Source organism: Bolinopsis microptera, chromosome 7 (assembly GCF_026151205.1).
Source record: "Bolinopsis microptera isolate Bmic1 chromosome 7, MBARI_Bmic_1.0, whole genome shotgun sequence".
Taxonomy (NCBI): domain Eukaryota; kingdom Metazoa; phylum Ctenophora; class Tentaculata; order Lobata; family Bolinopsidae; genus Bolinopsis; species Bolinopsis microptera.
This window is the reverse complement of record NC_087078.1, coordinates 14,931,013-15,075,191: the sequence shown is the minus strand read 5'-3', so window position 1 is coordinate 15,075,191 and position 144,179 is coordinate 14,931,013. Positions and strand designations below refer to the sequence as shown.

At 39.1% G+C, this 144,179-nt stretch overlaps 9 protein-coding genes and 2 long non-coding RNA genes across 18 annotated transcripts; 5 read left to right on the top strand and 6 right to left on the bottom strand.

The window, feature by feature from the left end:
- Positions 1-2,320: 2,320 nt before the first annotated feature.
- Positions 2,321-5,798, bottom strand: LOC134818216 (uncharacterized). The gene is made up of 5 exons (XM_063827663.1): positions 5,567-5,798; positions 5,295-5,416; positions 5,060-5,173; positions 4,708-4,893; positions 2,321-4,560 (listed from the first exon to the last, which is right to left on the bottom strand). Exons 1-5 carry the CDS (start codon positions 5,697-5,699, stop codon positions 3,922-3,924), a joined length of 1,194 nt encoding a protein of 397 aa, XP_063683733.1. The 5' UTR covers positions 5,700-5,798; the 3' UTR covers positions 2,321-3,921.
- A 26,073-nt stretch (positions 5,799-31,871) lies between these two features.
- On the bottom strand, positions 31,872-77,589 carry LOC134817729 (rab11 family-interacting protein 4-like). Its single transcript, XM_063826974.1, has 14 exons — positions 77,473-77,589; positions 77,137-77,239; positions 76,028-76,162; positions 73,226-73,395; positions 72,579-72,673; positions 60,445-60,538; positions 59,936-60,018; positions 57,270-57,360; positions 56,834-56,932; positions 56,624-56,689; positions 55,749-55,862; positions 55,233-55,355; positions 42,447-42,581; positions 31,872-32,863 (listed from the first exon to the last, which is right to left on the bottom strand). Exons 1-14 carry the CDS (start codon positions 77,587-77,589, stop codon positions 32,768-32,770), a joined length of 1,521 nt encoding a protein of 506 aa, XP_063683044.1. The 3' UTR covers positions 31,872-32,767.
- Positions 53,434-55,156, top strand: LOC134818627 (uncharacterized). The gene is made up of 2 exons (XM_063828266.1): positions 53,434-54,169; positions 54,336-55,156. Exons 1-2 carry the CDS (start codon positions 53,930-53,932, stop codon positions 54,981-54,983), a joined length of 888 nt encoding a protein of 295 aa, XP_063684336.1. The 5' UTR covers positions 53,434-53,929; the 3' UTR covers positions 54,984-55,156.
- A 1,582-nt stretch (positions 77,590-79,171) lies between the features above and the next one.
- On the top strand, positions 79,172-83,694 carry LOC134818741 (soluble scavenger receptor cysteine-rich domain-containing protein SSC5D-like). The gene is made up of 3 exons (XM_063828386.1): positions 79,172-79,224; positions 81,217-81,531; positions 81,644-83,694. Exons 1-3 carry the CDS (start codon positions 79,179-79,181, stop codon positions 83,692-83,694), a joined length of 2,412 nt encoding a protein of 803 aa, XP_063684456.1. The 5' UTR covers positions 79,172-79,178.
- Positions 83,695-85,092: 1,398 nt separating this feature from the next.
- Positions 85,093-86,367, top strand: LOC134818740 (variant-specific surface protein VSP4A1-like). The gene has a single exon (XM_063828385.1). It carries the CDS (start codon positions 85,093-85,095, stop codon positions 86,365-86,367), a length of 1,275 nt encoding a protein of 424 aa, XP_063684455.1.
- Positions 86,368-89,752: 3,385 nt separating this feature from the next.
- Positions 89,753-92,927, bottom strand: LOC134818027 (putative phospholipase B-like 2). Its single transcript, XM_063827438.1, has 3 exons — positions 92,164-92,927; positions 91,291-92,022; positions 89,753-91,000 (listed from the first exon to the last, which is right to left on the bottom strand). Exons 1-3 carry the CDS (start codon positions 92,912-92,914, stop codon positions 90,819-90,821), a joined length of 1,665 nt encoding a protein of 554 aa, XP_063683508.1. The 5' UTR covers positions 92,915-92,927; the 3' UTR covers positions 89,753-90,818.
- Positions 92,928-97,135: 4,208 nt separating this feature from the next.
- On the top strand, positions 97,136-117,401 carry LOC134818409 (ras-interacting protein RIP3-like). 7 transcript variants are annotated; one of them, XM_063827932.1, is made up of 18 exons: positions 97,983-98,153; positions 98,519-98,695; positions 103,840-103,981; positions 104,252-104,356; positions 106,466-106,567; positions 106,806-107,048; positions 107,449-107,568; positions 108,469-108,622; positions 108,904-109,014; positions 109,325-109,432; positions 109,609-110,370; positions 110,506-110,590; positions 110,730-110,920; positions 112,952-113,177; positions 113,732-113,834; positions 114,425-114,553; positions 114,823-115,000; positions 116,527-117,401. In XM_063827932.1, exons 1-18 carry the CDS (start codon positions 98,047-98,049, stop codon positions 116,661-116,663), a joined length of 3,180 nt encoding a protein of 1,059 aa, XP_063684002.1. In that variant the 5' UTR covers positions 97,983-98,046; the 3' UTR covers positions 116,664-117,401. The 7 variants fall into 7 exon arrangements, with proteins under 7 accessions (XP_063684003.1, XP_063684005.1, XP_063684002.1 ...); XM_063827933.1 differs by lacking the exon at positions 108,904-109,014 and having other exon boundaries at positions 97,136-98,153; XM_063827936.1 differs by lacking the exon at positions 106,806-107,048.
- Positions 111,067-112,352, bottom strand: LOC134817839 (uncharacterized). Its single transcript, XM_063827176.1, has one exon. The coding sequence runs from the start codon at positions 112,302-112,304 to the stop codon at positions 111,180-111,182; it is 1,125 nt and encodes a 374-aa protein (XP_063683246.1). The 5' UTR covers positions 112,305-112,352; the 3' UTR covers positions 111,067-111,179.
- An 829-nt stretch (positions 117,402-118,230) lies between the features above and the next one.
- On the bottom strand, positions 118,231-118,837 carry LOC134819010 (uncharacterized). Its single transcript, XR_010160718.1, has 3 exons — positions 118,771-118,837; positions 118,514-118,651; positions 118,231-118,391 (listed from the first exon to the last, which is right to left on the bottom strand). It is a non-coding gene; the product is annotated as an uncharacterized LOC134819010 (long non-coding RNA).
- Positions 118,838-122,851: 4,014 nt separating this feature from the next.
- Positions 122,852-123,458, bottom strand: LOC134818982 (uncharacterized). The gene is made up of 3 exons (XR_010160716.1): positions 123,392-123,458; positions 123,135-123,272; positions 122,852-123,012 (listed from the first exon to the last, which is right to left on the bottom strand). It is a non-coding gene; the product is annotated as an uncharacterized LOC134818982 (long non-coding RNA).
- A 5,184-nt stretch (positions 123,459-128,642) lies between these two features.
- On the top strand, positions 128,643-135,855 carry LOC134817843 (myosin-2 heavy chain-like). Of its 2 annotated transcripts, XM_063827181.1 has the most exons (13): positions 128,643-128,765; positions 128,955-129,056; positions 129,253-129,360; positions 129,995-130,093; positions 130,223-130,285; positions 131,309-131,494; positions 131,641-131,787; positions 131,925-132,341; positions 132,523-132,738; positions 132,866-132,958; positions 133,207-133,329; positions 133,779-133,976; positions 135,406-135,855. In XM_063827181.1, exons 1-13 carry the CDS (start codon positions 128,658-128,660, stop codon positions 135,496-135,498), a joined length of 1,953 nt encoding a protein of 650 aa, XP_063683251.1. In that variant the 5' UTR covers positions 128,643-128,657; the 3' UTR covers positions 135,499-135,855. The 2 variants fall into 2 exon arrangements, with proteins under 2 accessions (XP_063683251.1, XP_063683252.1); XM_063827182.1 differs by lacking the exon at positions 130,223-130,285.
- The last annotated feature ends 8,324 nt before the right edge of the window (positions 135,856-144,179 follow it).

The window sequence follows — 144,179 nt, the reverse complement described above, 5'->3', positions numbered from 1 at the left end:
ATCGGCGTCAGTCAACTGCACCCAGAAACCCTGACCGGATGGGGCTTAACTTTGAAAGTAAAAGAGTTAGAGACTTCCGGTTTTTTGTAACTTGTTCCCCTTTTAAAAGTAACGTTACCTCTCCAGGAGGAAAATTCAAGACAACGTAATTGCTGAGTTATCTCAAAATCTCAAGAAAAGTCCCATTTCGGGCCACTCAAAAGTTTGCAACTTTAACTTTGCGGATTCCTGTACTCTGGTTGGCTGAATTGTGTCACGTGGTAGCTACTTGAACATTGGAATGCGCCACGCGTGCAAATCATGCTTGTTGTTGCGCGCGAGGTCGAGCCGTCTGTTTAAATTAAACCAACTCTAGTACCACCACCAACCGGTAACTTTTCCTGGGTTGGAAGGTTCTGACAAATTTTTAGCATGATTCATGTTCAGGAACCGAAGATATGACAGAATAATACGACAAAAATCAACGAATTTCGTCAAATTACGCGACTTTTACACCCGCGCACCATCAAATATGGCACCTAGGCGAAACTCACTGATCATTCCAAAAAGGTATAATAAATTTGGTACTGTGAAAATTCTCACAGTCTCTAGAAAACGAGGGTACAAAAATTTTGAAAATCCGAGCAAGTTTATTTTTATCGTGCACCGCCGAAGAATTTAATCGGAAGGTATTTTAAATTTTGCATAACTTCAAACTTTGGACTTGCAGATATTATTATTAGATATAAGATGTGCTAAAAGAAAAGCAATTATCCGGATCCGGATAGGAAGACTGCAGCATTTCTCTTGTTCCTACTATATAGTAGTAGTACTACTACTATAAGTAGGCCGTGCGCCATCGACCGTAAGACGCGCGCGCTGACCATTGAATGGTTTTTAAGCTTGTATTTAATTCGGCCAGCACATTATTTCGGAAACAATCAAAAAGTTATAATACTTCCCATATAACAATTTTGTTTGAATTTGGTCAGCTTACGTAAACACTTATGTTTTAGTTCTACTGAACCTTAATAATAATTAGTTTGAGCAATTTCGATGGTTAGAATTTGAGTTATCAACGAATTTATACCTATTTTATCATTTTTAGACTTCTTAATCAAGGCCAATCTCTCCAAACTGAATTAGGTTCGGTAGTTAAGTATGATTAGAAGGTTCTGACAAATTTTCAGCATGATTCATGTTCAGGAACCGAAGACTTGACAGAATAATACGACACAAATCAACGAATTTCGTCAAATTGCAAATTTGAAATTACGCGACTTTTACACCTAATTTTCAATTTTGCTTGCTAAAGCCGCGCACCATCAAATATGGCACCTAGGCGAAACTCACTGATCATTCCAAAAAGGTATGACAAATTTGGTACCGTGAAAATTCTCACAGTAAACAATGGTACAAAAATTTTGAAAATCCGAGCAAGTTTATTTTTATCGTGCACCCCCTACTATAAGTATAACTATAAGTATTGTAGCGCGATGCACTACTGGGTCGCGCGCGCATCAAATAATGCTTCTCGCAACCGTATGCAGATCGGCGAGATGCGAAGGATTGACATCGTGAATCAACTATAAGTATAACTTAAACTATAAGTCATTCGCGTTAGTCGATTCATAATAAAATCGGTTTTTATAGTGTTATTCGTTGTATAATCGCAACGGTTCTCAGCGACTTTACCTGAAAGTTTTATTTTAGTAATAGTAGATATATTTGTTCATTACCTAGCTAGCTTGCTAATCTATTGCTCGCTTCTCTCACGTATATGAGCCATGCACAATGCAAGAAGCTCGAAAAGAGCGCCGCGCATAGGAATAGGTGCGCCTGGCAAGTTTGTTCATAACTTGTTTTACCGGGGGAGCCCAGGCTATTATATTTATGTTCATAATAGAGATTAGACGGAATGACAGGCTGAGCGCCGCCCAGTAAAACTTGTTGAGCAACTAAAACTTGTAAAAGTTGTATATGTTACGATTCCCCACTTAGAGTTAGACGTCCCTGCAAATGCAATGTCTCAAAGCCAAGATAAAAGATAAATGTGGTTAGTAATTAGTAAGGAGGTGGTATTTTTGGATTTATGTCTAGGAACTTCCGGACATTCTCCTGTTAAAAATCCTTTGTTATCAAATTTCGCCGGTAAAATCATATATTTGACTGCATTACATAATATTATATTAATGCTTTTACCAAATAGTGTGAGATCACTAGGGTCAGCTAGATTAAATTATAATCACATATAATTTAATAAGTATAATTATATGCATGTTTTTATTCCTGTAATATTCGCTGTACTTTTATTTTGCTGTTTAACAAATGAAACAAAGTATATATTATGTTATTGAAGTTTCGAAATGTGAGTTGCTAACTAGATCATAGTATAATCGCAATTCATTTTAAATTTACCTAACATTTGAATGAATTTTGAAACCTAAAAATTGATACATTTTGTGCGATTCACCTTTTACATTACACTCTGATAAGAGATGCACCATCAAAGTTAAATGCATGTTCTCGGAAGAAGTTAGAGTTGTAAACATAAAATCTCAACATAACGAGGAAATATGATAAATCATCTCGTTACATAATATGTGCATATCATGAAGTTGATGGTGCATCTTAAGACGACTGTTAATTTTAAACCATTGAGCCATAGGAAATGTTCTACTAAAAGAATGTCTGCAATTATGTGTCAACAAATATAAATTAATCTAGGACATAGTTGGTGAGAAAACCAACCACAAAGTTTTGAGAAGCTACCACGCAATGTCAAAATTACAAAAATCATTAATTCAGGAACCAAAATCTACATGACATGATTAACCCAAAAATCAGCCGGGAAAATTCAATTTCACATATGGCACTTAACATTAACATAACAAACACAGGGGAAGATTTTTCGGAAAAAAACTCTTCCAAACATTAAATCGAAAGATCCTACTCTTCATCAAATATAAACACTATTTTTTCAAATAAAATTCAATCCAAAATAAGGATCGTTAACATATCTATACAAACCACAATCGCTTCAAGTCACAGCAGTACGGGATACCGCATGTCAACAACCAACATCCCGTTTACCGTGAACTTGAAACACAGAGAATGGTTTTCTCGAAATCAAATAATCTTCAAGAGCTACAATAACTGCACTCAACAAATCATGGAGCTTTCACTACGAGGAAACTGCAAAATTCTAAATGGACTTGTGAAAAAAACCGGGGCATTACTATTTCAACCCTCCTTGTCAGGTGACCGTTAATATATTATAGGAGAATAAAAAGCATCATCACACGATATCATCACATATGTAATGATTGCTCAAAAAAGAGAAGAAATGTTTAAAATGCACATAAAGATGCGGCCTGAAAGGATGCTTGATTGCCTTCTCAGCTTCTCGTGTGAAAATATGACTCGTATAAATCGTACAGTGTAAACGCCACCTGTGTTACACACACTCACACACACCAATTATTGTCACTTTAACAAATACTATAATATACTTGTTACAGTGCCGTAACTGCGAGTTATTCAGCCACGGTTGTGAATTTTCTATGGGAAAATTAGCTATCACAGAGTACTTTATTTAACCACATAATAGTAAAATAGTACTTAAGTGAAGCTGTGGAGCGGATCATGCAATAGATTTTCACATGGTCAGTGCTTAGTCCTAGATCAATTTAAAACTGGTGGTTTTTAACTAAAAACCCGCGTTTACGGCAGCTTATAACTTTAACTTGCTCTCTCATCAATAATTTTTCTAGAAAACAATCAATCGAATATATTTATCCACCATTATATATCATCATCATAAGGATTACATAACAATAAATTACAAATATACCTAAAAAGATTTTCCTAATAATTTTTCACGAAATATTCAAAATTCACTCAAAAAAACAACACATATAAGAGCTCTGAAAGTGCAGCGCCCTACAAAGCCGCGATGCAGGCCGTGCTCCTGCTCTTATATATGTCGCCAACGAGCGAGGAGTACATGGACTCGGAGTACAGCGAGTCCAGGTGCCTCTGTTTTGAGTTGGTTATGTTACTGAGATTGTCTTTACTTTGAGCGTGTTCCACGCCGCCTGGAACACCCACCGCTAAGTTCATGATCGAGGACCACGTTTTCTTTAACGTGCTCAGACTTTTCTTCTTCGATTTCTTCGGCTTCACGTCTTTTGAGTCGAGCTTCATGTTGCTCAACTCTTTCAGGACGTTCGATTGTTCGTTGAAGTTTTCGATGATTTTCAGGACGAATTTATCCTTGAGTCCGTTTCTGATCGAGCCGTTCTTAGAGCCGAGGCTCTTGGTGATGATCTTGGGTTTCACGTCAAGTGTGAGGGCTCCCTCTTTCTCCATCGCTTGTTTAGCCATGTGTGCTTTGAAGAGTTTGTCTGGTAGAGTGAGCGCTTCACCGTCGCATTCCTCCTCATCCTCCTCTGCTTCTTCCTCTAGCATCATGATGTTCTTCTGAAGGATCTTGTTGCTTTTCTCCATGTTCTCTCGGAAGAGTCGGTCAGGGAGCGTTTCTTCGTCAGAGCTGAGCATTTCTTTCTGGTCTTCGGAGATCTGGGGAAAGGAAACCGTTAGATAAGATTTACAAGCTTAATGAATAAGATAAGTAAACAAACCAGTAACACTTAGTGACGTATAGAGCACTGGAAAGAGAAGAAAAGTAGCAAAACAAAAGGTGTTCAATAAAAATAAGGTACATACCTTAGTCGGTACTTTGAAAGAGGTCCTGGTTCCTTTTCTTGGGATAGGTTTGATGATCGGGTTAACGTAGTCGAAGTCGGGATAAGAAACGCACAGTTCAGCTCGGGACTCTACTTGGTCAGGACTGCATGTCCGGGAGGAACTTGCACTGCTGGACACAACGTCAAACGCACTTCCTGGGTGTCGCTGAAGGGAAGGAGGCGGGTTAGTTTAGTTTCACATGAGAAATGTATTCTACAGCTTAACAGTTAAATTAAAAACTAAACATTGATCCAGCGATTGCCTTACAGAAGAAGGGTCAGCATAAAAAATGAAGACATGTCTCATGAATTATTTACGTTTTGAAACTTACTTCAGAAAGTGGGTTCCAGACGGTTTTGAAGTTGAGAGGAGGAGCTGAGTGAGATATGGTTCGGAGTCTAATGCATCGTCCTTCATCTGATGTCAGAGGCTGTCTTCCGGGTAACTGTGGGAGAGCAAGAGGGTAAGATAATGTTACAATGAACTAGTTTATCTCAACTAAGCTTTAGTTGAGATAATATTCTAAAGTTTTTGATTAAATAATCAGTGACAAATTAAATAATTACCTGTGGAGGTCTCATGATGACGGGGTTGACTGGTGTTGGTGGTGGGTTGGAGGGAACACCGCTGTTACACTCGTTTCCACAGCATTCTCCTGACTTAACCTTCCCGTGATCGCGACCTCGACCTGTAAAGAGAAGGGTTAGTAAAAAGATACAGATAAATTTCTAAAATAATTTGCCAGTATATTTCATCACAGATCAAGAGAAAGAGAAACCACAAACAACCGAGCATGCCCAGTCTATCAGTCATAATATCAGAAAGAAGAGAAACATACCGTATTTATCGTAAGTCACATCACTGCGTGTGGTGTAACACTTCTGGTCAGGTTCCACGTTCCTTTTGTAGTTTATGTCAGCAGACCAAGGTCGTGGAGGCTTCTTAATGCACGTCTCAGCCATCGAGGTCATGGTTTGTGGTATAGCTACAAAAGGTGGATTGGTTAGTTTAATAGTTTAAGTATACCAGGAGTATGGACACAGCGTTATAGCCATGCAAATTAAGCAAAATATGAATAAGAATTGTTGAGAACAATGAATAAAATTGAAGTATCAATAGAACATAGTCATCCTTTTAGAATTTAAGGACAGGTTTCCTGAACAAGAAAAGAAACAAGAATGATAAGAATGAAAAATGCCACCCACTTTATACGACCGCTGTCTACTTGAAAAGCAATCAACAAAATTCCCACGGTTATTATGATATCAGCACACCAACGTGCTCCGAGACAACTAAATCACACGTGTGAACTCTCCCGGAACTGTGGCGCGCTGCACGAGTCCCCATCACGTGACCCTGACTTCTGATCACGTGACCCTCACTTCTGATCACGTGGCGCACACTTAGCACCTCCAAGCTCGTGCTGCTCGTAGCACACGCCCCAAACAACACTAAGTTACCGAGAGTGTGAAGACTACCACGACGTTATACTGTGGCCTGCTAAAAATATATACCGGAGTCAACTAAGCAAGCAACGCTCACGATGCTGACTATGACAAGCTTTTGAGGAGTGAAGAGTCGGCTTCATCATGAGTACAAAAAACACATCATATATCGCATAAGCTAGCATAAATAATGTACAGTGAATAATATGTGATCGTGGAGAACTTGTGTCAACTTACAGCTGTGCCGAAAGGGAGTGAAGTGAGAGTGAACTGTGGGCAGAACTAAGAGTGGGGTGGCCGTGCACTTGACTCTAAATCGGGATAGATCCTGGAGACGGTTCTCAAGAGATCGATCACGCTCCCTGCTTCAACTTGAGTGGCGGACAACTTTACTATTGTCCAACTTCTGGAGAAAAAGCCGAAGTTTTTAATTAAATTCGTCAAGTTTATCAAGCAGCTGCAATGTACGCGTTTAAAGAAAGTTAAACTTAATTACCATGTGTAACGACTAACGATTGACCCTATTGGGTTTTAAATCTCTTTCGAGATGTAACTAATCTAGGCTTTTCTTTTCTGCGCAAGCATCTTTCAACTGTTAAGGGCAAGAAAATCAAGCTTGTCAAGCAAGTGAAATATGTCTGTTTAAACTAAAGTTAGCTTACTGATATGTAAATAATATGATAAATTAAAATGGCGGATTATCGCAGTTACAAGCGGGTGTTAAACATCTATCTTGACTTCTGGAGAAATAAAGGGCATGAAATAAGCGTGCTGTATTGTGAACAAAGAATAACTTTGACGCCTCATAGTCTTCAAGCTCATTTATTTTTTGCAATTATGTTCGAAGGGTTAAGATTGTATAATTATCATTATAATGATTAATCAGAAATTATGACAATCATTACAATGATAATTTATGAGCCGTAAACACAAAGGAAACATTAAATTTAACAAACTTGCTTACCACAAGGCAACTACTTGTTAACACTGTAAATCTATAAATACCCAACAAAATCGAATGTAAGCACACACAGAAATGTTTTTCAAAGTAACAATACGCAACAATGGCTGAGTCCGTCCGTTCGTCCGTGATGACCGTGATAAGCTGGCTACACCACCATTAACTTAGAGCATGTTACTTCACACTCTTAGATCAGAGTGAAGAGGGTAAGTTGAAAGGTACGTGGTGGGGGTGACACAGTTCTATTTTTAGGGGGCCAATGATCACAAGGATCGAGAATATATGACCACTGACCAGTGCTAATCACCAGGTTAAGGATCTGAGATGTGTAACGGATATTTAGGTGGAGTGCACAAAGGTTCAAAGGAACCGTGGAATTAGATGTAGGAAAAGAGTGGGTTTGGCGAGTTATGACTGTAGTACCGACAAGGATATTACGATCTTATGAATATTTAAATAATAAGAAGGAATGAAGCGATCAAACAATAAAACTGAAGAGCGAAAACAAAATCAGAAAAGTTTCCATTATCTAGCAGGTAATGACGAATCTACCGTGCACGTACAAACCACGGGTGACGAGCAAAGATGAACATTACAATAAAAGTGTGAATGAAACAAAAGCAACCACAACGTTCAGCATGGCAGAAATATGACGAATCTCTTTCTCTTCGAACAACGCAAAACGCCTGGTGACGAACAATAATGAGGACTTGTTACGAATGCAACCTAGTTATACTGTCCGAGATAAGGTGTCCAGTAGTAGACGAGACATTCTTCCCAAGGTTTGTTATCTGAGACTCGGGAAGACTGAGTTTACTTTGTAGATCTGATCACGTGATAGGTACACCAGAGGAGCAGGTTTCAAATCACGAGGGCTTGAAGGGGAACAGATAACACGTGATCAGGCAGCAAAACACGTGATCAAGTGATTGATCAGGTGATCACCAGGATTCCCAATTCCTATCTCATTGATTTGACAGGCTGGCTGATTAGTTGACAGAGTCTTCAGATTCACAGCTTGACAATGCTGTCCCGCACTGTTCTCATTGACAAGTGACAAAACTCCGAAATGTGAGCCAGATTCACCAGCTACAGATTGAGATTTGAGAATGGATTAGAAAAACAACTTGCTGGAATGTCAAGCGTGCCAGCTACCTGGGACCGTGATTGAAAAGAGCTCAGGTGACAAGAATCAAATAGTGGTTGAATCAAATGGTGGTGGAATCTAATGGTGGGAAAGAAGTACTTAATAGAATCAAATGGTGGGGACATGCTTAACTGCGTTTAGTAGTCTGAGAATACTCGCAACCTCAAACAAATCAAAGCAAGCTGGGAGATTTACAGCACGATCACCACATCCACAGCTCACAGCAGTCACGTGATCTTCGTGAACACTTTTGATAGGATGAAAAAGGTCACGTGGTATAACCCGGGATGTTGATTGGACCATCTCCAGAAAAATATGTGGCGCGTGTGAAAGAGTGAATGAGTGGTTTTTGGCGAGGGTACAGTTGAAAACCAGCATTGATTATCGTGCTTGACAGCAATCAATTATAAACTACTGCTAGTGATCCACGGGTAGAGGGGCCACGTGGTCCCAATCTCTGGGCTGTGATTGGAGGAGAGGTGGAATACTCGAAGCTGATTGGCGGAGGAGAGGCGAGACCCCCTAGGCGGAACCACTTGAGCTGTGATAGGAATACTTTACAGTGAACGCTATCACAGAGATCACTGTTCTTAGCATTATTAACTATCGGCCATCCTTGTTGTAAATTCACACTCTAAATTAAGGAATCCCATATTTTGAGATAAACAACTTGGTTTACAATAGTAAACATCTCCGTCACTAAAACTCCACAAAAGCTAAAAGTTAAAAAATTCGGATGAAGCAGGACGTACCACATAACCAAACCACGAACTCTACTGTAACATAAAACATTCACTACAGCTGAGGGGCCTCAAAGTAATTCAATATGAAACGAGTGATTTAAGCGAAAATTATTAACTTTCATATATATATTACGAAGTTGCTAGATGTGATTTAAATTATGTAAAGCAATGGACTCGCACTAATTTTCAGCTGAACTTTTAACATTCACAACAGCACAGAGATAACGTTATCGCTGGAATTAAAGTTTACACGGGTAAAATGGAAGGTATTTACACAAGGAAATATGGAAGGATTTTGCGAGGTGTAGATGCGATAACTTACTCAAACCAGCTGCTTTTATCTGCTGATTTGTCATTACGTGACTTTATCTCGACTTGAATAACTTTTAACGGATAATTTAATCGCCATTAATTACGGTTTACCTCACCCCTATTGGCAAAACCATTATCTGTGTACCACTAATTTTAACAAGTCGAATCGATAAATATTACCAAATATGCAACTGAAAATGTTTCAATCACCCGGTATTAAGGAATAAAAGGACAGATATCAAAATTATAATTACTGTGCATGTTAAAAATGGATTGCACCTGCATATTGCATAAATTAACGATGTACGATAAAATTTATTCAAAGTTCAAACCAAGCAAAATGCAAATCAAAGACAACAGCAAAGACTCAACAAAAAAAGTTACAACCTCAATGATGCGTAACGTAATACGTAATGCCAGCATGTCGTAACTAAACTATAATATCACAACTCTAAAGCGTCAACCCAAACACAACTTCAATAGCTCTACAGCATGATAATTAGAGTTAGAGTCGCACCAGTACACACTCCTAACACCCAGCCGCACCCCTGGATAAACAAAACACTTGCACGCCAACATATGCTCAATATGCAGGAGCTCAGGGCACTGCCTCCCTCGTTCCAGTGCACTGCCGCAATTCTTCATGTGGAGGGTAGGCTGGGAGAGAGGACATTCACCGGTCAACTGTCCTCTGTGGCGCTACATGATCGGCCCTGAGGTTGGACCGAATAGGAGCACGTATAATGGATATTTATAGAGCGGAGCTGGAGGAGCAAAACGGAACTGAGGGTAAGGGGGACTGGGAGAGAGAGACTGTGCTCATCACTCAACAACGGACGATATGATGCTGTCAAGAAGGACGGTTATCAATAGAGACAAATCGTAGGGCACACGAACAAAGAACGTACTGAAGACTCTTGTTGAGTTCATTGTGTGCTGTGTTAGGTCATGCACGTAGCTTGTGCACCGGATCCAAAGAAACCAGCATCCAAACAAACAAAGAGAAACAAAATCAGAAACTCTAACTCGAAACAAAAAAGAAAGTTCCCACAATTCACTAATGCATGTGTTCTGAATACGCGGCTTTAAAACCGATGAAAGAACTACGTAAATTAACAGTAGTGAGATCACAAACTACCTGACTTTCACAATCACAGCTAAATCCCCCTCCGATACATGCCGGAGAGATTGAGAAAATTAGCGCGTTTAGCGCTCGCTCAGCGAACAGAGGGCACGGTCACGTGCTAGAATACTGGGCTTCTCATTGGAGGAGAGGTGAGACGTGCCCTTCCTATTGGGCGGGCTGTTTTAAACAGTGGACTATTTGCTAAACAATGGCTGGCGATAAGCAGGAGAGTAAACGTGCGTAGTTTTGCTATTATTATCAATATTCAATCATCCATAGAGAAGTGGGGGAACAGTGCAGAGTCCCCACTTTAGTGCTAGAAGCTAGAACACAATGATATTATATATATTATATGGGATAGAATAAGTAAATCATAGTAGCTATAAAACTCCTGCATGTTCGGTGGAGTAGTTCTCACGGCTGCTAAAGATAATGAATTGTGTAGTAAAACCACTTCAAAAACTTCACAGATAATAGAGTAGCTTCTCGATCAATACTTGACAAAAGGATGTTATAAAAGAGGGAAAAGTGTGGAGAATTAGCAGTTAGTACGGGTGATGGTGGTGGTAACACAATGAAGCTTAGTAATAAAGTAATACTACTGATATAGATACTTTTGTAGAAGCAGTCATACTGGACTATGAGCGGTGTTATCATCAGTACTGCTTGCTATTGAAGAGTAGAGCGGTGTGAAAGTAGTAAAATTAAGCAAGATAAAAAAGTTAGAAAGTTCGATAGAAGTAGAAAAGAAAAAGGAAGGTTGGTTCAGCGTGGGACCGGGAATTTGTTAAGAAAATACTTTTAAAAGAGAGGAGAACAGATGCTTGTCAAAAGTAGGATTTGCTACAGGTTTGATACTTCTGTTACTGTTCGATACACACTTTGTCAACAAATTGAACAAAGCAGATACAAAATTGTGACGTCAAACGTATCCACTCAAGAGCAGAAGAACAAATTACCATGTACAGACTAGAGCAAGTCCACCGCAACCTGGTGAGGTTACAGCCGGTACAGAGCCACAACAATATGATCTAACTACCAGTAAATTACCAGTAACTACGACAATCAGCAGTAAACACACTGAAATGAGACTAGTCCCACATCAAAAGAGGGTAAAACAGAAAGTTCCAACAGCAGCACTAGTGAGTGCAAACAGCAGCACCCTCAGTGAGTGCAAACAGCAGCACCCTCACTGAGTGCAAACAGCAGCACCCTCACTGAGTGCAAAAAGCACCCTCACTGAGTGCAAAAAGCACCCTCAGTGAGTGCAAAAAGCACCCACATTGAGTGCAAACAGCAGCACCCTCAGTGAGTGCAAATAGCAGCACCCTCAGTGAGTGCAAACATCACCCTCAGTGAGTGCAAACATCACTCTCAGTGAGTGTACGAGTTGTGTTGGTCAGCCCCATATTAACTTCACAAACCTAAGAACCACTCTTAGAGGGAGGAAAAGGGGGGAGCTCAGCCACATTTAGTCACAGCTGCACTGACTAGGAGCTCGCTAAAACCTGGCTGTGCCCCCCTCACCACTCCGATCTCAAGATTAGATTACCATATTTACTAGGTCGCATGATCCAGAATTTTCGGGGGCTGTGAACGCTATAAGTAAATTAAATGTAAGGTAAGTGAGAGATGAGGATTAGGTGTACTAAATGTTGGGGTTAAAGTTTTGATGCGGTTTTTGATGACATTCATCAGTTGAAATAGTCACGGGATTCGGTTTTTGATACGCCTAATAACACGATAGTTTTATGTTGCAAATACTGTAACATTTCTACAGTATCGAAACATTGTAACAAATTTCAAATTAATCTAAAAGGCAAAGTTTAGATGAAATGTTACGGTTCATTCACTTTGACCATCAAACAAGCTTAAAGAGCAATCACAATCAGCGGCACCAATCTACTATTATGATCAATGAGGAGTGTTTACAAAATACAGTGCAAGCAATTGAGTCAAATGCTACTTATCCGCTGTGATACAATTTGACGAAATGCTTGTCTTTACAAGCAACGACAGGACAGTAGAGGTCAATTGTTTGCTCAACACGGTTGCAATAACAATGCAGTGAGAATGCAGGTCATCTGGCAACATACTCGATACTTAGCATCTTGATAGGTCTAAACGTCACAAGACCCGCTGTCAGGAATGTTAGGACACACAGCTGTGCACATATCCACAAGTCACGGGACAAGTTGACCAGTCAAGAGCCACTATTAAGTCAAGCATCATGTATCCTGACTCGGGATATCAAAGGCTTCAGTTTGTTGTGATTTAATGGTTTAATGCTCGTTCAAAAACGTAAAAACCTCGGTTAAATCCAAGCAGGAAACTGAAATACAAGAAGAAGAAAATGAGGATTAATTTCCTAATTTGTTGCCAAATTAGCTTGAGAAACGGGGATCGAGATCAGAAAACAGTCGAGTAAACTTTCCCATGGCATAATAAATGCAGCGTCCATGATAATTAAATCATTCACAGTGCTTGTAACGGGGGCGCGGTTAACGTTACCCGTGAAAATAACTTTGCAGAGGATCACGTGAGCACGTGCTAATTGGGAAACCTGATAAGTGTTAAAATTCGAATGGTTACAATGTACACAATTTACCCTAGTTAGACCGGCACACGTGGATTGGGCCCTGATTGCAATCTTACGTTCACCACAACTGCAGTGTCCACATTGCACTTAATTCGACGATAAAATTGTAACAGCCAAGCAGGCTGCATGAGGAGGAAGAACTGTAAAAGGTTGAAATATCGGGGACGGTAACAGACAAAAAGATAAAAGTAAAATTTATCGACACATTGCATTGCCAACTGGAACAATCTCAAGGATGCAACGAAACACCAGTGTCCAGTAAGCGTGGTTAATAGCACACTTAGGAAGAGAAAACAATCATTTATCAAAGAGGGAGAAGCAGCCCGGTTACCCGCCGTTAGACAATGAAAACAAAGGTTTTGGTTGCACTGTGGAACACACAATGCTCGTTTTATCAAAACATCCGGCTCATTGAACCCCCAACCGTTATTGCTCCCCTCCGCAATGTTACTGTCAGGTAGAGTGTGGAGGAAGCGTGGAATGTTTGTTGCCCAACAATGAACCGCTCAGAGCTGTAATATATCAAGGAACAATAAGGAGGGGACCAGAGCACTGGGTTCCTTCGAACAGGGTCACATCCAACAATATACAAACCCCCAAATATGGCGTAATAATACCACAGCTCAGCCATGCACTGACGTGTCATGATTCTTTGAAAGTTGTCGAAAGTAACATACCTTTCTCTCTTTCCCTAACCTCAAATTTTGGTCAGCCCTGAAAAGCGGATATTACAATATTAGAGGCTAGAGTGAACAATGACAAAGTAATGCTGTGGTACACCACACATACTATTATAGGCGTGTCAATTGTCACAGGTGACAAATTAATCCAGGATGTTCCCTGCAACTTTCACCCCTAACCCACGGTGAATATGGACCTCAAGTGGATAATTACGACAGGAATAAAAGAGCAAGCCCTCAAAAATCTCACAGTCCCCACGGTACACCGTTACCCAAGTCTAGAGTCAGCAGGAAGTTGGGGAGGTATTTTTAGACCCCCTTTGAGGGTCCGTATCACGTGGTGATGATCGCATGTCGTTACTGGGTAACGGGCTGATCACGTGGCAGAACACATGATCAGTAGGGTACTTTGAGGGGCACGTTTCAAAGTGAAAGATATCCGCGGTGAAATGTAGAAATGTATGGAGTGGTAGTAGGAAATAAAAGGGTTAAGGCTCGAAACATACAGAGTGTTACAGGTTAACACGTGACCATCATGTCACAGAGAGTGTGTGTGACTGAGAGCAGAGAGAGAAAATCATGATTACGTAACTAATGTAATATAGAACAGATTATCTGGATTTCCAGATAGAAATTACAAAAGATGTAACATTTATTAATCATGCAGAAAATTCACAAAAAAGCTTTATTTGTTTAGGGCTGGGCCAGTACGAAGAGCGACAAAAAACAAGTAAGTTTGAAGTATATATAATATAATATACGAGAGCATGTATAATAATCGCAACGGATTCGAGCATCTCATAATATCGATCGCAAAGAAGTACAAGCAATACATAAATGAATGACATAAAGGAGTTGAGCAGAGAGAGAGGGAGAGAAAGAGAGAGAGAGAGAGAGAGAGAGAGAGAGAGAGAGAGAGAGAGAGAGAGAGAGAGAGAGAGAGAGAGAGAGAGAGAGAGAGAGAGAGAGAGAGAGAGAGAGAGAGAGAGAGAGAGAGAGAGAGAGAGAGAGAGAGAGAGAGAGAGAGAGAGAGAGAGAGAGAGAGAGGGATTCTCCTCACATAATATAATAGTGGTAATGATAATGGGGCTGCAACATGCTTGTGATAAGCTGGACATATCTTGGACGGTAGTAATACTAGCGAGATGTACTTGCGCGTGGGAAAACTTTGAATCTGTGCCCGATGCTTCCTGGTATGAACCAATCGGAGGTGAGTTTTAGAGTCACCTGGTCAACAATATTCAATTCATAATATTGTGGGATACATGATACAAATGTTGATTGTGATCGTCACGAGGAGTGATGCTGTTGATCGTGGTTGTGATTGTAAGACAGAGAGAGAGAGTTGATACATATAGTTAAAAACAGAACAAAGGATATTGACAAGCTTTCTGAGTAGCCAATCTCACTCTGAAACAACATTTTTAGTGGACTGTGGTGAAATTATAATATCATGTGCTGCTTCAGTAATACGAGTAGTGAAAAAGGTATAAAGAGATAAAAGTGAATAAAAAGAGAGCTGGAAATATCGGAGAGAGAGAGAGAGAGAGAGAGAGATCAGAGAGAGAGAGAGAGAGAGAGAGAGAGAGAGAGCACGAGGGCAACTACCAAACCAAGGTCAAGGAAGTACACACAAAACTCTCAAACAGCAGCACACACACAGACTACAGAGGACTATACCACAACCTTAACGAGATAACGTGCTTGGACATTATCATTGATCCTGGAGCTGTCACAGTGCCGTCCAGGAAATGTGTGCTAAGCAGAGAGTCACCAGCTGCAGGGACAAGATATAGCATGTTCATGATTACAATAAAGAGTACGCTCCTGATATCCTGATATCCCAGGTGAAGTGTGCCACCCAAGTCAGCAGGGTATCAGAGCCCTAAGGAGGCAAGACAGAGCATGCTCTAAGTCAAGATTGAGCACGCCACTAGGGATCATGTAATCATGTATGGCATTAAAATAAACGTGCACGATTTCAGTAACAGTAAGCAATGCTTACTAAGCATACATAAAGGATGGTTTTACGTCTTAAGCCAGCCGAAAAGTTACAATTCAAATTATAAAGAGAAAGTTGTAACAGGAGTTAACACGAGTTTTAACTTCCGATAAACATTTGAGCAGAAATAAAAATACTCTGTAAGGATTGAAAGTGCAGTGCCTCCCACTAGTAAGCAGGAACTACTTGTACTACTAACTAACCTTCCCTCAAACTAGTAGTAGTCGGTGAGTTCTGTTGAATATTTAATGTGTACGGGTCACGCATATATAATATGTGTACATTTCTGTAACAACCGGAAGACGTGTCACGTGGGCTGGACATGTGAGCAAAACAGAGTGTAAGAACTGAGTGTAAAAGGGTCAGGTTCAGGGATTGAGGCTTTGGTGGATGGCCGGTTACCGTTGCAGATGCACAACGATAAGGGACATGACTTAAAGTTGGGAGAAAAGGTGAGAGAGTGAGGCGTCCTGGTCAAGCTACAGAGTGAGCAAGTAACAACTCAAGGGTTGCCACTAGCGAGAGACAGTCAAGCTAGCCGCACTGTAGAGCCAATTACCGTGCCCCAATAATAGCTAGAGAACATCCGACTTGTTCGGACCTGTTCCGTAATTAGACGGACTACACCTCACAGGGAACGTCTGTCAGAGCTGTCCGGCCAACCAGCAAACTTTCTTACTACCCGGCGCTGGTTGGGTGCTGACGGGGGACGATCTCGAGTCAAACCGCTGCAAGCCATTGGTCCAAAGCTAGCTCTCAAATATTTGGTTAACGAAGACAATGTCAAACAATTCAGAGGAGTTGAGGAACAGGGCGAACGTTTTCATCACTTAGCAACGGCTAAATATCAAACTAAAATCTAAATGTATGAATGGATTTTAAGACTGATTTCAGTGATGAAACCGTCGTATCACCATCTGTAAGAAAGTAGGGACCGGTCCCTTCTAAACAGTTTATATATATGCTCCTGGGACGCATTCATCAGACACATGGAGATGACCTAACGGCGTATCACAATATCAGTCCGGCGCAGTACAGTCAGGGAGCATGTCTTGGAACGGATACTCTAATAAAACTATCAGTAAAAGTATCCACTGTCAATCAGGAGGAGGAGAGTATATAAGAGTTCAGACTAAATTACGGATCTATCAGTATCCAATTTATCGATTAGAGGGCAGGTCACAGGACCTCAGACCGGTGAAGTCACGGTTCCAGGCTGGATGGAAGGTGCTGCTCGGACCTTTCCGATACGGATTTCAGTTTTAGACTCAATTAAGCAATTAGGGACCAATCATTTTGTAGACTCAATGAAAAAGGTGATGTCACGTCGCTTCTGACACTCGTGGCACCTGTGGAGGTTATGAAGATGCGGGAATATATAATAGTTTTATAATAGTTTTGATGTCTCTTGACAGGAGACTGTCACTTTATTAAGTACGTAATCTCAGAAGTGAGGCGAAAGCGAGCGATTACTGACAGTAAAATCTGGTATCTGTAACGGGTTACGAGGTGTTCGGTGTACCTTGTGTCCGGGCAATACTAGACACTTGATAGGGTAAACCACAGACAATGCCATGGCGAGAATAACATGAATGGATTATTCAAACTCGAAATATTTAACGAAAAGTGGAAACATTTTTATTGCTAAAACCATGATGGCATTTGCACACACAAAACGAAAATCCACAGATCAAACGAAAGGTCCGGCAGGTAGGCTCGAGCCCTGAAATGTTGAAAACCAGACAAAAGATTATACCCAACACGTACAACACAGAAGTACCGATCTGGACCACATTTTCACAAAACGCGGGGGAGTGGGGGAGTAGGGTTCCGGGGAAATTAGGAGGTACTGAGTGCCCGGGGTCCGCTGTTGCAGCTCGAGGTATGTTAGCATGCTCAACACAAACACCTACCAGGGTTGTAACCGAACCCTAATCGCGTGCCACAAAACCTTACAAAAATGTTAAAATATTTTGACAAGAAAAATATGAAATATTGGGTCAGTTGGCTTATCTCATCTCCGCCCACCCTCATATTTATATCCACGACTCCTCACGGGGGAACATTGTCACCAGGGTGACGCCAAAAAACTTGTCACGAAAATATTCGGCTTACTTTGGGTCATTAAGTATTCAGGACATACTGTGCACTCAGTAGGCATTCAGATAACAGTGCCACGTGCGACCTGATATATTAGGTTAGGCACTAAAACGGGCCACAAATTAGGAACAAATTCACCCCTATTGGACTATTGGTAACCGATCAGAGTGAATCATATCCAATCGTGCTGGATTGACTGGTATTATATTAGCTAAAGATTGAATTATAAGGCTAGGTATGCTAGAGTGCTACTGATAAGGGGCTCTCTGCGGAACGCTCTCTCAGCCTCTCAGTTAAGGGTGAGCTGAGTAAACTGTAAAGTCGCAACAAGCTATAAACAAGTGCTGAGCGGTACCTAGTACCGGACCTCCCCACCTCCAACACAATTACTGATAAAGTGTTGCTGGCTTTATGTTTCAACGTAAAAATACAGTCCAGTATGACAGAATTCAGCTGTAATTCTTCCATCACGTTTAGTGGATGATGATTGGGTTAATGACTTATTATATGGTGGCTGTAATGATGAAAATAAGGTATAATTAGGGGGGATGGCAGCAAATTAGGGAGTTAGCACCAAGGGAATTACCATTCATAGCAGACAGCATTCGTTTTTCAGGTTTGCAGCTTAAATCACCATTTAAAATAAGACAATCTGCACTTGAGCCCGTCTGTAAAGTGAAGTTAACAGATCCAGGTTAGACGTTTCACGCTAAGTTCATGAATTGCGGTGTATTGAAAGCGTTTGATTAATCAGGTAATAATGAAACTGTAACGGTACCGGTTAGGACTCAGGCTATTGTATTGACTCTTATTATTGACCGTCATTTAACAGGGTAACAGAAGGCTGGTTAAGGGCTATTAGTATTGATATTAAGGCTGGCTAGAATTCCAAATGTAACAGAACGTTAAAGACGCGTATCCATAAATGTTTAAATTGTGTTAGGCTCTCATAATTCCAACCATGCATAGAAATGGGACATAAAATATTAAGTGGCAGTCAGTGCTTAGAACTAAATTAACATATATCTTCTAAAAATCAAGGCAACCTTGTCATTTAATACGCTTGAACCTTAAAATAAATGGTAGGATAAATAGGACAAGTCACATACGAAACTGCAATATACCCAAGCAGATCGATCAGGATACTAGCCAGAGTAAATCTAGCTTCTGTACAAATAAATCTGCGATGGAACTTCAGTTGAGGATAAAGCAGAATATATCTGAGCTAGATATCTGAGCTGGATCTGCGGTTCTATAGAAGGGCATATTTTAATCAATGACCACAGATTTTACGGAACAGCGGACAGCGGATCCACCGCAGATTTAATGAGACAGACCTAAGACATAAGGGCTGAGCCAGGTCTATTTTATAGGAACAACAGTCTTCGAGCAAGATACCTAGATTTTAAATCAATAAAAAGGCTGTTGTGAATTAATTAACGGAAAACAGTTAGGGGGACAAACCGATGAATTGATTTGAAGTAATAAGGGAAAAATTACCGGCAAATGATCGAGATCGGAGGTAAGAATAATCCCCAATTCCAATGCTTATAAATCCGTGAAAAGGTCCTCTGAAGTTGCCGAATAATTATTTCAATTAATGGTGAAGCGAGGAGATCCCTCGAACGGGATGTTGGCAGTGTGGCACGAAAAGTAGCTGAATCGTTATTTTGACAAATTGTAACCACCACCTCTACTTGAACTCTATTGAGAGCATGCCAGCGCTTGGCACTGAACTCCGCAAGTGATACTTAAATTAGATTTGATCACTCGAATTGATCAGAAATAGTGCAAAGCATTCTGACGGAGCTCAATCATCATGGCGTAATGCCGCTGCGAAAAGAAACTCCCCTAACTCCAAAACAGAAGGTACTTTGCAAGGTCATGGTACTAAAATAGTGAAGTGTTCGGCAGGTCACTAATACTCGAGATGCTTGGCTTGAACAGATTATTACATGTCTCCGCCAGGCTGGTCCCAAAACTTGTCATGGCTGAGCGGAAGCGGCGAGGTAATAGTGCCAGGTTATTGGTCACTCTTCTCAACGGTAAAACAGTCTGGATACTAGTATCGAGTATAAGTATCAGTCTCTGGATTGTTGTGTCATTGTCCATTAGCTGACCACACCAGATTGAATTTAGATTCAAGATGAAATTTTACCCAGTCTCAATTCAGGGTTTGACGATAACGACCTTGCGGATCTCCATCAGAAATAGTGAAAATCTGCGACTGGGCCGTTACTTTATATCAATCAAACGGTCTGGAGTTAAGTGTCTAAATCTGTGTTAGGCAGATCATTGAAGTATTTTCATTGTTCGCTGCATAAACCTTTTACTGTCAATTTGTAAAGAAAAGGTGAGGCTTTTCGATGAGAAAAATCTGGAGCCAAAAAGTAAAACTTTCTCACCACAAACCAGCTGACCGCATCACCATGAGATTAAAATATCTTGGTACATCAGATACCCTCGTATCTTGTATCTACGACCATTTCATCCAATAATAACCGCATGACCGTGACTTAACATTCACCAGTTCGATCATCGGCTGGCAGCGTGCCAGGTGATCAAATTAAACACAAAACACATCTAACTGAGGGAGGTACTGAGGAGGGGTAGACTTCAAAGAGTGGTGTGTTCTGTCATGTGATGGGTAAGCTTGTGAAGTAGGTGTTCCGATAATCTAATTACCCATGACAGTACATTATTCATTGGACAGAATATATCACATTATCATCAAGATAAAGAATTAAGATGTCATCATCGAAAATTTGGGAAATTAATAAAAAGATACGTAAAACTGACGGTGTTTGGTATTTAGCCCTTTTTGGGTATACCAGGGACTGTAGTTGTGGAATGTATCATGTATAAACTGGACTCCAAGCAGCAAGGAATCGAGTGAATGTTTTAAAATTATCTATTATTAATATTGAAATAATTGTGGAAGAGGTTAGAAAGTGCTGAAAGTTGGAAATGTAGTTGGAATTATAACTACACTACATTATTCACATTCAAATGATCGAACAGAATCACAGATTCGCAGTTTGAACAAAAGTAACAACTGATGGAATTGGAAAGAAAATTTAGAAAACAGTCGCCATCAGATAAAAATTCCAATAGGATTCAGGCCATGTCCCAACGAAAGAAGAAGCAAGTTACCACAAATAACACAATAACTGAGACCACAGCAAATTCTGGGCTAAGTGCATTGAATGGAGTCTTTCTTTAAAGTGGCTAGCGGTTGAGTAGGCACTCATTGAATGGAGGAATTTGTTCTGTTAATAAGTAGAATTAGACTTAATTGGTAAATCCTTTAATTACTATCTGAAGCAAAACCCAGTAATGCAAACACAAAAAGTGAAATCACAGCAAATTGAGGGTAAGACTTATGGAGACTTTCTTTGAAGTCTACTGGTGTCTGGCTAGTGGTTCACTACAACTAGTGTCTCACGTGTTGTAGTTAAACTGAAGACCTCGTTAGTATTTCTACATCTGGTAACTGTAAAAATTGTTTATAATCAGCCACATCTATAAAAAGAGCCTCACTGTAAAACCTTTATCTTGTGAAATCTAATTTCATAAACCCGCATAAACCGCATTTTTAACTTATTCAAATACCTCCTTCTAATTTATCAATCAGGTAAATATTTATAGACGATTTCACCAAACAAAACCCAACAGAACGAAGCTAAATCTAACATAAAATAACATGTTACAGTGAACAGAGAAATCATTTATTGAGATTTGAGAAGGAGGAAAAGATATGCCTCAAGACTCGGGCACAAAACACAAAAATAACTTAGTAGTATTACATATTTACATGCTCGGGCATGTGGGTGAAGGAGACAGCTACACATACCTTCTACCACATACACTTCCACATACACTTCCACTACACTACCTACCGGTGTACCGGTGTACCCAGTACATTACACTGCTTACACAGAACACAAACCTACACAGCCTGATGGTGTCGGCTAAAGTGACCTACAGGTCCCAACTCCCCTAACTGGCGTATGTGTTATATGTTGGCATAGTTAAAAATACTAATAGTAAGCGGCACAGTCCTAAAAATTTAATTTGGAAGCTAAGAAAAGCCATTACTTAATATTCATTTATATAAATAATTAAACAAACTCAACGTTAGAGAAACTTAATGATTTCCGGCTCAAACTTTTAAGTAACATTAAAGACTTAAAGTAGCAACTATTTAGTTTGGCAAACTTTATACTTATTAAAATAGAGTAAACTTCATGATGTATTTAATAACGCGAGCTCGCACCGATTTATTTAACAAAATGTAGAAGCAACGTCTCGTGAATAAAATACAAGAGGGTTAGAGTAATTGCGATGACTATTTAGGGTATAATAAGTGCATGGATCAAAGGGTAAATAATAAATATTAAAAATACTATTCTGTCAAGGGAGAGTATAAAATGCAAATGCGCGGCTCTTCAAAAAGGTGATTTCTTAGAATCTAAATTAAGCACACAAGTGATAACCCAGTGTAAAATATGAGGGGGTGCAAACTCGCAACAGTCTGCTATTTAAACGGAAAGACTTAACACGCAGGTAAACCAAAGTGTGGAATACAGATCATTGGCAAGCTAGCCCTCAATTCATTGTGTCTCTAAAAACAACCTCAAAGGATACTTAGTCATCAATCTAAATCCGGGCACAAGAGTGCATTCTAACTCGTCACGTGACACGTTAAATTTTTAGAATCTGTGTAGAGGCGGGACTAAAAATAGAAATTAGAGTTGGATTTAGCCCGCAAAACTCGCACGTCTCAATGATTTCAGCTCATGGTCAGTTAGGAAAGACAGCTGTATAGCAAGCAGACAGATTCCCAAAATAGATCCTCTCAAAAGGGACCGAAATAGTAGGAGCCATTTCCCGTTTTTAAACCACAAGACGATACAACCCCCCACACACACACACACACAGATATGAAGAGTGATCTGCATACGATCCACCTGCCACGACACTCAGCATAGCATGACAACTGCTCTTTAAAACCCAATGCTCTCTCTGATCAAAATATTTCTGTGGAAAACTAATAAAATGATCTTATTTAAACATTTTAACCTCTGAGAAACATAATTAAAGAGATCTTTACAAAGAACACCAAACACTACAACGACCCCCCCCCCCCGCCCCCCTCAAGACGGCAAGAACACAAGAAACAAGAGCACAAGAACACAAGAACACAACCGACAACGAAGACCACACCCCACCACTTTACTACACACAACATTATAACTACAGAACAACATAATAATAATGACTCCCCGAGCTAAAGTGGTGAAGCTCCTCACAACGGTACGAGAGCGCGGGGGCAACAGATGTCAACTACAGAGCTGGGGAGAGAGAGGGCGTGATTTAACTCTGGAATGTGTACCAGCATTCTAATTGCTATATTCAATATTTACAGCTAGTAATATACATTTGGTATGAGCCCTGCCCCGATTGAAGCTTTCTATCAGTGTACTTCCGCGGATTCGATATATTATACGTCAAATAATATGAGGAATACGTACTTTTACGTCAAATACCGCGGAGAACACGTACTTTAAGATAGTTTACAGGATGCAGATGAGCGCAGAGCGTGAAGGCTGGGTTTTGAGTGCTTAATTCAATCCTCTATTGTAGTTGTAGGTATAATAAGGTATTACATACATGTTTGGAATTTTAACAGGCATGTTAGGGTATCAAATAACAAACTTTGATTCGGATAATAATAATATTTATCAAAAATCAAGTTTGAAGCAGCATCAACGCACATACGGTCACAAAATATTGTGTTAGTGACACGAAATTAAGTTAAAAAGGCACTGCAGCGCAAACAGCTCGATTACACTTTTAGCATTTCTGTAAATTCCTTTTTCTTGATGTGATTCTGCAAGAATTCGAAGCCACTAAAGTGATGGATTCAGGAAAACATCGTAAATATGTCGTCATTGACCGCATTCAGGTAAAACTGGTGGTAAATGTAAGCAGCTTACTCCACCAAAATGGGTATTTTTGGAACAAAAAAAACTAAAAAGAATTAACTCTTGAAATATTGGCGATCCAACGAAAATGGCAGGAAATTTGACATATCTATAGTCGATTAGCCGATGAGTAATCGATTAGTACCAAGGTCAAACAAAGAAGTTATCTGTATCCGGAACTAGCCTGGTAGTCGACCTGGTATTAAGGGCGTGTCACACACAGTAGTGCCCACGTGTATCACTCTGACAACAATACAACCATAAACAACATACATTTGTCGTTGATCTATTCATGCATGTATAAAGAGCTTGCGATTACTTATTGAATATTTATTGAGTGTGTGATCGGACGTCGTGAGGATTGAATTTAAGAATTTACTTACATTTTATTCATTATATTGGGGAGTATATAATGTGGCGGATTGTAATTGTATACTCGACCCTTATATCCGGTCTCTCATAAATAAAATATTTCTGTGAAATATATAATGGTTTATGAGGAGCAGAGCGTCTCTAAGTTTATAAACTTAGCAATGACACAATACATGGACTGTTTTTTGCATGAGGGAGTAGCGTTTAAGTCAAATTCGGGAGAATGCAAGACAACGACAAAGTTATGGCCCCACAAATGTGAAATGTGGATTTTCACCGCTGATAATTATATAAGGTCACCTGTACGCGCTCAAATAAATCGGCTTTAAATTAGAGTTAGTATCTCTGATCTCAGCTCTCTTTAAAGACGGACTAAGTGCAAAAACAGGAACTGTAAGGTTAGATCTAAATGACGAAACTCTAGAAAAGCTAAACAGTGCAGGAACATCTCTGAAGGGGTCCGATCACCCCACTACACCAATAAGACCACCCAACCTCGCACTTCCTTCACACAAATCACCTCTAACAAAACCAGGAAAATCCCCCAGATACTAAGTCCAGCCGATCTCCCGAACATCTGGCTAAACGTACTAAAAAAGAGGACCACGTTAAGTCTGCCGAATGAACTAAATAGCTAGGACCCCTCTCTAGAGTCGGAGCGGCGTCCCTCAGAGCGGGTAATCAGGGGCGTCAGACCGACCCTGACTGTAACCCGAGCTAGGCTAGCTCGGACTAGCATCACAGGGTCTCGTGGGTAGTGTTCTGGAGTGGTATTGGAGGGCGGGGAGTCACGTGGGAGTGGAGCTGGGTTCTGATTGGGGGATGAGGTGGACAGAGTGGAGTGGTTGGAGAGTTGCTCTTGACCATGTCGGATGCGGTTGAAACTTGAATTTTAAGAGAAAAACTATTTAGGTCCAGCCTGCCATAAAAAGAATATGGTAAATCTGAGGTGGTTCATCAAATCAATGGTCTGACATGAGCCTGAAATAGACGGGAGTTGGTTATAACATCGGCTGAGACCCGGGGTTTAGGGTCAGTCAACCTGGTACCACACCACACCGTGTCTCAATCAGTACCCGTAACAAAACCTCTAACTCTCCACTAGCCATGACAACTACAACTAAAGTACTGGTCATTCAAATCAATAGATAGAACGTTATAACCATATTACAAGTGGGAGTGACTGGGCTGAACTTGCAGTCTGAGGGGCTTCGGTAATGAAGCAGTCCTTGTTAAATCAGTCTTAGATCTTCACTCGTCACTCATCTAAGTTCAGACACTATCTATTAAGTTATATATCAGTGGTATTCTCTTATAAACTGGACATACTCACCAACTGCACCACAACCACCTAAAATATACCCTCCCAAACTAACCCTGCAAATGTAACAAGCAGACCTGCAGCACTACACCCAGAACAGCTAGACATGCCACTGCTAATGATTCAGTCTATAATTGCCTGGTAGTCTGGCTGGCTCCACTCTCTCCGCTCTCCACTATAACATCGCACTATAGCGCACTATACACACCCACTTCCGCCACCAACACAAGCTCAACTTCCTCTCCTACCTGGCCCTACCTTTCCACTACTATCAGCTTCAGCACACCATATTAGTAGATTAGTAGAGAGCTAACTGTAATCAGTGGTCTATCAGGGCCTAGGAAGGCCCTGAAGGTCCTTGAAAAGAAGCTTACACCTACCCCTATTATCAGCTACACAGCTACCTGTTGGTGAGATAATGAAGGAGAGCCCCTTATAGCAGCGTATTTGTTTTGACATGTGACAGTGGTTTCCTTATACTCTTATAGGCCCTTCCTTATAGTTATATGCCCTGGGGCAGACCATGTATTTAGGTAGTAATTGGTAGAGTCTGTCACACAACGCAGAATAGCCTTAAAATATCTGCTAATACATTCGTTATAATACCAGCCGCTAATTAGAAAAAAAGTTGATAAAATTTGAAACAACATAAGTGCTAACATGACTAGAAACCCCATAAAATATAGTGCGCTGAACTAAATTTGTTCTTTAAAAGTAGCAAAAGTTTCCGTCAAGTAGAGGTGATTAATAACGAATTCATACCTCTTATCAAAACTAAGGAGTTGTGATAAGACTTAAACGCTACTGATAAGACTTTATCCAAGTTGTGTGAGATAACAACAACCTATGTCACAGATTAGGCACCCCTTTTGCATCCTACTGATAAAAATATGCCTCGATTAATTGTTAAATTTACGAGGATGAATTGTGGTTTGGGAATAAAAAACTTTACTACAACTGTGCACCACATTTGCATCCGAATCTCAGGACCAAACCTCAATAAATTGACCGTGTAGTTAGGTTAATCTAGGTTGATGAATTGCGGTGTGATAATAAAGGATACCGGACACAGCACCATTTTCAATTCGTCATAAAGTTACGTTAATAAATGATGGAGTATGAATTGTGGTAAGGAAACTAAAACGGACCACTTTTGCTTCCGAACCTCACTTATCAACCACAATAAATTGAACGTTAGTACTAGTAGCGCACACTCCTTCTGAGCACAGGACAGCGCACCAACCCACCCTTAGGGCCTATAATTCCAGAATCCAGAGAAAGAAAATATTGCAAAACGATATGAAAATATATTCTTGTTTTCCAATATTATAACGATCCGGTCTCCCAACATGCATATGATCCGAAGATAGCTGTAACTAATGTTCCCGCAGCGCGGCCGATCGACAAGTACTACTCCTACGCAAAAATCATATTCTCGTGTCACACGTGGACATCTTCCTCGTTTCTGATTGGTCGAGAAAGACAAGTGGAAGGGTCTGATTGGACGTTGGCGAAGAGGAACCGGTCATGGGAAAAGGGCCGAGTTTTAACGATTATTATTATTTAGTGCTACAATATGTACTATTACTTTTAATAGACTCTCCAATCGGAAGAGCAGTTGCATGTAGATTGTAGAGTCACTGCTGTAGTTTCAGTGTTACTAGCGATAGCAAGTAACGGGGTAGTCTTATTTTGTAACATAGTATGTTCTAGAAGTTTGATACAAGGTGGCTAGTTAAACGAAACGGTGTCGTGAAGATAATCATGCAGTTCATATTAGCGGGTTGATGAGTGGTATACTACGTTCAAAACACGTACTAGAGCGATAGATTCAATACTGAGAAAAATATGGTTTCATTCCCCACCACTATATCCAGTATTTCAGATCTATAAACAACATTTGCTTGATGATTAAAGAGACTTTTAAAAGCCCAATTTCTATGTTTTACGTCACGATATGACGTTGGATGTCGTAACGTATCTGGAAATCATTACAGCATATTTATTGAGTCAAACAAGAAGCAATCAGAATTTCATATTAATAGAAAAATATGTTCTGTGAAGGTGCAACCTTTACCAAGCCATATATGTGCCCGGCTTTATTTTATGATCAAATACTCCTGTCACAGTCAAGATTTCTTTAAATCTCATCTGCAATGTTGGACAAGATAATAAAGAAAATCAGAAGATGCCCTAGTTTATCTTAAAAGAATAAAGTGTTCCGAGAAAGTGAGAAAAATGTATACAGTTTGGGAGTCACATAGCGAAACTGTATTTTCCTCCTGGAAAAGACAGCAAGATTTCAGAGAATATCGCGTCGATTCAACAAATTCCACAGTTTGGTACCCTAATAAGATTTATGAAGCAAAATCCAATTAAAACTGCTTATTTGTAATCCTTTGTAATCCTTGAGCCGTTAATTATAAAGAGTATGCGGTTACACAACTACTAAACTGTTTGTTAAGCTTTAACTAGAACCGCTTACTTCACCGTGACTAAACACATTGTGCACGTACAGGTTTCTCTATATTATATTTTGTGCAGTGCTGCTCGGCGTGCCGTGAATGTGGACGTCTCGTGAGTTGAATATTGTATCACTAGTTCAAAATCGAAGTGTGGTGACGGCATCTCGTGATAAGGATACTGTAGCAATGGTTTTAAATTTGGTGACGACATTGTTGATGTTGATGTAGTTATATCAAATTAAAGACAGCAAGTTACCCAAGTTGCAGATCATTTTAATTTGCTGATACCATAAGTATTAAGTATCAAAAATCAGTAACCCAGCACATTTGTAAAACAAACAATGATATGCTCGATCCAATTTTACGGTTAAGTTACAACGAGTTATAAACGAAACCCAAATTGATGGGCAAGTAGTGTTGCAAGAAACGTAGAATTCGTCAGATCTGTAGACTTAATAAGTTAATGCAGTTAAAAGGTTAGAGACCAGCAAACGAAACCTGACAATCGTTATTACAATCGTTATTACGAAAACAAAATCCTACCTATCACGTGACTAAACTATCCAGTGAGGCTGCCACGCTATGAGACTGTGACAACAGCAAAAACAGACGCTCAAAGCAGATCATTTTGACTGCAAAGCTGTTACTCAGACTACAAACTGTAAAACAGATAACACTGACTACAAAACAGTTAAGTTTGGCTATACTAGTCGTATAACACTTACAGAAGGACTAACAGGAGATGAGGAGACAATACTGAAACACGTACCACAGCACTTCAAGGAGCAGCTTGTTCCTGCACACTGAATTATAACGCATATATATACTTCATATATAATAAATGTACCCAATTATTAGCAGGAAAGTCTGAGAGTCAACCATCCAGCTGGGTAGAGGGAGCTGCCGCCACTAGGGCTGCCACTTTCCCACACTAATCCCAAGCAACACGCGCACGTGATCCTGTTGTTGGGGCCACGTGACCTCGTTTTACGGTCGTTTCCAGGGTCACGTGGGGTAGTTTACACGTGCGGCGCGTGTCACGTGCTCTGGCGCGTGTCACGTGCGCGTCGGAACTACAAAGGTTGATCTAACGTTGGAACAAGACTGGAACAGGAAGTACACGGGCAGTGGTATCCCTGCTGACTAACGATAACTACGCAGACGATTGTGCAGTGTTGTTCTACCTGCAGTCAAACTCGATTTGCTGGCCATTTTAAGCAAGTAACCCCGACTTTCTGTGGACCCCGATTAATTGCGGCTTTTTCTTCTCCTAAGGCTTAACTCTGTATTTATTTACTGCGGTAAATCGGGTTTTACTGTACTTAAAAAACTACAAGTATAAATCACGACTATAAAATAGGAATCATAATTTTACCTCAACTTACCAGTACAACCGAGTCCGAGCATATGATTTTTAATATGGTCCCGGTTTATATTTCATCCGGGACCACTTGGGCCGGTAAGTACAAACACTTTGTTAACCCCAGAACTGTCACGAGATAAGAAACTGCTATTTGTGACTTGAAATAGCTCATTAAATAAATAGGTAAAGAATTAACCTACTTTAAACCTTAGTTTGATGGAGCTGTCGACCTTCAATCATCACTATCACTATCAGAGGCTGAGATAAGCAGTTTAAACGGATCACATTCCACCTTCCGCAGAAATTTGAAGCCAAGATTTTAGAGAACATCGGCAAAGACTGGTGCCCCGAGATCGTGATTAATGATGCAATATATTGAACCTCTGGCCGAATTGTAGCGTTTACGAGGAGAATCCAATGAGTTGAACTCTGGCAATGAACCAATTAGTCCAACCGGGCCGCTGCATGGTCGCATGGCACCCAGCACTGACCAATACCATACAATCTACCGATTGGTTTCACCGAAATCTCGTGCTCCCGCGCAATTTTATTAATTGTTTAAGATGGCCTGGCGAAAAATTTACTGGCCAGTATGGTAAGTTTTTGTAGTGGTCGTTCAACTCGTTCAAGTAAGCCTGCTACTAGTATGAGTTGTTTGCGATGGATTATATGATCGAATATGATTGTTTTAAAATGAAAAATCATTGATCAAAAATATTTTCAATATTTTTCTGTTGATCAGTGATACACACTTCTTTCGTCTTATAGTTTTAAATAAGACAAGCGACATGCAAATTAATAATTATTTACTGCTATTGGATAATAACATTAATAATGTTATCCAATACCGAGTAAGGAGGTGCGGCTACTGATGAGAAGCCTCCTTAAAGTTTATTTGGGTTAGAAACGACATCTGGGTCCCTACCCTCGCACAAGATTATTATCAATTTTCTTGTTGTGTTCCACAATTATCCAATACCAACAAAATGAAAAAGGCACATAGTTAACATCCACCATATTTTGGGATATATCGTTTAGTTTTTATTGTCGAACTTTTCAGTAAATTAACCTCTAAAAACATTATACTTTCGAGTTTCGGTACTTTTATCTTTAAGTTAATAAACCAATTATATTTAACCAAGGTCCAAGAGGCGCCATTTTTCGGAAATAATCCATCAGAAAAGGAGTAAGTATAGACACGCGGGTAAATAAAGAAAACAAAAACAGCAAAACTTAGAAATAAATCTTAAATTCAAAGAAATATTCAACCACATCAAGAATATAACGAACACAAAGCAACCAGCTAAACCTTGATTAAGTTCAACTACACTATCACGCAAAACCGTGATCGTATATCACGAACCGATACTCATAAGCAAATTAGTAATTATAGTGAAGATAATAGTTGAAACCGGAGACTGACACGCAAAACGGATCTCGTCCAAGGACCAACCAACACAAAAATGACGCACGAGTCACTACTAAGTGGAGGAGGGGGGAGAATACTGAGTAACCATGGTACTCTTGGAGGGTGAACATGACCGGTCTGTTGACACCTCCGATGAGGAGAGATGAGAAAATCAGAGATTTCACAATTTTTTGTAATTGACGAGTTGGCCCCAATTGATAAGATAAATATAATTATATAACGGTGTCATAATCATATAATTCACGGTGAAACAATGATCGGCGTTAAACTGATAAACGATTTGCAATCGGCATGATTGACCTGACTGTGTCATCAACGGAAAAGGGTGCGAGGCGGAAAAACGTGGACTACCGAAATAGTGGTGAGGAAGTACCGACTGGAGTATCCTAAAGTATGGTTCCAGGACCGGACCTGATAAGGACTGCAGACCATGAGGATCTAACCCATGCATATAGGCGTGACGTGACTCTATTAATTTCCATACATACCCATCTCTTGGACAACATATGCCTTACATATATATTCCGCTCAGACACATTTAATCTCGTTAAACATTAAATATTGTAATAACTTTGCGGAGAAGCGTGTAAAGACTCTTTACACGCTTCTCCGCAAAGTTATTACTAAAGAGTGATGATAACTTTGCGAGAGAGAGAGAGAGAGAGAGAGAGAGAGAGAGAGAGAGAGAGAGAGAGAGAGAGAGAGAGAGAGAGAGAGGGGGTCATGAGAACTGAGTAAATGTGGATTAAGTGTCAATGTTGCCCTGAGCAATAATAACGGTGTGATTCGGTGGTGGTGCCGGGTTTGAGGTTTCCAAGGTTGCGAATTGCTGAGAAATACACGTGGTTAACAAATGTCTGAGGAATCTGGAGAAGTGACAACTGAGTGGACAGACTCGATTCTTATCTCTGGAAGCAATCGAGACGTACCGTGTGGGACACCTTGGGGTCCGAACACAGACAGCTAAAACTTTAGTATCAGATCGATAACAGCCCGGAAAGAATTTAATTAAAAATCATGCTGATAAAAATCAATAAATCAGGGAAAGTTGTCCGTATTCCAGGGGGATTATAAGCAGTGAAACGGGGTCATTTTCAAAAATTTAAATTTAACAAAAATCTGTACACTGACATAAACACAACGTGGCAAAACAATCTATAGCTATGTGCTACTTCGTAAGGTTCGTCCATAACTCATATTAGCCTCATCTGGAAGGAGGTAACATCGGGAATTAAAGGGTCAAAGTCCAATTGTAAACCGGATATTAATATATTTTTGCATTTGAATTTATAATTAATTAATTTTCCTCTAGACATAATTTGAAATCGCCTGCAATTTCAGTCAAATCGCAGAAGGAGGAAGTTCAAACTTATATTTGATGTGGTCTTGTGCAGTTATACCTAAGGTGGGCGTTATCTATGAGTATGGATTATCCCTTCAATAAATTAAATCCACAAAATTATATTTAACGTGCATTCATCTTGTAATCTTACATTTCGGATAGTTTAATAAAACAAACCGGGCTTACATAAATGATAATCGGGCTCGTTTATATCCAAGAAATGATAACGTAAAACTGTGGAGTTTATTATAAATAAATTAGATAAAGCTCTAAAGTTTAACATCCCTCGATAAAATAAATTGATTCAACTTCTGGTCGTAATTCTGTAAAGATATCAGTTGCTAATCCCGTAATCAAAACTTGACCGGTGAATTAAATTGAATCAATCAGTAACTTTAAATTAAAAACTTGGCCTTGATAAAAAATATTTCAGCGACAATGAACATAAACGTTGCACCAAGCATTGGTATCGAGGCTGGAATCTCCTAACAACAGTCCTCGGTTATTCCCTTCAGTCCTCGGTTATTCCCTTCAGTAGAAACGAAAAGACACAATAATCACAGCTCCGTATCTAAGAAAAGTCAGTAAAACATCTTGTGTTCGACTCGATGAGAGTCGAGCTACAGTTTGCACACTCTTATCTTCTCAAGAGGAGTTATCAACACAGAGCAGGTGGGGGGCCTCAGCTATAATGTTCATCAGCAGTTTATCAACGTACGACCTGAGTTCTCCGTAATCTTTCTGAAAGTGAATTCTGTTAGCTAAAGTGCAATTCATCGTCTGACAGTTAACTAAATTTAAATCGATAATTTTCCACAAATTAGAGTTTGCAGATTTATGAGTTCTTACGTTAAAACTAAAATTTTAAATTCACCTATTTAGTCAATTAAAATAGCAACGTTAACTGGTAAATACGTCCGGATTTTAGTTGGTTCACATTCTGGAAGTCTGGTAGCAGGTGTTTTGAAGTGCGGAATTCGTTTCATTTAAATGAACTTAACAAACTTTATATTAACTTGATAAACTTTGCAGCTTCCTTGGGCACTTTAAACTTTCAAGTATTCTAATATTTGTACAGTTCCCAATTCCCATTCTTTAATTTGCAAATGGGTTTGGCATAAATATGAAATTAACTTCGACATCAATCTCCTAAAATCTACTTTCCACATGACGTTATATTATAATATCGTGTTATTTTTCTAGTTTAAACTTTTGTTTGATAAAACTTCCAAAGACTTCATCTTTAACGCAGACTTAGTCAGCAGGCACAGCCTGGCACAAGGTTACGGCCGGGACTACCAGGTGCAGCACGAGTCTTGCTTTAAAGTTTCAAGGCAAAGAAACAGAAACTTTCCTCAGCAAATACCCGGGTTTTACCAAGATTTTATTAAAATGGTTTAAAAAGTGTTTAGACCCAGAGCATTCGGCATCTTGCCAACTTTCTGATTCTCGTCCTCCGTCAGTACTCAGTTAATACGTGCACAAGTATGCTGTTGTTTGCCTATTCCTGTAAACCGACGGTTTCTAAAACAACCATCTGTACCGATAACCATTAAATTTGTGGCAATAATTGTATTCTGTAATTTCTTTCCGTAGAAATTAAAAGGCACAAATCATTAAGGATGATTCGGCATTTAAATGCACTTTTTATTACGAGGGCACGCAATTTCAATGCCTAATTCAACTGAATAGTAGAATATGTAATACGGCACTATAGAATTGTAATAAGGCTATCCTTATTGCGATCCTCATAACCTTACGACGTATATTTCTTTGAATTTAAATCGGATTCTTTAATGACATTATATTGACGATTATATTTTATTGAACCACCAAATTTGCGGAATTGCTATAACGTAATTATATCATTCCCATCCTTAACCTCTAGCACACGTGCAGTTATCACGTGACAGATCTCTTTTCTCGGCTTCTAAAACTCGGTTTTGTAATATTAAAGCTAGATAGAGTGAGTTTGTTTATTTATGTTTATATCATCAGCTCCAAGTACCCGTATTTTGGCGGTTCTTACTTATTTCTTCAATCATCATCTCATTATTTTAGATTCATTCCCTCACATGACAAGTCAATTAGGATTCTACTTTATCAAGAGTTTAAATTCCCAATTAGTCAGACTGAGCAGGTTGAGCTGTAGTAATACACAGTACTGAGGTGTTAAAACATTTTCATTACTATCTTCAGTAACATCCTGAATCAGGATTCTACTTTAATTATACTAGACTCCGCAGTTTAGTACGTTTAATTGTGTTTGACGTAGGTATTGGTTTCTGTTTAAACAATAAATCATTTTACCGTCCCTGTTATAGTTGCTTTTAATAATATCAGAATATCAGCAGTTACGTTTTATTTGGTTCATTTTACTTTTTTTCGAACCTATCTTACTTGATATTTGGTATAAACCACGCCAACATCTACCGCAACTTACCTTATATTATATTAATGACGACCCAACCTCACACTTGACAAAAGCATCAATGCATTTCTCATTTCCATGACTATTTGTATTGGGCATAATTGCAAAAATATTTTGATTTTGTGTGTATTAATATTTTCCTTACAATGCTTTTTCGCCGCGCAAGAAATCTATTGTTCAGTTTGACTTTGTCATCTAATAATCCTGATAGCAATGTGCGTGTTTTGTTTGTAATTTACTAACCGCTTAATCAAGAAAAAGGTAAAAGTTAGGGGACTGCAGTTGTTTCGGTATAAAAGTGCCAACAAAACTCTGAGGAAGATTCAAAAAGTTAGTGGTGCTTTTTTTGCATATCTGTGAGTTGTGACTGTAGTATGCACTGCAGCAGATTTATCTGAAGCATATACGAGGTCTACTTTGATCACGACACTCAGGTAGACGCCGATCGACCTTTATTCTTTGTCTTATTGGAAGAAAGTGGGCCTTTTTTTAAAGAAAAGAAGTGACACCATCCCATTTTTATGGCTTTTCCATCAAATAAGAAGTGAATGTACAGGAGTTTTATACTTATTGAAGTTTGGAAGAAAATCAGGTAAACCATACTAATAAAGTTCATTGCAATAGTCAAGTTTAGGAAATGTAAAACGTATGAGCTGCCTTTTTAGGTCACAGATAAGCTTTGAGCCTATACAGTATACACAATTGTCACTGTCCATGTGTATTGTGCATTGTGTATGCGTCTATTTCTCTTCTCCTTCTCTCACACGAGAGCTAACATTAAATCAGCTGGCTGAATGTGGTGGAATTCGGAGATCTAAAATCTTTGAGCCGATACTGAATTAATAACTGGCTTTTAAAACATTTTCAAGAGGCCGCTTTAAATTCGAAGAAATATACGTGAATAAGGTTATGAGGACTGTAATAAGGATGGCTTTATTACAATTCTATAGTGCCGTATTACATATTCTACTATTCAGTTGAATTAGGCATTGAAATTGCGTGCCCTCGTAATAAAAAGTGCATTTAAATGCCGAATCATCCTTAATGATTTGTGCCTTTTAATTTCTACGGAAAGAAATGACAGAATACAATTATTGATGGTATAATTACTCGGGGTTTTCAATGATATAAATATCATCAAAAGAGCCTGAGTAATTATACCATCATATGATTTGTCGTTCGTTTCTTCTTGGGCTTATTCTTTTACTTTACATAGCATCGGTTTAGAGAATGAGTTTTAAAATCGACCCTGCTTTGAAGCTGTCCAGGAACCGGCCAGTAGCCGGTTAGTGGCCGGTTAGTGGCCGTTTTTAAGTAGCACTAGCTGGGTGGCAGCCGGTTTGAAATTTGGATTGCTTATCTTTAAGTGAGCTGCGATTTAGCAGCAAGCTAGTAGCTAGTTAGTAGGCGGGAAGAGCGGCTCTGTACCGGTTTCTGACTGGCGTAGAGCAGTGGTGATCACTGAACGTCCTGTCAAGTCATGGGCAGGACATAATATTTGGTGTATATGTTTAAATGTCTTTCTTGGTTATATATGTCTTTAATCCCATTTAGTTTGCGTCTTTACAATTTTAATTTTTTCTTTTTTTATATAATTTGTTATCGATGGCCCTGCTCCTGAAATATATTTCATGCCAACCATTTATAATTTTACTGAGTCCTGATTCTTACTAAACTGCTATATGATTTTTTGTAAATAAAGACTTCAAACTATTCCGAGCACAATATGTTTAAAACCATGCAATGTACTTATTCGAGTATGAGCTTTCCAGCAATAAAAAGTGTGTAACTTAGACTACACACTTACTCTTACTACACAATGCAAATGGTGCAGTGGAAATGAACAAAGATTGCTTGCTCGCCAACCTGAGCCATAAAAGCAGAATGAAGCTAGATATTTTAGCATAACTTTGCCTCGCAGCCCGTACCTAAGCTACGTAGAGTATTAGGAGAGAGTTAATAATATGTATTACAACCTTCCTCCAGCTTTTATGGCTCGGGTTTGAGGAGCATGCTTTCTTTGTTCATTTTTACAGCACTATTCTTGATAGTAGAGGCTCTTACGGGCAAAAAGACGTGTTTTCTGCTACGAGTTTAGAGACCTAACCGCTAATTGGACACAATAGTATGATGTCTAAGGATCGATAATATGTTAAGAAGTATAAATTTGGCCTTATTAGTCACGTGCTATACCAATGCGCGTTTTAAACTTTGACAGTCTATTACTCTAAGGCAAATAGAGTAATTATATTCATATTTTGTCAGCAATAAGATCACATTATTTTCTATTTAGTGTGAAAATATGAGCTAGAACGGACATAATCTCGCTGAGTTATAGCTGTTTGAAATTTATGATGAACGCGCGGGTGCCAATTGATAACAACTAAATGCTTTTGCGCGTAGTGCGCGTCGAAAATTTGGCAAAAACGCTTGCGGAGTGAAAATATTCAAACTTCGATAAAGTATATGATGTGGGTACTTCTCGGAAAGGAAAAATTTAGGCAAACACGATGTGACTATTTTTGGGTTGATTTAATACAACTGCAAAAAATTATTCAAACTTCAAGCAAAAAAGTCAAAATTTTTACCACTTTTTTGGATTTTTACCTCAGAACAAATAGAGGGATTTGTTTTATTTTTATACAATCTTGTGCGGCTGTCTTTTAGCTATCTTTATGCAAGTTTTGCCGACATGCCAACAAAATTAACTTGCTCAAAATATCAAAAAACATGGTTTTTTGGCCTATTTTTGGCCCAAAAATCGGTTTTTTGCGATTTTACCCCAGAACAATCAGTCCAATCATCTTAAAACCACTTTCAATCGATTCTACGGTCAAAAATACGTCTAGTAAGGTGTACCTGGGGTCCCTAACGTATCGAGCAGACAATGCCCGTAAGAGCCTCTACTATGAGTAAGAGCAAGTGTGTAGTTTGATTTAAGGGGGCAAGGTGGGGTCTTTATGAAAATTCTCTCGAAATTGACTTTATAGTCGTTTCTGATAGAGGGGAGTGATATCTATCAGCTATTTTTTGTCCCATGGAAAAATATTGTTCCTAGCCGAAATTATTGCCGGTCAAAGGTCAGCGCTTATGCTTAATTGTATTGCGCGAGCGATTTTCAATCGCACGCCCTGAAAATCGAGTCTAAAATTTATCTATCTTCTCCTACATTTTTTGAGCAATCAACTTGAAACTTTCAGGATATGTTTGAAGGATCATTTAGGAGATTCCGTTCTGTCAGAATTTTAAGATTGGCCTTAGAAAGTTTTAAAGTTTGGACCTCGTTTTTAGACGATTTTTCAGGTCCAAGATTTTCAAAATCGAATAAAAAATTTTCTAAGGCATATCTTAAAATTCTGATAAAAAGGAATCTCCTAAATGGTCCTTCAAACATATCCTGAAAGTTTCAAGTTGATTGTTCAAAAAATGTAGGAGAAGATAGATTTTTAGACTCGATTTTCAGGGCGTGCGATTGAAAATCGCTTGTGACGACCTTTGAGTTTGTGATGAACTTTGAGTTTGACCGGCAATAATTTCGGCTAGGAACAATATTTTCAACAGAAAATGTCTTTTAAAGTTCTTCTAAAATTCTGAAATGCATATCAGAATTCTAACTTTTATTTGGTTGAAAATTGGTTAAAATTTGAAGTAGGGCATGAACACAGTCAGTCAGACTGTAAACACTGTCTTATTGTGTCCACGTGGCTTTTAGTATTATAATTGAAAAAGTCCAATAAATTAAAATAAGGATTTAGTTCTATTTTCCAGTAATTTCCAGCAGCCTCAAATTTCCTCTTGTAAGCACCCGGTTCCGATCCGGCTAAATCCTTAATAAAGGGCATCCAGTCAGTGCTCTAAGTGAACAGTGAATTCTTGGTAACTTGTAATCTGTCATTGAATGTTAAAACCTAGATATATGTGAGATTTCTTTTATAACATAAAGAAAGGAGTCAAAGCAGGTACCCACACCAATGACAAAACAATGCTATGTATGAGCGTTGCAAGCAGAGGGTTCCTACTTGTGGCAATACCCGTTGCTAACGCCCTTAATACCAAGGATTGAAACAAAGGCCATTATGCCGTTTGAAAACCGATGGACATTATCCTCGGTTATATAGACGCCACGAACTTGTGAGAGCTGGGTTTTTGGTTTTATTTCTAGAATAATCTCTTTATTTGCGTTACGCAGGGCGCAGTAAATTCTTGGAATGGACGTTTTGATTTTATTCCAAGTTGTTTCTGGCTGTGTTCATACATCAGATAAATCAGCGAGCGTTGCTCGCAGAGCAGAAAATTTGTTGAGATTTGAGATAGGGTATGGATACAGTTAGTCGGACTGTAAATACGTTCCCGGGACCCGGTCCGGTAGCCAAACCCCCAGACCGGTCGGTTTCTAGCCAGAACGATATTTTATAAAGCCTACCCATATGATCTTAATGCTTTTATAGGGCGAATGAACGCAAAGTGAGCCGCTGAATAATCTATTAACTTGACATAAGTAAGTATAATAATATTCTGAAGAAACTTTGGTGTCAAGAAATCCATCAATTTCCATCATCTTGCACAACAAAAATCTGCTTCTGCTTGACTTGCCCAACCAAGATGACATAACCATCTTCAAAACATGTCACGAGACAGTTAAAACGTTTTTCCGTCACCAATCATCTTCTGATGAACTTATTTTAATCAATATATTATCTTTAATATTAATAATAACCACTGCATGGGGGCCTGCCAGTGCAGCGGTAAACTTAAAGTACGTGAACGTTGTGAGGTCAGCATGGCCAGCAGCCAGTAGCCCAACATCCAAGCTTATAAAGCAGCTGTTGCAAGTTAAATAAACTAACAAATACTCATTGTCGTGAAATTGAAATTGATATTTTCATTCCTGGCACAATATAATTGCCAATCTTAAAACATGTCACGACATTTGTTAAATCTTGAGTTTGCTTTGACCGTCCAGCTTTTCCATCACCACCTGTGTTCAGATGAGTATATTTGTACCATAATATTTGTATGAGTATATTTGTACCACCCACACAGTGCTTTCACCACTATGATTTAGTCTGTTGGCATGAAGGCTGCTGGTGATTTGGCATCTGCTACACACTATCACAAATTATAATTATTGTCGTGAAATTTAACGCAGCTGATTTTACTCCTAGGATTATGGGCCAACTTACAGCTGCCAGCACACAGTAGCAACTAGCTTTGTCTCCGGTTTTATTGATATTATAACTCTTAACACAGGGGCTCCTCTTTGTATTGTTATATTTATAACGCTTTGCAGATTGTTCAGCTACAGAGGGAAATTTGGAGCAAGTCCGTTTCAGCAGAGCATTAGCTGTAGATAAGTGATGACTCCACCCCATAGGTTCATAATGCTCATGTCAGCCGAGTAATCGTGGTATTTTTATATAATGCACGTGGTGAGTGGTAGCTAAATTTCAGCACAACAAAGTTTTTTTTTTCGATGAAAAAGGTGAAGATTTGACTTTGAGGAGGAAACTTGATTTTTTCAAAAAAATAGCGTCCTGATCAGTACACTGTGCCGAGGTAGCCCGATTTTGCATATATAGATTAGAAAAACCAGGTGTTACCAGTCTAGAATGAGTCTTAGTAAACTTAAGGTGGTTAAGCTGTAGCGGAATACTTGCGGCATGGTCTCCTGAGTAAAGATTTTAAGCTAAAATTAACCACTCCCTCATATTGTATGTGTTAACTGGGAGTTTCGTTTCACAGAGTGGTTGAAATTTCAGGATTTTCCAAGTAATAAGTTTAATTTCTGAGTCTCTCGTAAAGGCTGAGTGCATTCTTAAAAGAAATACTTTGAAACCTGGCAATATTAATTCAGCTGTAGAAATTATGCATCACACTTTCTGAGCGTGGATACTGTATTTTATTCTGTACTAATTATATTTCAATTCCTTATTTCCTAATTGGATTTTTTACTTTTGGTTATGTCACTACATTCTTAATCTTACGCTGATACTGACAGTATTGGTACGAAATAAGAATTTATAAATAATGTTAGGGGGTTTAGTTTCCTTAATGTTAATATCGTGTTGAAATCCGCCGAACAATATCTTTTCATAGAGCTACTCAGCTCGTTACTCTTGTAAAACACATATTATTTTCACCATTGCCTTGCCAGTAGTAATTTGAAGGCGTCATTGTTCTGCTAAAAACTTATAGTACGTTACACTAGCTGTAGGTTACACCTCCAGTTTGTATTACTTCAAATTAAACGCGAGTCCTATCAAAACGCCCCAATATTGCTCACCTGAACGGCAGTGTAAGCATCCCAATATTGCTCACCTGAACGGCAGTGTAAGCGCCCCAATATTTCTCGCCTGAACGGCAGTGTAAGCGCCCCAATATTTCTCACCTGAACGTCAGTGTAAGCGCCCCAATATTGCTCACCTGAACGGCAGTGTAAGCGCCCAAATATTGCTCACCTGAACGGCAGTGTAAGCGCCCCAATATTGCTCACCTGAACGGCAGTGTAAGCGCCCCAATATTTCTCGCCTGAACGGCAGTGTAAGCGCCCCAATATTGCTCACCTGAACGGCAGTGTAAGCGCCCCAATATTGCTCACCTGAACGGCAGTGTAAGCGCCCCAATATTGCTCACCTGAACGGCAGTGTAAGCGCCTCAATATTGCTCACCTGAACAGCAGTGTAAGCGCCCCAATATTGCTCACCTGAACGGCAGTGTAAGCGCCCCAATATTGCTCACCTGAACGGCAGTGTAAGCGCCCCGATATTGCTTACCTGAACGGCAGTGTAAGCGCCCCGATATTGCTTACCTGAACGGCAGTGTAAGCGCCCCAATATTGCTCACCTGAACGGCAGTGTAAGCGCCCCAATATTGCTCACCTGAACGGCAGTGTAAGCGCCCCAATATTGCTCACCTGAACGGCAGTGTAAGCGCCCCGATATTGCTCACCTGAACGGCAGTGTAAGCGCCCCGATATTGCTTACCTGAACGGCAGTGTAAGCGCCCCAATATTGCTCACCTGAACGGCAGTGTAAGCGCCCCAATATTTCTCGCCTGAACGGCAGTGTAAGCGCCCCAATATTGCTCACCTGAACGGCAGTGTAAGCGCCCCAATATTGCTCACCTGAACGGCAGTGTAAGCGCCCCAATATTGCTCACCTGAACGGCAGTGTAAGCGCCTCAATATTGCTCACCTGAACAGCAGTGTAAGCGCCCCAATATTGCTCACCTGAACGGCAGTGTAAGCGCCCCAATATTGCTCACCTGAACGGCAGTGTAAGCGCCCCGATATTGCTCACCTGAACGGCAGTGTAAGCGCCCCAATATTGCTCACCTGAACGGCAGTGTAAGCGCCCCAATATTGCTCACCTGAACGGCAGTGTAAGCGCCCCGATATTGCTCACCTGAACGGCAGTGTAAGCGCCCCAATATTGCTCACCTGAACGGCAGTGTAAGCGCCCCAATATTGCTCACCTGAACGGCAGTGTAAGCGCCCCAATATTGCTCACCTGAACGGCAGTGTAAGCGCCCCAATATTGCTCACCTGAACGGCAGTGTAAGCGCCCCGATATTGCTTACCTGAACGGCAGTGTAAGCGCTCCAATATTGCTCACCTGAACGGCAGTGTAAGCGCCCCAATATTGCTCACCTGAACGGCAGTGTAAGCGCCCCGATATTGCTCACCTGAACGGCAGTGTAAGCGCCCCAATATTGCTCACCTGAACGGCAGTGTAAGCGCCCCAATATTGCTCACCTGAACGGCAGTGTAAGCGCCCCAATATTGCTCACCTGAACGGCAGTGTAAGCGCCCCAATATTGCTCACCTGAACGGCAGTGTAAGCGCCCCAATATTGCTCACCTGAACGGCAGTGTAAGCGCCCCAATATTGCTCACCTGAACGGCAGTGTAAGCGCTCACTATCTCCTCCTGAGAAGCAGAGTCTATCTCCAGCGCTAGTGGTGTTGCTCGTGCGGGGTTGTGGTCACTCGACAACATCTCCTCCGTCATCTCTTTCAGGTGAGCGTTCTCCTGGGGGTTCATTTGTTAGTTAATTAGGGAGTTGAGAAGCTGGTTTTAGTTGTGGGTGGGCGACAATTGTCGGGGGGTCAATTGTCGGGGGGTCAATTGTCGCGGTACCTTAGTTGTTGTGGGATAATTGGTGTGCTGTTAGTAAGCCTCATTTATATAATATGAAGGGGCTGTTCAGAGATGATCATTTTCCGATAAGTTTAAGTGCAAAATGTAGGTTTTTCTTGTGAGTAACATCTAATTTAGCAGCTAACAGAAAACAGAATCAGCACCCGTTCATGTACAATGTAAATTGTAAATTGTGACAGAGTTGCCTCATGTCTGGACTCTTAGTACATAAGGTCCCTTCTACTGTAACAGTAATAATCACTCTACATAACGTCATATACTGTAGTGTATAGTGCACACCCACACCTCTATATTAAGTGACGATATTACACCGTGTAGTATCTTAGTATATCATCGTGTCAACTGCAAGTCTAATAAATAAATGTAAAGATGTAAGCAGACTACGGTTGCATAACTTTAAAATTCGCTAAATGATGATATTGCATAGGTGACAGTTACAAAACGGTGTTAAATCGGGAACCTTTGAACCATATAAATTTAAAATCAATATATTGAATATTCATTAGTGGGTTGAGGCAGACAAGTCACTATGAACGAAAAAAAGTTGTAGAAATTGCGTATCTCTAAACTATGAAATTGCCTTTCTGTAATGAAACTTGAAAGTTCGTTATCGATGAGAAGTGAGTGGCATGTCTTCGTGAGGCCATGCAGTTCTCAATTTGCGGTCACGTGGGACGACCCAACGCAAAATATATCATAAAGTGAGCACACCTGAAAGTCTGGTCGATAAAATACCGCTTAAAACCGCGATATCTCGGAATTCTCTGGCAGAAACGAGATTCCGGATTCGGCGTATATCGTGTACGCCCATTAATATTATGCTGTGGTCGACAAATTATTGGCTGCGGCGTGCAACACTTTCCTAAGAATTTGCTGCACGGCATAGTGATAACCTGATCAACAACCTGCTCATAAGAACCGATTTAGTCGACCAGTTTAGTATAGAGCGTTTCGAATTTAAGTGTTTGTTATATTAGCACATAATCAATAATAGTCTATTATAATATAATACTATGTTCCCATATAACAAGACAAATCTAGCAATGTTAAGTCTCCTATTTTTATTTATTAGATGCATTTTTTCTTTGCTGTCAATTTAGGTAGCAGTGTATAACAGTATAACAGAACGTTAATTTATTGACATGAGTCGTTCAACAAAGCAACTTTTTTTCGTCCCTGTTTGCACTTTCCTCTGTTTAGCTGACGTGGTTCCAATAGGTTGATTACGAACGCGAGAGGAAAGTCCTGCCAAGCGCCATAGGCGAGTTAGCCCAATCTTTAGTTCTGCAAGTAAAGATTGCCCCCTATCACAGATCATATCTTGATTCAAAAGCCATCGTAGGAAAGATTCCTTATTTCCCACCCTTTCCCCATTAATTACACCAATATCAGACACAGGACGATAACCACTTGCTGTTAGGATTATAAAGTTGTTCTGATCTTGATACAGGTCTTCACCAAAATGAACACTCATTAATATAGCCATTCTACAGCCAGCCTGATAATAATGGCGCACGGAGTATAGTAGTAGTAGTACTGTAGTATCAGACATCAGTATAGCCAAATTAGAGAACCTACCACTCATCCGCAGCAGCTCTTTCTAATTTGGGATATTTCCAGGAACCGGGTTTAACTGACGAATATATCCAGTTCAGTGCACTAAAAGTATTTAAAGTAAACCTGCATAATATGATTAGATATTCAATAACCAGTCTTGCGAAGTGCATCAGTAATCAGTAACTACTGCAGTGACTATTCAACCGTTTAGGGATCTGAGTGGAGCCCCGTGAATTTCGCTTTTATTGTTGATGCAGTGAGGAGGATCCGGACTGGTCTTAAAACCTTATTATTAAAAAAGTAGAGTATTTAGTGCATTGAACTGAGTCGGAGATACTAGATTATATTGGTACTTCACAACGGAAATAACCTCTGCTGGAGAATGTCCAGCAGAAATTCCATTTATTCAGAGCAGTTTGATGTTGTTTAGGTATGTTGATCCTAACCAACCGTACCCATTCCCCATTTAAACTTATCAGTTTTGACGTCAAATATTTGATGCGTTGGATTTGTTTTTATCACAATTTCACGGACGATGAGCCACCTTATATTTCTAATATCTATTGACCAATCAATGCACAGTTAAATCTTGATAATATACAAAATTCATCTTTATTGACATCCCTTTCACCCATTGTTCGAAGTTCTCTTATAGAACTCCAGTACGTGTTGAACTAGAGTCCAGGTAGCGCACTCTAGTTCGACAGAGTCCAGTTCAAGCTTTGTCGGACTACAGTACGTGTCGAACTAGAGTGCGTGTACCCTAACTTAAAATAAACAAAATCACCAATATCAGTCATCATGGATGATCCGATGAGAAACATTGAAGCGATTAAAGTATTGATCAAAGAGTTTGTCAATTCCCATTGTCCAACTAAAACAATAAACTACAGTCAATGACGTCAGAGAGAGAGAGAGGAAATGTTTATTTTAGTCCAGACCTAATTGAGCAGGTTATATGTCCTGACTCACCGTGTTTCTATAATGTAATATTATTTTCTAGGGTGTGCGGTTAATGTTCGTTTGTCCAGGAAATCGGTAATTTTTCTATTTTTATCTTGTGTTTCATGCATTGTTTTTGACACAGGCTAAACTTTGAAAATTTGGTTTAGTATGGTATGTAGTTGTGTACATGGAATATAGATTTTAAAGGAATTTCAGGCTATTTTATGTTGGATCTTTGTATACTGAGATAAATACACATTACACAAACATGGCGATCAATCTTTCGCCTAAAAGCGCAAAGAAGACCTCGTACAATGTTGATTTAGAGAATGCTGGTTTAAAAACTCATTTCTTTTCATTTCTTGTCGACTTTTTCGTTTAATTTTTGGAGTTATATCTGTAACTTTTCCATAAATCTTATGTTACAGCCGGGATAATTCTATTTTTATCGCGGCTTTTATATCAGGCCAAGCTATCAACAAAATAATAATGCCCAGCGCCAATCGTCATATCATTGCTATGCTCACGGTACTACTTTTGGATTGGATCCTACAATTGACACTAATCACTTGTCACAACTGTATTTGTTTCAGTGATTGCCGCGGAAATAGAACATAGCTGCATTTCTCTATCATAAGTGTGAAATCCTTAGTCGATAAGTATTCCACATATTTGTTTTCACTGATGAACACTTAGTGCTCGAGTTCTTAATACCCTTCTGGACACTTTCGTGCATTCTACAAATTATAAGGTTCATTTACGCATTTATTTGATAATTTGGATAGTCGGATCGAGCTAAATTTTATTGAATTGTGTTTGGCCATTCGAATTACGTTTGTCCTGAAAAATTAGAGTTATAGCTTTTCAGATGACCGAGATACGAAGCATAACGAGTTTCTTCATTACATGTGATCAGGTGATTGGCTTACTTAATCACGTGATAAGGTGACCCCGTAACTACCCCATTAAACATTATGGAAATCGTTGAGGCTGCCCAATTAAGGTGTCGTGTCACGGTGTCACATAATCACCCAATCAATTTTGCTAACGAGATTCTGATTTTTTCAGATCAGATGCAACATGTAATAATCTACCGTCTCTGAAAAAATTAGGCGTCCAGCATGTTCAGAGAGAACAATATATAGCTGTTTTAATAATGAATGGACGTGGTTTAAAATATTCGAATTTTCAAATTTTGACGACAAAATCCTCGAACCAGAAGGTACAGTATGCTATCAGCAAAGCAACAGCTCTCAAATATAAAATACAGCGGAGCTATAATTAAGGCCAACGTATGCCCAATGACTTTTGGCCCACCCTGTAGTTTCACATATATTTGGCGATAATTACCGTATAAATTACGCGGTGGTAGGTTGTGAACGATTCATAATTACCGCCGGTTTCAATACAAAGACAATTTTCTCCTTTGATAATTTGCGTTTAGGGGCAAATCAAACGATTTGCACGACAACTAAATTGATAATCGATCGTTTTACCATTACTATGATTTCGCTACTTCGTGTGAATCTAATTCCATTACTAATAACCTGTGGTATTGGTAACTCTATCTATTTCCATGAAAGATAGTCCACTTCAAAACTCTGCTTCAAGCATAAAATCCTTAGTCTGTGAGTCTACCAGATGTTTGTTCCGATTGCTGAACACTTAGCGCTCCAGTTCATGCGAGATTCGCCTATATTAAGGAACCTCTTTGTAATTCCTTTTTAGGAAATGTTAAGTAAAACAACCGCTCTCATCAACTGACGTTGTCAATTGGAGTTTAATCATCTTAATTGGTCCAAGGTTTGACCCGTTTGAGAATTTCGTAGACGCTGACGTAAATTGAATTTTATTCTCTGATTTTTCTTTCGGGCAAATCAGCCAGAGGATCAAAAACTCTGCTCTGTAATCAGTTTTGTTTGTTTCAAACTTGTTTTTACCATCTTGCTCAATAGATTTCTATAGCTCTTTTTATTTCGGAAAGCTCTTAGAGATCCAACTATTCATTAATTGTACTGTCACTAAATAAAGATATAACATGGTGTACAAAACACACTACAGCCCTACTTAACTTGCTTTAACCTTCACCACTATTTATTGTTGGTGGCTAGACGACGTTCAGACACTACACATAAAGGTCCATTTTAGTGAACATAATTTAATTGAGACTATTATGGGATATTGACAAAGGAAAATTATGCGGGATAAGCTTTACTGAGGGCTATATTCACGACCGGAGCCACTTAGACCTTTAATGGGCCTTTTAAATCCAGATTGGTGAGTACCATAATGTTGCAACGTCCCAAGTAATACTATTACTTACTCGTTTTTATAAGGTTGGTATTCTGTGCAATCGGGGGGGGGGGGGGGGGGGGGGTACCAATGGCATAAAATGGCATAAATGGCATACGTTTTATAGCATAAATGGAAATTTTTATTGGCCAATTCTCCATTTATGCCATGAATTTAGGTCTTCATATTTGACTTTAAATTCGCAAATTATTATTAGTACTTGAATGAGAGACATGTTTCATGCTTTATAACGCTTGGAATGATCGTTAAAGATTCATATGACAAATAAAGAAAATAGAAATGTATTATATCAAAAATGGCATAAATGGCATACGTTTTATGGCATAAATGGAAATTTTTATTGGCCAATTCTCCATTTATGCCATGAATTTAGGTCTTCATATTTGACTTTAAATTCGCAAATTATTATTAGTACTTGAATGAGAGACATGTTTCATGCTTTATAACGCTTGGAATGATCGTTAAAGATTCATATGACAAATAAAGAAAATAGAAATGTATTATATCAAAAATGGCATAAATGGCATACGTTTTATGGCATAAATGGAAATTTTTATTGGCCAATTCTCCATTATGCCATTTATGCCATTGGTACCTCCCCGTGCAATCTAAATATTGGTGAAAACAGCCCACATCACAGTTCTTCTAAAATCTCATTCTATTAGAAAAGTGTTTAACAAACAACATTCATAAACCTGCAGCTCTGCAGGCATTATTCGCCATAACCCCTAAACACTGTAAAAAGCACACCAAAAAACCTCCAAATCATGATCTGCCGACTATCACGATTCACGTGTACCTAGCCCCAGATAATGGCTGCACATCAAATTACCGGGTAGAAGGTACTGGTAGACGCATTGTATTAGTCGCTCCTCCGTACCACATAAGGTACACTTGTACTTAGTAGCTGAGATCCTTGCTTCCTTGCCACATCCAAATTTGAGAAGCGTTTTGTCGGTTATTTGACCACAATTTAAGCTACACAGCTCGGACGTAGGATTTGTGCGACTTCTAGAAGAATTGCTAGTTGCTACTGACAAATTGTGAAGTGGTTATTGACTTTAAAGTTTGAGGTCATGCCTTATGTCTATATAATTACTGCCTTTAAACGTTTGAACACTTTGAAATAAAAATTGTGCGAGGTTGTTTAGCGATTTTAACAGTTTCCCAGCCCTCATGGAATTCAAAATTGTGCATGGCTCATGTGCGGATTGGAACTCTGGTCCTAGGTATCATGTTAAGCTAAAGAACCGTCGTGTGGATTATCATTCGGCTATATTTCAGTTACTCTTCCAAGTTGAAGTAGTTTTTAACCATGATGCACCTGTGTCCTGTAGGCTATAATAGCTGGTATCCCTAAAACCATTATGATATTGGAAGCTACAATAGCACTGATAACTATTTCAGGAGCGAATACGGGTAACCGTAACAAAACAACACCCCAACCAAAACTGCTTTGATACCCCAGCCTAGCATGATACAGTGCCGTCTGATGTGAAGTGCAAATTAGTGCGACTTCTTGCAGGTTTACCAAGTTTCCCGTAGCCATCGACTTTAGTGGAATGTCTACGTATATCGACTTTAACCGCTGGCATATTTTGGAATAACTTGTGTGTTAGGTCGTGTAGTTATTTTAAAACATTTCTGACCTCATTGAGTTTAGAAGTGACGACTGCTCATTCGCTCATTGAAGCTCTCGTCCTAGGTTTCATAATATGGAGCTCAAGACGTAAATAACCATTCATTCGCTAGATATCGATTATTTTTCAACTATGATGTTTAATTTGTAAATTGTAAGTAAGTGAGTATATGCCTTTCAAATATGCACTGCAACTGTTACTGGATGATCGATTATCGGTACATATTTGTAGTTATATTATAATATCGATAACATCGTTTATTTTATTTCTTTACTTATTGTGAGCATTAATATTAAATATTGATTAATATTGCTCAATATTGATTGATTTTGATTGGCTTTTAATCAAATTATACTCTGTGCTTTATTTTTGAACTAATTTAAAATAAAATGACGTTATCAAGCAATTTTTTAAATCTTATTATCAAAATTGATTGGGTAACGACACTGTAATTCTGCTTTCTCCAGCAGATTTACTGACAACCCAATCAACTGATCTCACGTAATGAATAAATTACAGACTTTATCATGTTTATTGTTTATCATGTTTATGTTGGTCCTATACTTTACTTATTTTACAATAAGCCGTACAGATACGGAGGGCTCGTCCCAACTGTCCAATAATCTATATTGGATCTCTAAAAGAGCTCCCTTGCTATTTTATTTCGCCCCAGTTTAACCGATCTTTAGAGTATTAGGATTAGTATATTATGGAACGTAGATTAAGCCTTCAAGTCTCCCTGATCATGATTCTTAGTCTATTTAAATAAAGTACACAAACATAGCGATCAATCCTTCGTCTCAACGCCTGATTCTAAGAGGTGACATTTACCATACAAACGCCCCCCCCCCCCCCCCCCCCATACAAACACTTGCACTGTAATCTAAATAATATTACCGTCATTTATTTATAAATACTAATTTAGCGACTCTTTACTTTAATTTTTACATCAAAATTTAATATTCTAAATAAATCATTCAGTTTCTTTTGAAATTTTCCAACAGATAAGTAGAGTATTATATACACTATACGTATATTATACATTTATAATCGGAGTAAGAAGTTCATACGCCCGCAACGGATGATGTGTAACCGGTATTTTCTCTGACGATATTCTCTGACGATATTAGGATTCATTATTATAATTCATGATTAATAGCATCGATTAATTTCTAAATTTTATGCCAAAAAGTATTTTTATCTTTAATATGTTATTATTACCTAAAGTACATATTAAACTATTAGGTATGTATCCCACATAATACATTTTTTGGACGAGAAGGGATCTTTGTCGTTCTAAACATATTCGTCATTCAGTTTAGATAGATATCGTTACCTTAGTATTGCTGAATGCTGTACAACTACTACAGATATCTTTAACGTTCAGAACAGATATACACATAATATTAATGTTCAGAATAACGTTAATGCAATGTTGGAGCTCAACTAGCTTGTGTTTGAGCCACGAGGTCGTTTAGGTCATTAACGCTTGAGATAAGAACATTAAATGTCTAACTCAATCCTTAATGTTATTTTAAAGTTATTTAACCACTCCTACAAGTTACACGTAATCACGGCACGCCTGCTCGCGTCCGTTAATATATCCTGTCCAATGTGCCATTTTTGTGTTAGTCAGTAGTACTAGTAGCGTATTATTGTGGTTTGCCTTGAAACTTAAGCATACTACTTTGTCTTTCAACCATCATATTTTGCAGGAGCCGGGGTCTTTAATCGAATGGCAAAAATGGCGAGAAAAATTACTAAATCATGTCTTTATTTGTCGCCAATTTTACTAATAATGGCATATAGATTTATATGGCAAATGTAGCGATGACATTCAACGGCCATCCCCGCCAATTTTATTCTTCTTGACTAAAACTGCAATTCTTCGTTTTAGTTATAATTATTAACATTAAGTTAGTTATTAACATTCAGTTATATGACGTGCAGATTGTAATTGAAATTAATCTGTGTTCTAACCGTTGACTGATAGAAGTTAGAACACCTGTCATCAGATGTAATATCCATTAAATCCATCGAGGCGTAGCAATCTCAATGTAGAGATGAGATAATCACAGATAATGACTGGCTCATCAAAGGAACACATTATCCATTATACAGGGAAGGAGCCTAGTAACCTTCAGTACAGTAAGCCTCCACACTCCACAGGTTCCAAGTACTATGTTACAAGTACGACTGGTGCTGCTGCTGCACCGTATTGCATATATTCAAAGGTAATGTTAAGTAGGCTATCAGGGTCCCTGATTGCTGACAAATCGTTTAAATCTAGACGTGTGTCAGATCTCAGACATATAATAAAACGCTTAATTTCACGGAGCACCTGATTCTCACAATCATGTGGCGTCTGGACTAGACGGAGCTGAATTGTAGCCTGGCGCCTGCTAGCTGACTTGTAGCCTGCAGCGCATCCTTAGTATCGCACCTACCTCCTATATTCTTATATTGGGTACGAGGTACCTGCTGTTTCCTAGCTATTTATACACAGCACGTGGGAGTGGAGTGTAGAGATTGATTTCCGTAACGAACACCACCAACCATTTAGGGCTGGATAATCGATATTCGCACAATTTCTTTGAACTTATATTTAAATAGTGTCCCTCGTACTTATACTGTCTGTTACTTACAGCTTATTTCATTCCATGGTATTGGTGAATGAAAGATTTTGGGGGAAATGCGCACGTGAGCACTTGAAGGAGACAAAGCTCCGGTGCTAAAAGCTGGGTATTGACTGCTATCTCTTCCATCATTCTGTCTTAAGTCAGTCTGACTCGTGAATGGATAATTTACCAATTCATTGGCCAGTCAGGAACAAAATTATTCAGATAAAGAGCACGTTGTGTTATTAATGAGAATCTAGATCGAGCTTATTCATTCAAATCTCACTTCTGAGATTTTCATAACAGCACTGTTACTGAGATCTGTGAGATTAATTGCCCAACAAATCTGCCTGATGTTGGAGACGTGGCTAAGGATTGGGTTAAATAGAGAAGATTATTCGTTGCATAAAATTTCTACTGACCAGATAGTCACAATTTTAACCTGCATTAGTTAACAGTACGATACTGAGTACTGACCCAACCGAGAATACCATACCCGATGAGTAAATAACATTAAAGCTGATTCTTTGCTGGTCTGTAATTTCAGTTTTGAAAACAATGGTTGTTGTCTTCATCTGAATAATTGCACCTTAAAATGTCACGTGGTAACTACAGCGAAGTACCATTCAGTCATTACTCGACATGAACCAGGTGACATGTTGGGACGAGCTTTCTAAATGTCTCCAACAGCTGTCGTTGTATTCTTTAGTTCTTTACGTAAAGCGGCCATTTCCGTGACATTTACTATCACTGTAACAGTTACTGTAACAGCTGCAGTTACGATAACATTGTTGCAGTCATAATTCCAGCTATTATAGTTATAATAACTGTTACAATCCCGGTTGTAATCAATTTTGTAAGAACCATTTCTAGACGGTAAAAGCCCCTGTTTCAGTTTCAAGCGGTGTGTTCTGAAGGGTATCAGAAAGTCTGAGGTTTTCAATTTTTTTATTTCGATGAAACTTCAGAGACAATTAGAGAGGTTCTAGTCGGACAGGTCTAGACATTACGCATCTCGTGCCAATGACACAGGATTGTCGTCATCTTTAAAAGTTTAAAAACTGCAGATTCTTGGTTGACTTCATTTCCGTCCCTTCATTTCCATTTTAACGCTCATTTATTGGCTAAGATTTCACACACATTTTCTATTCGCATGCGTATTGCGCTAGCTTTATTCGATGAACTGTTTCTTAAAATTTCTTTACAATTTCAACCAAATCTATATAGCTATATGGTCTGTTTCCTAGTGGCTGATGTTCACGACTCAAAGTGTATCTTACTATGCCACAGCTGTACAATATAATAGTGGGCAAAATAGTTCCGACACCAGACCGCTATTTGTGTTCTTGATTTGTCGCTGCTGCGATCTGGTCACAGCTGTAACGTGTCACAGCTGTCACGTGTCACATCTGTCACGTGTCACAGCTATCATGTGTCACAGCTATCACGTGTCACAGCTGTCACGTGTCACAGCGGTCACATGTCACAGCTGTCATGTGTCACAGCTGTAACGTGTCACAGCTATCATGTGTCACAGCTGTCATGTGTCACAGCTGTCATGTGTCACAGCTGTCATGCGTCGGACCACTTTAGCTCTACTTTCCCATCAATGTTAAAGTTTATGAGACCGTTAATCAATCAAATATTACCAGGTTATGCCATCTTCAAACGTTACCTTCAGCCCCAACAGCGCAGCTGACATAACTGTAGGAATAATCCTGACGCTATGTATTGCCATCGGTCTCCCAGCCAACATGGTTGCTTTCACCCACTTCGCCCAGAAAAAGTCCCATAACCCTAACTCCTCCTTCTTCACCCGGATGTATTGTGTAATCAGCTTTATTGACTGTCTTATCTGTGTTAAACACTTCCCTGTTATCCAGAGCATGTTTAACCAGCGCGGCTCCTCAGACCCACCCTCAAACCCACCCTCAGACCCACCCTCAATCCTCCTCTTCCACGACCACTACTTCTGCAGCATCTGGTTCATGGTCACAATGTGTACTATCATGGTATCTGTGTTTTGTATCCTGATGCTGTCCCTGTCGCGGTACATCTCATCAAGTACCCCCAGACCAAGCTGAGCCTGAAGTGGCTCTCACCCTGGGTGCTTCCCCTGCTCTGGGCCCTCATTATCATTGTTGTCATGTGCGGACTGGTGGCTGTAGACTTTGTTGCCATCTTCTATAACAAGAATAAAGGCGTGTGCGTGATGTATGGAAGTGTGCCGGAGTTTAATTTCACGAACATAACAAACGAAACTGTGCTCACAAAGAAGATGATGGGGAGAGATATGAACAAGAAGATAGCCTGGAGTTGTGCTTTGGCTGCTCCTATGCCGTTTATTATGATATGTGTTGTTCTATCACTCAGACATCTTAAAATGGTAAGAGTATATTAGTTAGTATTTACTTCCAACTTGTTACCAAAATCTTTCTCCTTTTAATGCCGATCTTGATCTTCCTCCTTTTCTATGAAAAACAGTGTTGTTCAACCTATGTCTCCTATTTTTTAGACTATGTAATATCTCTCTTTGACAGTTGGTATTTCAGGCTCGAGTGAGAGCGTTAAACACGCGCGGGGGACACAAGGCCCACTCAAACGCCTCCACCACCGTCATCATATTCACTCTCGTCTACGTTATCTGTAACTTCCCCATGTTGGGATACCTCGGCTACCTCAAATACCTCATCTCAAATACCATGAGTGACTGGGACGACTGGAACAAGAACAGTGAGGCTAAACCACCCTATGTTAACGAGTCAGCAGGAGAGGGCTACTACTACATGTTGTATTATGATCATCTCTACAACGATGTTTACTCCTCTTTTGAGCGATATTACGCGTGGATTGCAGTGTTTGACGTGCCAACAGCACTGAACAGTATGATCAACCCTATAATATACTACTGGCGAATGAAGCCTTTCCGGGACTACATCCACCACCGTATACAAGAGATGACGTCATCACATAACTCTGACCCCACGAAGAGTCGTAACAATGAAAGTGGTATGCCTAACAGAACTACAGCTACTCCTAAACTTTCAGTTAATACGACACGGAAGGGGGTTCAGAGTATCGGCACACCTAACAGTTGCAGAGGGATGGGGCCCGATACTGCGAACAGAGCGGCCAGGAAAAGGGACATTTCTTTAGAGAGATCGGATGATATTGTTGGAGATAGCTGTGGCAATGTTTGAAAAATGCTGTTTTTGCTGTGAATATGTTCTTATTGGCTAGTAAACCAATGTTAGATTGTGATTAATATTTGTGATTAAATGCAGTACAACGATAGGAAATCCTGCTAGAATGCCCCAAATTTTATGAACCAATATTTTTGATTTGCTGATTTGCTATTTAGTTTTTTCAATCTAAATTCTGCTTTTTTCTACCAGTATCATAAATTGATAAAAAGAGTAAAAACGGTGCAATGAATAAGAATTACTGACCTCTTGAATCCGGTCAACTTTTCCCTGCAGTCGACCTATAATAGTATCTGATCGTTTTCTGGTGCTGAGTTCCTCAATTTCTTGGTTCAGGGCATGTATCTCGTCCTGTAATTCTTTAGCCACCTGAATAGTTGTATTTCAGAGTATTCAGAATAACACTGCTTTTAAGAGAGAAAACTCTTGGACGTAATTGTGAGGTTTGATCACATTGGCACAGTGGTACTAAATAAACCCAGAAATAGATGTCCTAAATGTAATGGTAGCACCAGGTGTTGAGGTACGACCCAATAACTGAGCCGGAAATGTGAGGTGCTACAATATCTCAGTCATTAGTCAGTGGAACAGCTAGAACTACTATAACATAATACTCATTAGTAGAAGTTATAAAGTGCTATATTGTAGGAATCATATGAACTGTAAACTACTGTAACATGTGTTAGTCAGTACTTCAGTAGAGACTAAGCTTAAGAGGTGCTAAGTGACTGAAACTCTCGTTGCTAAGTGACTGAAACTCACGTTGGTATGAGATAGACGCCCCTTTTCATTAGCAGTCTGCAGCTGCTCAATCTCATGATCCTGGTGAGACGAGATAGCTAACATCTCGTTGTATTTGGTTTCCCACATTGCTTCCTATTATGTATAATTTGTGTTAGATTAAGTGAAATTTATTGATAATATAAAAGTCCGTAACTTGAGCGAATAGCCTTTTCTAGGCGGCCAAATATCCTGGTAGACTATCGATAATTTGGGCCCTAATTTTAAGTGAGTAAACAGCAAAGATAAACCATTCTAAATGCAAATGCAACACGCAGCCTAAATATAATCAGCAACTCATCCATCAAAACGAAACCCTTAATAGTAAAAGACACATCTAAAAAGTTAATTTTAAGGCGGCAGTAAATGCAGCAACTGAAGCTGAAAGACCACACTCGCAATATATAAAATGCTAAAGTTGGCAGGGTTGCAGTACTCAATGAGATTCCGTGTAAACTATTGAGAACCAGCTGTTTTAAATCGAGCGGACTGAGAAAATCACAGATTGAGTGAGAAGTTAAGAGTAAATTAAGAGTAGATTAAGAGTAAATTGAAAGAGTATTGGTGCGGAAATGCGACAGTTCGATTAGCAGATCGATGGAAATCGTTTAGAATTCAGATTCTCCAATCCACCATAATAGTAGCGGTTACGATTTTTCACTGATATCTGTTTTCACAAAAAATTAGATAACACACACATAGATGGGGAAATAAATGAAAAGTTATTTTCAGTGAATTGAACAGCCAACTTCAAATCTCACCCACAATACGCATACATACATACACGAAACAGCAACAAAAAACCACTGTACGAACAACACAATATGTCACGTGACACGTGACACGTACACACATACCTGTTCTTGACTGTCGGCCCACACTTCCCGTAACCGTACCACCTCTTCTGTCAGCTTGTCTTTAACCTTGAAATAGGACTTAGTTGAGAACAATACATATTGGTGCTGTTTTATTTGAGGTAGATTCGTAGAATTAAGTCGACATGTGTTATTGTGTTTGGGTGTGAGCCGATAAATTTAAGAAAGTGTGAAATAAGAGAAGGTAAAAACCTCATGCGAGTGTTTGATTTCATCCTCATATTTCCTGAGTTGAAGTGAAAATGAGTGTCTCTCTGATTCTATTGAGTCCCGTAATCCATCAAACTTTTCCTGAAATCAGATATGATTTTAATTCGACGACAAGGAAAGAAATTGTGTCCGGCCCTGATCTTAGTCTTGGCTCAAATCAAATCTTCAGAATTAACCATGTGCGAACGATTATACTCTTCATATCACGCGCGCAGCATAAATGCTTTCCCTGAATTTACGCAACTTTAATCATCAAAACTACCTTTGCGCGCTACACAATATTTCAGATTCTTGCGACCTTTGTCCCTTTTCGACCATAAAATTAGGGCTATCGAGGAACAGAAATAATTACAGAAGGCAAAATTATCACAATCCCCTTGGATCAACACAATCGAATTAAGCAACACTGAATATTTACCGATAACTCTTGAATAGCATCGTTTTTTGTCCGTTCTGACTTCTTGGCAGAGATGTCGAGGTCCCGGTAAATCTCTTCTAAATGTAGCACTCTGAACAGGTGTCGGAATAAACAAAGCTTATTGTCGGTGTTAAATATATATTACACAATTCATTTACAGAGTGGACGCGATGTGTAATATTGTTATTCAAGGGGCATTTCTTTTATTAGAACAAGGGCAAAAGTTGTGGTGTAAGTGGGGTCCGCGCCGGACTCTACGGCGTAAGACTCTACAGCGTGAGACTTAGGGTTAGGGTTAGGGTTAGGGTTAGGGTTAGGGTTAGGGTTAGGGTTAGGGTAAGGGTTAGGGTTAGGGTTAGGGTTAGGGTTAGGGTTAGGGTTAGGGTTAGGGTTAGGGTTAGGGTTAGGGTAAGGGTTAGGGTTAGGGTTAGGGTTAGGGTTAGGGTTAGGGTTAGGGTTAGGGTTAGGGTTAGGGTTAGGGTTAGGGTCTTACGCCGAATAGTCCCGGACCCGTTGTAAGTAGTAAAGTTGTAATGCAGTATTACACAGCTGGATAATGTATGGCTTGAGAAAGCTTTTAAGTCCGAACTTTGAACAGACTAGTAGAGTAGTAGTATTAAATCAGGAATAATCCACAATATTACTCGGATATTAAAGGAAATAAATCTAGTCCAGACCATGTGAATACTGTCACGAAAAGAAGAACAATCGGCAAATTCCAAGAAATCTAGCGCACGCTTACAGGCCTTATAAGGTATAATAGATCACTAGACAATATATTAAATCATTTAATTCACTTGTAAGATTTAAGAAAGTGATCTTTAAGACAGAACCCCATTAAAGTTTACACCATCACGTAGTCCTATAACAGTTCCCTGATAAAAGTATTACACCAGTAAATGAGAGAGAGGGAGAGACGCAGCACATGGTTTCATGACCTTCTCAACGGATATTATACGTCAACCTAATATTGGCACTTAAAAGGGCAGCTAAATATAATTGCATATATAATTATAATAGGACTAGGGGAGCAAAGAGCTCGATATTAAAGGGTATTTAAAGTGAGATAGAGAGCACAGAACAGGGTAGGGTAAGAGAGACGCTGTCAAGTTATCGTAGGGTGAATTGTCTGTACTGTCAAGTTTATTGGGCGGAACCGCAGCTTGGTTGCGTGAAAACCAAGGGTTATTGAACTATGGAGTCGTGGGTGTCTTTTAGTATGACGTTACAAAATTATTTTGGCTTTAAAAATATGGTGAGGTAGCCTCAAACAGAAGTGAACTAATGCCTATTCTCGTGCTGCCTTAGCTGCTTATCTCTGGTTATTATCATTTTGGCATTCTCCACATTCCACTTGCCACTTTACCACCTTCATCTTCACATGGTTTTCCGGCATCCTCTTCCTGGAGGGTGCCACACACCAGAGGCAGGCAGAACATTTTCATGATATCCTTTTGTGGGCCACATATGTCCGACAAATATTTTAAAACTTTTAAAAATAAAAATGTGAAAATGCAATAGACCTACCTGTAAGCTGCAGATTTAAATATCGGGCAGCAGCAAAACATTAGGACGAGCAAAACTGAATGAGGAAACGAGCGAAAATGTCTCCCGAATACTTGGGTTTCACGTGACTAATATACTGTTATCTTACTGGGTATTTGAACTTGTTTATAGCAATCAGCATCGGCAATTAGTGCAAATCACTTCGCCCCGGTGACAAAATACTAAATTATTCCTTTCTTAGGATTTCTTGGTGACGTTCTGTCTCATTCTAGTTTAATAGATCATAATTATCATCACCTCAACTTCCAGTTGTTCCTTGCTTAAACTAAGTAGCAGTATATTGTAAGAAATACAACTGCCGTGAGGGTAAATAATTTAGCGTCAAGTATTTACGATCATTAGGGCAACTAATCAAGATGCATAATCAATAATCATCATTAATTATGCTTATAAATCAGTATAGTTCATAATTACTCACAATTAGTATCCAAGATTTTGACAACCATAATATTATGTATGATGCCTGCCTTCAACGAGTATTAATTTAACGAGTATTAATTTGAGTATGTCCTGATCTTAAGCGATTATCGACCAATCATGCTTATACCCAGACTCTAGCTTCATTTATCTAAAGTGGTGTACATTTTACATATCTGCAGGAAATATGTTTTCACAGCAATCAAGGACAGTGTATCAAACTCATTGTTCCTCGTGCAGCATTCCATGCTGGGCAAAGATCTTTCAGTGTTATTGGATCAAGAATTAACAACACTCTGCCGGCAATAGTTAACATGTGTTTAGAATTGATTTAAAGACATACATAATATTCATTATGTATGTTAAAGACATACATAATATTCATAACATATAATGCTTTTGGACACGAAGGGAAACACACAACGTAAGGCTTGAAATCTTCGTAAAACTACATCATTAGAGCCTCAAATTATTTGTTATATACTATATAGTGGTGTTGAAAGTATTAAAATATTCATAACATGATTTGTTGAAGCTCTACAGCTAGCATGGTGACATTCGTGTGGTGAGTATTATTAATAAAATATAGCACTACTAGTACAGCTAGTAGAAGTCGTAGTAGTAGCATTTTTAATCATTTATTATGATTTTCTTAATATGTAAGATACTGAAAGTTCACTTACTTTTCATGAATTTCTAGTTTTTCATTCCTCAATTTCTCAATCAAATTCTTCTTATCTCCAAGATCAGTTTCCAACCTGACTACCTGAACAAACACCGAGGTATAAAATATACCACAATTTCAGCTCTGTGATTAACGTAGCACAAATATTTTGGCAACATTCCCAAATGCCCAAGTATGACATTCTTCATTACCCTGATAACGCCAAATCCGAAATTGGCTGACGTATCCTATCGACAGGTTTAAAATCAGCCATCCTCCAATAATTATACAGAATTGAATGCTTCTAAATAAACCCAGATATAAAAGGAGAAAACCAATATAGCCCAAATATCCAGTAGCCCAGTATATCGAAACCCAAATTATGTATTAAAAGACGGGTCACCAAAACACGGAAATGTGCAGTATTGAATACCGGACCCGCAATAATTGTAGTAGTGATATTATTTATTTTGGTAGAGGAATGAATACACAGGTATGACAGACTGTCACGTAGCAAAGTAAGATTACCTTTTTAGAGAGATCCTCTATATCCTGCCTGAGATCTTCCTCAACAGTGGGGTCTGGATTGCTTACAATAACTGGTGCTGAGCTCCTTTTCAGTCTGAAATCACAATAATTAATTAACTACACAGTTCAGGATCACATGGAGCTGACTACATTAATGTATCGAGCATTAATGTATAATGAATATTGTATAATATGCTTTATGATTGATCTTGAAAGTGATAGTATTACAAAATTCATTATAGGTAAGCTGTACTTGTACTGTAAGCTGGTCCCAAGTTCGGATGCTATCATTGAGTTCTTTTTATTTCAATAACTCTACTTAGTTATCGACTATAACTACTGATTAATGTTTGTAGTCTCTGTACTTAAGTTATAACTTCATCAGCTGGTATGACCGACAAATTAAACTAATAAGGAATTAGCCCTTTAAGTTTTAACGTGGAAAAGTCAGTTTGTTATCAACAACCAAGAGCGCAACTTGGGAGTTAGGGCGCTAAGGGTTAGGTGACTGACATTTCCAAACTAGCAACTATTTCTCGAGTGTTGCACAACCATATTTGAAGCTGGCAGCAGCAAATAATGCCCAGTATATGGAGTGAACTGCTGGACAGTTGTAGCTGTCCAGTAGCTAAATTGTGTCGAATATGGAGACAGGAGACATGATGCGGGGGAGCTCAGTCATTTGACACACTATTTAAACTTCTGATTGGAGATCTCAGCTCTTTACACTGACAAGCCCTGGGAGATTGTACAGCACAGTGTGCAGCACAGTGTGCAGCACAGTGTGCAGTACAGTGTGCAGCACAGTGTGCAGCACAGTGTGCAGTACAGTGTGCAGCACAGTGTGCAGCACAGTGTACAGCACAGTGTGCAGCACAGTGTGCAGTACAGTGTACAGCACAGTGTGCAGTACAGTGTGCAGCACAATGTACAGCACAGTGTGCAGCACAGTGTGCAGTACAGTGTGCAGCACAGTGTGCAGTACAGTGTGCAGCACAGTGTACAGCACAGTATACAGCACAGTGTACAGCACAGTGTACAGCACAGTGTACAGCACAGTGTGCAGCACAGTGTGCAGTACAGTGTACAGCACAGTGTGCAGTACAGTGTGCAGTACAGTGTACAGCACAGTGTGCAGCACAGTGCAGTGTACAGCACAGTGTACAGCACAGTGTACAGCACAGTGTGCAGCACAGTGTGCAGTACAGTGTACAGCACAGTGTACAGCACAGTATACAGCACAGTGTACAGCACAGTGTACAGCACAGTGTACAGCACAGTGTGCAGCACAGTGTGCAGTACAGTGTACAGCACAGTGTGCAGTACAGTGTGCAGTACAGTGTGCAGCACAGTGTGAAGCACAGTGTACAGCACAGTGTGCAGCACAGTGTGCAGTACAGTGTACAGCACAGTGTGCAGTACAGTGTGCAGCACAATGTACAGCACAGTGTGCAGCACAGTGTGCAGCACAGTGTGCAGTACAGTGTACAGCACAGTGTGCAGTACAGTGTGCAGCACAGTGTACAGCACAGTATACAGCACAGTGTACAGCACAGTGTACAGCACAGTGTACAACACAGTGTGCAGCACAGTGTGCAGTACAGTGTACAGCACAGTGTGCAGTACAGTGTGCAGTACAGTGTACAGCACAGTGTGCAGCACAGTGCAGTGTACAGTACAGTATGCAGCACAGTCTGCAGCACAGTCTGCAGTACAGTGCACAGCACAGTGTGCAGCACAGTGCACAGCACAGTGTGCAGCACAGTGTACAGCACAGTGTGCAGCACAGTGTGCAGCACAGTGTGCAGCACAGTGTGCAGCACAGTATGCAGCACAGTGTACAGTATAGTGCACAGCACAGTGTGCAGCACAGTGTGCAGTACAGTGTCAAACAGCACAGTGTACGGTAGCAGTGTGCAACACAGTGTACAGTACAGTGTGCAACAGTGTACAGCACAGTGTACAGCACAGTGTGCAGCACAGTGTGCAGCACAGTGTGTAGCACAGTGTGTAGCACAGTGTGCAGCACAGTGTACAACACAGTGTGTAGCACAGTGTGCAGCACAGTGTGCAGCACAGTGTGCAGCACAGTGTACAGCACACTGTGTAGCACAGTGCAGTGTACAGTACAGTGTGCAGCAGTGTATAGCACAGTCTGCAGTACAGTGCACAGGACAGTGTGCAGCACAGTGTACGTACAGCACAGTGTACGGTAGCAGTGTGCAACACAGTGTACAGTACAGTGTGCAGCAGTGTACAGTACAGTGTGCAGCAGTGTACAGCACAGTGTGCAGCACAGTGTACGTACAGCACAGTGTACGGTAGCAGTGTGCAACACAGTGTACAGTACAGTGTGCAGCAGTGTACAGTACAGTGTGCAGCAGTGTACAGCACAGTGTGCAGCACAGTGTACAGCACAGTGTATAGCACAGTCTGCAGTACAGTGCACAGCACAGTGTACAGCACAGTGTGTAGCACAGTGTACAGTACAGTGTGCAGCACAGTGTGCAGTACAGTGTACGTACAGCACAGTGTACGGTAGCAGTGTGCAACACAGTGTACAGTACAGTGTGCAGCAGTGTGCAGTACAGTGTGCAGCAGTGTGCAGTGAACACTTCTGCAAGTTCAGTTCAGTTAAATTAAGCTGTGTTTCAACTGTACATTATGTATTATAATGTGTATTTCAGCACTGATTATTGGCCTATACTAGACAAACTGTTATAACGTTTAAATAGCAGTCAGTAATAAATTGATAAAAATACAAAACCGAAATTGATAAAAAGTCAAAACCGCTTATATTTAAACTCTGTCAGGGTTAATAACAACAATACCTTATAAGGCAGGATGACACAAACACACCGTTTTGTCGCTCAATCTCCATTACATACAGCGATTTCAAAACAAGTAATTTACAAGTAACACGAGAATTGTGTACATAGTATCATGGGAACAAAGACCAGTTCCTCATTTCAAATGAGTGCAGTACTGGCGCACTGGAGTATTGGAATATTGGGGGACACTCTGGAGCTGAAAGGGCAAGTTTCCATAAACGATATTTTATGATCGGCGACGATAATCGCTTATTGAGCGCTTTTTCGGCGCTTTTTTGGAAAAAAACCGTTTACAATCGCTTTTTTTACGATTATAAACGGTTCAAAAAAAATCGCTTATAATCGACTATAATTGGTGTCATAATTCAAAAAAGCGCTTTTTCGAATTTAAAAGCGCTTATAAGCGCTTTTAAGCGCTTACTAGCGTCGCTGAGCGATTTGAAAGCGGTTTTCCAGTAGGATTGGCGCCAAAAACGGGTGGATAAGCGGTTGGCCGGATAAGCGATTCGTGGGCGCTTTTTTGAACCATTTATAAGCGATTATAAGCGCTTATAATTGGGGTGCAATTTAGCTGTTTGTAAAGCGCAAATAAAGCGCTTATAAGCGCTTTTAAAATTGAGTCAGGAAAACGCTATATTACATCTTATAACCGCTTATAATCGATTATAAGCGTTTTTTTAGAAATCGCTTATTACGGCTAATTCATCGCTATTTCACCGCTTTTACCGCTTTTCCTATCATCCATGGCCAGGTGAGCAGGAATTAAAAAGCGCTTATAAGCGCTTTTTCGATGCTGCCCCTAGCCTGGTCGGAACGGGGTAGTGCCCGGAATTTAAAAGCGCTTATAAGCGATTTCTCAATTCCCCTTAACCTGGTCGGAACTTGCATGTGCTTTTCTGAGCAACCTGGGGTGCACCGGCAGAGTCAGGATTTAAAAGCGCTTATAGGCGCTTATGATCGCTTTTCTACCACTTTTCCTATCACCCATGGCATGGGTTGGCAAGAATTATAAAGCGCTTATAATCGTTTTTCAATGCTGCCCCTTAGCTGGTCGGAACGGGGGAGTGCCCGGAATTTAAAAGCGCTTATAAGCGATTTCTCAATTCCCCTTAACCTGGTCGGAACTGGAGAGTGCCCACTTGCATGTGCTTTTCTGAGCAACCTGGGGTGCACCGGCAGAGTCAGGATTTAAAAGCGCTTATGATCGCTTTTCTACCGCTTTTCCTATCACCCATGGCCTGGTTGGCAAGAATTAGAAAGCGCTTATAAGCGCTTTTTCAATGCTGCCACTAACCTGGTCGGAACGGGGGAGTGCCCGGAATTAAAAAGCGCTCATTAGCGCTTTTTTAATTAATGCTGCGCTTATAAGCGATTTCTCAATTCCCCTTAACCTGGTCAGAACTGGAAATCAGTGTGCCCGCTTATAGTTATAAGTGCTTTTCTGTGCAACCTGGGGTCACCGGCAGAATCAGGATTTAAAAGCGCTTATAGGCGCTTATGATCGCTTTTCTACCGCTTCTACTAAATCGCTCGCCCAAATTTTAAGGAAATTCTTGTGAAAAGGCCCTTTGGGGCATGAAAGTGATACTGATATATATCGGTGTATTTTTGGACGCTGATTCCGAATCACCCCCCATGACGTAGGGTTATAATGCTTCCCTGGAGAGTTCTGGGCAAAAAACCGTTTTGGTCACGTGACAGGCTAGTAAAATACGAATTCGATTGTTTAGGGCCCGGGTTCGATCATGAATTGTGTTAACATTAGACAAAGCTCTAAGCAACTAAGAAGTAAAACAAATTTTGCTCATTACTGCAACCAACAAAAAATTATTTGTCATTGCTGTTTAATACAGGCTCGATTTTAGAACACTGTTTCAAGAGTAACAAATTATTCATTGTGGAAAATTCTAAGTTGCACAAATACGGCGCGCGCTAACATTGACTCTTAAAATAATCGGATTGCTTTAATGTTTAAGTACTACTTCTTGTACTTGATTAGGTCTCCTCAATCATTCGAGTGGCCTGCACCAATGAACTCCCGTTTGTGACGTATCATCTCCCTCCAGAGATCGCTTTTCTACCGCTTCTACTAAATCGCTCGCCCAAATTTTAAGGAAATTCTTGTGAAAAGGCCCTTTGGGGCATGAAAGTGATACTGATATATATCGGTGTATTTTTGGACGCTGATTCCGAATCACCCCCCATGACGTAGGGTTATAATGCTTCCCTGGAGAGTTCTGGGCAAAAAACCGTTTTGGTCACGTGACAGGCTAGTAAAATACGAATTCGATTGTTTAGGGCCCGGGTTCGATCATGAATTGTGTTAACATTAGACAAAGCTCTAAGCAACTAAGAAGTAAAACAAATTTTGCTCATTACTGCAACCAACAAAAAATTATTTGTCATTGCTGTTTAATACAGGCTCGATTTTAGAACACTGTTTCAAGAGTAACAAATTATTCATTGTGGAAAATTCTAAGTTGCACAAATACGGCGCGCGCTAACATTGACTCTTAAAATAATCGGATTGCTTTAATGTTTAAGTACTACTTCTTGTACTTGATTAGGTCTCCTCAATCATTCGAGTGGCCTGCACCAATGAACTCCCGTTTGTGACGTATCATCTCCCTCCAAAGTTTGCGGTCACTAGCCATCTCGCTCGCTCCTTCTAGGTCTATGTCAGTGTTTCCTGTAAACGCTGCAGCATCTTCCAGCAAACATTTCCTCCAGTTCTTTCTTGGACGGCCCCTAGATCTTCTCCCATGGGCAGGGGTCCAGTTAAGCAGGTACTTAGGAAGCCTAGTGTCTGGCATTCTGGTGACATGGCCAAACCATCGCAGGCGGTTTGCTCCTATGTACGTCTCTACTGGATTTATCTTTGCACGCTCCAGCACTTCAGTGTTTCTAACCCGATCGAGCCATCTTATCCTAAGTATTCTCCTCAAGCAACGCTGATGGAACACCTCAAAGCGATGTAGCTGCTTTTTGGTTGTGTTCCAAACCTCACTACCATATAACAATATTGTCAAAACCGCTGCCTTATAAATCCTGATCTTTGTATAAGACTGGATGTTGCAGTTTTTCCATATATTACTCAGTTGATTGAAGGCTCCGGAAGCTTTCTGAATCCTAGCTGACAGCTCACGGTCGATAGTACCGTCACTGGAAATAATTGTAATGTTTAAGTACCCGGGTTTTTACGCTTGCAGTGGCGCCCCACCTCCCGGTGACACAGAGGCGGTACTTGTGCGAAAAAATGCTTGCAGCCTGGGCACGGATCTAAGCAATTTTATATTGGGTGTCAAAATTTTGTCCTCATATCTGACGTCGCGCGTGGCAAAATGAACACTGCGGGCGCGCGCACGAAGGCGAGTTGGTGCTTTTCTTTACTTGTGAAACAAGTGGCGCGAATTTTACCAGGGGACCCCAAGCTAGTATGTTCATAAGCATAGCCTGGCGTAATTAAACCCTTTAAAACGCGCAAATAGGCGTGTTTATGCGATTTTACAATCAAATAATCAGATTTTACAATCTAACTCAGCGCGCGGCTCTTGTAGTGCATACGTCACTTCTTTTTTATTGGTAGTTGGCGTGCACGTGATCTTTTGCGCGGCTGTAATTGGTTCTGAACGATCACGTGAATGCTAGTCCAATGAGCATTCGCACTTTTTTAGGGCGATGAAAGTCGTAATTCACGGGGGTGATGCAACGTCAATTAATGTCAATTAATGTCAATTAATGTCAATTAATGTCAATGTCAGTTTTGCAAAATTTTGGAATACTGACATTAATTGACACGATATTTTTCGACCAGAGATTATGTAGTTCTACCATATTTTTAGCACTTTAGAACGTTTATATCATCAATTTATTCACTACTATCACATATGGAAATGTGAAATGTGAAAAAAATTCAGATCATTAAATAATAAAACTAAAATAATACGGTTTTCCGAAATTAAATTTTCTTAAATGGACGTGGCCATCCAAGGGCGTGGTTCTCAACATCATCAGAACTTAATACCCACATTAAACGAAATGCCTTCATGACATTTATATTTGAATAACGAATCTTAAACAGCTAACATTACTCCTTCATACTAAAAAAGCCGATTCTAGATATTTTACCTGTATAAGAAACCAATAAAATATGGGCGTGGCCGGTGGGGACCGAAGATGGAAGAGTTGGAAGCTGAAATTTTTTTTGGTGGTCTTTGAACCTAAGAATCAACAGATAAGAACATACTCATAATTATTCAAGGACATTTTGTTTTTTTGAACCGGTCTAACTTACATAGACGTGAATATCTTGAATATTTATCGAATAATGATAATCTCAAATTTCAAGACAAATTAATGTCAATTAATGTCAATTAATGTCAATTAATGTCAATGTCAGTTTGGGGTTTTTATGGAATACTGACATTAATTGACGTTGCATCACCCCCTAATTCACTCAGCCCGAATAAAGATTTGGCGGAATGCAGAATGACAGGCTGAGCGCCGCCCAGTAACGCGAATTGTAAGCACCCTGTCACCTGATCTTGAGGTGACGTACGACACTTCGTTTAACAAACTAATTAAAACGTTTTCTGTTTCCCGCTAGGCTCATTGGACCAGGTTAGGTGAGCTTGCATGCTTGTGAATGTGATTGTAAGTACAGCTGTACTGTAGTTTATACCTAATTACCCCTACTGCAGAAACTGCAAAGTGCGGTAAATTTTGGGAACCAATGCAATATATGGTTGCCAAAATCGATGGAGGGTTGGCGGCTAAATCAAAGCTCAACGGCTCTGGATTAGGGGTGGACGATAAAATAAACTTGCTCAGATTTTAAAATTTTTTGTAACACTGTTTTCTAGAGACTGTGAGAATTTTCACAATACCAAATTTGTCATACCTTTTTCATGGAAAGATCAGTGAGTTTCGCCTCACTAGCTGGGTGCCATTTGCTCTATCCAGAGCCCTTGCGCTTGCAGTAGCGCGCGCCCACTCACTTCTTGACGTACTTGTGAAACAAGCGCGCCCGAAGTGGCGCGAAAGCACATGGTTAGGTGAAGGGTGCCATATCTGATGGTGCGCGGCTTTTGGAGCAAAAGTAGATGTAAAAGTCGCATAATTTGACCAAATTCGTTGATTTTTGTCGTATTATTTCGGACACTTTCCTCGTAAGTCTATGAGTACAGAATGAGCTTACCAATTTTTGTTGCAATCGGAGGTCCGGAAGGATACTCAATATCTATTTGTTTGAAGAAAATTGTGCTGGCCGAAATTAGCACTAAAAAACTATCCTACTATACAGTCGGCACGCGCGGCTCACTGTTGATGGCGCACTACCTATCTGGATAGAGCAACGGCAGCACGAAGGCACATGGTTAAGTTAGGTGCAAAATAATCGAACATGCAGAAACTCTTAGCTTTATTGCATTGTATATCATGTGTACGCTTATTTTTGTATAAAAACCGCGACTGGCTCTTGCTAATTCGCTCGCCCAAAAATTTCACGTGACCTTGGTTTTTATGGTTTTGCAGCCATACAAAACAATTTTACATAAACCCTAATATAATCCCAACCATAACCCCGAAGCTATCCATAACCCGCGTACCTTAATCCAAACATGAGCCCTAAACAATCGAAATCATGTTTTACTAGCCTGTCACGTGACTAAAACGGTTTTTGCCCATGTAACTCTCCAGGGAAATATTTTTACCCTACGTCATGGCGGGTGATTCGGGATCAGCGTCCAAAAAATACACCGATTTAGATCAATGTCATACCCAAAGGCCTTTTCACAAGAATTTTCTTAAAATTTGGGCGAGCGATTTCGTAGGAGCGATTCAAACGCGCAATCTGGCGCGGTTTATTTGTTGCAGTTTTACTATCTAATAACCAAATTTTACAAGCTATCTCAGCACGCCTGCACGCGCAAGGCTTTACTAGCGTATATATACATTACTTTTTTCCTATTGGTACTCAGCGTGCACTTGTTTTTATGTCCACGATTGATTATGAACAAATACGTGAATGCTGGTCACGCACACACTAACTTTCAATGAGCACCGCACTTTTTTCAGACGTCGTGATTCGCTCAGCCCGACTAGAGATTCCTTGGAATGACATAAACAGGCCTGTCATACTCGTTGACAGACTGAGCGTGGCCCAGCGCAATAATTTAATTTCATATACTATATTTTTCTTTTGCAAGTTCTGAATGTGAAGTGTGTATGACTGATGACGCAGCGCGCATCGACCGCCACCAGGACAACCACCACCATTAACAACATATAAATAAACGTTTGCAAGCGCTTTACAATTTCTGACAATTATTGTCGGAGAACTTTGCCGCGCCGTGCACTTAGCCTTCTTGCTTGGCTTCTAGATCGCCAGTCAAACAACTATGTTTAAATCCATGTTGATAAATGATAGATAAATCGGTAAAAACCAGCAATAAAAAGTGATTGTAATCGCTTATAACTTATAACCGCTTCTCAAATTCTTAGGGGCAGCATTAAAAAAGCGCTTATAAGCCCATGGGAAAAGCGGTAGATAAGCGATCATAAGCGCCTATAAGCGCTTTTAAATCCTGACTCTGCCGGTGCACCCCAGTTTGCTCAGAAAAGCACATACGAGTGGGCATTCTCCAGTTCCGACCAGGTTGAAGGGAATTGAGAAATCGCTTATAACTATAAGCGCTTTTAAATTCCGGGCACTCCCCCGTTCCGACCAGGTTAGGGGCAGCATTGAAAAAGTGCTTATAAGCGTCTTTTAATTCCGGGCACTCCCCCGTTGCGACCAGGTTAGAGGCAGCATTGAAAAAGCGCTTATAAGCGCTTTCTAATTCCTGCCAACCAGGCCATGGGCGATAGGAAAAGCGGTAGAAAAGCGATCATAAGCGCCTATAAGCGCTTTTAAATCCTGACTCTGCCGGTGCACCCCAGGTTGCACAGAAAAGAACTTATAAGCGGGCACTCTGATTTCCAGTTCCGACCAGGTTAAGGGGAATTCAGAAATCGCTTATAAGCGCATATTAATTCCAGGCACTCCCCCGTTCCGACCAGGTTAGGGGTAGCATTGAAAAAGCGCTTAAAATTCTTGCCAACCAGGCCATGGGTAATGGGAAAAGCGGTAGAAAAGCTATCATAAGCGCCTATAAGCGCTTTTAAATCCTGACTCTGCCGGTGCACCCCAGGTTGCACAGAAAAGCACTTATAAGCGGGCACTCTGATTTCTAGTTCCGACCAGGTTAAGGGGAATTCAGAAATCGGTTATAAGCGCATATTAATTCCAGGCACTCCCCCGTTCCGACCAGGTTAGGGGTAGCATTGAAAAAGCGCTTAAAATTCTTGCCAACCAGGCCATGGGTAATGGGAAAAGCGGTAGAAAAGCGATCATAAGCGCCTATAAGCGCTTTTAAATCCTGACTCTGCCGGTGCACCCCAGGTTGCACAGAAAAGCACTTATAAGCGGGCACTCTGATTTCTAGTTCCGACCAGGTTAAGGGGAATTGAGAAATCGCTTATAAGCGCTTATTAATTCCAGGCACTCCCCCGTTCCGACCAGGTTAGGGGTAGCATTGAAAAAACGCTTATAAGCGCTTTATAATTCTTGCCAACCAGGCCATGGGTGATGGGAAAAGCGGTAGAAAAGCAATCATAAGCGCCTATAAGCGCTTTTAAATCCTGACTCTGCCGGTGCACCCCAGGTTGCTCAGAAAAGCACATGCAAGTGGGCACTCTCCAGTTCCGACCAGGTTGAAGAGAATTGAGAAATCGTTTATAAGCGCTTTTTAATTCTGGGCACACCCCCGTTCCGACCAGGCTAGGGGCAGCATCGAAAAAGCGCTTATAAGCGCTTTTTAATTCCTGCTCACCTGGCCATGGATGATAGGAAAAGCAGTAAAAGCGGTGAAATAGCGATGAATTAGCCGTAATAAGCGATTTCTAAAAAAACGCTTATAATCGATTATAAGCTGTTATAAGATGTAATATAGCGTTTTCCTGACTCAATTTTAAAAGCGCTTATAAGCGCTTTATTTGCGCTTTACAAACAGTTAAATTGCACCCCAATTATAAGCGCTTATAATCGCTTATAAATGGTTCAAAAAAGCGCCCACGAATCGCTTATCCGGCCAACCGCTTATCCACCCGTTTTTGGCGCCAATCCTACTGGAAAACCGCTTTCAAATCGCTCAGCGACGCTAGTAAGCGCTTAAAAGCGCTTATAAGCGCTTTTAAATTCGAAAAAGCGCTTTTTTGAATTATGACACCAATTATAGTCGATTATAAGCGATTTTTTTGAACCGTTTATAATCGTAAAAAAAGCGATTGTAAACGGTTTTTTAAAAAAAAAGCGCCGAAAAAGCGCTCAATAAGCGATTATCGTCGCCGATCATAAAATATCGTTTATGGAAACTTGCCGCTGAAAGTACAATGTACACAAATTGAGTATAATTGAAGTAGTAAGGTATTTGTTCCGTATTTAATAAAGGACCCAGATGCTATTTATAGATATGGTTGTAATTGGATTATCGTAGAGGGATCATTTGATAGCTTTTGACGATTTAGGTCACAAACCAGGGGTGATGTGGAGCAATGAAGATCAAATTATCAGCGCTTTAAAGAACTGATGGTATGTAAAAATAATGTGTTTCACGTTCCATAATTTGCATTTATATCATGAATATAGACCAACTTGATCATTGAAATTTGTATAAGCTCAACTTCTGACTTTCTTAGATTCAGACGGGGTTCTGCCGGTCACCGCTATGGTAAATCTCCTTAAATTATACTGCACAGATATAGAAATCTTACCAATAAAGAGTTTCAAAACCCATTAAATTGAGTAGCCAACTAAACATTATAACATGTTCGTGATTGCCATTTTTAGAAACATCATGCGACTAAATGATTGTTCAGGCAACGCTACTATTTTGCGAGATTTAAAATTTGTACTTTAAAAGCATTTAAAGAATTATATGAAATTATCAAAATCGTCACTAGTCTGCAGGCAATGAAATTTTACAATATTTCACAATATGTAACTTAAAATTTAAACGTTTGTTGAATCTCCCAGACTTATACTCCTAGATATACTAACTCCGACGAGGTTGATCATAAAAACCTGCATAATCATAGTAATAGTAACTTCTGTCTGATCCTAAGACCTTAGGTAGAGAGAGTCTAATGTGTAAGTTGGAGAACATTCGAGGATACAAATATTACGATCGAATCACCTTCATTTGAGAAGAGTAAGTTTATGACGCTGAACTATGATCTATAGATTAATTATAAGTTATAACGAACCTGCGCTGCGAAAGTCTGAAAGGTGAGTTCTTTCTTCGGAAGGATCCGGTAGGACTGAGGCTAGGCAGGTCACACTCAACCACTGCTGATATGTTCTGAAATTATTATCATAATTAGGATTGAAAAATTATGATTTGGACATATGCTAACCTTCCCAGGGGATTTTTTGAAATGGTTTGACACCAGTTTCCGTTAGTACTTTAATTTATACCATTGTTAAGAGGTTTTACAGAAACTAAACTAACTCTTTATAATTTAAGATACCGAATTCTACGCCGATTAATTAAGATGCTCAGCGTATTTTACAGTATACTAGTATAAGAGTAGTATAACTATAACATAACATTAACAACAAACTTCAAGTCACTTCACGTGACCTAGTATTTAGCGTGTAAATCACGAGGTGAAGCATGCATAACTTGAAAAGAACATAACTTGAGCACTAAAAACTTCTCATGATGATAAGCAATGAAGAGTTTTAATGTTTGACAAGTGTCGACACTATTTTAGCACTGTTTAATAAAGACTGACAATAAAGAATGGACGAGCCTGATTTATTTCACACCCAGTTCCACTAAAAAAACAGCAAACTAAAACAAATCTAGAAATAAAGCCACCCAATAAGAACCGATCCACAAAATAATTACCAGGAGATCTACCTTGTCCTCAATAAGGAGTTCCTCATCACTGCTCACCTCACCGTACCCCTCAAACCCTTCCTCAGGAGAGAAAGCAAAGTTGGCGGCTTCATTGGGGGGTCCCGCCCCCAGGGATGGAGGGGGCTCTATACTGCAGTCTGATACCCCGCTACTCGTCCCTGTGGAGGAGATACGTCATGATGACGTCATTATATATGTGTACGTCATGATACGTGCAAATATATTGTGAGCATAGTAGTAATACATTAATATTACATTTTTACATATCTATAATATGATATCATATATATTATAATAATATTATACTGATTACCAATAAGCCAATAGCTATAAATACACTGGTAGCTAAAGATTTTACTGACTAATGTGGCTACGGGTTTAATATATAATACCGTCTAAATACGACACTATTTCATTATAAATAATCTTAGTTTTTGCAGAGTTATATAATTACGTTGTGATCTTCTAGTTCTTGATGTTGTAGTTGTGGATTGTGGATTGTGGATTTCTATTTTATATTATATAATATATAATTATAACATGTATATAATACAACCAATAATATAATATATATAAATATACCATTATATTATATTATATTATATAGTATATCCAAATTTTACTTAATTAGTTGAATCTCAGAAAAAGGATATTATATTTCAGAAACAAATGCGTCAATGGAAACTCGACAGAGTCTCAATATAAAGTTTAAGCTAATAGTAATTATACTAGCTGCCCTTCGCTCACAAATAGTGGGCGCTTATCGGTCATAATCTATATTTTGATGATGTGATAATTAACAACACTAATACAATACACGTGATAGTACAGTATGACCATTGATCCTGGACCCTGGTTCATGATTTACTGTACTCAGATTAAAGAATTAACCGTTCAGTTGTATTCAGCCCAGTACAGCAGGCATAAAAACTAGAAATTGTTTACAAATACAGAGGTCGATATTAGGGAGCTATTAATAGATAAGTTAAGAAGGTGATATTATTATCAAATGAAATCATGTTTGAGTATTGAAACAATTTACCCATAGTTGTTACGGACGTCCTGGACGAACTTTAAAAAGGTGCCGAACTGGACGAATTTTTTAACGAAATAGACGAACTTTAACCGAACTTTAACTTTACTAAGATCACTAAGATCACATATGCTATAGATTATTTAGATAACAATGATAAGTTGTGAGCTGTTGCTATAATTGATGCTTAATTGTAATCTGTGAACCAGCTCTGTTTATATTGAAGTACTAGTCATGATCTGTTGTTGATCTAGTTTTTTTTTTCAATACAAGTATGTATAACTATCTAACTGTATCATTTGTTTACAAGTGTAATAGTGATAGCACCTAAGCCATTCATTATAAAATCAAAACATATGCCAAGAAAATTTACGCAACGAATTTTCACGAATTTTCACGAATTTTTAAAAGGTGCCGAACTGGACGAACTTTTCGCATTTCTTCGACGAACTTAACAACTATGAATTTACCTAAACAATATACTAGATCTTCTTTCGCTTCTTAATAGAACGGTTTTGCCAGAAATTGCGAAACATTAAATATTATTCAAAGCTTCAAAGTATAAAGTAACTTTCAAAGATTCGCAGCTCACAAAAGAAAACAATTTGCCTCGAATGTTATTTCGAGAAAATGATGTCGTACTGTACAGTGCAGTGTGCAATCGTGCCATATAAATTCACAGCATCGAAAGAACTATCAAGAAATGCTTATTAGCGCTAAGGTGATTGAACTTCAATAAGGTAAGGAAGTCTATTGTTCGTAAAGGGAGCAACTGTTGGTATGGCAGGAATTTGTCAGATTGTTAGTTAGCGTGGAGAATTTTCTGCACAAGCACATAATTTGTGTAAGACAGCTGTCCCTAAATTTCTATATCATTTAATAGTAACAATGTAACTATTCCACGAGGATGGGAACAGAAACAATATGATTGGTTGTCAATAAATTTACCGTATGCTAATGTTCATTCATGGTCCACAAAGTATCGATTGAGCTTCTCTTTACAAAGGGGGACAACATATTACATTTTGAACCGTTGCCAGCTAATTAATTAATTGGTCGGCAGTGAATAAGCCACGTGATCAGATCTCTGTGGGACCCAGACTAAATGAGTTACCGGTTACTTCTCAAGTTCTCATATCTATCCCTTACTCAATACTCAGTAATTCAAGTGTTGGTCAGCCATAGCCCCTGAGCTGAGTGAACAGTGTACAGCGTACGCGTACGGTGTAGAGAGAAACCATGTGTTGAAGCAGCAAAAAGGGAGAATTACTAACACGTGAAGAAAACATTTAAACGCCCGTTTATTATTTCGTTCATTGCCGTCCAAATTGTTACCAATCAGAGAATCAGGTCAATTTATATTATGTCTTGTCGAAGGTTGACGTAAAACAATTCCACTGACATGATCAGTTGGACTCCGTCAACAACTAAATTAACAAAGTACGTAACTTAATGTACTAAGTCCTTCTTAATGGAATGTGTTGGCATAGTACTATACCTGTGCATGTGTTATGAAGATTTAAGTAGTCAAGTTAATAGATCCACGTCACGAGAATGATATTTTGTCATATAATAAATATATTTTAGACTGTTCCAGGTGTTACATGATGTTATATAATATTTCATTATTTTCTAATTTATTTGTTGACGTAAATTGAGAAATTTTAGAAAAATGGGTAGTTAATACCTTGAATAAAGCATTAAATATTTAAATCATTAAACAGGCACAATTTAAAAGTCATGGGATTCTCACGTACCAAGTATCTTAACATTCTCCATAAGGTTCTTGTTCCCAGAGTCAGTTTCTATCAAGGTCACGTGACCTCCGTTCTCATTAGGGAAGTTTTCCAGTTGACCGTCTTTACTCTCTTCTTCCAACTCTCCATTACAAACTGAAATGACATGCTGTATTTTAACATTTTAATGTGTCTTTAGTTTTGCTTTAGGCTACAATTTGCAGTAACATAATCGGGATGAATTAATACTTCAAGTGTTAGTTTGATTAGTCATAATATTGTATTTCATATGACAGCCCTTTACTTCTGTCCCTCTATCAAATATTTATGTAAAAATACAAAACCAGTTCAAAACAATTAGATTAAGTATGTTTTGATGTCTCGATATTGAATAAATAACTCATTACTAAACGGTGGGGCACGTTTGATACGATTTTTAGATATTCTATTTTTTCTAAATTCGCCAAACTACCATGTACATTGTACACGAACACGAAGTGTCGAATACAATACCAAAAATATTCATTTCTATATCAGTATCGTAGTTAAATTTAGCTACTGGTGATGCTTCAAGTACTAGTAAATCGGATCATGTAGTTGTAACTTGAGATGGATTATATCCACCCCCTCCCCACACAACATTACATAACACACAATATGTGTGATAACCTAACCGACCTGTTAGCCATGCTTTGAAACTTACATTTCAATATACAATATGGGTCAGCAGGGCTACTACTATGTCATAAAGTGGCCTGGATTGGCGATCATACCTACATTACATTCAAAACCGTGGACTGAGCGACAAAACGCACTTAGTGAATTAGTAACTATGGGCCATGGACACTGGACATGGAGCTGAGTACCTTTATTGTATCAGTTTGATCTAAAATATGTATGTATCTATGTATTAGAATACCACTTATTGAAGATATTGAGTTTTAATATCTATTATCTATACCGATAGATCACAGTATTAATTTGCTAGGGATTAATCATAGGGAACATGGGTATTGGGTGTATCATAGAATGGTTCAAGCATTATAAAATTAATTATTTAGGAGCAGGCTGGGGGTCTTGGGTGGATCAAGGATTAAGCTTTATAAATATCTCTATTGATCTTTTCTTACTGTGTTGTTCGGGGGTCAGTCCTTTGAGTTGAGGTGCAAACTTTTCAAGGAAATCTTCAAATGTGAGAGGGACATCCTCGTCTTGGTCAGTTTCAAGTTCGTCCTGTGTAATTTTGCTTTAAATCACAACAAATAACTGGTAAAAACACGAATTTTCTTAGTTAAAATCTGTTTTAAATAAAACGAATTTCAGTCGAGTCATCTATCAAAATATGATACCAAAATTATTGTTTAACATTATAGGAGATTTTAAAAACAATATTGAAGATTATTATGTCCAAGTGAGGCACTACTACGTTGAAGATGCTGATATCGGAAAAAATTGTTGATAGAAACCTCATTGCTGGAAGAGTAACTAAGGGCAAGTTGTTTTATCTCAGAGAGCCAAACAATACCATCATTGTCTCTGTCACATTCCTCAAATATTGTGAGAACTGCATCACGGGTTACCATGTGCTAGCAAAGACAAATAAGTTAATTTCAATTATATTCAATGGCTTAGTTTTATTCTCGATTTTTCTTGTCATCGAATAATATTTTCACTGTATCAATTTGAAGAACATAACTTGGAAAAAAAAATCGATAATTAACCACATAATATAATTTAAATTATATCAACAATTTAATCGCCTAAAAGAATGAAAGAATAAAAGTTAAATTCAACCAACAGTTTCAATAAATGTAATGTCAATGAAACATTATTTGGAAAATATGAATTATTCATCTTTCTGCTCGTGAAACATATATGGTATTTATTGTCACGGGAATACTTTTTAAAAAAATATTGCTTTTACATCCCGCTTGCGATATCCTCAACCAATATTATGAAAAATAAAATACTTTAAATTCCAAATTTAAGTTAACTTATTATTACGTACCTTCTTCGTTAGATGGAGTTATATGAATCAGTAATTGATGTTACATTCTTAATATAATATGCACATCCTTTTCTGCACAACCTTGGTTAAAATTTTGAGTTTCCCGGTCAACTTTCGAGCCAAAATCAGAACATGAGAGGGGTCACTAGTCAATTCTCTGTGGTTTCAAGTCGTTGCCGGGGGAATTTAATCAAGTTGAAGATATTATATATATATATAGTAGAGTTATATATATATATAGTAGAGTTAATCATGTTAATCTGTTCGTTCCAGAAGCCACCAGCAGCACACATGCATGATTCCGATTGCCCCTTTTGTACTAGCTGAACCAGAGCTACATTCTTCACAATTCTGCCCGTTCCAGAAGGTCCCAGCAGCACAGGCACAAGACTGTGATCCAGGTAGAGAAGTAGAAGGAGATGGGCATTCTTGACAGCTGGTCATTTCCTCATCTTTGTATGTGTTCGATGGGCAAGGCTTGCAGGACCCATCGCTTGAACCGTCCCATTGCCAGGCCAAACCATCTTCACAGAGGCAACCTGCTTGGTTTGTTGTTGTGCCACGGTCGCAAGTGATGCATTCAGATGCCCCTTTTGTACTAGCTGAACCAAAGCTACATTCTTCACAGTTCTGCCCGTTCCAGAAGGTCCCAGCAGCACATGCACAAGACTGTGATCTAGGTAGAGAAGTAGAAGGAGATGGGCATTCGTTGGAGATGCTGATACGGATAAAATTGATGATAGAAACCTCATTGCTGGAAGAGTAACTAAGGGCAAGTTGTTTTATCTCAGAGAGCCAAACAATACCATCATTGTCTCTGTCACATTCCTCAAATATTGTGAGAACTGCATCACGGGTTACCATGTGCTAGCAAAGACAAATAAGTTCGTTTTAATTTTGGTCAAAATAATCTCAAATTCAAGTTCGTACCAGCTCCTACTGTAATCTTTACTCCATAATGTGTAGTGATGATTAAATACACTAAAAGCACATTTTCACTCTGGAGGGTTAAAATTCGACACCGATGATTTCACAATCACAAGAACTTCCATACCTACTCAGAGGGAATTTTTTACCATCTTCTGCGATCACCTAAGTCTACTATTTGATCACAGTAAATTAGATACATTTTCACTTTGTTGAAATATTTTTATAACACGCACTATGATTCGTTCGCTCTCTGCCCTATTATTGGTATTCCTCATGTCGGGTAAGAGATAATACATTTTTTACATTTTTTAAATTGTTAACATTTTAAAAAATGTATCTTTACAATTTTTTTAAATGTATGATCTTCGTTATGTCTGATCTACATTTTGCAGTCATTTGAATTAGTAAATTCAAATGCAATGAACAATTATTTTAACATCATGACGTTACAATCTAATGTAACTATATAATAGTATATAATATACCATCACACTCAAGCGTTCAATGTAATCATGTAACCATTTTATTAAGTTAGAAGCACAGTATTGGGTAAGTAGCTTAGGGCATGCTAATTGCTAGTATTGCTATGACATAATATCGTCTTTTTAGGGATGATCGATTTAAATTATTTACTACTCATTACCATGACAAAATATCATTCTCGTGACGTACATCTAATAACTTGACAGGTACTATGCCAACACATTCCATTAAGAAGGACTAAGGGGGCATACCCCAAAACAGTGGTTTGTGCTGTCCAGACCAAATGACATCATAGGCAGTTCAGTGACCTTCTAGCGCACCGTTTCCACACAAAAAAAATTATTTTGAGAATTCCCATTTTTGTAATCGAGCATTTTATTTCCAGTTTAAGAGTGCAATTTTCGGAAAAAATTATTTTGTGGTTGAGACGCTATAAGTTAATCATTTCTCGCGGTATCGGGTTGAAATTTTGCTCGCCGTTTATTCACATCTATGTCAAGGTGTGTGTAAAATCTTGATATCGTATCTAAAAAGGCTGGTGTGTTATGAATTTTTAAAGTCAAAAAGCTAAAATTGTCCTTTTCAGGCTTATTTTAACAAAAAGTCAGTCAGGGAAGATCGGATTATTTGATGCTTGACATCAAATTGTTCTCTGAATTCTGGCGAAGCCAAAACATCACATTTTCTCCCATAACTTCAAAGGGAAGCATTTTAGGGTGTTTTGTTGTTCATAACTCATATATAAATGTGCTAGTTGCGGTTATTTTGCACCCTTCAAAAAGTCACTAGCACATTCCTATCAAAATTTTAGAAAAATCAGTAAATATTAAAAACAAAAAATGTGCCTAAATTTGTTGTTTGACTTTGAGGTCCAATAGATCAGAAGGTGAATGAGTAAAAACATTTTTGAGGGCATCAAAAACTGCGCCAGAATTCAGAGAACAATTTGATGTCAAGCATCAAATAATCCGATCTTCCCTGACTGACTTTTTGTTAAAATAAGCCTGAAAAGGACAATTTTAGCTTTTTGACTTTAAAAATTCATAAAACACCAGCCTTTTTAGATACGATATCAAGATTTTACACACACCTTGACATAGATGTGAATAAACGGCGAGCAAAATTTCAACCCGATACCGCAAGAAATGATTAACTTATAGCGTCTCAACCACAAAATAATTTTTTCCGAAAATTGCACTCTTAACCAGGAAATGCTCGATTACAAAAATGGGAATTCTCAAAATAATTTTTTTTGTGTGGAAACGGTGCGCTAGAAGGTCCCTGAACTGCCTATGAGGTCATTAGGTCTGGAGAGATTTGGGGTATGCCCCCTTATTAAGTTACGTACTTTGGTAATCTAGTTGTTGACGGAATCCAACTGATCTTTTCATTGCAGTTGTTTTACGTCAACCTTCGACAAGACATAATTTTTAATTCACCTGATTGGTAACAATTTGAACGACAATGAACGAAATAATAAACGGGCGTTTAAATATTTTCTTCACGTTTTCGAGTTAGCAAATCTTCGATCTCGACTATTTATAACTTACAACTTTTTAACGACATGGCAGCTGTTGATAACCACAGAACGCTATTATGCCTCGCAATGAACAACAAATCTTTTCGTAAGACGCACGAAAATTTGGTTGACTTAATAAAAACTTTTTAATCAAGGAACTTACTAATAAGGAAAGAACGGAATTAGAAAAGGATGTTAGTTTATCAGAACTAGTCGTTTGAGGTACCGTGATATAAAATTCCAAATCAATTTATCAAAAGTTATTTTCAGTCGTGATAGCCGAATTCACATTGGTGGACAGAGATGGACAGCCAATAACAACACAAGCCGAAGGACTTCTTCTCTGGAAAGGCGGAACGGTATGCGACGACTCTTTCGACGAAGATTCCGGGAATGCCGTCTGTCGAAAGATGGGGTTTGGACCGCAGATATCTTGGAACTCGCAAACCCAGTGGACAATACAGAATAACTACGAGATAGAGTTGGACGATGTAAGCTGTGATATCAGTGGAGAATGGGATAGCTGTTCATACACGGAGACTCACAACTGTGGACATTCTGAGGATGTCTTTCTAACTTGTCAAGGTGACGTATTACCATTTTTGCATTTCGGGTGATAATAATCGTTTGAAAAATATATAAAATACGACCGACTGCCAATTAAAATTTCGATGAATATGTAAAGATGTAATTTCAGGAGTACCCCAATTTTCACTGATTGACAACAACGGCAACGAAGTTCTAAACGGAGGATCACTCGCATTGCTTCTCTATAACGACGGAACAGTTTGTGACGACAGCTTTGACGACAACGCAGGTATGGCAATTTGTCGTTTTATTGGCTTCACAGGACTTCAAGAATGGACATCAGGAAATCGATTCGGCGACATCCAAGGAGATAGAGAAATAAAGTTGGATAACGTTGACTGCTCAAGTGGAGAGTGGAACTCGTGCTCCTACACCACTATACACAACTGTGGTCACACTGAGGATGTGTTCTTGTCTTGTGAAGGATCCATTGATGAAGCAGATCCGGCAGATGAAACAGTGGCAACTTGTCCACCTCAAATCGAGTGCCCAGATGTGTCTGCTGTCCCAACTTGTCCACCTCAAATCGAGTGCCCAGATGTCCCTGCTGTCCCAACTTGTCCTGATCAGACCTGCCTTGATTGCCCTGCTGCTGCTGCTGAACCTCTATTTTCACTAGTGGACAGACAAGGAAACCAAATACAGAACGGAGGAGTGCTCGGACTGCTTCTTTACAAAGACGGAACAGTTTGTGACGACAGCTTCACTTCCAACTCTGGCATAGCCATTTGTCGTCATATGAGCTTCACAGGATTGCTTCAGTGGTCATCTGGAAATAAATTCCCCAACCTGCAGGCTAACAAAGAAATCAGTTTGGATGATGTCATCTGCTCACGTGGAGACTGGGCCTCATGCTCGTATGTCACTGAGGAAAACTGTGGTCATAGTGAGGATGTGTTCTTGTCCTGTGAAGGATCTATCAATGAAGTAGCAACGTGTCCGCCTCAAATTGAATGCACAGTCCCAACGTGCCCTGAACTAACCTGCCCAGAAGCCCCTGCTGCGCCAACTTGTCCGCAGTTGACCTGTCCTCCTGCAACCACATGTCCACAGGTTACATGTCCAGATTGTCCTCCGACACCAACCTGTCCACCACACCCAACCTGTCCACCACACCCAACCTGTCCACCTGTGCTCACCTGTCCACCACACCCAACCTGTCCACCTGTGCTCACCTGTCCACCACACCCAACCTGTCCACCACACCCAACCTGCCCACCCCACCCAACCTGTCCACCTGTGCTCACCTGTGCACCACACCCAACCTGTCCACCCCACCCAACCTGTCCACCTGTGCTCACCTGTCCACCACACCCAACCTGCCCACCACACCCAACCTGTCCACCACACCCAACCTGTCCACCCCACCCAACCTGTCCACCCCACCCAACTTGTCCATCCCACCCAACATGTCCAAAACCTGACTGTCCTGCAGGCCACTACCCACACAACTTAACCTGTGCAATGTGCCCTGCCAACTTTTTCAGTCCTACCTCAGGATCTACATCATGTATAAGATGTCCAGGTGTCGCCACCTCCAAGCCAGGCTCTGTCCAGTGTGATTGCCGAGTCGGAACCCAGTGGAGTAATGGGCGATGTAGAAAATGTCCCAGTGACTCTGCAAGTGTTAGTGGAAAATGTTTTCAGTGTCCAGTTGACTCACTGCCTAATGATGATGGGAGTTCTTGTGATTGTCCAGACGGGCAGTACTGGATGTGGGATCATGAGATGGAAGGAAAATGTGTGCCTTGCCCGGAAGGCAAATTTAAGGCTGGAGCAGTGATGCAATGCGAGTTGTGTCCAACAGGGGCATCATCTCTAGCAGGATCAGCAGTATGTTCTTGTGAAAAAGGAAGCTTTTGGAGTGGGGAAAACTGTGAACCGTGTGGCTCTGGCACAGCTAGCTTGGGAGGAGCAAATACTTGTATCACTTGTAGTGATGGTGCAACTGAGGATCGCACTGGTTGTCTCTGTGAAGATGGTATGGTCTGGGAATGGGATGGTCCAAGCAATGGGTCCTGCAAGCCTTGCTTACCAAGCACATACAAAGTTGGGGGAATGACCAGCTTGTCAAGATTGCCCATCTCCTTCTACTTCTCTACCTGGATCACAGTCTTGTGCCTGTCCTGCTGGGACCTTCTGGAACGGACAGAACTGTGAAGAATGTAGCTTTGGTTCAGCTAGTACAAAAGAGGCATCTGAATGCATCACTTGTGACCGTGGCACAACAACAAACCAAACTAGTTGTGTATGTGAAAATGGTATGGACTGGGAATGGGATGGTCCAAGCGATGGGTCCTGCAAGCCTTGCCCATCGAACACATACAAAGATGAGGAAATGACCAGCTGTCAAGAATGCCCATCTCCTTCTGCTTCTCTACCTGGATCACAGTTTTGTGCCTGCGCTGCTGGGACCTTCTGGAACGGGCAGAACTGTGAAGAATGTAGCTCTGGTTTGGCTAGTACAAAAGGGGCATCAGAATGCGTCACTTGTGACGGTGCTACAGCAACAAACCAAGCAGGTTGCCTCTGTGAAGATGGTTTGGCCTGGCAATGGGACGGTTCAAGTTATGGGTCCTGCATCCCCTGCCTGCATAATACATACAAAGCTGGTAAAATGAGCACCTGCAGGGAATGTCCGTCTCCCTCAAAATCAACCACAGGATCGGAATCATGCATGTGTGCTGCTGGTGGCTTCTGGAACGAACATGATTGTGAAGAATGCAGCTCAGGTTCAGCTAGTGCAAAAGGAGCATCTGAATGCGTCACTTGTGACCTCGGAACTACAACAAACCAAGCAGGTTGCATCTGTGAAGATGGTATGGCCTGGGAATGGGATGGTCCAAGTGATGGGTTATGCAAGCCTTGCCTATCGAACACCTACAAAGTTGAAGAGATGACCAGCTGTCAAGATTGCCCATCCTCCTCAACATCAACCCCAGGATCAGATTCGTGTACCTGTACTGCAGGGAGCTTCTGGAACGAACAAGATTGTGAAGAATGCAACTCAGGTTCAGCTAGTGCAAAAGGAGCATCTGAATGCATCATTTGTGACCATGGCACAGCAACAAACCAAATTGAGTGCCTCTGTGGAGATGGTATGGCCTGGGAATGGGATGGTCCAAGTGATGGGTCATGCAAGCCTTGCCTATCGAATACCTACAAAGTTGGAGAAATGACCAGCTGTCAAGACTGCCCATCTCCTTCTACTTCTCTATTTGGATCACAGTCTTGTACCTGTCCTGCTGGGACTTTTTGGAACGGACAGAACTGTGAAGAATGTAGCTCTGGTTCGGTGAGCAGCAAAGGGGCAATTGAATGCATCACTTGTGATGATGCCACAGACACAAATCAAGTAAGTTGCATCTGTGATAATGGTATGGTCTGGGAATGGGACGGTCCTAGCGATGGGTCCTGTATCCCCTGTCTGCAAAACACATACAAAGCTGGTAAAATGAGCACCTGCAGAGAATGTCCGTCTTCCTCAATATCAACTACAGGATCGGAATCATGCATGTGTGTTGCTGGTGGCTTCTGGAATGGACAAGATTGTGAAGAATGCAGCTCTGGTTCGCTAGTACAAAAGGAGCATCTGAATGCGTCACCTGTGACGGTGGCACATCAACAAACCAAACTGGTTGCCTCTGTGAAGATGGTATGACCTGGAAATGGGACGGTCCAAGCGATGGGTCCTGCAAGCCTTGTCTAGCCAACACATACAAAGCTGGAGATATGATCAGCTGTCAAGATTGCCCGTCTTCCTCAACATCAACCCCAGGATCAGAATCGTGTACATGTACTGCAGGGAGCTTCTGGAACGAACAGGATTGTGAAGAGTGCAGCTCTGGTTCAGCTAGCGCAAAAGGAGCATCTAGATGCATGACTTGTGACAGAGGAACATTAACTAACCAATCAAGCTGCGTTTGTGAGGACGGTATGACCTGGGAGTGGGACAGTCCAATAACTGGTTCATGTAAGCCATGTCCACACAACTCCTACAAGGTCGGAAACATGAGTTTCTGTGCAGATTGCCCATCCTCCTCAACCTCACCACCAGGATCAAGTCACTGTTCTTGTGGCACAGAAACTTTCTGGAGCAACAACAAGTGTATCCTGTGCACAGGAAATGACTTCTTCCAGAAGTCAATCGGAAAATGCACTCAGTGCCCAAATGGAACTACTTCTATTCTTAGCGATACTGCGTGTAGCTGCCTTGCTGGAAACTACTGGCATTCCCAAACAATGAAATGCATTCCCTGTCCTGAGAACTACTACAGTGGAGACTTTGCCGTAGAGTGTACAAAATGTCCTCTCTACACTATTTCGAAAAAGGGATCTCCGCAATGTCAAACATGCGAAATCGGGCAGTATTGGAAGCAATACACTTGTGATGTGTGCAATGAACTGGACAAGATAGGCAATGGAGTCTTTTGTATGACGAACTCTCTAGGAAAAGAAGGGTCCTCTGAAAAAATAGTTCACGGTGGTAGAGGTATGACTGCCATCATAGCTGGCATTGCAGTCGTACTAGGTTTAGTGTGCATCGTCCTAGCAGTCCTTATGATGAAGAAAAAGAAAGAGAAAGTAACGACACCAGAACAAGGAGTTGCAGTAAGGTATTCCTCCATATTGACCCCTAACGTTGAATACAGTGACTGGCCCGAAGGGGCAGGACCATCAGCGGTGAGACTTCAGGAGGAGCCAATGGAAGAAGAAAGAAGTTGGTGTGCTGAATGGAACAACTTCACACCAGGAAGTGAGCACGACGAGAACATCTACTCTTACTTGGACGACAGAGTTGATCAGCTGAGGGAACAAGGAGGTGTCATTTGAGTGAGCTTGAACGAGGGATGTCTCAAAGATGAGTAAAAACGGGCCCGTGAAGCATTGAAGACTGAAGCACCATCTAGGATAAGAAAGACTATTGATCTAGTTTTTATCTGTGTTTGTGTGTTATTAAAACTGAAGTAAGCATTACCTTAACAGAATTAAAATATAACTGCGGTATTTTATCATGTACATTTTAACAACATCATGTACATTTTAACAACTAGGTACATACCTAGTTGTTAAAATGTTAATGTTATTTAGGCCTTTATGATTATAATACACTTAAAGAGTACTTTAAATATCAAATTATCTTCATGCAACCCCCATTGAGAAATCATTTAATTTATGTTATGATTAAAAAATATGTTTCAGTGTGCTTACTGAACAACAAAATAATTCATTTTTTGAGAATTTGGCGATATTTCCCGAGGCATATTAGTTTTGTTACATTGATTGTTTGACGTATTGTAATTTGTATAGTGTATACTGTTAAATTACTACTGTGATGATAGCAATGGAAAAACTTTCATGATCTGATACATACATTAATACATTTTTTCTTATGATTTTTACATTTCCTATCGTATGAAATGTGACAAAGCTAGCTATTATAATTATTGTTCTTACAAGTTTGAAATTAAAATTATGTCAATTTGCGTACTTATTGAGTAACAACATCAAGATCATAAAACAAGCATAACATAAAAGTTATGGGGACAAGTACAGTCAAACCTTTTTATACCTTGACTCTCTATACCGGGTACCTTGATATACCGATTTTAGTACATATTCCGACACAAAACAGGCATTATACAATAATGAATAAGGCCCTAATGGGGTATTTGATACGTTGGACAGGTCATTTGGGAGACTGTACAGATACTGGGGATTAGTATCATGAGGTGAACCTCTCTGTATACCGGGTATTTCTTCTATACCGTGCACTTTACGATTCTCACAAAATTATTTTATCATAATTATCGGCCAGGTAGCACAGTTGGTTAGAACGCCAGCTTTGCAATCGTAAGGTTGCAGGTTCGAATCCCACTGTCTGCCTGGTCGTGGGGTGAGCGTCGTTGAGGTTCAGCTAAGGATCTGAGTGGTCTATATGGACAGTTATATCAGTACCGTTGTATGTACCTAGTTAGTAAATTAGAACATGTTGTTGTAACTTGAGATGGATTATATCCACCCCCTCCCCACACAACATTATACATAACACACAATATGTGTTATAACCTAACCGACCTGTTAGCCATGCTTTGAAACTTACATTTCAATATACAATATGGGTCAGCAGGGCTCCTACTATGTCATAAAGTGGCCTGGGTTGGCGATCATACCTACATTACATTCAAGACCATGGACTGAGCGACAAAACGCACTTAGTGGATTAGTAACTATGGTCCATGGACAGGGAGCTGAATACCTTCATTGTATGAGTTTCATCTAAATGTATATTATATCATAATATCACTTGTTGAAGAGATTGAGTCATCTATATCGATCAATTTGCTGATCATAAGGAACACGGGTGTATTATAATATTGGATGGTCACATTAGATTAATTCAATAATTTATCTGGGCTGTTTTTGCATCTCACTATCAAATTAATTAATCGAGGGCCGGAGTCGGTTGAAGATACTTGATCATTCTCAACAAATCTATCTTTAAGTCTAAATTTTTGAATTGGCTAGTGATACTCCCTTGTGGATGGCTTTGAAATGCCGAAACTAGTCGAGTCACAAGCAGGTCGCCTCGAAGTACATCATTTTCATGCTTCTATAGTTCTATGACTACTTGTCAGATTCATCACATCATTACTGTGGGACGACTGCAGCTACTAATTAACATCACATTCAGCTCAGTCGATTACATTTTGAAATTTATCAATATCCAGTAATGTAATGAAATCTACCAAGAATTGAAACAGCTGTTGAATAATGTAAAATAAACTAAAATAAACTAAAATAAACGAAAATAAACTAAAAATAATGGTGTCCCCTTCGGAATCTTTCAACTCACACTGCAAGAGTCCTCCCAATATGTCAATATGGTGTAAAAGGTGGTCAAAAAATCTAAATCTCACTCCTATCAATATCTATATTTATTCAGTAGCAATTTCACAGGAATACTCTAATATGATAAAAATAAGGTTTCGAAAAACACAATTGCGAAATAATTCATTATACAATAAAACTCCGATAAAACTCCGATTTAACACCCCCCACCGCCCCCCCCCCCCCCCCCCCCCCCCCCCCCCCCCCCCCCCCCCCCCCCCCCCACACTCCTATTTACCGCAAACCCTGATTTACCACTTTGAAGCTTAGCCTGGACAATTAGTTATTTCACATGCATTATTATAAACCTCTTAATTGAGTATGTTTTGATAAAACTATAGCCCTTTTTTGTGTACTAGAGTTTAACTGATCAGAGGAAACCTTCTAGATTTGTAAAAGTTTGAATAACTGTAGTGCACCCAAGTTTACAACATCCTTTTTTCCTTTCCCCAAACTATGCTGTAAATTGAGGTTTTATTGTACTTTCATGCTTGAACTGCAATCAAAGTATACCTATTCAAAGTTCACAAGATCAGATCTGAGTTGCATTTAAAAAAGTACTTTATCACCGACAACTGTTGTAGTAACGACATTGTATCCCTCAACAGCTAAGTTACTAGTAACTTGAGCAATGCCTCCACGTCTACTCGAAGTTTCGTAGTTCAATAGTGTGGAAGTTGCACCGATTCGTTGCAACATAGAAACCATTTCATCAGTGCGGCCAGTCATTCCTCTGGTAATAGTAACTACAACTGAATTATCCGTTCGGTGGACGGAACCACTGGGAACATGGAGACATATTGTATTATCCATCTGAGTTTTCCCAGCTAGAACTTGACATACACTAGCAGAGATTGGGAACATGATTAAATAAGGGATATAAGATATGTAACTATCACTAGTTATTTAACAGTGTTGGCCTAGTGGCCTACCCATAAGGAGGCTTCAACAAACCTTATTTTGATGCACCAAATTGTTTATAACTGATGAAAAATCTGGTGCAATCAAAAAGGGTTCCAATAAGAGTTTACATTTGAGCGTTAGTGATGCACTAGGTAATTATAAGGTAACCAGAATTGATAAAGCTCTAGCTACCTTAGCTAATTAAGATAGGTCCAATGCAATAGATCAGATGCAAAATTGTATAATCCTTATAAAACATACTGTGCAATTATAAATCGTACATGCAGTTTATATTTCAACATGAGCGAGAAATTGATTGTGTTAGAATATATGGTATATTATATACATGTATAATAAGCAGTAAGCAGTAATTTAGGTATCGTATTGAAGAACATTTTTGTATTTCTATTAAATCACATTGAGATAAGTCTATCAGAATAAAATGTTATATAAAATGTTATATAAAATGAAATTATAATATTTGCGACAACATTTTTCTTAAAAACTATCAGTTAAAAAAGATACAGTTATTGCTGTATCGTACAAAAACTTCTGACATAAACCATATTATTATACAAAAAGGAAATGATCGAGAGATTTTTAAGAAATTTTATAAAAAGAAACATAACAGTTATTTCGTAAAAAGTTCAAAATGATCACGAAGTTTGGCTCAGTTCCATGACAACAATGAAAGTCTGACCTAAACCTGTCGTACTCCCCAACTTATAACCCAACCGTTTTGCAATCTGCATGACTTCATTTATGTCATTTGGAGACTCCCAAAATGTCTTTCCAAGAGCAGAATTTGATCGTTTAAGAGTGGCACCCAGTTTCTCCATCAGATCTGGGTTACTCCCCTCCTTACCGACAGTGGTAGGTCCAGTTCTCACATTTATTTCAGTCGTTAATATCAGAAATCCATCCATTCTAACTAAATGGTAAAGAAAGTTGGGTTGCATATTGTTGATGAAGAATAGATAATTGCAACAAGTAATGCCTTATGAAGGGGGTCAAACTCAATTTCTAGATGTAGAGAGTAGAAGACATTAATTTTCTAACTATAAAAGGAATCAGAATATGGACAAAAAACGATGAGAAATTTGGGAAATTTAGAAAAACCATAAAATACAGGTGTGATGAAACGAAAGTTTAGACATCATTTAACAAAGTACTTGCTTGAATCGAGCAAGATCTTAAGAATAAAATGTTTTGATTCGAAATCAAGTCAAGTGACTTACTGAAAAACTTGAAAGAATACACTTATTACTCCTTTCAAAAATAAAGCAAGAATTAAACCTATAATTATAAAACCTGAAAAATAATTTTAACTTCAAAAAATACCCTAAACCATAGAAATGAATAAAAAATCAAAAAAATAATCATGTATCAATTATTCAAACAAAATTAATTTTAGCCTTAAAGACAAAGTCTTGGTTTTCATTCATATAACTAGAGGCAGAAAACCAGATCTAAAAAATCAAACACATTCATCAAAAGTCCACAACAGCAGCACTGTCCTCCTCAAATGACACAGTGATTTCAGAGAAGTGCTGTAAATCGTTCATCCCAACATGCGGTACATCCGACCAGTCAGACGTGGACCATCTGAAGGGAGGTTGTTGCTCAGCTGTAGGTCCTGCTGCTGCACGGAAACTCAATGACTTCATCATCTCTGAAAGAGAAAGGGTATTCAATAAATAATAATATGTACATACTTACTTTGGAAGTTCTTGAAATTCTGAATTCTTTAACCCAAATTTCTTTTTTGGATCAAGAAATATCCCTGAAAACCATCAGAAACTATTAGAATTAATCGCCAGCCTCCAGAAAAAAGTGCTTAAAAACCTCTTATTTTTGAGTAATCTTTACATGTGCTTTTGTCATAAAACGGCAGAAAAAGAGTTGTGAATTATATTAATGAATAACTATCTCAATTCAAATTTTAAATTCTTTGATATTTACCAGCATTGGTGCCCTTGTAGTCTGTTGCACCATGAAGTCTGTGACCCAAAAACGGGAGAAGGTAAGTCCCATTAGCAGGGTTAAGGTCACTTCTTGCAGCAATTGAATTTTCAGCAGTGTAAGGTGGCTCACAATCACACTTTGAGAGGGGGTCGTTTTTGTAATCATTGTATCTCATAAGATCATACAGTGTTTCCATATCAACAACTTTGTGCTGATCTCTTTTGAAAATCAATGCTCTTGGAGTGGTGTCATAAGCAAACATGGGACCATATTTATCAACAGATACCTGACATCCTGACATCTTGAATATGTCTGGATAAAACGGAGTGTTGTAGCTTGACCAGTACTTTTGTTGTCTTAGAACATCAGTTTGATCAGCTGATGTAACGTAACCAGGAATTTGTTCAAGGACCCATAGTGTGCCGTCACTTAGAGATTTGGCAGTTGGGTCAAACTTGTTGTAGTCAATAATCATCCATTGGTTGTTGTATGTACCAGAATTGTACTGCTTGAATGTGTCTGCCCATTCTTTGCCAGAAGATGCCAATCTGTTGGCAATGACACTCCTCATGAACTCAGGAACACTCCCCTTCGGTTTTACAAACTCCCAAAGTGATGCATTGCTATTGCCTATAGTAGTTTCCATAGACAGTAATCCAGAACTTAGAAGTGAGTAATCATCACCACTACTCACATAACCAGGATAGGATGTGAAAACCTGCCGTTTACCTGAAGATTTTGCCTTTGGCTATTGACTGATTCGAAAAAAATATATGAATGAAAAATTGTTTTAAATTGCTGATGTAACCGTTAGGGTTCCATAATATGTTATCATTTGATACCAAAAGTCAGAATACAATATCTAAGTACCTGGAATTCTGCTGCTCATATCTTCTGGACCTTTTCTAAAGTTAAAGATATAGTTCTTAGCAATCCTGATCATACTTTGGTAACTATTCCATGTGATGTGGGATGTCAGCAGTTCATGAGGCAACCATTTAACTAAAGCTGAACATGACCCAGTTCCAAGCATGTGTGCCCTTTCAACTTTGTCACGTTTTCTTGCACGAACTTCTTTTAATCCGCCACCCAGTGCCTGTTCCAAATCCTCAAGATCACCACTGAGATTCATGAGATAAAAGTCACGAAGTTGTAGCCTGCCTGGATACACCATGTTAAATCCGTCATACAGACCTTGAATCTGTCTGCTGAGAACACGAACATGGTACCAATAATTTGACACACCTGCCATTTTATCTATCTTATAGTTCATCCAGTACTGATTTTCATAAACAAATTCATCGAGTTTGTTGCAGAATTCAGTTGCTTCCTTGCAATAAGTAGACATTGTATTCACCCAACTTTGTAAGATCCTCTCTGCGGTGGCATAGCCTTCCCCAACACCAGCTGCATGGGCCTGGTCAGCATCAGGATAAGAACCATTGGTTATGATTGTCAAACTTGTCCAACCAGTGGATCCAAGAGAGTCATTGAATTCAACAAATGCAATGAAATCTCCATGAGGTTTATGGGACAGGACTTGATTTCCCTCAGTTACATACACAGTTTGGTGAGATATCACCACTGATAAAAGTGCAGCGCACAATGCGCCAATCAACATGCCCTGCAATATGGAAACTTATTTGAGATCAATAACTTTTCATACATGTTGGTTAATTAACGTTGGGATTAACATTTTTAACACATAACAATCATTATTAACTATCACAAATCAACATGTTAAGCTACGATCAGCTGCCCTGTTAAAGGCTGCAGAAAGGTGACAGAATTTGATGAATTCAGGAAGGAAATTCCTAACCAATTGGATCTTGCAGTATGCCACATGAGTTAATAGGTAAATTGGTCAAAATTTGGCATTTGTAGGTAATTAATAATTATTAGCCATTAATAATGAGCCAAGTAATGCATACTGATGTATATTTCAATGTTTCTCACAACGGTACTGGCTAGTAGCTGATACCTGAGTGGTTAATAGCTGAAACTATGATCGTTTAAATACAATAGAATTTTATTTTTTCGAATTTTCAAAATTTGATTGAAATATTGCCATTTTCAAGTCCCATCACCAGATTGATCACGCAGTGTGGGGCAATCATTGTTTCAATGTGTGACAATTTTTAGAGACTTATATAATGTATTGGCAAATTGCTCTAAAACACATTTTTTAGAAAATTTATTGTCGAAACCTCTCACATTCCTACAATTTTACATCAACATTGAACATGGTATCTGAAAAATCTGCTCTAGAATCTTGTATAATGCAATGGTACCGTGTAATACACTGTAAATCATAGTACTGTTATAATAATCTCCACTATTTGTAACCTTTCATATAAGATATCAGATTGTTTCATTGGCCTGGATGCAAGAACCCTGTCCTGAATGGCTTCCGATATGTCTTCGACAAACAAAGAGACGACACCTCCTACTGGAAATGTTCGGATTTCCGAAAGGGTTGCAGAGCCCGCATCTCTATCGTGGACAAACAACTGATCACACTCACCCTGTCCACCATGCTGAAACGACCGTCCACGTCAGCAAACTGAACTTGAAAAGAAAGGCTTCTGGTGGAGATCAACCGACGAAATACCTCGTATCTGAAGCAGTTGGTGGATTGGGTTACGAATCTGGAGCAAAGCTTGGGCCTTGGCTGCCAGCTATCATCCTCATGGACTACGAGCTCGCCATTCGCAACGCAGTTGGCCCTCCACTACCAGACGTGGAAAACACTTGGATCGGACATCAACCACCAATCCTAACTTCGCTCTCCACATTTGGAATTCAATACGAAGCTGCACCATGCACAGATGAAGATTCCTCATTCATCCAATATCGCAGAAGGTTGGCATCACGTATACAAATTAGCAAGTAACAGTTCAGATCATGTCTCTAATTGAAATGTGTCTTATTGAAATCAGATCACAATTTCGGACAGATGTCGTTTTTTTCTGGTACCCTGAGTCGGACAGATGTTGCTGTCGGACAGGAGTCGTGTTACCAAAAATATCACAGACCTAGCCGGTTTGCTCTCCGCCAATAAAACTGTAAACCCTAGCAAATTCACCGCCAGTCGCCACATCAAGAGCACTCTACTGAATTCTCTCTGTGAACGAACAATATATAGCCAGTGGCGTAACATTGCCTTGTATCACGTGGTGACCCCCACGGTCGCTTCACTATAGCGTCTTCGACGCTACAGGGGGAGCCGCGCACTTCGTGCGCGGCGGGTCATACAACGTATGACCGTGGGGGTCACCACTTCGACGCTACAGGGGGAGCCGCGCACTTCGTGCGCGGCGGGTCATACAACGTAGGACAATGCCGCGCGTGCTTTTTCCGCGCAAATTTTTAGTTTTTGGCCTATTACTTTCACATTTTCAGTTATTATCACGTAATTATTATGACATCGTAATAAGCTCATCGAGACAAAACTTTTGGTACTAATATTTTAAGATTTAAAGGAAAATTATTTTCAAAAACTTTAAATCTGAACACAAGAAATTTTGACCAAATTTTTGAAACTTTTTGTGCTTCAAATATTATAATTTTGGTACTAAAAGTTGCGTCTGACTAAGCTCATTACGATCCTGTATGAATTATTTCAAAATATTCAGTATGTTAGGAGTAATAAGAAAAATACAATTTAAAAAAAAAAGTAAAATACAATTTTTATTTTCTACAGAAGAATCAATACATATTGAATTATAAATATCCGATAATTCCATTAATAATCATTAAAAGTTGCTTTGTCATTTGTAAAATCAAAAACGAAAAGCCGTACGCTGAACTGTGAACGCGCTTGGCGTTTTTTCTGCAGCTGCCTAGATTCAAGCTTGTAGCCGCTATGCTCGGATGCCTTCCGAAATAGCTTTTTTCATAGATCTATGCTGAAATGGAATAGTCTACCAGTATGTATCCGGCAGTCAGAGCGTATTTCTACTTTTAAGGCCAAACTGATCAAGTACCTCTGGGCTGCCGATACAGTCTGGCCAGATTAGCTCATCAGTCTTATGAGTCTCAGAAATTTGTTTTTGTTGGTTACAATTCTGTCCGTCCAATTTCCTATCTGCTTGTCCTTTTCTTTTTTCTTTATCAGTTGTGACGGAATTGTAATGAACAAAATCCTTATAATTATTTATGATATGTTTGATTTCTTGTTAATGTTTGTCATTCAAATTTGGTAGACGGCCCCAACGTTAATGTGGCTCTTGCTATGTGTTGGTTCAGCCGAATTAATTATTATATAATCAAGTTTATTTTTCTCGTTAGTTGTCATCCGGCCAAACATTAAGCAACTTATATTGCAGTACCATTTATCATTTAGTAACCAAAATATGTCATTGTAATTTTGCATGGCTGAAATGTAACGCTTGATTTATATATATAATGATTAATTGAATTTTCAAATAAAAAAAATTATCAAAGCCGCCGCGCGCGCCCAGTGCTGGGGTGCATTCTCATTAACAATTAAACTTGGTCAAAGATAGTTATATACAATTCCTAAATTAAATCAATAATCATGTTAATATGAGTATTCAACACTACTCGACAACAAATATTTGCCGGCCCATCAACGATTCAATCGCCGAAACAATAGGCATTAGGCATTTTAAATAATAAATTACCCATTTTTTCGTCCTTTTTACAGTCTTGCGATGCACAAAAGGCCCACATACAGCTCGACGTTATCGTGCTACACGGTGAATTTTCATTCATGCATTATTCACACTTAGAGGCAACTTTTGGTACCAAATTTAACAAAATCAGAGACAAAAATTCTGTGCCAGCTCATGGCGCTTATTACATAAACTATATGCCCTACTTGGCAAGATATTGGCAAAAAACTGTCTCGATCACGTGTTAAATGACCATTTAAAGCACAGGGAGACTAAAGTGCAAAGAAACTGCTGCTAACTGCTTCTGACTGCTGCTAACTGCTGCTGACTGCTGCTAACTGCTGCTAACTGCTGCAAACTGCTGCAAATATAGAATAAACCTTGCCATAGTGATCAAATAAATTTTATTATATCAAAATCAATGGTCTGTGATTAGCTCATACTTCATACTTTGCTTATGCTTTAGATTATGAACGGCACAGGTAGCGAGCTTTAAAATTTTTCGATTAGCGTTCAAAACTACTTAATTGCTGGTTAGCAAGAAAACCAAATATTTCGAGCAAATTAAATCATAATTAAAATAGTTTCCTGCTATCGTCACGTTGGTTAGTTTGAAGTAAAATCGAGCGCTATTAAGATTTTCCTGGGATTCATTGCAATCGTTTTATATGACAGCAGTGAAGAATATCAAGTTTTTTTGTTTAGATTAAATTTTAAATTATACGCATGACACTATTATCTATTTTAAAATTTGTAGGAACTAGCAATGTGAAATATCATGTGGCTTTTAAAGTAAATCCTATAGATAGGTTCTGTGTGATACTGAATTAACATCGAATTGGAATCTGGTTTGAATTTGAAATATTATTTCTATGAAAGGGGAGGTACGGATAAAGTACCAAACCTTATTGTGTATATTTGGTTGCAACTCCGGTAAATGATGAAACATGTCTCTTATGAGAGTGATACCGTGAGTTGCTTCCTTTTTTTTTTTTTTTTTTTTTTTCTTCTTTGACAATTCTCTGAAGCGGTGGAAGCGGTGGAGAAATTTTACTTTTCTACTTTAGGCTTTCTACTTTGAGAGGGGGAGGGGGAGCGAAAAATGGGGCCGCTGTGGGTGTGGAAGCAGGGGACAACATGTAACGTGATCATTTGGAAACCCCCCTCCCCCCTCGGTTGATTATGTAATATGTGAACGACCTCAAAGCCACTAGATATGATCTACAGTAAGCATGAGAAAGAGAAAAAAGATCTCTATGAGGACTGAGGAGAGAGTACTTCAGCCAGAAAAAGAATCCTATGTCCCACTAGGCGAAATGGTCCCAGGGAGGACTCCCAACCCACCGCTTCGGTGGAAAGTTGATGCACCTTATACAAGCACAAGCCACTTTGGTCTACTTGCTGTGAGCTTTCTCAGCTACAACTTTGAAGAAAACCCAAAATTAAATTATTCTAGTAATGTAGTTATTTTAAAATAATCTGTACAGGCAAAATATTTAAGGGTTATTACTCACAATTTTTTGCTTTGGCACCCCTTCTCTCACAAAATTTTGTAAAAGCAAAAACCAGAAATCTGGAGATTTGAGAGGGTTTGTTATTAAAATTTCTTCAAAACAAAGTGTTGTCTGTTTGACAACACTTTCTTTGACATAAGGATTAAGGGTGTCTTATCCATATGCTGCATGAAATGTCACTGAATTTGAAGTAAGCATAGCAACAAAAGAATGAGAAGGAAAAGAGATACCTGTATCAAACTCATCGAAGCAGTCCAGCTTCTGTTTATATTTCTCCATAGGAGGAAAGTTGAGCAGTTTTACAGGCCAAAAGAACCCCATATTGTATATAATAATTTTTACAACAGCTAAATATATAAGCATAATAATTTATGCACCATGATCAAACTGATGGCTAATCTCCAGTGCTAGAGAACAATCCATTTTCCTATTTAGTAATAACATCAAGGAGTGTTGGTTTTCTCAAAATTTAGAGTGTTGGTTTTCTCACATTTTAGATTTACTGCCCTTAATATCTTTTTAAACTATACATTTCATGATTTATAGGGTGTTGATAACGGCTGCATGTCAGACAGGGAATGTATAAATAACAGTGGCCCCTTATGACAGAGGAAGACAGTTTGGTGTTGTCAGATCTAAATCAAGATCTCCAAGATGAACTTGAACTGTTGAAAGAAATATTTTTCAAGGAAATTCAACTTTTTGACAGGTACGTAAAACTTGCCTTAGATTTATAGATTGAAAGTTTGTTATCATAAAATATTGAATAATCCCCTTTACAATTAACCTATTTTATAACTCAGTAACCATTTTAGACATTCTCAAGGTCGACGACTTCCTTTTCCTTATTAATGATGATTCAATCGGTACCTTGTGTGTCCATTCTTTGTGATCTACAAGTAGACTTTTTGTGCATATTAAGGATGGAAGAATGTTAACTTATATTTAAATATCGTAGAATATCATTCTAGCTTTCTGAGATTTACTAGAGATCTTTCATGATTCATACATTTTATGTTACACTGGCTTTAACATCATATTATATTATATGAAGATCAATTATCATTTATTCAGGGGTGATGAGTTTGAGTTGAAGGTTTCATTGACTCCCTGTACTGGTGATAGATGGGATCTCAAATATGTGTTCCTGGACTTAACTATGATTATCAATAAAGTGGAATATCCGGATATAAAACCACCCACTTTTAAATTTAGTCGAGTGAGAGGAATATCACAAGATCACCAGGACAGGTCAGTGTGAATTGTTGTGTAAATCATGTTTTAGTAAATAACTTTAGCAGAACCGGCTTACAAGACAATAGTAATCCGTTACTGAATTTTAAATTGAAGACTTGTAATTGAAACAAGATGAGAAATTCGGAGAACAATTGGGATCATCACCATTTGCTCATTGATTATGTATGCCATATTCAGCATATTATTATAGAAACCCCTAGAAAAGTAGAAAAGTGGAGGATGAGAGTAACACTAATACCTGATTATGACTATGTGATTGGTTGATGATTGTTAAGTTACAATTATTTATGACTATGTCATCAGTTAATTGTATTTATGTCATCAATTGATGATAATTATCTAATTACATAGACAATTACCCTAATTGTTTCACCTCCCCCCAGGTCTAGACTCCTCCACATTAACCCGCCACATATTCACCAGCTTTATCTGAGCTTGTATTTTTAGTGATGTTTAATTGCCTTTTCCTCTTTGTTGGTGCTGCAATAAGAAATTTCCAGTTAATTCTACCCACCAACCGTATCTCACGAATCTGGTCACGTGGTTATCGTGTCTCACCGTTGGTTTAAAACGGCTAATCTGTCTGGTGATTGATCAGCTTGTTGTCACGTGCCCCCTGATTAGTAACCATGACAACACAAGCAGAGATAATTTACGATTCTATTTCTGTGTGGCGCATGCACGTTTGTTTTACAGATTTTGTGATCGGCTATTAGCAGAACAGGTGGAAACATTTTCAGTCAAGTTGACAGGGAAGTGTGCTAATCGTATACGTTGACTTGGTTTAGCACATTCGCTTAATCAACGAATCAAGTTCCTCCCTAAACAACTCCATTTGTTCACATATTGTCTAAATTCCTTGAACGTGTGTCATTGTTATGTCAAGTTTAACCGTCACCGAGGTTTCTATAATTTTCTCGTTCTTTTCTACATAGCTTTTTTAGTCTGTACCTACTTGATATTTAAACTTCACATTCACTTCACAGTATCACGCTGTAATTACATTATATTTTGTACCTATTCTTTTAGACTAACTCTTCTATAACAAGTCTGATAATCTCGTTCCACACACTAGCTCACTAGCACTCATTACTTTGGAATGTCCCATGTTACTTTGGAATGTCATGTCTACTGCATATACTGTGTTGATACCTAAGGTTTGGATTCCACATGACATTGGAAATATTATCTCTCTCGTTCACTTGCTGTAGTTGTGCATTTTTAGCTAATACTAATAGCTTGTGTTTATTCGTTTATTGTAGTTAGCATTTGCACAATTGTGTATGTTGCAATTGTAGTTTCACAAGCTTGACTGTTAAGTGTTTTCCTGAAAGTATCTCAGAAGTGTGCATATTATACAGTGTTGATATCCACATAACGTTGGAGATATTAATATCTCTTTCTTTTAGTGAAAGTAGCTATAGTTTTGTATTGTTAACCTCTGTTTGTTGTCTTTTACACAAACTCAAGCTTTACTCTACTTTCTTGAAAGTTGTTCAGAAGTCTGCTGATCATCCTTCAATCATCTAAAATGTGTCATCTCTAAAACCTATATTACAGCGCACGCGTACAATTACTAACTGAATACATATAAATATTTAATGCCTATATAATACCTACCTATTAAAGTATTGACAGCTAATCCTGTGCAGCACCAGTCAGTTTCACTCTCCGTTCTCTCGTTCTTCACAAGTCCAGTGTAAAAATAACACCTCCAGTTCCTACAGCTCCAATACCAGATTGCTAGCTCTGCATTTGTTAATCCTCTTTATTTCAACACTTTCAAGAGTCGTACGAGCTCTGTATAGATATGTGCCTTCTTCCCATTAGGTCAGTGTGTAGTAGATCCTCTAGTTCCTGTTATTGTCTTCTAGGTCCTCTCACTAACTCTACTGTTCCTCTTACCTCATATCTCAAGCCTCACCGCCTGTTTTGAGGTTACGTCAGTGTTTTCCTTCATTCCTCTTGTTGGTTAACTTGTTGGTTATATTATATGTGTTAAGTTGTTACTTCCTCATACTGATAACTCCCTACCAGAGCTCACTTGTAGTTAAGTCTTAACATAAGGAGTTCATTCTCAGATTTGTTTTTTACATAATATGTTCATTATATGCAAGCCTCTTGATTTATAATATCTCGTTTGTTTTTCTTTGTGCTGCTTTTGATTCATTGGCATTAGTCAGTGTCACGCGATTCATCTTATTCTGATCACTGTAAAATGTAAATTATAACACAATTTGCATAAAATTATCATAATTATATAATTATGTAATATGACATAATACAAGCTGATCACACAGCACAGTCGCTGTAAGTTTCTTCCCTGCCGGTCATTGGAGGTGAGTTTCCTCCCAGGCGGAAACACACACCGCACACCACGTGACTCGCCACGTGACACCCAACTATATACACACAGGTTACACTGTCTAGCATCACCCACACTTGTAGCATATTATTACTATTATTTATTACAGCGCTGCATTTTGCGTGTCATTCATTCCTGCACGTTGCTTTGACGTTTTTCTTTGTTCCGGATTTGTCGTGACTTTACTATACGTCACGTGACTTTACTATACGTCACGTGACTTTACTATACGTTGTGAGACACGGTTTGTTTATTTTCAGTTTATTTTACAACTCATGCTTGTAATATGCGTGCTTGCTACATAAACTGGTTATGTGTATTATTTTAATGTAGAACAAGGTATTTTAAATAATGTTTTATTTGATTACATTGCTCTCAGTAAACACTCCCTGTACCGACTATCATTATATCCACTTAACACTCCCCACTTCCTACTAGAAATTTCCGTCTCAATATTTACTCCGTATCTATCCGTTGCTATTTGCCCTTTTTCAGTGCTCTGTCTCGTGAGCTTGTGGAGATGACGATGTTAATTGGGCTCTGTTTTTAGGATAATTAGACGTTAATCAGTCTAATTGTCGGTTAATTGTCAACAGTGCACATACAAATAATGGTGTAACTGTAATTGATATCCTCTTCCAATGTTTTCCGTGACTTTTGTTCTGAGATATCTGTTTTGTGTGAAGTTAGCATTCCCCGGCTCTAATGGTATTTATAATCACTGTAATGGGAACTGTGACTAAATACGGCCCTTAAATTGGTTGTTTTAGTGGCTGAACTGTGACTGTAACGGTGACTTTGATATAACAGTAACAGTCACTTAACTGTGACAGTAACAGTCACTTGTATGTGACAGTTACAGTCACTTGTATGTGACAGTTACAGTCACTTAACTGTGACAGTAACAGTCACTTGTATGTGACAGTTACAGTCACTTGTCTGTGACAGTTACAGTCACTTGTCTGTGACAGTTTCAGTCACTTAACTGTGACAGTAACAGTCACTTAAATGTGACAGTTACAGTCACTTTTCTGTGACAGTCACTTAACTATGACAGTAACAGTAACTGCAGCGTAACTACTACACTGAAACACCAGCGCAATGTTATGAAGTAACTAAACAATTACACAGTAACATACCTCACCAGCCTGGAATTTAAGTTATCACCGTTTAGACGCGTGCGCTTATAAGGCTTTCTTCTCGTATCCCCAATAACATAATTTGTTCCTTTTGTTGTTGAAACGTTGAGTGTTCGCAGAGTTCAACAGTTGAAATATTATGTAGTCGTAATTTGACAAAGCCCGTCAACGGACCTTCGGTATGCGTGTAGGTATTATCCGCCGGAAGTCACAATTTCCGATTTTCCTGCAGTTACCTCGCAGGCCGTTGAAAAGAAGCGTTTTTGGGCTGGGAGATGCTTGTGTGAGCTTCACGCTTGGTTTGTAGTTCTTACTGGTTATCACAATCAGTCAATCTATTTCTCCCACCTCACACTTCACACTGGCCAATAGAAACACAGCAAAACAGTCCTTAACCAACCACAAGACAGCTGCTGTCACATAACTATTTAAAGAATGTGTTGATGGGTTTCAGACACTGCACAGTTTTTAGCCAATCACAGCCCAGAACAGCTGGATAGAACCAATGGGGAGGGAGTGTTGTGGTATGTGTATGACTCAGTACTGTTAAGTGAGTCGCTTCACACACCATGCTAACTACGCACACTTGCTCACAAACCCACACTCTCTCGTTTCTTTACTTTTGTTTCCCGCCTTTTTGGTAAAACCCATCAGTTTCTCTTGTCAAACAGTGTTTTTATGAGTGTTTTGCGGGGTTAACACGACCTTGTTGAGTGGTTTAAGAGTATTTATAAGTTGTTCTGGTAGTTACAAGTCAGCGCTGGGTGCGGTCCAATATGATATAATATTATACATTTCATTTTGTCCAGCTTCTCGCATTCTACTCTCATAACATTTTGTTATGTTAGGCTTTAATTTTTTTGGTTGCTGAGTTAAGTCCGCATATTTTGGTCCTGGTCATCTAAGGAATTCCACAGTTTTGCAATGCTGGAAATTCCACAGTGCAGTTTTTGGTGTCGTGGCACTTCTTTAATCTTTAATTAGTGTCTCAATATGTTTGCTCATTTTATCTAAATTTAAAATTAACCCGTGATTTACTAATGTGTTAAACTACCTGAGCATATATCTTGTCTTCCATACACCGTTAATTATATTCAGACTATTATCAGTCATTTGGTCAAACAAAACGACCTCAAGCTCAGTTTCGATCCCAGTCAATTTTATTCGTTTAAAATCGTCCTTTCTCGAATTTCACTGAACTCAATGAAAACACTAACAATCCTGTATTTGTAATCGATCTTCGGTTTCTTTGATGTCCCATAAATATATTATATAAACATTGGGCGGATCAAGATCTATTCTCAATAGAATTTTGTATCACTATTTGTTCGTTCACTGCATATTGTAGGTATTCCTGATAAAATCTACTCCAATGCCGACATGATTTTAAAAGGTTTTAAATAACTGTGTTTTAAAGTAGCTCCTGCAGGAACTCTATCCAGTCTCTCACAGTCTCACTCTGTGCTTAAATAGTTCGAATAATTTCCCGTCACTTTTTGCCGTTTGTGGGGCTTTCTTTTTGCACAATTACCTCTATATTTAACGAAAATCTATAAATTCTTACCCTATTTAAAAGTGTTTACCGTCTCTCTTCCCCAATAACCCTTAATATTTCTAACAACTTGCACTCCTAGAATACTACATGAGCTATCTGAACTCTCCACTACACGAGTAGGAGATAATATACTATACGAGCTTATAGAACTAGTACAGGATACATTAACTCATAATAACATGCCTGCTGGTAACTGCCCCATCTGTCTGGACAGTTTTAGCGTAAGTGTTAATTAATTTAGTTAATTTAGCTTTAATTCTGATGTACAGTGAATTAGTCAGATCAGCATGAATTTGTTATCATAATTGTAAGCACAATCAATTAGTTGTGATTGTAACTACTGTCCGTGACCTATGGTGTTCTAATGGCTATTTTGGTCAATTAAACCTTTTTCAATTATCTCCAACAAAAAATGAGCGTGCAAACTGCAAATAGCCTGCAATTAACTGCTTATTAACACGCTCCAGGTATAATTAACATGTTTATTTCAGGGTTATTGCCATTTCACGATAACAGAATGTACGCACTATTTTCACATGGCGTGTCTTAACGAACATCTTAAACATCTGGAAAAGGATGAGGACGGCTTTACTGAGGTGAGCTTAATTTATTTGTGTTACGTTATTACTGTCAAGATAATACCATCATTTAAGATGGGGTAAACGGATCAAAATTGATACTGAGCTCATATCCGTGGGGCGTGGTTGCACTTATGATTAAATTTTAATGGCGATAGACGATAAAATATGGAATGAGCTTAAATCTGTGTAAGATATTTAAGATGACGATAAACGTACAAATTGGTATACCGAATATTCATATATATTTCACTTCCTTTTTTTTGTCATTTTCTTTGTGGCATTTCGCCTAACATCAATGTAACGTCTTAAAGCTACTAGTAACGGGCTGTGTCCTGATCGCATTTGTGATACAGTTGTTCCTCCTTCTTTTCTATTCTTAACTCCCAGGTCTATATCAAGGTATCAAGGTATCAAGGCTTACTGATGATTGGTCTAAGACCACTTGGCTCTGTTTCCGCATTGGTCGCCTTCTTGACGATGTTGTCGATGGCAACTCTTCGGTGCTGTGCTGATGTCATGTAATGACTAGGCACTTTTCATTCGTTATCTGACAGAATTGATTAGGGCCATTTTAAATTTCCGGACAAAAATCGCCATATGAACCTAAAATTGCCTCTTTAAGCACCATTCTTGATGATCATTCTATAGAACCATACTATACTGTCAAGCAAATTGCCAGTAGATTAATTATTAACAATTTATCAACATAATAAATATTTACTATAACACTCCTGTATTCCTTCACGGTAAACACGCTGAACTGTAGTTATAAAGATAGTGTGAAACACAGTGCACCATGGGCGTGCGCAGGGGGGAGGCAGTGCACTGTTCGTGTTAGCTGAGTGATGTTATTCTTGTAAAAACACCATTCTTTAGCACGTCTCCTCTCTGTACTCGTTCAAGAGATGGATCAATAGTTTAAATGCTGTCATTATTACAAGTGTTAAAATCCTTTGGAATTGCATGCAATGACTATCTCACATTACATCATTTCTTTTTGAAGTGGTATCGTGTTATAGGCGTTTTTGGACGTGAGCTGCTTGGACCACAAATCACATTGAGCTTGGTTAGATGTTAATGACAGTAGTTCAATCAATCCTCCCAGATAAAATTTGGAACCATTAAAAATTCTGAAATAACTTCATGTTTAATAATTGTTGACTGTTGTAGTATATAGTAGATCGGGTAACAAGATCTGTTCATCTGCCTATAGTAGGGACATTGATACTAAACTATAAATCTGAATAAATCAGTACTTGTCAAAATGTTCTAAAATAGTAACATCAGTTGCCGTCCCTCTATGAAGACGGATAGAACTCGAATTTTTCTGTTCTATTTTAAAATGAAATGCTAAGTTTAGAAAACATCGGAATTGGCTATTGTACGCCGGGAAACCTTTCGAGCGCGTTGGCTGATTGCAGGCCCACCTGGCTAAGTCAGGCACTCGTCGGCATTCGTTACTAACTACAGGCTGAGAGGCTCGTGCAACAATTTATGTTAATGACACTGTACGCCAAATGGACATTCGTTTTAGTTGATATTTTCACTTTCAAGAATGATCCATGCGAAACAATGTGTCATAATATAACCATTCCAACTGTGTAGTGTGTGATGGGTGAATGTTTATAGATGGCTGGAGTATATCTACTTTACACATAGGAACTTGTTATTTTTCTAAGATCCAGCGACGCATTGAGCTGAATTAGATGATGTCTCTAACCGCGCGCGCGACTACCGAATGTGTTTTGAGGTTACAAAGTGTCATTGACATCAGCTGTTGCACAGCAGTACAGCGCGCGCTATTTTATACTGCTGGCGTAGCCAGGTGTATTTGGTCTGTGTCAACGTGCTCCAACTTTTCTGCCAAACAATTCTGATATTTTCTACATTCAGCGTCTCACTTGAATTTTATAGAAATGGAAGGTGTGAAATTCTATCAAAACGTTGCTCCACGATTTACTCAAAAGACACAAACGTTCCAGTTTCCACCTTTGTAGATATTGAACAATATTGAAGGGTATTGAACAATACTGGTATCGATGAAATGAACGTCTCACTGTTGATTATGATTTGAAGCCACATTTTGCACACTTACGAGCTGTTGTCACTAATTCTATTTTTCAGCCGAGGTGTCCAAGTTGCCGTGAAATTTTAGATGATGATTATGTGGAAGCCCTGCAAAGAAACACCAACGAATTGGGACTAAAATGCAATCTACATAAAGGGGTAAGTGTTTCAATTCTGTAGATATAGAGGGTTTTATTGAGTGCATGCTGTAAAGCTATAACAGCATATTTCATGGACAGGATGGCTCAATTTCAACAACTCTTACAGTGATTTCCAAACATTAAACTATACCCGCTTGATCAGTACTACTGATTCAGTGGTTGTTGATAGCGAGCCAGCCTGTATTTTAGTGATTAATAAGTGTGGGGTTTATATAACAACGTGTCGCCTAACACAGGGCAAAGAAAAACTCGTGTTGAGTCCGTCACTGCGTGAACAGACAAGAAAGTATAAAGAAATGTTTGAAGCAATGTATTTGAAACAAAAAGCAAACAATTCCTTTTTTACTGGTGACACGCATGTACTTGATTTGACCTCCCGCAATGTGGTGGCTAGAAGTATTGAAAATGCAACACAAGAAAGAGAGCAAGAGATAAGGTCTCAGAGTGTTGTGGCAGAAGTTCCGACATCAAGCACCGAGGTGAGGCTGACATTAGGAACAGTGGTGAAACTAGGGACCCATACTGAGACGGTACGCATATCCTAAGGGTCGCCTTCAAGAAGCATTAATTACGTTTCGCCACTGACTATAAGGACTGTTCATATGTAGATAAGTAGTTCCTGGGTGTATGTTCATTGTATTGTTGTATTGTTATTTGTTGCATTGGTACACGTCTTAGCATTCTCTCGGCGTTATTCATACGTTTTAATTATAAATTTTCTGTTGAAAGATGGGCAGATATGTTCTTACGTTAATGTCACAATTTGTGAAAGCTAAAATACGTCATGTTACCAAATGTACGGTTTTGTTCCTGTTTTCTTCGCAATAAAAAGCTTTAAAACTGTATTTTGGTAAGAATTTCAAAAATGTGTATCCTCAGAAACCCATTCTACCCACTGAGAAGCCACTGCAAGAAAAACAAGGTTCAGAAGAGTCTCTGATAATTTCATTCTCCAATCTGATGGAATCAACAACCCCAGACCCCAACAATCTGTCCCAGGTACTCAATCTTATACTCTTATACTATGTACTTTTAGTAAGATAGCGATTTGTGGTGCCGTTCTTCACAATCTTCATATTGGTTAAAGTGACATATTGGGGGGGGGGGGGGGGGGGGGGGCAACCATATTAAAGTATATTAAAGTATATCCCCGGGTCAAAATCGGAAAAAATCCTACATTTTAATATACTTTAATATACCTACAATTAGAAGATTTATATTCTTCGTTAAGATTTACATGATGAACTATATTTTTCACTCAGATTCGCAAGATAAGCTTGTTTTAGGACTAGTACATGAATTTCCATCCAGATTGGTCAAAAATTGGCTGAGCTATGAGCTTAAAAATATATGCCCATATATGGGCATACGCTTTTGCCCAAATTCGCTTTTGCCCAAATTCGATAAAATTTCGATATTTTTTAATGAGACTAACTCTATGTGAAAGATATAACTCAGTATTTGTTGAATATAGTGGATACTAAGTAAAAAGACCTCCATGAACAAAATTGGGAAAATTGCACATAATATCTCGGTTCGGAATACTAGCCAAAATGACTTCATTAAAATTGAAATAACTCCATCACTTTTCAATATTTTTTCAAGAACTTTTTGGAATCGATTAAGAATTGCATTTCAAGCTTATTTTGAGCAACAATTTTTGATGTAGGCCTCCAAGGAGATAGGGATAAATTAAAGTATATTGTAGGTATATTAAAGTATATTAAAGTATATCCCCGGGTCAAAATCGGGAAAAATCCTACATTTTAATATACTTTATTATGGTTGCCCCCCCCCCCCCCCCCCCCCCCCTATTTATATTTCTGTGGTTATAACCATAATAATAATTATGAACTGCTCCGTCCTTTTTTTAAATCTAATTTTAAGTTTCATCCCCAGGACAAGTTAGGCAGCACGTGTTCCACTGCTCCCAGCAACATTGAAGATAACCAATCAGAGCTGAGTGTGAGTTTATCCCACCAATCAGAGCTGAGTGGGAGTCTGTCTCATGAGAGTGTTCAGTATATCGAGAAGGATGATCTCTGTCACACTGGTCAGTGATTTGCGGAGTTGTTTGTAGTTTAAGTCAGATTCAGATTTAATGGAAATCTAAAGGAATGCAAATATTTGGCTATGTAGTATGTACATACTTTGCAATTATCACATGCATCACGCTCAATCAGGGTCCATGATATTCAGGGTTGCCTATCATGTAGACCGTAAAGTGATAATTTATCACTGATAATTTACCTGCTCTGATCAGTGAACATACATCTAAATCATTCCTTTTTTTTTTCCAGTAGCACAATCTCATTCCATAGAATTTTATTTCAGTTCAAAACACATTGAATATATTGAGTGAGGCTCAATGTAGGCTAGACCGCGCTGCTTTTCATTTAACTGCACCAACTCCGAAACCCTATCAATCCGCTGTGATCGTACCAGGTCAGCATATGTCTATTGATTGAGGGGTTTTGGTGATCCAACGAAGACATTCCCATCATAATTTGCCTTTGTTTCCCATGTGAATGTTGAGTCATGCTGCACGATATCCATCCTTAATTCCTCTTCACAAAATTTAAATGCATGCATCAAACAGATTGAAACGGCTGTCCGGTTCAAATTTAAACTCATTTATCATTTTGCACCAAGATCACATCATGGACCTTTGATATTATCAGCTTTCAAACTTTCAAACTTTCATATCTAATTTGGTGTTCCTTGCAATGTGTGTGTAAACAAAATTTAACGCCAGATGACGAGGAGGTTGATGATAAGATACCAGTAGATCTTACTGAGTTGAGTGCAGTTCAGTTATCAGATGAAGACAACTCAGCAGAGAGCTATCCTGAGATAACACCTGGTCAGTTCATTATATATCTCGTGTGCTTTTTAATCTTCCACTTTAAGATATTTTAGAGGTTGTGTCTCTACTGAAATAGCAATCATTGGAATGTGAGCATGATGTACATTTAAAAAAATCTTTATAGAGATAAGGAATGCTAAGCAATGTGCTGTATAATTTAATGTTTCTTGCAGAATACGCTTCTCTTACAAAAGAGGCAAAGATTGTGAACATCGAGGAAGAAACTCCTGAGGAAATCAATGCTTTGCAGAAACAGGATGAACAAGAAAAGGAAATAGACATGGAAGAAGAAAAAGTAGAAAATGAACAAGAAGAACACAAAGAAAAAGTTAGAGAGAAAGAAGAAATAGTAGAGCAGAAAGAAAAAATCAATGTATCAATCAACGAAGAGGTGAAAGAAGAAATAGAGAAGATTGATGAAGTTATCCCCGCCACAGAACCTATAGATGAAGTTAAACCCGCTGACAAAACAGAGGAAGTTGTCCCCGCCGCAGAGAAAGAAGAAGTTATTCCCGCTACAGAAACAAAAGAAGTTATCCCCGCCGAAGAGAAAGGAGAAGTAGTTGAAGATGAAGTCTCTGTAGAAACGGAACCAGAAATCCAGCCTGACAGTGTTCCCGAAGTTGAGATTCCCACAGAGGAGGTAACACCAGAAGATGTCATTGTAGAGAAGATAGAAAAGGAAGAGATGGTTAAAGAAGAAGAGTCCATCAAAGACGACACAGAAAATCATGAGGACGACGTTTTCAGTGAAGCTGTTGAAGAAACGTCACAAATCACAAATGTACAAAACGAAACAGAAGAGGAAAAAGAGAGCAATTCCAAGATGACGAATGGAGGGGGAGAAGAGGAAGATGAGGACATAAGTGAAGTGAGCGAAGTTACCGTGGTTTCTCATAAGAGCGTCTCTTTCAACGATGATTCGAAAAATACAGGTACTAACGAACCAAACTTGGACTGTTTTGTATTCTTTATTTTGGTGGCATTTTCAACTTCTTACTCCGTATAATGACTTTTAAGACAAAGCTATTTGCATGCAATCATATTATCTTATTGTATCAAAACCTCAGAATCAAGGGAGATCCAGACCCAAACTCGTCGAGTTAAGAGAAACAGAAATAGGAGACGAAGCAACAACAGAGAGGGACAATTCAGGTAAACCTTCCCTCCTTGCTCAACATTTTCTCTATCCCCTACCACAACCATTATCTTTGCATCGTTTTCTCAACCCCCACACTAGGAGATAAACTTACAACAGTAGATTTGAATTAGCAACTAAAATCTCATCTAACAGAGAGGGTGATACTGGTGGTAGAGGAGGAGGAAGAGGAGGATACAATCAGCAACATCACCACCAGAGAGGTGGATACCATCACCACAACCAACAACAACAACAACAACAACAACAACAACAACAGCAACAGCAACAACAACAGCAACAACAGCAACAACAGCAACAACAACAACAACAACAACAACAACAAGGTGAGAAAAACAGCATGGTCACGCAAGTTGGCTCTCCGGTTTGTTTGAATTTTGGTTGATTTGTTTGAATTTCGTGATACGTCTTTTATTGTGAAAAATAATACGATTTTAATTAGAAAATACTAGGATATTATCTCAACCTTATGTATCATAGAATCACAGCAATGCTAATTTCACTAAAGAAAATATAAACAAATTTGAAAAGCATGAACGCCAAAGTGGCTATAAGACTTAAAATCGTTCGTGTCCGTCCAGTAATTTAGAAACATTTTCTGTGTACAATTGACTGTCCAACCTCGTCGTACTCTTGTTTGCTGATCCACATCTGCTCGAATGTGGTCAGAGAGGACAGAATAGATCCTCCTATCCATACAGAGTATTTCCTCTCAGCAGGGGCCAGCACCTTAATCTTGTTGCCAGCGGGAGCGAGTCTGGTGATCTCCTTTTGCATTCTTTCCTGGAGACCCTCGAACATGGTGGTTCCACCGGAGAGACAGATGTTGGCGTAAAGTTCAGACCTGATGTCCACATCACACTTCATGATGCTCTCATAGGTCTTGTCGTGGATACCACCGGCCTCCATACCGAGTACGGTGGGGTCGAACAGAGCTTCAGGACATCTGAATCTTTGATCTCCAACGGTGATTATTTGACCGTCTGGGAGTTGATAAGGCTTGTCGAGAGTGCTGTTGGTTTTGGACTGCTCCATTTCCTCCTCGAAGTCCAGAGCAACGTAGCTGAGCTTCTCCTTGATGTCCCTGACGATTTCCTTCTCGGCAGTGGTGACAAAGTTGTAGCCACTCTCCTGTAGGATCTTGACAAGATGGTCAGTCAGATCTCTACCAGCCAGATTGAGCCTCATAATAGCGTGAGGGAGGGCGTATCCCTCGTAGATAGGGACTGTGTGAGAAACACCATCTCCAGCGTCCATCACGATACCAGTGGTCCTACCAGAGGAGTACAGAGACAGTACAGCCTGGATAGCCACGTACATGGCGGGGGTGTTGAAGGTCTCGAACATGATCTGGGTCATCTTCTCTCTGTTAATTTTAGGGTTGAGGGGGGCCTCGGTGAGCAGGACAGGCCTTTCGTCAGGACTGACTCTGAGCTCGTTGTAGAAGGTGTGATGCCAGATTGCTTCCATGTCGGTCCAGTTGGTAACAATACCGTGCTCGATGGGGTACTTCAGACCCAGCACTCCTCGTTTGGCCATAGCTTCGTCTCCGATGAAGAGCTCTTTTTGGCTCATACCCACCATAGTTCCTTTGTATTTGGGACGTCCGACGATGGAGGGGAAGACAGCTCGGGGAGCGTCATCTCCTCCAAATCCAGCCTTGACCATACCTGATCCATTATCGATAACAAGAGGTTCCAAGTTATCCATATTTATCGGTACAAAACAGAACTATTATTATTGCTTATCAAAAGTAATTGCAGTAAATATGACAGTGCTCGCCTGTACATATAGAGGATGTATGTTATTCTTTCATGCGTGAGTCACGTGGTGTTCAATCCAGGAAACTGATTGGCCCACAGTTATATTTGGTAAAAATCCCTGGGATTGAGTGATCTCACGCGAGTATTGTTGTTTTTAGCCGGTGTTTGGGAGTCATGTGACCATAAAAAGGTTGCCCTGGTTACAACGAATAATGTCACGCGATCAATATATAGTCACGTGATCAGCAGATAGTTGGTCGTGTGCTCTGTGTTGTATAAACATTCAACCTGCCTTCCTAGTACCCACATACGTCAACTTAATCTAACAAAGTGACTGTACTACCAAATCAAAGAGCAATGATGTATATTTCTTATCAGTGATTAATAAATCATGACCAAAAAATCTTTAGCGATAATTTCAATGACATAAGTTATTTAAGAAAATGTTGCTTTTGACGGCTGGTTAGAAATGAAGATTGAAGAAGTATCTGGGACAGATCAGATAGCTGTGTTTTGCAGTTTGCACTGTTATTTAACTACAATAGATAATTTAATTACATCATACATTATATCATTTAATTACACAATCTCCAGATGGTGAGGTAGTTTACAGAAGAGAAGCTGGGCGAGGAGGGAACAGGGCAGAGAACTGCAGATCATACCATGAGGACCAGCACAACAGGAACAACGGGCAGGATTACCGGAGACATTCCTTCTCCGAGCACTCGCAGAACTGGAGGTCAGATAACGGCCAGACTGGAGACAAGAGACACCAGCGACCAAGGGAATACTACCAACAACAGCCTCCCCAACAGCCAAGGTAAACGTGACAGACACTGAGGTATGAGACATATCTCAACTACCTCCTCCCTTGCTCCCCATTTCATCTCACTAATTCCAACTGATTTGCAGGTTTAAACCTCACTAATTCCAACTGATTTGCAGGTTTAAACCTCACTAATTCCCACTGATTTGCAGGTTTAAACCGCACTAATTCCCACTGATTTTCAGGTTTAAACCTCGCTAATTCCCACTGATTTGCAGGTTTAAACCTCACTAATTCCAACTGATTTGCAGGTTTAAACCTCACTAATTCCCACTGATTTGCAGGTTTGAACCTTACTAATTCCCACTGTTTTGCAGGTTTAAACCTCGCTAATTCCCACTGATTTGCAGGTTTAAACCTCACTAATTCCCACTGATTTGCAGGTTTAAACCTCACTAAATCCCTCTGATTTGTAGGTTTAAACCTCACTAATTCCCACTGATTTGCAGGTTTAAACCTCACTAAATCCCACTGATTTGCAGGTTTAAACCTCACTAATTCCCACTGATTTGCAGGTTTAAACCTCACTAATTCCCACTGATTTGCAGGTTTAAACCTCCAAGGATTCTGAGGCAGGAAGCCCTGGCTCAAGCTAAGAAGCTCAGTCAGGCTCTGAGTAACCAGGAACAACTTACACCCAACATGCACAAGGTATATTTTGTGGCTGTGTGAACTTTTTGTTATAACTTTCCGCATAGTCCGCATCCACCGCGTAGTTTTGAAACGGCGGAGGACGGACTTCAGTTTCATTTATGTAGTTAGAATTATATGCAAATTTCGTATACGACTGTGAATGGTGAATGTCAGTGTTGACAGTATTTTTAGAAAAAAGGTCTGAGAATGAAAATTAAGCAGCGAATTCATATGCGTGCAATGTAATTTGCCTTGCGAGAGATTGAGAATGCGATCATCATTCATGAAAAGTAATAATGAGAATGTTTTGTTATTATATCAAACATAATAGTTCAACGTGACGTGGGGTATGGAGTGGCTTTATCTGACATGAAATAAAAAAGTTTAAACATTATCAAAAAAATCAATTGTGTCTATGACTTTTTTTAAACGCCAGACACTGAATATCATATCCGTCACCATACTACTGAATCCCTTGCCCTCTACTCTCGAGCTCAATATAACATTGGATTGTGGGTGGCTTTCTGCGTCAATTTGTAATACATAATATTTATTAAGTAACCGATCTCTACCTACAACATAACGTAACGGTCATTATGTGACCTCAGATCCCTGTGTCCCTATACAACCCCACCGGGGGCCCAGGGGCGCCGCCCCAACTCGGAAACGGTCCTCCCTCTTTTCCTCCCGTCTTCCACGGCTACCAAATGACGCAAATACCGCCACATTTGTATCAGGTGTGAGAACGTGTGTGATTACAATGATTACAATGATTGAGTTGTGTGCCTTTGTGTGTTTTTGTTTGAGAGATTTATTTGTGTCCGAGAGATTTGTTTTCGCCCTTTTTTTCTGCATCGATTTTTTGATTAAGCATGAGAATTGAGAAGGCTATGCGTGTGAGTTTAGCAGCTGCGTTTAGCTGCATACCCAGTAAACCTACACTAAACCTAATACTCAACTTATACTAGTGATCACCAACAAAGCCTCTAAACCCTCTCTCTACCAGCAAGCTACGAACAACTACCACCACAACACGAGAAAGCACCACAACACCCCCCACGCGGACCCCAGGATGACGGACCCCCGTGTTACTGACCCCCGGGCAAATAACAACATGCCGCCCCAGTCTTCTAGACCAGCTGATTTGCCGTCCCTTTCTTCCAACAGCTCCCTTCCAAAACCTGGTTAGTTTTTGAATCCTTTGCCCCACGAGTAATTTACATTTTTCCGCTCACTATTTTCTCCCGTTTGTGGCGTTCTTGTATTTGACTATTAACATCCATGTCCACATGGTGTCCCTTCTCAGTGAACCGGTTATTTAACTGTTGTATCCTCAGGTGGACCACATGGTTTCCCTTCTCACTGAACCGGTCGCGGTTATTTAACTGCTGTATCCTCAGGTGGACCACATGGTTTCCCTTCTCACTGAACCGGTTATTTAACTGTTGTGTCCTCAGGTGGACCACATGGTTTCCTTCTCACTGAACCGGTTATTTAACTGTTGTATCCTCAGGTGGACCACATGGTTTTCCTTCTCACTGAACCGGTTATTTAACTGTTGTATCCTCAGGTGGACCACATGGTGTCCCTTCTCACTGAACCGGTTATTTAACTGTTGTATCCTCAGGTGGACCACATGGTTTCCCTTCTCACTGAACCGGGTATTTAACTGTTGTATCCTCAGGTGGACCACATGGTTTCCCTTCTCATTGAACCGGTTATTTAACTGCTGTATCCTCAGGTGGACCACATGGTTTCCCTTCTCACTGAACCGGTTATTTAACTGCTGTATCCTCAGGTGGACCACATGGTTTCCCTTCTCACTGAACCGGTTATTTAACTGTTGTGTCCTCAGGTGGACCACATGGTTTTCCTTCTCACTGAACCGGTTATTTAACTGTTGTATCCTCAGGTGGACCACATGGTTTTCCTTCTCACTGAACCGGTTATTTAACTGCTGTATCCTCAGGTGGACCACATGGTTTCCCTTCTCACTGAACCGGTTATTTAACTGTTGTGTCCTCAGGTGGACCACATGGTTTTCCTTCTCACTGAACCGGTTATTTAACTGTTGTATCCTCAGGTGGACCACATGGTTTTCCTTCTCACTGAACCGGTTATTTAACTGTTGTATCCTCAGGTGGACCACATGGTTTTCCTTCTCACTGAACCGGTTATTTAACTGTTGTATCCTCAGGTGGACCACATGGTTTTCCTTCTCACTGAACCGGTTATTTAACTGTTGTATCCTCAGGTGGACCACATGGTTTCCCTTCTCACTGAACCGGTTATTTAAATGTTGTATCCTCAGGTGGACCACATGGTTTCCCTTCTCACTGAACCGGTTATTTAACTGCTGTATCCTCAGGTGGACCACATGGTTTCCCTTCTCACTGAACCGGTTATTTAACTGTTGTATCCTCAGGTGGACCACATGGTGTCCCTTCTCACTGAACCGGTTATTTAACTGTTGTATCCTCAGGTGGACCACATGGTTTCCCTTCTCACTGAACCGGGTATTTAACTGTTGTATCCTCAGGTGGACCACATGGTTTCCCTTCTCACTGAACCGGTTATTTAACTGTTGTATCCTCAGGTGGACCACATGGTTTCCCTTCTCACTGAACCGGTTATTTAACTGTTGTATCCTCAGGTGGACCACATGGTTTCCCTTCTCACTGAACCGGTTATTTAACTGTTGTATCCTCAGGTGGACCACATGGACCCACTCTCAAGGCTCTCTCTCCTAACTCCCAAAACAAGATATTCGACGTGTCCCGCTTCCAACAGCAAATACTCCGCAACAACACGTCACCTACTTCCGCCTCTTCCGGATCTAGTAAATAGCCGGACCATGTCCTGCTGCGGCCCAGCAGGGTACTAATATGGCCGGACTTTCATTAGGAATGTTTAGATTCCTCTTTCTGATCGTACGGATTTTTAGAAAATTCAAAATACAAAGGATTGAGTTGAAAATGGAGTGATGACGATTGATAATTATCTTGATTCTAATTATAGAGTTTTATAGGAAGTAACACTGCAGTGAATTTAGCTGTTAGTGAAAGTAGTGGATGTTTGATGACTTTGTAGGTAATATTTGTTAAGAGATGATATCTAGATAGTATCATAGATAGGGTATACCCCGGCCCGGCCCGGGTTAAATTAGGATTAATTAAAAATCCTTATGACAACGCTTCTTTGATTTGAATCTTTTTTCTTACAACATTTTTACGTATCTTTACATTTAAAGTTATATAAGATTGATGATGAGAATTGAAGCGAGGGCTGTTCGAGCCGAATAGTTTCGAACGGGAAAGTGATTATAATCATCTTGACTGTGTGGTGGCTCCTGATTTGCGGGTTCACCAAGTGGTCGAATCATCATCTTAAATTATAGATACTGCTCTTTGTTTGGGCGGTTAATTGGGTTACTGATTACAAAATTCACTATTTGAATCCTCACTAAATAATTATTGTAACGGTTTTTAATTTTTATTTAGAATAAATTTTAATATTTAGTGTTTGAGATTTTGAGAGATGTTTTGCTTTAAGTATACATGATTTTATATTTCGCCGTCTCGAAAATCCGCTTTTTCTTTTGTTCTACATTTGAAAAAAAACATAGCAAGACTCTGCTAGATAAATATTCGCCTAACAAGATGCGATATCTCTGTATTATTCTGATCGGCGAGGAGCCTCTATGAATCCACGATTTCTTGGCCGTGACGGTCAGACGATCTGATCAATCTCTCGATCATGTGACCTGACATTGAACCCCAGTATTATATGAATCATGGCTACTTTAACCAGGTGTGACCCTATGCTTATGTTTAACCTTACTTCCATCCTATTGGTCAGTTCGCTCTAAGAGTAAGAGTAAGAGTACACTACCTCACACTACAGCACTACTAGTTAAGTAGGGTTACCTGGGGATCCCAGGCTACTATGTTTATAAACATAATAGAGACAGGCTGGGCGCCGCCCAGTAACTACTAGGGCAGCTACAGTTACCAAAGTGATAATAAATGTGTACAAACTTGCTAAGTTACATACTGATTGTTAAGATGCGTACTCGGGTTTCAGCACGACAACTTACTTAACGGCCTATTTAATGCTCCAATTTTCCATGACTTCTAGAGATTATTTATTTATTATATTTCATTATATTGTGATGGTATTAATTTAACTACGTATAATGGGCTCCTTTTAACTAGAGTATGGAAATTCAGGTTCCGATATTATGGAATACCTCCCGGTTTGAGACTCACTCAGGGCACAGTCCAAACCCAAACTCTCTTTGTACAGATACATTTTAGGACAGTAATTTCTATTGTAATTATGGATTTCAGAATTTTATGTGAATTTATATCTGGAAGATAACCAATTGAAACAAGAAAATAAGATTGTAAAATAATTGGGTTAAATAGGACTACAATATTAATTTAACTCTCATATCTCATAACTTAGTCTTAATGTCCATTTACCCCAATAATTGAAGTAGTAGCGAATGTGGCGAGGGTGAAGCGATTAAATAGGATGATTCACGAGGTCGCTGTTCCGGTTCTCTCTCTCTCTCTGAAGAGATCATATATCAATACAAATTTAATAGACCACACTAATTATACGGAATATAGGTATTAATTTCCTACTTCTAGATAACTTACGAACTAGAATCACTATAAGTATAATTTACTAACCAAGGAATAAGAATATAAAGTGGCGATCTGGTCTTTTCATATAGTGGAATGTCAACTAGAACTGAACCATCTTGCATGGTCATCTCGAGGATCTAACATAGTGACGAACGGTTCTCGAGGAAGGAGGGGGGAATCAATCTGAAGTAAGATAATTATAAGTACGGAGCGTTCAAGTAGTGACAATAATCAGACTAATTAAGTTAAAATAAGGGAAAATCTTTCGTAGGAACCTCTTAATGAAGACGTAATAAACTTACGAAGCAATACGACTGGTGGAGCTTAGGTGAGGACAGGCAGAGCAAGTAGGGTGGGTATCACCATCATATTGCCTGGAGATTAATAACTATTAGAACTAATAATTAGTACACAGGAAATACCTATAATACTACAATCGTCAACGTTAACAAGTGGAAAAGAGCTATGATTATGAACGATGGATTAAGGTTTTACGTAGGATCGTTACCTCAGGAAAGGAACTCCCTAGCCTAATTCTGGAAGGATCTATCGGGAACAGGTAGTACTAGTAGTGCGAGGAATCTGATGAGATATTATGTATGTTAACAGCATATTAAGCATTATACGACGGAAATTGACATAAGTACGAATTAATCTTAACATCAGCCTTTGATACGAATGCAAGCAATGACAATAACATGATCAAGAACTTAATCTAAATTACGAACCTATGATAGAAATGAGTAACATGTGGAGAGAGAACGGACACAGCAGAACAAGACCCCGGGCCATGATAGGAGACAGATGAATGCAGAAGGCGAAAGGCAGCGAGCAGCAGGCGAGCTTCCCTTTTTGTATAGTGCTGGTTGACAGGTCTTTGGGGAGTTGAAGGGGGAGTTGATTCTCATGGCACTCTTGTAACACCTCGGCTAGTTCGTCAACACAATAATCAACAATCAATGCTGTTAAAATAATTGTAAGTATTCTTTTAACTATAAGTTCTAATAAATTTGAAACTTTAACAATCTTTAAGCCACTGCTTTTCCCACCGGGAACGTCACAATTCCAAATAACTACTAATTTACAACGGCTTAAAATACTAACTACAGCTTCACGCCGTGAGACATCTCAATCATACAAACCTTACAACTTTCAGCTTGTTACGCTGACTCCAAATATTTTCTAAATTGATAAAGACTTTAAATTAATCGACCGACTACCCGTCTCTCAGTACAAATATTTTATAAGATACTAATGCAGGCCGTGAGATATTTGCAAACCTGTTCACCCTCAATTCACTATACCCCTACCTAACATCTCCCCGATCGAAAATTAATGACGACCACGTCATATCAAAACTATCTATAATTAAAGAAAATGATAAATCTACAACCTTCTTTTTTTCTTTTTTTTTTTCTTTAAAAAAAAAATTTTCAAAAGAACTATTAGTAATAAGGTATGCCCGTTCTTACAGTAAAAAATCATTAATTTAAAGAACCGTATTTCTCGCGCACAACCAACAAAATTAAATATAATCGTACAAACAAACATTTGAATTACCATAAGTTAATATCTCAAAGTAAAGTCGTTGTAATTGTATGTGTCATTGTAGTGCATATTCTGGTCGTAATTATCTTTATTGTCATAGTACTGTCCGTAATTGTCCGACACAATTTGGTCACTATTCTCAGCAGGGTTATAAGTTCCAGGGTCTACTTGTGTACTTGCATTGGTAGACAATAACTCAATTATAGTATCTAACTTGTATAACACGTCTTGGTTACTAACAGTGGTAGTGGCATTTTCAAGCTCTATGGTTGCATTAACTTGCTGGTTGCTTTTAAACTGAGACGCATTTTTGCAGTTAATCAAAAGTTCTGCTCGCTCTAATAGCTGCTCATTGGGTAAGTCAGGGGTTTCCCTGAGTCTAGCACTAATTGCGGAGTCCATGATATTGTTGATAAAAGCGTCGCGGAGTGCGTTATCTCTAACTAGTTGAAGATCTGGTCCGGGATAGGCTTTCTTGGCAACATTATAAAGTTTAATGTAAAATGCACGTACACCCTCGTTTCTTTGTCTTAAGGTCTTTCTTAATAAGAATTTGGACTCCTCTCTGTTTCCACCCCCAGTTCCTAGCTCTCTTCTCAGTATAATAAGTAACTCATCAAACGTGATGTCAGGCCTTATGTGTCGTTCTACAGCCAGGAGGCACTCATCAGATAGGCAGTTGATTAAGATATGAGGTATTTCATGCTCTCTTGCTCCAATACTTTCGACATAACTTTGGAAGCGCCGTATATATAACTCTAACTCATTGTCCATTCTTAGTAAGGGAGGTGCTCGAAGAAATTGAAGTGGGGCTCCCTGATGGACTCGATTTTGCCTAGGAGGTAATGGAGGTTGGACGTCATCCTGTCCAGCGTCGAAGTTATCATTATCACGTTCGGCCATTCCTAATTTTAATGTTTTTTTTAGAGGTAAATACTTAAGCTAATGTGTTCAAATAATGTATATGAGCATTGAGCAAGAATTTCACTATGTGTCATTTAATAGTGAAGAATAACTTCATAACTATTGTATTATGAAATAATGATTGTACAATGTACACGACAGATAAACTTTCTATACCACAAAAGCTTGACCCAAAACTAAAATTACTTTGACTTTGAAATATCTTACAGCTAGCGGCTATACTTCGATCAGCCGAATCTACTTATAGTTACACAATTCAAAACACAGCACAAAATGGTTTGCTGCTAAAAAAACAATATTCTAACTTATTTATTATCACTAAAACATCTGACCTGCAAGTTCTCTCAACTTTGTTCGTAACTAAAAGACAGGCGTTATTCTTCTTCACGCTCTGTATAATACTTGAATTACTGCAGCTGCTGAACTTGCTCAGTATTCTGCGGAAACTTCAAGATAAAAAAATAATAATACTGCCTAATGCAGTAAACAGTGTGCAGTAATCAATATGCATTAATAACTGTGCAGCCACCAGCCAACACTCACAACTTAAAATACCCTGCATCCAATAAAATTTGTATCCCTTATCTCCCAACATATTTCCAACTATGCCAACTTTAACCAATATACCCTTTATCAAATCTCATATTACTCGTATCATCTCGTATCATCTCAATTCATCTTCCCCATCTTCACGTCCGCATACCCTATTATACTAACACTTCTTTATTTCTAAACAACAACCCCTTTATCAAATCTCCCTCTGTCTCATCATAATTCAAATATCTTCTCTTCTTCACGTCCGCATACCCTATAACGCTAAATCATCTTTATTTCTAAACAACAACCCCTTTATCAAATCTCCCTCTGTCTCATCATAATTCAAATATCTTCTCTTCTTCACGTCCGCATACCCTATTACGCTAAATCATGTTGCCAATCTTAGTTTCAAAGTTCGAAGGGTCTCACTGGATCTGAAGTGTTTCTAACCACCAAGCGCGCTTTTGGCGGTATCACAACACTCAAATAACAGATAAGAAGCCCATCTACTTATTAAAACTAACACCTTGTCAACAACCATTATAGCACCTCCTCCCAATAAACTTCACAACTTCTGAACCCCGTATCCCTTAGCCGGCTAATAGTAATAATTTATACTGCAGTTTAATATATCTCCCCATAATATAATTGTCTCACATTTCAACATCTCATTATAACATAATCTCATTATCTCGTAACATCATACATCTCTCGTATCATTCCCATCTTTACCTAATTATACGGCCGTATATAATATCATCACAACTTACCCACGATATCTCATAATTACTTTTCAACTTCTACACTAAACAATTATCTCTTCAACCTACTTCTCTGCTGTGACTTCATCATTTTATGGCGATGGCTGCAACAACTAATATCAATGTAAATAAATAAATTGCACTAACGGTGCACTAACAAAACAACTACAAGCAAACTAAGGTTTGGCGTCTCTTCCAGATTTTTTGAAAATTTTGCTACAAAATTTTGTACAGAGAGCCCCGCATCGGGCTCCATTGTTAAGATGCGTACTCGGGTTTCAGCACGACAACTTACTTAACGGCCTATTTAATGCTCCAATTTTCCATGACTTCTAGAGATTATTTATTTATTATATTTCATTATATTGTGATGGTATTAATTTAACTACGTATAATGGGCTCCTTTTAACTAGAGTATGGAAATTCAGGTTCCGATATTATGGAATACCTCCCGGTTTGAGACTCATTCAGGGCACAGTCCAAACCCAAACTCTCTTTGTACAGATACATTTTAGGACAGTAATTTCTATTGTAATTATGGATTTCAGAATTTTATGTGAATTTATATCTGGAAGATAACCAATTGAAACAAGAAAATAAGATTGTAAAATAATTGGGTTAAATAGGACTACAATATTAATTTAACTCTCATATCTCATAACTTAGTCTTAATGTCCATTTACCCCAATAATTGAAGTAGTAGCGAATGTGGCGAGGGTGAAGCGATTAAATAGGATGATTCACGAGGTCGCTGTTCCGGTTCTCTCTCTCTCTCTGAAGAGATCATATATCAATACAAATTTAATAGACCACACTAATTATACGGAATATAGGTATTAATTTCCTACTTCTAGATAACTTACGAACTAGAATCACTATAAGTATAATTTACTAACCAAGGAATAAGAATATAAAGTGGCGATCTGGTCTTTTCATATAGTGGAATGTCAACTAGAACTGAACCATCTTGCATGGTCATCTCGAGGATCTAACATAGTGACGAACGGTTCTCGAGGAAGGAGGGGGGAATCAATCTGAAGTAAGATAATTATAAGTACGGAGCGTTCAAGTAGTGACAATAATCAGACTAATTAAGTTAAAATAAGGGAAAATCTTTCGTAGGAACCTCTTAATGAAGACGTAATAAACTTACGAAGCAATACGACTGGTGGAGCTTAGGTGAGGACAGGCAGAGCAAGTAGGGTGGGTATCACCATCATATTGCCTGGAGATTAATAACTATTAGAACTAATAATTAGTACACAGGAAATACCTATAATACTACAATCGTCAACGTTAACAAGTGGAAAAGAGCTATGATTATGAACGATGGATTAAGGTTTTACGTAGGATCGTTACCTCAGGAAAGGAACTCCCTAGCCTAATTCTGGAAGGATCTATCGGGAACAGGTAGTACTAGTAGTGCGAGGAATCTGATGAGATATTATGTATGTTAACAGCATATTAAGCATTATACGACGGAAATTGACATAAGTACGAATTAATCTTAACATCAGCCTTTGATACGAATGCAAGCAATGACAATAACATGATCAAGAACTTAATCTAAATTACGAACCTATGATAGAAATGAGTAACATGTGGAGAGAGAACGGACACAGCAGAACAAGACCCCGGGCCATGATAGGAGACAGATGAATGCAGAAGGCGAAAGGCAGCGAGCAGCAGGCGAGCTTCCCTTTTTGTATAGTGCTGGTTGACAGGTCTTTGGGGAGTTGAAGGGGGAGTTGATTCTCATGGCACTCTTGTAACACCTCGGCTAGTTCGTCAACACAATAATCAACAATCAATGCTGTTAAAATAATTGTAAGTATTCTTTTAACTATAAGTTCTAATAAATTTGAAACTTTAACAATCTTTAAGCCACTGCTTTTCCCACCGGGAACGTCACAATTCCAAATAACTACTAATTTACAACGGCTTAAAATACTAACTACAGCTTCACGCCGTGAGACATCTCAATCATACAAACCTTACAACTTTCAGCTTGTTACGCTGACTCCAAATATTTTCTAAATTGATAAAGACTTTAAATTAATCGACCGACTACCCGTCTCTCAGTACAAATATTTTATAAGATACTAATGCAGGCCGTGAGATATTTGCAAACCTGTTCACCCTCAATTCACTATACCCCTACCTAACACTGATACTCTCCGATCTGTGGTTTGAGAGTGTTAGTATTATTTTGCAAAATGCATTATTGGCTTTATGGTACAGGGTGTGTATTGTAGGTTTACAACCTGCCAGGACGCGCGCCGAGTTGGACTCGTCGACGGTCAGATATGGAACAGATATATTTACGAGGAACAGATATTTTACGAGTATCACCCGTTAAGGTGTGTATGATGTACATGCTGTCCTCCATTCCAGTGTGGATTTGATATGCGAGGTTATGTTCTTTAATAGTAATACAATAATACCTTGGCTGCTTCGGGCCGCTCGTGATAATTCCCGACAGCTTGCTGGAGGGAATTTGCGGCCCGAAGCAGCCAAGGTATTATTTCTTATAATACCTTCCGGGAATTATATCCACTAAAAGTCTCGGACACTGAGAGCTGATAATTTGCCGATATATCCCGCAAGGGAAGCCAAGGTATTATCAGCATAGACCTCAGACTGGCTGGCGGCAAGTTGTAAAACAAATAACACTGGCGTTCTATATATTAGACACTATATTGTATCATGCGCACGTATCGGATTAGTATTACACCCCTTCCAATTCGGAACCGGAAAATATTATAAGTTTTATTGTCGGAGGGTTAAGGATTTAATCTATACACTATAACATAGATTTAGATCTTTAAGATACTAGTTCGGATCCTGTTACCGCTGAAATGGTAATAGTTCTTACTCTGTTTGCTGTTAGTCATTAGTGACTCAGACTTCAGAGTAGCGCACTAGATATCTGATTCAGAAAGAACCAAATGAAGTTTTCGGCTTTTACTAATTCGCTCGCCCAAAAATTTCACGTGACTTTGGTTTTTATGGTTTTGCAGCCGTACAAAACGGTTTTACATAAACCCTAATCCCAACCCTAACCCTAACCATAACCCCGAAGCTAACCATAACCCTTACCACAACCCTAACCCTAACCCGGGCCCTAAACAATCGAATTCGTATTTTACTAGCCTGTCACGTGACCAAAACGGTTTTTTGCCCATAACTCTCCAGGGAAGCATTTTAACCCTACGTCATGGGGGGTGATTCGGAATCATGAATCAGCGTCCAAAAATACTTGTACACCGATCTAGATTACCTACTTTCATGCTCAAAGGGCCTTTTCACAAGGATTTTCTTAAAATTTGGGCGAGCGATTTAATAGGAGCGGAAGTTTTCTGCTTCGTTATCGGTTGCTACTAAACATTATTTTTGTGTAGCCCCTCCGGCCTAGTTGCGTGTTAAGTTAACGGTAAACTGGTAACCAGTGGCGTAACGAAGGGCCCCGCTGACGCCGCTGTGCAGGGGGGGGGGGGGGGGGGGGGGCACCGTCTTAGGGGGGGCGCCAAATCGTCGTTTGAATGTGGGACAATTTCGAAAACTTTACTAAAATACTACTACTAGCAAAACTTTGACACACGCTGTAACCCCTTTTGAGCGCGCGCGAAGCGCCGGCCTCTCTCGCCGGCCGGCCGGCCGGCGTGCACGCTTCGCGTGCACGAGAGGTATACAACGTGTAGCAAGCAAAACTGCGCGTTTTGCTCTAGTCCTAGATACACACTTTTTTAGAGATTTTACCGCCACCGGCGTATCCTCTAAATTCACCTAATTTGTTCAATTTTAGGGAGGGGGCGCCATTGCGCCAACAGGGGGGCACTTTTTCGGCGGGGGCGCCAACAGGCAACGTTACGGCTACGCCACTGCTGGTAACAGTAACACTTATATATAATAAGACTAACTGTGACAATGTGATGCGTTGTTTCATGTCTTGTTTGTTGTTTATTTAAGTAATGGCTTTTCTGTCGTGATTTATTTGCTGCTGTATGTGGCATGTGAATCGTTAGTTGAAATGGTTTTTTCATTGTTCATTAAATTCAGAAATTACTGATGGACATGTAATTTAACGCCAATATCTTCTTTTGAAGCGTGGACCTCAGTTCGGTTCATGAATCACATTATCTCTCAGATACGTTTAACATACAATCCCAAAGTAATTCTTTCCTACACGCGTTGTATAAGGGGTTTACAACTATCAAAAGTAACTAGGATCATGCGAGTTTTGATCAATGAAAGATTATATCAAATTACGATGTAGGGACATCAGAGCCGAAGTAAATGGGCTGTTCTCCTTTTATTATTTATCCAATGACTGAGAAATACGATTAACAAATTCCATGAGTCGATATTGATTTACGATGCCTATATCTATACAATTACACGTACACTCAATTACGGAATTCCTCAGTCATATGGAACGAGCACTTACATCATACGTCATGTAGCACGTACATTCCATTTGGCTTTGTTGTTCCTCCTTGTGTATCGACACTATCGTTGAATGTCCTGTTCTGTTTAGGGCGTTAGTATTGTGTGTTTTGATTGTGTAACCAAGGACGGTGATTGTTGATGATATTGATAAATTTATCAATATTATCAACAACGTTGATGTTGTGAATGCGTGTGTATTTGTTTATTATTTTAAAGTTGATATTGATGTGCATCCATGGACTATCATGTTGTTAATTGGTTGTAACTTGTACGACGGACGATACGACATTACGACGGTAGTTCGTATCATAAACTCTGATTAGATATGCAAAAAAATGATCTTTATTATTATTAATCATTCATTCCTCTTTTTAGGGAATAGCGCGCCGCGCTAAAAGTAAATCATCGAAGGTTTAACAAAGGTTTTACCAAGAAAATGCGGATGAGCATTCTCATTTTTAAAATGACCGCGCTCTAAACAAAACTGGTCACGCTTTGATTAGAAATAGCAGTTTAGCCTCTGCCAGCCTTTGGCAACACAGTAGATTTTGCTACTTTTGATAAACAATTGCTTGAATTGTTTGAATTTGCAATGCCAATAAATTAAATGTTTTGTTTCCACTTCAAAGTGCCGGTTGGTGCTCACTAAAACAAAATTTTTCTGTGAGTTATCAATTTTGCTATGTGATCATCTAGCTGTCCATTTTAAAAGTTTAAATGTCAGTCCGCTCCCGATTGTAATGTTATATTTATAGTCATTGGTCTATATTCTGTTGGTCTGACTGAGTAACATGAATGGATGAACTTGTAAAATTATAAACTCAGTGACGAAACAGTAATATGTCATGTGCTGTGCTCTATACAATATATCCAAGTAACGGGACTGACATTAACATTGTAACGACTTTAGTTATTCAGGAATTCTGATATAATTCTATTCAGTCTCCATCTCATAGCAGTACATTGCTAACAGAGCGGATCGCATCAGGTCAGATGATATTAAACTGCAACTGACCAATCGTCTGACCAGTTTTATATATTTTACGTACCTTGCTGCTTCAACTCCACAGTTCAGACTTAATTATATTTGTTATCAGTGTCACATGATCACTCACTTGACCCCGAGATCTAAACCTTAAAACTCGACATGTTTGATTCAATAACCCGAAAGGAAATCAAATAATTGTTTCCTGAAAATTCTTGAAATTTCTGATCAATATCCGGCCAAGCACAGCTTCTAAACGGAAACCGGACCGGTACTGGATATTGAAGACAGATATCCGACCAGAACCTATCATATTGACTTATGTGAGAGGACTTTTCAAATATCCATTCAACAACAACTGTTACCTGGGGACCCCATGTTCATTGTTCAACAGCAACTGGTTTTTATTAACGGCTGGTGAACGTTGTGGAAGTTCTAATCTAATTCTTTTCAGTCTCCACTTAGATACTTTTACACATTGGTAACAGTCAGTAACAGTTAGTACAGGTTCCTTTTCTAAGGGGTCGTTCACATATTACGTAATAATTTTTTGGAACATTCCCCCCCCCCCCTCCGTAATCAGTTTTACACATAGCTATTGTGTCAAAATAACACTAGCGTAATCATTCGGAACCCCCCCCCCTCAGCTGATTACGTAATATGTGAACGACCCCTAGCTAAATTGATAATATTAATTGTTTTTGTTATTTTAGCAGTCCTCCCTAAAAGCTTGATAATATTTTAATTATCAATATCATTTATATTTGGCTTGACGGCTTGTATTACCGTTTCGTGTGGTCTCAAAGAAGATCACATTAAAGTTAAAACGCATACAAAAAGAGCATCTTCTTCTATTACTAAATACTAATATAACACCTCGTTCAAATGTGCACCAGCTGTTTACGTTCAGTTTTACTTTTTGTTTTCTATACCCTATCCTGTAATAATATTAATGATGGGCTATATTGATTTAGTATCCTGTATCATGGGAGCTGCCGATAAAAGGAAGATCGGAAAGATCACTGTTAGAGTTGTTAGCGCAAGTAATCTTAAAAACAAGGAGTTGCTGTCAAAAAGCGATCCGTACTGCAAAGTAAGATGGCAGATTTATCAGTTTCCATACTTTTCCGTGCTTTCATTTATATTATCGAATTATGTAGTTTATTTATGAATCTTTGTCGTAATCAACAGTCCTCTAAAGCACTGCCACTAGAAATTGCGATTCTGTGATTGAATTTTGTAATTCATTACCAGTGACTTCTTCAATTCCATAATTTTGCAGATAGAACTCGGAGGAAAAGTACAGAAAACTAAAACGAAGGAAGGTAAACTGAACCCAGAATGGAATGAAACATTTGAATTCGAGGCTTTTGAGGGGGATGAGGTAAATAATCAATGATTTATTAATTAATTATGTTAATTATTAACAATTGAACCAACTCAATATTATCAGTTGATACTTGAGTACTTGAGGTTAAACTGCAGACCTTACCCTTACCTTCCTTCGCAATAATATATAAAGTCAGGGAAATGGAAAATTAAACAGCATTACGATGATAAATCCTTGATATTTTAAACAGGTGATATCAGTCTCCTTGTGGGATCACAACTCTATAAAGAGTGACGAGTTTATGGGATACTCCTTTGTTGCTTTCGATGATTGTTACAAAGATACTGAAGCTAAAAAGGTTTGATCTTCCCTTTCTCTCATGTTACTTGATCCCTGATTTTAGAGCTCTTATGTCCCTTCCCCTTAATTTGATCTGCTCCTAGTTATCCATTAGTAATAATTCACCAACCCGACCCCCAATCCCCCTCTCCGAGTTTTAATACTTCAATCTTCAGACCTCGGAACTAATGGGAGGAATGGGAGGAACTAATGGGAGGAACTACAGGCTCCCCCTCTCCGAGTTTTAACATTTCATTCTTCAGATCTCGGAACTAATGGGAGGAACTACAGGCTCCCCCTCTCCGAATTTTAACATTTCATTCTTCAGATCTCGGAACTAATGGGAGGAACTACAGGCTCCCCCTCTCCGAGTTTTAACATTTCATTCTTCAGATCTCGGAACTAATGGGAGGAACTACAGGCTCCCCCTCTCCGAGTTTTAACATTTCATTCTTCAGATCTCGGAACTAATGGGAGGAACTACAGGCTCCCCCTCTCCGAGTTTTAACATTTCATTCTTCAGATCTCGGAACTAATGGGAGGAACTACAGGCTCCCCCTCTCCGAGTTTTAACATTTCATTCTTCAGATCTCGGAACTAATGGGAGGAACTACAGGCTCCCCCTCTCCGAGTTTTAACATTTCATTCTTCAGATCTCGGAACTAATGGGAGGAACTACAGGCTCGCTCACCGTTCTTGTGACACCACACTTCGATACTGCTGCTTCTAAGTTCGCTAAACTCGAACACGAGGTTCGTTAATTCATCTCGATTTGCGGTCTCATTCCCTAAATCTAATAAGATAGCCACTGGCTGAAAGAATTTTCCTGATTTCTACTTTTGTGTACAATTTTTAACTTTTAAGTGAGTTGGTAATTTCAGTTAGACAGGATACACAATGAAAACGTGTGTGCTAATTCAAACAACGATCTGTTGAGAAAAGAGGTATACGCCTGTAAGAGAAATGGGCATGACAACCTTTTGCTACTAAATATTTCTACCGCATGAAACTTATTCCTTCATTTCTGCATTGCAATATTGTATGGCGTTACCATAATTATACCGAACAAACCTTGAGAAACGTTATATTACGCGGTCACTTAGCTCAACAAATCTAAATACAGTATGTAATTGTACATACTTACTGGGCGGCGCTCAGCCTGTCATTCCGCCGAATCTTTATGTTTATGAACATAATAGCCTGGGGTCCCCAGGTAAGTACATACTCAATATACAGTATGTATGCTGTATCTATGATTAACATATATCTACTTGTTCAATAGTTAATTCCAGCTATAAGTTTAACGTAATACATAGCTAGAAAAATAAATTGCCAAAATTAAATCGGAATACTCACGAGTCACAAACTTGAGAGCGACAAGAAAAACATTACTGTTCTGTGACCTGTGCAGTAACTGTATAATGTCAGAATAATTTAATCATTGGAATTGAATTATGGTTGGTTATACGCAGCACTTAAAGTTAAACACTTATGTTACTTCTGCAGATTTAATTCACAAAATGGTGATTGGCGCTTATATATTATAAACGATTAGGATCACTACGTGAAGTATGAACTATGTGTTTGGTTTCAAAAGTAACCATCACATGGCGCCACATACAGTAAATTGAAATGACGCTATATACGTTAAAAGTGATGCTACTGACGTTAATGGCAACGTTGAACCTCCTTTCTTCGTATTTAGAAGAAAAAAGGTTCAACATTGCCATTGACAGCTAGCCAATAGCCAAGAATCTCATGGCTTATTAGTGACAATAGTATAGTTGAAGCTTTAAAGTAGTACTATAACTGGCATGACATTATCAGTTTACAAGATAACATATTATGTTTCTGCATGTCGATGTCATGGTTATTCAACAAAACAATACTTCCCAATCAATATAACCGTCCACTGTAACTAATAACTAATAATAACAATAATTAATAACTGTAAAATATCTGTTCAGGTGAACAGGATGTCGGGAGAGAACGACAGATTTGCAGCTAGCAACGATAAACTAGAAAGTGAAGTTAACAGACTCGGAGGAGAAGTTGACAATCTGGCCGTAGAGAACGAGAAGTTTTCCGCTAATAATGCAAAGTTGGAGGCAAATGTTAACCGACTGGAAGGGGAGGTCGACAAAATGACCGAGGTTCATTGGAAAACAATATTGTTACTGGAATTGTTACTTTCACCTTCGTTTTCAAATTCATGCAAGGCTTCATCTCAGCTACAAAACTTGAATAATCATTTGCTGATTTCAGACAAATTGACGTAATCATAAAACAAACATTGCAGGAGAACAACAAGTTTGCTGCCAACAACAAGAAGCTAGAACAAGAGGTCGGTAAGATGACAGAAGAAAACAACAAGTTTGCAGCGAACAATGCTAAACTCGAGGGAGAAGTTAACCGGCTGGAGGGTGAAGTGGACAAAATGGCTCAGGTTTGACAAACCAACTATAAATTGAACTTTAGCGGCAGTTTTTAACTTGATAAGTCTGCTGTGGTTTTCAATCAAGTTTAGTGATTCTGCAAGTAAAATTTTGAGTGATGATAAGTATTAATGTAAATGGTTTGCAGGAAAACGAGAAGTTTGCCGCGAACAACAAAAAACTGGAACAAGAAGTCGGAAAAATGACGGAAGAAAACAACAAATTTGCTGCAAACAACAAAAAACAAGAGCTTGAGAACGAGAAATTCGGAGCAAACAACGCTCAACTAACGGCTGAAATCGGAAAACTGAGCGGTGAACTGAACAAAATGTCAGAGGAAAACAACAAATTTGCTGAGAACAACGCCGCTTTGAAAGGACAGGTTGACGCACTTTCTGGTGAGGTGAACAAACTAGGAGAGCTGAACAACCAGCTGGAAGCTACCAAGGATGCCCTTAATGCGAGTGTAGCCCAGCTGGAGGGACAGGTTGATAAGATGGGTCATGAGAACGCTAAGTTTGAGGAGAACAACAAACAACTTGAGGCTCAAATTGGTCAAATGAAGGTATTGCACTAGATCTGATTTTTTCCCCGCTCACTTTGTTCATGATTGATGATAGCCTGATAGCCAAATTTAACATTGTATGAGTATCATCCCATTCTCAGTCAATAAACGTCTTGGTGCAAAAATTTAATTTAAACCGTTATATGATGCGTTTCATTCATGTTATATCTATATTCCACAGGAAGAAATCAACAAGTTCACGAAAGAAAACGCAAAGTTCCAGAAAAACAATGCCAAGCTCGAGAAAGAAGTTGGGAAAATTGAAAAGGCAAATGCCAAGCTCGAGAAATCTAACGCGAAACTTGAGGGAGAGATAAATAGACTGAAGGCAGAAGTAGAAAAAATGGTGGAAGAGAACAAAAAGTTTGCAGAAAACAACCAAAAATTAGAATCTCAGGTTTGCTCAAGAACTCTTTTATCGAATTATTTCTTTGCTTATAAATGATATTATGAATGATGGATCTAAACAATTATAACCCATTTACTTGTCATTTACCAGAACCATAATACCATTAATCGTGCAGGTGAACGCTCTGGCGGAAGAGAGCGCTAAGTTCCAAGAGAACAACAGGGCACTACAAGAAAACACAGAGAAACTAGAGGCTACCAACAATCAGGTACTTTATTTGCAACATGGTCACTTGTCTCATACGGTCAATTCCTGATATTATACTAGTAGGACCTGTAGCTTCAAAAGATATGCAATTGATTATAGTGTGCATATTAAATGATACGATATGAGAAATTCTTGGCTTATAGGAATTTCAATTTGTTAGTTGAGTATAAACGGTAAGACACGAATTTCAATTCCCGTGACATAGAACAAGCTTTTAAAGGAAATATTAACAAAATTCCCCACCTGCAGCTGTCATCTAGTGTATCAGATTTAGAGGCTCAAGCTGCTAAGTTCAAGGAGATCTACGTGAAGCTCTCCAAGGAGAACGAGAAGTTGGCTGAAGTTAGGGACGGAATGCAGGAACAGCTTAATGTAAGTTTTCGAACACTGTTTAGTTATTTGATGGCGAAATTGTTGTTCGTCACTACTTATTCTGTTTTCTGATATTTAGAGTTAGACATACATTTAAATATAGCATTTTAATATGATATTATAATATTCTTATAATTAAAATGATCCTTTTCTGAATATATTTGTTTTTGAGATGATTTAGTTTTTCGTTGCTGGATATTTTCACCTCGCCCTTTAGAACCGCTCTGTCATGGCTATTACCTGACAGTAATTGTGTCATTTGCTAACCATATGGGCGATATACATTGCAAGCACATTATTTCATTTCATTTCTTATATTGATACATTAAGTGAGATATAATTATACCCTACCAATATTGTTAAAATTTAATACTGTTAGCACATTTATCCATGAGTACTTCAAATAATAACTGCCGTGACTCCACCATTTCAACGTCATACAACCACAGGGGTTCCAGAAGCTTCAAGAAATGATATTCTCTCAACTGAACGAGAAGATGAGAGCGATGGACAGGTCGCTGCTTGAGAAGATCGCAGCTGACATTGAAATGATGGACCAGGAGCAGGGATTATCACCAGAGGAGTTTGAGAAGTTCTTGAAACGTGTTCCTACACATTTGAAGGAGAAATTCCAAAAGATCGCTACCGTACGTTTTTTACACTTTTCGGTTGTTAAGCTTTTAGTTTTATATAACCGATATAAAACTGGTCCCATTTGAAAAATAATAATCTAGTTTTACCAAACCTGTATATATGAATAGCCTGCAGTGAATCAAGGCGTACTACAATTAGTACTACAATTCCCAACAAAAACATTCTTTATCTACAGGATTCAAAGGTAAAACAGTCTAAAACAGTAAGGGTAATCGCATGTATTTAGTTGATTGCATGGAGAGTCAAATAGTAAAGTGAATAATAGATATGCATGATTCCTCAGATATTGCAAGCGCCTACAAGAGCACTTTTTAGTTAAGGATAGCCTTAGATTCAATCGCTACCGAACATTTGGAAAGCTAGAATGAAATCCGTAATTGTTTTATCATTATTTATATAATACAGCGTCATCGCATATGTGAGTTAGATAAATCCTATTCAAAAATTAAACAGCCAAAGTTACAGATGGCAAAAGTCATAGCAGCTTGGTAAACTGCTAACAGACACAAAAAAACGGTTAATAGATTATTAGTAATAAATAATGATTGTTTCATATTTCAATTTCAATCTACATTTGAACTTGAAGGTGGTGACCACATTGCAGTGATAAATATTCGATAGTGTAGTAAACATTTAAATTTTGATTGTTTTAAAATCTAAATTATTGTTAACAAGTAATCGAGTGAATCAGTTTTGATCAGGGACAAAAGGAAATCGCAGCATGTACGGAATCCCATTTTTTCCCATTATTTGCGACAAATTTTATGTATAGTTTAATATACCGCGAAATGTAAATCGCGGTATCGCGATTTTTGCCAAAATTACCGCGAAATCCTTTTGTCCCTGGTTTTGATGGTATGAAACTAAAACATAATAAAAAAGAATTTAGAATATCTCATTTAAGAAAATAGCGAATGCAGCGATGTGGTCATCAATCTCAAATCTGTCACAGTTTATTTTATACATGCTATAGATTTATAACAACCTCTTTAACCTGCAGCACAATCAAAAGGTACATTGAAATTCTACCCCATATAATATAAGTACCTTGTCGTGACATTTGCATGACGTCAAACTTTTAATATCAAAGATCGTCTATGTTGTAACTTTCATTTACAGACATTTCGTGTCATTCATTAAATTACTTTCTGATTTGCGTGGTACATACCAGGAAACTTTTTGAGTCAAAAATAATCACCATAATCAGCTGCATTTAATGTTAATTTCGATATTGATTTTTTTACAATGATTGTTTATTTAATTGTGAGCATTAAATGTTAATTGAAGTCTTTCATTAATTGAGAATGCTGTCCTTTTCATTTACATGCGTTTCATATTGATATACGTTGTTATAAATTAATGATACGCTGTACTAATAAATTTTTATCGAACTTAATATTAAAATATAAATATGTTCCGCAGGAGTTCTCTAAATTCGATAAGAACCAAGACCATGTGATAGATTCAGACGAGTTCGGAGCGATGCTTGATCAAGTCATGAAGGAATGTGCCTAAAGGGTCCTTTTTAGTTTTATAGGTGGGAAATTGAAATTAAGGAATGTATCTCAAAAATGGAAAACAGGATTGTGCAGTTGCATTTAGTTTCAGCTTACAGAAATTTTTGACATTGTTGAATGTTCATGATATAATATGAAAAGTGTATACGTTTATTTTGAAGAGCTGGTCTATGGTTATTGATCTAGCTGCGGAGGTATAATACATAAATAAGTTTTTAAATTGTATGACAATTAGATTTCGTTTTGTTGCCCGATGAGTATACAATTTTATTTTTACAACTTTCAGACATGATGTCAGATAATCCGTTTATGTTTATTTTATGTAAATATTTCTTTCACTTTCATTTCAAATACATATTATGACCTTCTTATCACAATGCTGGCAAGCATTACCGTCGCCCTTATATTCACAATACTATTTACCCCCTATACTAGTATATCCCCTTTATTGTTTTCCAGGCATTAAGACTCATCGAAAGTAGTTCAGCAGGTACCTATATTTAAGTTCAAAACATTCTAATTCAATGTTAAAGATGACAGGAATAAGAAATAGTTATGTGGAGGTTTTTAAGAAATTTGCGCAAAATACGCGCCAGCATGTTATACGAAATTAGGTAAAAAACCCAAAATCGCCATATTCAGGTGCCTTAAAAACCATGTTAAAATTGAGTAAGAGATCTGAAACTTTGCAGGGCGTCTAGACCTTGTCCAAATCGACTGTAAAAAAAATTTCATGTTTCAGGAGTATCGGGAAGTGGGTTTTCTGGAACCCCTGTTTTACAACAGATTGTCGTGAAGTATAGTATAGACGCTTTTGCAGTCAATTTGCAGTCAATTGTAGCCTACATTTAAGTGTCCGTAGATTCAAAAGTATAAAAGATACAGTCATTTCGAACCACAGGTTTTGAAGATAATTGTTTATACTTTAGTTTACATTATATCAAAAAATAATTTATCTTCATCATCATCACTTGATGACGTCATCAAATTAAGTGTTTTTAAAACTTGATTTTTGACAAAGTAACAACTTTTCAAATCGATTTTAAACCATTAAGGAGTAATTTTATTCAAAATCTGAGGACATTTTTATCTTAGATAATTGTTCAAGCATTCTGAAAATCTACCGGAAAAGTTTCTTACTTTGCTCCTTCATAAAGATATTCGCTATTGAAGTAAGTGCTTTTTTGAAGAATAATTTTATAAAAACACAAAAGTTGTGAATTAGTATTCTCTGGTGTTGGGCCATCCCTTGGGTTGTGGAGCTCAATTTTGCTTCCTAAAGGTCTAAATTGTGTTATAGGCTAGTTTTAAAGTTGAAATTCAAAAAGTTGCACACGTCGGGACAAGCCCAATTTGATAGAAAATTGCTAAAATTACTGAAAATTGCTGTTTTCACCATTTTTATCAACTTTGGAGTCCCGTTGTGATCCAAGTTCTATATGAAATCTTCTGAAACTTTGCATGCTTATTAAACTATATATAAAATACTGCTATGCAAAAATTTACGGTGATTCAATATTGTATCCGCACGCAACGTCCGCTCAAAGTTTGCACGTGCGAAAGGTGAGAATTTTGCTCATTCGTGATTTCGAATAAATTCTGCTTTCCCACGATATTTAAATGGCATTATATATGAATTTAATGCCAACTTGAATGAGTAAAAAGTGCCATATTCAGTCAGGTAAAATTTCGAAATCGATGAAATTACCTCCTAATTATTAATATAAATATTAATGAAGTTATGAGTTTACATTTCGGCTTTGTAAATTATCCTGACATTATAATCAAAAAGAGATGATATTTGACCAAAACCCATAATCATGGGTAGAGTGTACCGCTGCCAGTGTCTCTCTTTTCCAAACAAAAGGAAATGATATTAATTTGAATAACCGTCCGAAAATGCAAATTGATACCGAGAATGAAATCGGTCGCTCGCTTTTTCCAATCAATAAGCTTTATATTATAATTCGTAAGCCGTGATCGAATGGAAAAAGCGAGCGACCGATTTCATTCTCGGTATCAATTTGCATTTTCGGACGGTTATTCAAATTAATATCATTTCCTTTTGTTTGGAAAAGAGAGACACTGGCAGCGGTACACTCTACCCATGATTATGGGTTTTGGTCAAATTTTGTTTATATGGAAAAAACGTAGAGGCATAGAGGCACAACATTCAACGTCACATTTCGACGTGTCGTATGAAAGAACAAAAGTTGTTCTTGTACCCAATACCCACCACTTTTGACTTTATATTGTTATAGCTTTATAGACACGCTATATACGATCCAGTAGCAATAACCTCTTTAATTATAATAGCCTCTTCAAACTTTTAACAATGTAACAATAAGCCCTACCTCCATAATACTATTAACAGGTAACACGAGTGGGGTTTTACAAAGGTTACTTACCTTCTTAAAAAGCCGCTCAATTCAACTTAAACTAGACTGATGTATGATAGACTCTTGTACTTAAATTGTAAATAACTGTCCGTGGACAGTTGTCCGTGGACAGTTGTCCGCGGACAGGGGTCGGGCTATCTAGATACTGCAACTTTTCTTAAAGAGGGGGCCGCTTCCTCGTCATAATGATAAACAAAACGAGATGTAACCAACAATTATATTACTTCAATGGCACAACTCATAGTCATGGGAGTTTTTCTGTTCACCACAATAATATGGACTGTTGACATGCTCCCATGAGTTCCAATCAAATTAAGTTGCAAAACAATTCGGTCAATTATAATTGAAGTGGCGGCGCGGCTGTTATATATGCTTTCAATCTGACTACACAGTTTTGATCATCTAACAAAGAAATTACAATTTATGTTTGGATAATTCTAACCTTATTTTATTTTCTTATAATTTCTTGTATCGGTATTTCGAGTTTCGACAGAAGCGGAGTGTTCCAGTTAACAAAGTAATAAAATTAGAGTTGCACGTGGGACTGGGAACTAGACTGTACACTGTAGACACAGTCAAATGAGGGCACGTGAACATTATAATAATTATTATTTATTAATAGTAATTATATTGCGTGCGAACCAACAACGGGTTCTTCTTTTGATTGGTCGGCGTCGACTGTAAGCCTTCCTTGCGGTGGCTTTCACAACGCGTCCCCATTCTCCAACTCCTGCTGCTAGAGAGAGAGACTCCCAAGTTATATACCATAATTATATTATACATAGATATCGACAACAGACTCCGAGAGTCTTGAAGTTCTGTTACCACCGCCCCTGGTGCAACCCCTTACGGGTTAACGATGAGGAGACAGGGACTTCCAGGGACGGTCATGGCCTGCTACATGCAACTCGTAGGAGTATGCACTGTTCCTGTAACGTCACTGTAGACCACTCCTCTGTCGTTGTTTTGAGTGTCCGATCCAAAAACCAAATCCTAGGGTACACGAGACGTGGAAGCCTGTGAGCGTGTTAGAGTCTGTTAAGTGTTAGAGTCCTAGGGCTACACGAGACGTCGTAGCCTGTGAGCGTGTTAAATCCTAGGGTTACACGAGACATGGTAGCCTGTGAGCGTGTAGACCGCTCCTCTATCGTTGTTTTGAGTGTCCGATCCAAAACCAAATCCTAGGGTACGAGGCGTGGTAGCCTTTGAACGTGTAAAATCCTGGGGTTACACGAGACATGGTAGCCTGTGAGCGTGTAGTCCGCTCCTCTATCGTTGTTTTGAGTGTCCGATCCAAAACTAAATCCTAGGGTACACGAGACGTGGAAGCCTGTGAGCGTGTTAGAGTCTGTTAAGTGTTAGAGTCCTAGGGTTACACGAGACGTGGTAGCCTGTGAGCGTGTTAAATCCTAAGGTTACACGAGACTTGGTAGCCTGTGAGCGTGTTAAATCCTGGGGTTACACGAGACGTGGTAGTCTGTGAGCGTGTAGACCGCTCCTCTATCGTTGTTTTGAGTGTCCGATCCGAAACTAAATCCTAGGGTACACGAGGCGTGGTAGCCTGTGAACGTGTAAAATCCTGAGGTTACACGAGACATGGTAGCCTGTGAGCGTGTAAACCGCTCCTCTATCGTTCTTTTGAGTGTCCGATCCAAAACCAAATCCTAGGGTACACGAGACGTGGAAGCCTGTGAGCGTGTTAGAGTCTGTTAAGTGTTAGAGTCCTAGGGTTACACGAGACGTGGTAGCCTGTGAGCGTGTTAAATCCTGGGGTTACACGAGACGTGGTAGTCTGTGAGCGTGTAGACCGCTCCTCTTTCGTTGTTTTGAGTGTCCGATCCAAAACCAAATCCTGGGGTTACACGAGACATGGTAGCCTGTGAACGTGTCAAATCCTGGGGTTACACGAGACATGGCAGCCTGTGAGCGTGTAGACCGCTCCTCTATCGTTGTTTTGAGTGTCCGATCCAAAACCAAATCCTGGGGTTACACGTCATGTGGTGGCCTGTGAGCGTGTTAGTTTCCTGCGGAAGGTGTTATTTGCCTGTGGGAAAAGCGGTTATGCTGCGGTTCTAAGGTTAGTAGAGGCTATTAGAGCCTTTCCTTGTTGTACTTGTAGAGATGGCTAGTCCCTTCCTTTGCATAGGTTAGAAACACCCATGCACCTCCCGTTCGAGCCACCCACCCCACACCGCGTGGAGGTTCGGTGAGGTTTTTCGTGGGGCCCAACAACGGGTTAATCAAAGGTATGATTTTGTTAAATGGTTGTAGTTTTACAGCACGACTATTAGTTTCATTCAAACACGCTGAATGCTGGTTAACATTATATGCCCAGATTTCATGGGGCATCTTTGCTTTTCTTGACCGCCACAATCTGCAGGCCATGTTTGATCTCAAAACACGTTGAATGCTGGTTAACATTATATTAATTATCCATCCCACAAACAGTAGCACTAACCAATACCATATTACACTAATAATAATATATTTCTAGATGGTATTTTAGCAGAAGCTGGGAGTGTTGTGATACACAAAATAATACAGGGTGGCCCATAAGTGACTACCCACACGCAACCTTTTAATAACTCACGTAATTCGTCTCCAAATTGCACCAAAATTTCAGAGATTATAGATATGGGTCAAACTTAGATTTCCTGAAAGTTTCGTAAGCCACGCCCAATTACAGTGGGCGTGGCGTGACACTCCCTCTTTTTCACTATTGTCTTCATAAAATGAGAACGCTTTAAGCTAAGAACTCAAAATTTTTTGCACACATTTGGCTTCATAATTGAAAACTTTTCCAAAAGTTTCAAGTTCATTGGTTTAAATATGGCTGAGTTATGACCATTTTAAAATCCATCGGATATGTGATCCGAGCACTCAGTCAGTGATATTTGCACTCAATTAGTGATCTCGTCACCCAATCTGATCAAGAGTAAGGCGTTAGCGTGTATTAATGAGGTTCATTAGGCTTTGATTGGATACCGATGATGACTTTGCTAGAAAGGAAAACACAAATTTTTAGGATAAATCAATAAATGAAATCAACTAATAAAAATTCCCACACAAAAACAATTCAATAATTTCAATTAAGATGTTCAAATTGTCGTCCCCCAGCTGCAATCACCTTGAGGCACCGCTTCTTCACACTCCGACAAGCGTTCGTAGCAAACGCTGGGTCTAGTAGAGCCCCAGTGAATTGCATTCTGGGAGTTGACATATCCGTTTATATGGCAGTGAGCCTCGTCGCTGTACCAGATTTCGTCCTCAAAGTAGGGATCCACATTCTGCTTGGACAGGAATGTGTTGGCGAAATCTATCCTCGATTGGAAATCACGGTCCAAAAGTTTGTGTTTCTTTGTGATTCGGTAGGCCTGGTTAGAAAGGTCTTGCTTTAGGATTCGCTGAAGGGTTGTTCTGCTGATGTCTAAGGTAGGAGCTCGTTTCCGGGTGCCAATCTTAGGTGTGTCCATCACGTCACCAACAACCATCGTGATGTTTTCTACAGTCCTCGCAGTTCGTCTTCTGCCGACTCTTCGCCGATCGTGTGCAGAAAACGTAAACTTGATCTTGTGATGAATGTCAAAGCAGCTTTTTCGGCAAGGGGGTGGTCGGTTGAATTTCATCTGAAATTGTCGTTTAATCTGAGGGTAGAACTCCCCATTTTCTTTCTTCAAGTAGACGAACAATCGTCGATCTGCAGTAAAGGGAGGATAGTGAACCATTTTCGATGATTCAATGGATGGTTCATTCCTTTTTATTGATTGTAAGGAACCTGTGACTAGCAGGGCTAACAAGCCCTGAAATGGTGACACCACCATAAATTCGTGTGATAGCGTTTTAGGTGCTGTCAGCTGTATAGGCCGGCCCATAAGCAGGCTGCAACCAATCAAGCGGTGCATGTGAGCCAAACAGGCCATTAACCAAGTGACGAGATCACTGACAAGATTGCTTCTCAACAAGCCAAAGAAAATCCGCTCTACAGGAGGATTGGAACCTTCTCCTCTTAGTCGAACGTGATTACACTCACATAATATGTTTTCATTTATACACATAATACCATGACTAGAAACACACACAAAAATACACAGGTTTCAATAAATAAAAATAGCATAAAAATACTCTCTTGGAATATCCAATCGCCATCATCAGTAGATGGGAGCAAATTTGAAATAGAATCATTTCAAAATGTTATCAAAGATCATGACTTAGCCTGTCTTCAGGAAATTAGGAGAGAGGTTCACTTGGTAGGATATCGATCAATCTGCAACATAAGGAAAGACGGTAAATCAGGAGGTGTCGGTATCCTCATTAAAAATGAGCTTATTGAAGGGATTGAGTTTATCAAGAATACAGAGTGTTCAGACTACCTAGTTTGTCGACTAGACAAGGATTTCTTTAACCTATCAGAAGATACATTCATAGTTAACGTTTACATTAGACCATTTAATTCATCAGCCTCAAACCCGACTGACAATGGCAAAGATGCTTTAAAAAACATTGAAGACGTTGTGAACGAACTTCGGGAGGAGGGCGAAGTCATACTGTGTGGGGACTTTAACTCTCGTATAGGACAAAAAACGGGTATGATAAGAGAAGACTCAACCAACGTTGTTCCCTTACCAGACGATTATGAGCCTGACAACTTTCTCCCCCGAAACTCACTAGACTCTATCACAAATACTTACGGTACACACTTTCTTAACCTAGTCAAACATAACCAACTCACTATTCTGAATGGCCGTACCCTAGGAGATCTTGTAGGAAACTTCACAAGTATCCAAAAAAATGGGTGCAGCGTTATTGATTACATTGCAGTGACCAACTCCACAAAGATCAGAATCAACTACTTCAAAATCTTGACATTCACCGAACATTCTGATCATAGGCCCCTCAGTACTGAATTAAAATGCAATAGATTCGCGATCAACCAATGTGCCCCATTACAGGACACATATCAGACAGCGCCAACCAGATACATTATCAACGAAGAGAACAAAGACGACTTTTTCGAAGCTCAGTCAGAAAATCTATCATTGACCTTAATCCAAGAACTTCAATCGAACATCGACTTACTCACCAATCAAAATATTTTAGCAGACAATGTCCGTAATTATGAAACTGAACTTAAAGACATTAACAAACGACTTTCAGAACATCTCCGCGACATGGCCTCGAAGTGTTTCAAACAAACCAAACCACCCAAAAAATCTCACACCTCAAACAAACCTTGGTTTAACTGGAAAACGAGATTAGGTAAAAGAGAATTTCGTAAAGCTACAGATGCAACCTCAAAATTCCCGTCAAACAACCTTATACGTGAAAACTATTATCTTGTCAAGGGTAGCTATAAGCGTTTGAAGAACTCTGCCAAAAACGAATTCTTCGCACGTATGAATGAGGATATAGAGGGGGGGAAAATTCTCAACTGGCAATCTTTCAAAAAACTAAAAAATCAGAAAAAGGAAACTTTAAATTTTGACAGTCATGATATGAATAGATTCGAGACTTTTTTTGGTAACCTATATTCTGATAACCACAAAACAATAAATGAAAATAAAAAAGTTTCTATGATTGATCAAGCTGACTTGATAAATCAAGGTGCAACTCATCCTGAGTCACTCAACAGCTTAATCACCACAACAGAACTTGACTCCAGTATAAAATCCCTCAAAAATGGTAAAGCTTCCTCACTCGACATGATTAATAACGAAATTATAAAATCTCTGGACACCAATCATAAATTGATTATGTTGAACCTCTTTAACGCCTGCTTCTCACAAGGAATTTATCCCTGGAACGTCAGCATTATATCTCCACTTCATAAAAAGGGAAATAAATCGGATCCTGATAACTACCGTGCAGTTGCTGTCAGCAGTGTCATAGGAAAACTCTTCTCAACTATTCTCTTAGAAAGACTCATTCACTTCCGTTCTGAAAACTGCCCTGATCCACCTAACCAACTAGGCTTCACAAAGAAAGCTCAAACATACGATCACATACTAACCATGAAAACTATAGCATCAAAATATAAACTTTTGGGGAAACCTGTATATGCAGTATTTGTTGATTTTAAAAAAGCATTCGACTCAGTCTGCCGTCAAGCCCTTTTCCTCAAACTCGCAAAAAATGGCATAACTGGAAACTTCTACAATGTCCTCAAAAATATGTACTCAAACTCGTACGCTTACATAAAATTATCTGGTCATCTCAGTAAACGCTTTCAGATACGTAAAGGTACAGAACAAGGTCACCCACTCTCACCTGACCTTTTTAAAGT

Bases quoted from the DNA above. Each gene is read 5' to 3' on its own strand.
- LOC134818741 (XM_063828386.1), top strand. From the start codon at position 79,179: ATGATTCGTTCGCTCTCTGCCCTATTATTGGTATTCCTCATGTCGG. The intron at 79,225-81,216 runs GTAAGAGATAAT...AGTTATTTTCAG, and splicing joins ATTGGTATTCCTCATGTCGG to TCGTGATAGCCGAATTCACA. The intron at 81,532-81,643 runs GTGACGTATTAC...ATGTAATTTCAG, and splicing joins TGTCTTTCTAACTTGTCAAG to GAGTACCCCAATTTTCACTG.
- LOC134818740 (XM_063828385.1), top strand. From the start codon at position 85,093: ATGCAGCTCTGGTTCGCTAGTACAAAAGGAGCATCTGAATGCGTCACC.
- LOC134818627 (XM_063828266.1), top strand. From the start codon at position 53,930: ATGTGCGGACTGGTGGCTGTAGACTTTGTTGCCATCTTCTATAACAAG. The intron at 54,170-54,335 runs GTAAGAGTATAT...TTGGTATTTCAG, and splicing joins CACTCAGACATCTTAAAATG to GCTCGAGTGAGAGCGTTAAA.
- LOC134818409 (XM_063827932.1), top strand. From the start codon at position 98,047: ATGACAGAGGAAGACAGTTTGGTGTTGTCAGATCTAAATCAAGATCTC. The intron at 98,154-98,518 runs GTACGTAAAACT...TCATTTATTCAG, and splicing joins GAAATTCAACTTTTTGACAG to GGGTGATGAGTTTGAGTTGA. The intron at 110,591-110,729 runs GTAAACCTTCCC...CTCATCTAACAG, and splicing joins AACAGAGAGGGACAATTCAG to AGAGGGTGATACTGGTGGTA.
- LOC134818027 (XM_063827438.1), bottom strand. From the start codon at position 92,914: ATGTTGATTGGCGCATTGTGCGCTGCACTTTTATCAGTGGTGATATCT. The intron at 92,023-92,163 runs GTACTTAGATAT...CAAAATCTTCAG, and splicing joins TATGAGCAGCAGAATTCCAG to GTAAACGGCAGGTTTTCACA. The intron at 91,001-91,290 runs GTAAATATCAAA...TTTCTCTTTCAG, and splicing joins CTACAAGGGCACCAATGCTG to AGATGATGAAGTCATTGAGT.
- LOC134817839 (XM_063827176.1), bottom strand. From the start codon at position 112,304: ATGGATAACTTGGAACCTCTTGTTATCGATAATGGATCAGGTATGGTC.
- LOC134817843 (XM_063827181.1), top strand. From the start codon at position 128,658: ATGGGAGCTGCCGATAAAAGGAAGATCGGAAAGATCACTGTTAGAGTT. The intron at 132,342-132,522 runs GTATTGCACTAG...TATATTCCACAG, and splicing joins CTCAAATTGGTCAAATGAAG to GAAGAAATCAACAAGTTCAC. The intron at 132,959-133,206 runs GTACTTTATTTG...CCCCACCTGCAG, and splicing joins TAGAGGCTACCAACAATCAG to CTGTCATCTAGTGTATCAGA.
- LOC134817729 (XM_063826974.1), bottom strand. From the start codon at position 77,589: ATGGTAACCCGTGATGCAGTTCTCACAATATTTGAGGAATGTGACAGA. The intron at 73,396-76,027 runs GTACGTGAGAAT...TCTCCTCCACAG, and splicing joins GGAGAATGTTAAGATACTTG to GGACGAGTAGCGGGGTATCA. The intron at 57,361-59,935 runs GTAAGTGAACTT...ACACCTGTTCAG, and splicing joins AAACTAGAAATTCATGAAAA to AGTGCTACATTTAGAAGAGA.
- LOC134818216 (XM_063827663.1), bottom strand. From the start codon at position 5,699: ATGACCTCGATGGCTGAGACGTGCATTAAGAAGCCTCCACGACCTTGG. The intron at 5,417-5,566 runs GTATGTTTCTCT...TTCTCTTTACAG, and splicing joins TGTGACTTACGATAAATACG to GTCGAGGTCGCGATCACGGG. The intron at 4,561-4,707 runs GTATGTACCTTA...TCCTTTCCCCAG, and splicing joins CTTTCAAAGTACCGACTAAG to ATCTCCGAAGACCAGAAAGA.